We start from the raw sequence: 144179 nt of genomic DNA, 5'->3' as shown, positions 1-144179 counted from the left end.
AGACACAGTGGGAGTGGCAGCCATGATACTGAAGCTTGCTCCTTTCCCTTCATTCAGCCAGCCAGTGTTCTGGAACCAGCGTCTCCCCCAAAGGCCTTTTTTGAGTAACCGCAAGTGGGAGTGATAGGTGCATCCTTCATTATTGTGTTCCCCAGTTAGGCCTAATTTCCAACACACCAGTTTTGGTTCTTCGAGTTCCTGTCTCGCACTGTTCCTTTTTACTAGACATGGTCTTAACACAGTCCTTGGCCTTGTATTGACTAATTAAGTCTGTCTCATTTTTTAACCTTTTCCTATCAACATTTGTTGTTATATGTTATTGTGACTTTTTTGAACTTTCACTCACATTGTAAAGTTGGGCTCAGAATTAGGGTACATGTATAGGTCCAATTATTACTACAGTCCCTACTGAGTTTAATGAAGATTTTTGCCTAAAAATGATAGCACATAACATGACCCTATTTGCTTCCCAGTCCAGCACAATACTTAGATATGTATATAGACATGTTTAACTTTTAAGAGCTTTTCTAGATCTGGGCATTGTACAGCCCCTAAATCCCAGATTGGAGAAGGGACCCAGGAGCATAGGCTTGATTTATCATAGTTTCAGCTCAGAGATATGGTATTTCCTGTGAATTTATCTCCAGTCAAGCTTAATCATACAAAAAAGGGACCATTTTTGTCAGTCTGACACAGACCACACTCTCGCTCTTGAAAAGACTCATGCTGGTGTATTTTTCACAGAAAGCACTGTTGACCTTTGAGGCCTAATTAAAATCCTCCTATGACCACACTTTTCTACCTACATAGAGACTCTTCCTCATTATTTTTTTAGCTCCTGGGAGACAAAACATATTAGAAAAAAAATGTGAAGATATTTTGCTAGAGTGAAAATCCCGGATTGCTTTTGAAATGACAAATACGGTTACTATATTAATACAGTTAGCATAATAATAATTAATAATATCTAACTTTGTCTAATCTACAAAGGAAGTATAAGTGAGAGACAGAGATGGAAGCACTTTCTCTTGGCAGCATGAATGATTTATTTTTCTTTAGGATGCTAAAACGCTGAAATCTGCACAATGCCAGCAAGCTCCTCGCATTGGCCAGAACCACTACTAAAAGTATCGTGGGATGATATAATTGAACCATGTTGTCCTTATGATAAAACTGGGGAAGAAGATACTTTCTGAAAATGGATTTTGCATTTAGGGATTTTTCTGTGATTGTAAACATGGTTTAGTTTAACCCATTTTACTGCTGCCATGTTCAAGCAGTCGAGTGTGAGCTGTGATCACTACAAAAAAATCATGAAAAATAATGACTCACAAGCCAAATCCTGTTCCTAATGGAATCAAAGGGAGTCTTTTCAATTGATTTCAGTTGGAGCAGGATTTGCCCATTATTTTACTGCTGTTTTTGCTTTATTCTCTACAATATTTTGGATGAGAAATAAAACCGATGACTTGAACACTCAATACAGATGCTAACTCTGATGTCATAGCCAAATTCCTACTTGGGTAATAAATGGGACAAATCATGAAGTCCTTATTCAATAAAAATTCTGACCAATGTCAACAACAACTTAAGAAATAACTTCATGATTTAGCCCGAGTCATTGAAAGCACCACAGAATTTAGGTGGTTCTGGATACAAAGGGCATCCTGAGGCCTTGATGCATCTCTCAGGTGGAGTGGGAGAGAGAACTTCCTTCAACCAGTTCTGTCCCTTTAAGATGACTAGTCTGTTTGAGCCTTCCAACCACAGTTGCCAACTTTCACGCAGTAAATAAGCACCCCAACTTTCACAATAAGCCAAAAATCAAGCTAATCCCATTCCAAAACAAGGCCAAAACAAGCCAATCCCTAAGAATCCCACTCTATGTGACTAGATCCCCCCAAGTGTGCAGTCTTGGACTGTGGTGGGCCAGCTGTACACCCCTGCCTCTCCGCCCTCCCCCCGCGTTTGCCACTGCTTCTCTCCCCTCCACCCCGGCCCCCTTGCCCCTGCTTACCGGGAGCCAATAAAAAAAAAGGAGCAACAACTACAACAAGCCAAAACTAGCCAACAAGCAACTCACACTCCAATTAAGCCAAAAACAAGCCCAATTTCTGCATTTTTCCCAGAGGTTTGGCATGCCTGCTTCCAACCTCAGTGAACAAAACTCACCATGGTTCAGAGATACCTTTTGACTACCCTATGGATCACTTTCTTCATTACAGCCACTCACAGGCTCCTGCAGCTTGTCAGGTCCTGAATCCATCTCTCAAGGAGACCTTCTTTGTCCATCTTAGCCTCTGAATGCCAGAACTGAACTGTAGCTGCAATTGGACCAGCTAGCTCACTTTCTGTTTCTCCTTGGGCCTGAGTTAACCCTTTCTTTGCCTTCATGGATCATGGGGGTCTAAACAGCCAACCACAGCCACATAGCTATTTTAATCAATGTGCCGCATATGTCCATAAAGCCTCAAAATGTTTAACATATGACAACATATTTACATCTCAACAAAAGAGAAAGCCTAGTTTAAACAAGCAGGTAATACGTCAGAGGACTGTAAAATCAATGAAAACCAAAGGAAATATAAACATGTCTTTATAAAGTCTGGAAAAAAGGATGGACTTACCATTTACGGTGATGAATGGCTGGCTGCTGCAATGACATTTGTCTCTTTGCATTTCCATCATACAAAGTGTGGTGTTTTAAATAACAGTTTAGAAGGAGTTGTTTAAGAGATTGAATAAATCTGTTAACTGAGGTTTGTGTATTACTTAGGAAGGTTTTGGGCTGGATGTATTACTTGAGTGGCTTCAGCACTGCTATATTGCTTCACATCCATGCTGCAATAAGATGGACAATTTAATAATGTTCCATAATTGATGTATTACAACATTTGGAATTCTAGATATCTGAGAATGGTTATCTGCTTCAAACATTTTTTGAGGCAGAGGAAATACAGTAGACACTTGAAGAAATGTGATGGATAGTTAGATAAAATCTCAATCAAGCCATCATGTGCTTTTGCTTTTAAGTGTCACTTTTGGAATAAATATTTCCTACTGGCAACATTTCTGTTTGCCCTTTAAAATGTGCTTTCATGTAAGGGCATTTTTTCATTTACAAGACAGGTGTTCTCAGTTTAAAATGTAAGCCTTCAATTCAAATTGGTCTGAAATATCATCAGTGGGGTTTAAAAAAACCCCAAACTATCTATGTGATTGTGCACTATTTCTCTAATGGAAAGGAAATGAGAGCCTGCTGTCTCATGAATATGTATGCTCCTTGCATAAACAGGGAAGTTAATTTATAGTTTTAAAAAGAAATGATAGCTTTTAAAAAAATTATCTTCTAGCGAGCACAAATAACAGTAGGAGACAGTGGTACAACTTAATAATTGTGATTACAATTTTTCTAGTCTTCCTAGAGAGATTTTGTAACATAAAGACCTTCCTCCCTGCCCCCCATTTGCTGTTGTAGCTATTGTGCTTTGGATTATATGTGTTTCTTTGTTCCAAGTTCTCACCCTTAAAAAGCACTAGCTGCTACAGAATGGAACAGCCTCTCTGCTAGGCAAGACTGGTCACTGTGACCCATTGCTCCACTCTGGACATTGACTTTCCAGTGATTAGTGAGCCTAATTCAAAGTCTCTGACTTCATATTCAAAGTCCTCCTTGGGACTCATCCTATTTTCCTCAGAGAGTTCTTTCTCCTCTGCAATCTCCACTATCCATGACAGCTATATTCTATTGGAACAATGAACCTATCAACTAATCGGGGAAGACTTGTGCTGCAAGGCTGTGGGACTCAATCCCAGAAAACATACAAATTACTGTTGATCTTGGCAATTTTGGAACTAAGTACAAAACTCATTTTTTTTAAACTTAGCTTTCCCACAATAAATTTCTTCGCTGGGCCTGATCCAACTCTATCCAAGTCAATAGAAACATTCTTATGGGCGTGAAAGGGAGTTAAATTTAGTTCTTACCTAATAAGTAAATTATAAGCAAAACAAGCTATTTTCTCTTACCAGCTGCTAAGAACCAAGCAGAGAGGTTACTTCAGTTTGAAATATGTAAGAAGTGTTCAAATACTATTGTTATGGGCACAGTGGAAAAACCCGGATAAACTGACATAGTCTACAGTATGAGCTTGATTCTCCCTCTGATCAGAGGGTTGTAGTTTACAGAACGGGAGAAAGCTCAATCCAATGAAGCCCTGGGCCTATGAAAGTCAAGAGGAGTCTTGCATTTAATTTCCATAGGACAGAATTTGGTCCTACATGAAGTTACAACAAAAATAAATCCTACCCTGCTTTCCCCTTGTGAGTAGGGAGTGCCCAGGCAATGTGATGCAAAATGGTTTCCTCACTTTTCTCGCACTCTGTAGAAAAGTGGTCATGGTCTGAAATGCTCCTCTCTGCATGTGAGAATACAGGTAAAGTCAGCGCTGGTTGGTGGCCATTGCTCCATTATGGACAAAGAGTACTTGGGAAATGGACCAATAATAAAGAAAAATGAATGTTAACTTTCTGGTAATAGGGAAGTCCAATTAATCTCATATTGGTAATATGAATCCAGTAGAAGCCTTCTGCTGATTGGTTCTAGGGAGAGGTTTTGCTGCTTTGAGAGCCTTATGAGGTACCCTGGATTTCACATAACCTAGCAAAGGACTAGATATTACAGTAGATCATGTAGTAGAAATAACCCATACTGAATTTGAGGAGAAATCACCTGCTCTCCTTTGGTTTCTCTGTCAGAGGAGTGGGTATAGTGCTTCCATAAGGTTAAATTGTTATATAGTGAGATCCTCTAATCTCACACTGCGTATTATTTTCCACTTTATTTTGTTCCTGGGACTTGCTTTGCCTTTTTATTTAATTCTTTCATGCAGCAATGCTTGACAGTGTCACTCTAATTACAGCTGCCCTGGCATTTCCATTAAAAACTCAATTTTGAGTCTCTCATAACTTTGGCAGTTCTAATTTAAATTTTGCTAGGCTATGGAATGCATTTTTTCTGTCTGAATTACTGTTTTGGTTTGTAGAACATACCTACATCAACTGTTTTCTCTACAGTTTTCTCTCAGTCTCTACAACTGTCAAAAAATTTCTCATCTTCCACTGACAGATAATTTGTCATTCTCTTACTTGGTAGAAAAACCAATGTATTTAAGAAGTATTAATTATGAAAATAGTGTTATGATAGATGTTCCTTTAAAGGCTGAAATTGATCCTGTTATTGAACTCTGAAATGCAATTAATATATTTGTGGTAGCTACTTTTCAAAAGCATTATTGTTCTAATCAACAGACCAGACTATGTGAAGTTTAATAGATGTAGGTCCAAATTCTGTTCTCCCTTATACTGGTACTAATCTTGAATAACTCCAGTGAGCTCCAGTGTAACTGAGAACAGAATTTAGACCATATCACACTTCAAACAGTTCCATGAGCCTTTGAATTGCAACATTGTGAGTCCCAGGATAGTGACATTATTGTTCTATATTAATAAACACAGCTATGGCTCCATAATGGTGTCCAGTTTTCAGGAATGCTGAGCACTCAGAATTCCAACTGAAGTCAATGTGCAACACCTCTGAAAACCCAGGCATGAGGTGTCTGAAGTTAGGAACCCAAAAATGGAAGCAGCAAAATTATTGGACGTATCTGGAAATCAGAGTTTAAGGGTATGTCTGTGCTACAGTCATGGGGTGTGATCACAGCTCATGTAGACATACCTGAGAGGTTTAAGCTAACTGATACTGGTAGCAGTAAATCTGTGGCAGCAGAAGCTTCAGCATGATCTAGCTGCCCAAGTAATTACTGAGGAGTCCAGGCAGGCTTGTACAGCCCACACTGTACACTGTCCCACAGCTTTACTACTACGTTGCTCAAACTAGCCAGATTCAAGCTTTAATCTAGCTACCTCATATATGTCTACATGAGCTGCAGTTACATCCTATGACTGTAGTGCAGGCATACCCATAATCTTATAGGCCTTGTGATTCAAATACATTGTCAAGGCAAGTTGTTGTTTTTTTTTTTTTTTTACTTTTTCTGTGCTACAGTAGAGCCTCGTTCATTCACATGAATGATTAGGAGACTTAATGTGAAATGACTGCATTTTGGGAATTGATCACTGATCTAGCACTTGACATTAGAAGTCAGTAGGATTAGTCACATGATTAAAGTTAAGCACCTCTGTGATGTTTGCAGGATTGGGGCTAGCCAGACATTTTACTCATCGACTTCCAAACCAGAAGTATGTCAGAGGACAAGTATTGTACAACCAGATCAAGGTAACTTGACAGAACCATCAGTGTGATTTAGCAAATGATTAGGATTGGCACAGTGATAATCTGCATTACAATGGTATCTAGATACACCAACTGACAGTTGGGTTACATTGTGCTAGGTGCTGGACCAACACATAGTGCTAGACAGTCCAGTAATTCCATTTAAATTAAAAATTCATGATCAATTTTAAACTATTTTAAAAGCTGCATTTTCCCGCCATACTCAAACAATATTAGGACCCCCCCCCCCAAATAAAAAACAAACTTTGCTAACTGGTAAAGGACACAGTTCTGACTTCTCTCTTTTTGATGTTACAAGTGCATGTCCAGTGCATGCTATGCCCACGCTATTCAATGGTGCATCATCACATATTTTCATGAATCTAAACAATCAGGTCAAATATGAAAATTGCTATGATATAAAGCTATGTTATTACTGGGAGGTGTGGAAGGGTTAAAGAGTGTAGGGTTAGGAAGAGGGTAGTAACTGGAGGATAGAAAGAAGTCATGGATTCGGTGGGTTTTGTGAGAAATGGATACAGCATCGTACCACATAGGACCAGAGTCTGACACTCTCACTCATACTGAGTAGCACCTTACCCCGAGAATGGGGTCATTCATTTTAACAGGATTATTTGTGGAGTAAGAATCTAGTCCAGAGTACATGGGAACTCTTTGGGGTCATGATGAGCTATTGTGAAAACTGCTAAAAGAAATCACATAAGCATATGTAATAGGTCATTTATTAACATACCTCATCTGATGTCTCTCAACCAAGCAGCGTGTCTGACAGCTTTCAGAAAACAGATGCATAAAATTTGACTTTTTAAAAATAATAGTCTTTGTTAAGGAACCGATAAAGAGGATTTCAGGCAACTGTCTTAATGGTCCTGAACCTGCTGCCACTTACACCTGAGTAAATCAGAAATAAGCCCACTCAAATCAGTGGAGATACACTTGTGTAAATGAGTCAGGTCAAAATCAGGCCAATTGACTTCCAAGAGCTTTTTTGCCCAAGTCAGAGCTGCAAGCTCAATCCTAGAGTCAGTAGTGGTAAATGATTAAATGGAATTTATCTGCTGGAATTTGCCATTAGAGAATGGCATTTTCCCTTTGGGTTACATTCTTGCATAACCCTCCAAAGTTAATTTTAACATACTCCTCAAGAGATGGCTCCTTTTAAGCCAGCCTCATATGATTGCAGAGTGCAAGCTATGGAAGGTATGCTCAGTTCTAAATTTTGGAGGAAAAATTACTTCCACTTTTCCCATGTTGAAAAGGCTCATGTGACAAATTTCCTCAATTTACCACTACTGTTTGTGGGCATGAGGCTGTGGTCCTTCCGCAAGCAAAGCACCCAGTGAAATTCTTACTCATTGTGACTTCAGGACAGGACTCTGTTAAAAGTTACCTTGGATCTGTTCAATCAAGGTTCTTATACCATACCCATCACCACAGTACACAAGCACTTTAAAAATAACAAAAAAGGTATAAAGTGAGGAGCCCTGTCATTCTTTTCTAATAAGTTACAGGGAGTCATTGGATTCCCCTCCCCCATCTCATCTTGTTAATTACTGTGAAAGGACAAGTTTCTGGCCACTCACAGCATGTTTGGAAGGGAGTTCCAGAGCCATGAGCTCTCTGCTGAAACACGCTGTGCCCAGTTTTTACAAGGCTCCTCCTTGTTGCTAATAGTTCTATAGTAACTTCACCATCAATCTCTTAACAAGTTTAACCCATGAAAGATGTCTTGTTTTCTGCTTCATCTGCTTGTTTTCTGCTTCATCACAATGAAGGCTGCAAGTTACTCTTCTTGACGGATACAAGACAATGTGCGTATAAACTACATCCAACATATACTCTGACTTCTTGACAGATTTCTCAATTGGTCATCATGACCAGGCAAAGTTCGGATACTTTGTGGTATTACAGTCCAGTATCAGTATCCACAATTACCACTGCTACACCAACTACCTCTTGCTTTATATCCTCTAATTTAAACCCTTTTCTTTTAAAGCCAACATTTGCAGGGTTTATTCCTCCTCTTACACAATAAGAAATAGTACAGAATTTTTATATCTATATATATTAAAATAACCTTCTATAAACCATTTTTCATCTGTAAGACATATATTTCCATCCTCACTAGGGTACTTTTTGATAGGAGAGGTTGTTATGAGAGTGGCCCAAAAATCTGTAAGAGTATGACAACATCATGCTCTCTAGTACGCCTTCTTTGCCAATTCAGCATATTGTGTAGAACGTGGGGTTTCTGAGGCAGCTTTAATTACCATTAGCTGAGTCAACAAGCCCAGGGGTTTTAGCATATCAATCACAGATTGATCCAAGGTGGATCTCTCAAGATCAAGTCAAGGGTCCACAATAGAGATTCCCATCCTGTAAGCATAGCCTACATTCGTTGTTCCTAAACATATACATTTATATTAGTTGTATTAAAACACATTGTTTGCTTACTCTCAGTTTACCAAGCAATCCAAATTGCCCTCTATCAGTGACCTGTTCTCTTCATTATTTATCACTCCCCCAATTTATGGGTCATCTACAAACTTTATCAGAAATTGGTTTTATGGTTTCTTCCATGTCATTGATAAAAATATTAAAGTAGTTTATGGCTAAGAACTGATCCCTGCAGGAGCTCAATGGAAACAGACCTGCTCAATGATGAATCCCCATGTACAATTCCATTGAGAACTATCAGTGAGCCAGCTTTAGCATCCGTTTAATGTGTGCCATGTTAATTTTATATTGTTATATTTTTTTAATCAAAATGTCATGTGGTACCAAATCAAATGTCTGATATTAGTCTAAGTATATTATATCAGCATTATTACCTTTATTAACCAAATTTGTAATCTCATAAAAAAATAAGATTTAGTTTGACAGGATCTATTTTCCATAAACCCACATTGATTGGCATTAATTACATTACCCTCCTTTAATTCTTTGTTAATTCAGTCCTTTATCAGCTCCTCTATTATCTTGCTGAGGATCAATGTTAGACTGACAGGCCTATAATTACCCAGGTCATTCTGTTTATGCTTTTAAAATACTGGCAGAACTCTAGCTTTCTTTCAGTCTTCTGGAACTTCCACAATGTTCCAAGACTTATTTAAAAATCAACATTAACAATCCAGCAAACTCCTCAGCCAGCTCTTTTAAAGCACTTGGATGCAAATTTTCTGGGCCTGCTGATTTAAAAATGTCTAACTTTAGTAGCTGTTGTTTAGCATCCTCCTGAGCTAGTAGAGGAATTGAAAAAGTGTTTCCATGTAATAGGACATTGAATTTTTTTCAAAAATACAGAACAGAAGAGTATTTATTGAACATTTCTGCCTTTTCTGCACTATTATTGATAATTCTATCATTTCCATCTAGTAATGGACCTACTTTTGTTAGGATTCTTTTTTGTTCCATATATATCTAAAAAACTTATCATTAGATCCTGATCATGTAAGCAAAAACAAGCCAGCCAAGCACTTGTAAGAGATTTCTCAATACCACCTCAGAGCACTGGCCTACCCTATCCAGTGTCACACCTCCAGCTGTGGACATCTCTGATGTTCAGAGAACGGAGACACAAAACAATCCCAACAAACAGCTGAAGCAAGAGATTTTAAGAACAATGTGACTGGGTGCGACTCACCACTGCGGTGCCTCCTGCTGGATGTCCTGGGGATCAGCTCTGCTAGCCAGTGCACCCTATTCTGGTGGTGTCTCACCCGCCATCACCTCTGCTCCTGGACCCATGTTGACCCAAGGACCGCGGCGTCCTATTCAGGACACAGCACTTCAGTTGTTTCACACTCGGTTCTCCCCCTTCTGGGGGAACAGCAGTCCACTGTCCAGCCACTTCCTCAGTGGCGATTGGGGGCAAGGACCCAGGCCTGCCGAATACTCCAGGTCCAGACCCAGGGAGCCTGTAGATGGCAGTCACGTGCTGTGTCCCCTCCAACCCTTCAGTCTACTTTCCTGGGCCACTTCCCCGCAGTCCCAGCACCTTCCCCGCCCATGCCTCAGGGCCTCAGCATGCCAGCCGTCAGCGCATTCTCACTCCCCAGATCCTGCCCAGCACTGCTCTGTCCAAGGTGCTAGTGCGTTCTGCCTGCAAGGCAGCCAGTCCTCCCCCTGACCGGCCCTGATTGGCCACTACTTGCAGCCCCTCTCCAATAGGCTGTCTACAGCCTCCCTAGGGTCCTCTCCAATTGGCTGCCTGTTGCGCAGTCTCCCTAGGGTTCTATTAACTCTTTATGGGCTAGTGAGAGGCAGATGTCCCATCACAAACCTAAAACAAGAACCAGATGGGATCCCTGGAGCTGCCGAGCCTGGCTCCCACCAACAGAGGCAATTCTGTTGTTCAGTCCCACTCAAATTTGTCAATCTGCTTCTCCAAACTAAGTAAGTTGTTTGCCATCACAACTCCTATTGGAAGGCTTTTCCAAAACTTCTCTCCTGCTAAATTCCAGGCTAAATTTGTTCACGGTCAGTTTATACCCATTTGTTCTTGTTTTTGTATTGTCCTTTTAAATAGCTATTCTCCCTCCCTGGTGTTTACTCTCAGGCTAAATACTTTGCTTTACTTTACTAAATACTTTACTTGCTGGGCTAAATACACCAAGTTCTTCCAGTCTCCTGTTGTAAGATAGGCCCTCCCTTCCTCTGTCATCCTTTTAATTCTTGTTTGCATCTTTTCCACTTTGAATTCATCTTTCTTGAATGTGGGTGACCAGAATTGTACACAGTATTCCAGATGATGTCTTATCAGTGATGTGTACAATGTTCTAATACTCTCTCTCTCTCTCTCTCTCTCCTGCAAATCTGTCTCCTGATTCATCCTCGGATCACATTTGCCTTTTTCACAGCTGCATCACATTGGTGACTTATAGTCATCATGTGATCAACCAGTACTCCTAGGACTCTCTCCTGCTGTCACTTTCAACTGATGAGCCCCCAGCTTATAGCAGAAATTAGCCCCTAAGTGGCTAATCTTGCACTTTTCACTATTATATTTCATCCCATTTCTATTACTGCATTCCACAACATCGTCCAGTTGTGCCACTATAATATGCCAATCCTCCACTGTATTGACTGTGGCCCCCGGAACTTTGTGTCATCAGCAAATTTTCACTAGCACCCTCTGACTTTTTGTGCCAAGATCATTAATAAAAATAGTTAATATGTATCCCACAATCAATCCTTGAGGAAGTGAGCTATTATTTCAGCGTTTTCGTTGGTGGGGAGAGCAGTTTCAGAATGGCTTGCTCTGATTGAGGTCATTAGAGTACGGAACAGGTGGGGTGAAATCCTGGCTCCATAGAAGTCAATGGCAAAACACCCATTGACTTCAATGAAGCTAGGATTGCACCGAAGGCCTCTAAAACACAAACGTTTGGGGACTATTTCATTTGACTATTTCACTGTTTCTTCTAAGAGAACAGTAGGCTAAAACTGCATCCCTGAGGCTATCTTAAATAAGCAGAGATGCTTGCCTTTTCCGTAGAGGACGAATCTTCAGCACATCCAAATGGCATTTGGAAACAAGCACTATAAAGTGGCTTTTAGAGAATGTACTTAGTGCGGTAATGTTTTAACCCCAAGGGCACCAATATTGTTTAAGCCCTATGTCAATAGTTACAGTCACAACTTTTTATATATATTTGTTCACTTGATCATACTTTGCGACATATCCTTTCTATTGGTAACACACAGTGGGTGATAGTAACCTCAGATCCCCGTGTTTTGGTGTCCAGCTAGAATTTAGTCCCTAGTATTTCCTGTATTTAGGACTGTGTTTGTATTTTTCTGATAGGAAATACTCCATTTAGTCTTTACAATATAGGAGAAAGACAGTGTGGTGGAGATCATCATTAGGAACAAGTCTTCTCTACTCTATTACTCTGGTTTATTTTCTGGGTGGTCGCATGGACCGGGGAATAGGGCACTGAGTGGAACTCTAGAGATCGATGACAAGCTCCTCACCCCGGCCAGGTCCTTTGCACCAGGGGAAGGGCCCTCAAAACCTGGTTTAGGCCAAGGGAGGATTTCCCCAGTTCAGGCACTGCAGAGGGCAGCAATAAGGCTGCCTTCCAAAAAACTCCATTGTAAGCCCTAGGGTAAGGGTTGTGCTGGGTGTGGGAGCAGTGTGTATGGGGTAGAGTCACTGTAAGGAGCACTGTGGCACACATGGCAATCCAGGAAGGCTGCTGTAACTTAAACCTGGCCTGTAAATTAGATGGAGGCCTTTTCAGCCCCTGGAACAATCCAAGATCAGGAGGGCACAAAGGTGCCTTAAAACCAGCTATGCGATCTCTGTCTCCCCTACCCCAGGGCTGTGAGTTTTATAATAAACCTTTTAGGGTATGTCTAGATGGCAGCTGGGAGTAAGCCTCCCAGCCCAGGCAGATAGACACCTGCTAGCTCTGCTGACCTAGTGCACCAAGAATAGTAGTGTGGATGTTGCGGTAAGGATGATGGCTCAGGCTAGCCATGCAAGCTCAGACCAGCTACCCTGAACCACCGCCCGGCCACAACATTCACACTGCTATCTATACTGTGCTAGCTTGAGCCCCACTTGTGTGTGTCTGTTAATCCAGCCGCACACTCCCAGCTGCAGTGTAGACACATCCTGAGAGCCACAGCACTGAACCTTGCCCCTAGGTTCCATTTTTGGCTCTGTCACTTGCCTGCTGGGTGACTTTGATCAAGTGACTTAACCTCTCTATGCCTTAGTGCCCTATCTGTAAATATGGAGAGAAATGATGAAAGATCTTGGTATTGTTGCTACCTGCCTGTTTTTAATTTGCTTTGCTTTATTCTCCTTCACCCCCACCCCCTGCATTTTTTGTTTAAATTCCTCCTCTCTCCAGTTTCCTTTTCATTTAAGTATTTCCTTTCTGTGGCTCTGTCATAAATATAAAGGGAAGGGTAAACCCCTTTGAAATCCCTCCTGGCCAGGGGAAAGCTCCTCTCACCTGTAAAGGGTTAAGAAGCTAAAGGTAACCTCGCTGGCACCTGATCAAAATGACCAATGAGGAGACAAGATACTTTCAAAAGCTGGGAGGAGGGAGAGAAACAAAGGGTCTGTGTGTCTGTCTATATTCTGTCTTGGCCGGGGATAGACCAGGAATGGAGTCTTAGAACTTTTAGTAAGTAATCTAGCTAGGTATGTGTTAGGTTATGATTTCTTTAAATGGCTGAGAAAAGAATTGTGCTGAATAGAATAACTATTTCTGTCTGTGTATCTTTTTGTAACTTAAGGTTTTGCCTAGAGGGGTTCTCTATGTTTTTGAATCTAATTACCCTGTAAGATATCTACCATCCTGATTTTACAGGGGGGATTTCTTTATTTCTATTTACTTCTATTTTTATTAAAAGTCTTCTTGTAAGAAAACTGAATGCTTTTTCATTGTTCTCAGATCCAAGGGTTTGGGTCTGTGGTCACCTATGCAAATTGGTGAGACTTTTTATCCAACATTTCCCAGGAAAGGGGGGGTGCAAGTGTTGGGAGGATTGTTCATTGTTCTTAAGATCCAAGGGTCTGGGTCTGTAGTCACCTAGGCAAATTGGTGAGGCTTTTTACCAAACCTTGTCCAGGAAGTGGGGTGCAAGGTTTTGGGAAGTATTTTGGGGGGAAAGACGCGTCCAAACAGCTCTTCCCCAGTAACCAGTATTAGTTTGGTGGTGGTAGCGGCCAATCCAAGGACAACGGGTGTAATATTTTGTACCTTGGGGAAGTTTTGACCTAAGCTGGTAAAGATAAGCTTAGGAGGTTTTTCATGCAGGTCCCCACATCTGTACCCTAGAGTTCAGAGTGGGGGAGGAACCTTGACAGGCTCTTAATTCTTTGTCTTTCCTTAAGGAGGGCTTCATCCTGCTCTCACTGAAATCAGTGGAAAAACTCCTACGGTTTTCAGTGGAAGCTGAATAAGGCGCTTAGTCTGCCTCCTTTTCTCTGTATCCATTTCAGGATCTGTGTTATCCATATCCCATATCCATGGGCCTTGAGTGGTTGATTTGAGGGAAGGCTTTGAACCAGGCCAACTGCTTCGAGCCAGCAGCCTTATAAAAAAAGGCAGGCAGTTGCGAACCGAGGACAGGCAAAGAGAGGGAGTTTGCCTGGGAGTTCACCTGGGAGGAGTCCCCACAGAGTGTTTTTGCCTTTTAGGCTTCTGTGAGCTGTAAATACAACATCTGAAGAGGCTCTTAGAAGGAAGACATTATGGATAGTGACCGATCAGCTGTTGTGACCTATACAGGATGTTCCATGTTTGAGGACAGAAGCGACTTCGTCTGTATGAAGTGCAAGCTGCTCTCCATATTGGAAGAGAAGGTTAAAGGACTAGAGACCAAAGTATCAACTCTGCATTGCATCAGAGAAAATAAAGACTTTCTGGATAGAAGTCAGTGTTTGGTACTTCAGGCACAGCATGCTGAAGAATCAGAGAGGGCAGTGCAGAACAGGGAAGAAAATTGGCAGCATGTGACCTCCAGAAGAAAAAAGAGGAGAACCTGTGTACCTCCAATGCAGCTAGAGGTAAGAAACCATTTTCAGGCTCTCTTTACAGGTACTATGGCAGAGAATGGTTTGGAAGAATTATCTGAGGGAATGGATCAGAAGGAGACCCCATCGACCAGAAGGCATGGGATGCATTGTCTTAGGGATGGGGGTTCCGCAACCACCACTCCCAAGAGGAGGAGACAGGTGGTGGTGGTGGTGGTGAGGGATGCCCTCCAAAGGAGGGAGCCATCTATCTGCTGTCCAGACCAGGAGACTTGAGAAGTGTGCTTCTTGCCTGGAGCTAGAATTCAGGATGTGACAGAGCGTCTGCTGAGACTGATCAGGCCCTCCGACAGCTACCCCTTCCTACTTCTCTATGCGGGCACCAATGATACTGCCAAGAATGACCTTGAGTGGGTCACTGCAGACTATGTGGCTCTGGGAGAAAGGATAAAGATGCAAGTTATGTTCTCGTCCATTCTTCCTGTTGAAGAAAAAGGCCCAGGTAGGGACCATCGAATTATGGAGGTAAACGCGTGGTTATGCAGGTGGTGTCAGAGAGATGATTTTGGATTCTTCAACCATGGGATGTTGTTCCAGGAAGAAGGATTTCTAGGAAGAGATGGGATCCACCTAACGAAGAGTGGGAAGAGCATCTTAGCAGGCAGGCTTGCTAACCTAGTGAGGAGGGCTTTAAACTAGGTTCGCCAGGGGACGGTGACCTAAGCCCAGAGGTAAGTGGGATACCGGAAGGAAACACAAGGAGGAGGGTGCAACAGGGGAGGCCTCCTGATTTATACTGAGAAAGTAGAACAATCGGCTAGTTGTCTTAGGTGCCTGTACACGAACACAAGAAGCCTGGGAAACAAGCAGGAAGAATCGGAAGTCTTGGTACACTCAAGGAACTATGATGTGATTGGAATAACAGAGACGTGGGGTAACTCACATGACTGGAGCACTGTCATGGACGGGTATATAAATTGTTCAGGAAGGACAGGCGAGGGAGAAAAGGTGGAGGAGTTGCACTGTATGTAAGAGAGCAGTATGATTGCTCAGAGCTCCAGTATGAAACTGGAGAAAAGCTTGTTGAGAGTCTTTGGGTTAAGTTTAGAGGTGAGAGCAACAAGGGAGATGTCATGGTGGGTGTCTGCTATAGACCTTCAGACCGGGAGGATGAGGTAGATGAGGCTTTCTTCGGACAACTAACAGAAGTTTCCAGATCACAAGCCCTGGTTCTCATGGGGGACTTCAATCACCCTGACATCTGCTGGGAGAGCAATACAGCAGTGCACAGACAATCCAGGAAGTTTTTGGACAGTGTTGTGGACAACTTCCTGGTGCAAGTGCTGGAGGAACCAAATAGGGGCCATGCTCTTCTTGACCTGCTGCTCGCAAACAGGGAAGAATTGGAAGGGGAAGTAGAAGTGGGTGGCAACTGTGGCAGCAGTGACCATGAGATGGTCGAGTTCAGGATCCTGACAAAAAGAAGAAAGGAGAGCAGCAGAATATGGATTCTGGACTTCAGAAAAGCAGAGTTTGACTCCCTCAGGGAATTGATGGGCAGGATCCCCTGAGAGGCTAATATGAGGGGGAAATGAGTCCAGGAGAGCTGGCTGTATTTTAGAAATGCCTTATTGAGGGCGCAGGAACAAACCATCCCAATGTCCAGAAAGAACAGCAAATATGGCAGGTGACCAGCTTGGCTTAACAGAGAAATCTTTGGTGAGCTTAAACACAAAGCTTACAAGAAGGAGGCTCACAAGAAGTGGAAACTTGGACAGATGACTAGGGAGGAGTATAAAAATATTGCTCAGGCATGCAGGGGTGTAATCATAAAGGCCAAAGCACAATTGGAGTTGCAACTGTGTAACAAGAAGGGGTTCTATAGGTATGTTAGCAACAGGGTGGTCAGGGAAAGTGTGGGACCCTTACTGAATGGGGGAGGCAACCAAATGACAAGATGTGGATAAAGCTGAAGTACTCAATGTTTTTTTTTTTGCCTCAATCTTCACAGACAAGATCAGCTCCCAGACGGCTGTCCTGGGCAACACAGTATGGGGCGGTGAGCAGCCCTCAGTGGTGAAAGAACAGGTTAAGAACTATTTAGAAAAGCTGGACATGCACAAGTCCATGGGGCCGGATGCAATGCATCTGAAGGTGCTAAGGGAGTTCACTGATGTGATTGCAGAATCATTCGCCATTATCTTTGAAAACTCGTGGCTATCATGGGAGGTCCTGGATGATTGGAAAAAGGCAAATATAGTGCCCATCTTTTAAAAAGGGAAGAAGGAGAATCTGGGGAACTACAGACTGGTCAGCCTCACCTCAGTCCCTGGGAAAAGCATGGAGCAGGTCCTCAAGAAATCCATTTTGAAGGTGGAGAGGAAGGGATCAGGAACAATCAACATGGATTCACCAAGGACAAGTTGTGCTTGACCAACCTGATTGCCTTCTTTGATTAGATAACTGGCTCTATGGATATGGGGAAAGCAGTGGACATGATATATCTTGACTTTACTGTGGGAGACCGTATCAGAAGCTTTGCCATTCTTGCCAGCAAGTTAAAGAAGTATGGATTGAATGATTGGACTATAAGGTGGATAGACAGCTGGCTAGATCGTTGGGCTCAATGGGTAGTGATCAATGGCTCAATGTCTACCTAGCAGCCGGTATCAAGCGGAGTGCCCCAGGGGTCTGTCCTGGGGCCGGTTTTGTTCTACATCTTCATTAATGATCTGGTTGATGGCATGGAATGCACTCTCAGCAAGTTTGTGGATGACACTAAGCTTGGAGGAGAGGTAGATATCCTGGAAGGTAGGGATAGTGTCCAGAGTGACCTAGACAAATTGGAGGACTGGGACAAAAAAAATCTGATGAGGTTCAAGGACAAGTGCAGAGTCTTGCACTTAGGATGGAAGAATCCCATGCACTGCTACAGACTAGAGACCGAGTGGCTAGGCAGCAGTTCTGCAAAAAAGGACCTAGGGGTTACAGTGGGTGAAAAGCTGGATATGAGTCAACAGTGTGCCCTTGTTGCCAAGAAGGCTTTCAGCATTTTGGGCTGTAAAAGTAGGAGGATTGCCAGGAGATCAAAGGAAGTGATTATTCCCCTCTATTCGGCACTGGTGAGGTCACATCTGGAGTATTGTTTCCAGTTTTTGGCCCCCCACTACAGAAAGGATGTGGCCAAATTGGACAGAATCCAGCAGAGGGCAACGAGAATGATTAGGGGGCTGAGGCACATGACGTACAAGGAGAGACTGAGGGAACTGGGCTTATTTAGTCTGCAGAAGAGAAGAGTGAGGGGGATTTGATAGCAGCCTTCAACTACCTGACAGGGGGTTCCAAAGAGGATGGAGCTAGGCTGTTCTCAGTGGTGGCAGATGACAGAACAAGGAGTCATGGTCTCAAGTTGCAGTGAGGGTGGTCTAGGTTGGAAAAACTATTTCACTAGGAGGGTGGTGAAGCACTGGGTTACCTAGGGAAGTGGAGGAATCTCCATCCTTAGAGGTTTTTAAGACCTGGCTTGACAAACCCTTGTTGGGAGGATTTAGTTGGGGTTGGTCCTGCACATCTCCTATATTCTTGTAGTCTGTGTCCCACGCTGATTTATCTCATATTTCTTGTCTCTGCATTGATCATGTTCTTTTCTCCTCCAGCCACAGCTGTAGGTCAGACTCTGCCAACTACCTCTCTGCATAATATAAGGTTTAAGGATTGCAAAGAGGGAAATGAAACTTCTTTTTTCAATCTACTTCTAAGGCTGTATTTTTTCCCAGTTAGCAGGAAGTGCCGCCCTTCCAATCCAGTTTAAACCTAGATAATAAAATGTTGTTTAATGAAGATAAGGATTTTTATTTTAGTAGATATGGGGACATGATTGGATTGCAGTATGGAATTAAAGACACTGTCTTTAGAAGTTTAATCACATACAAAATCATCGGTGCAGGGAAGCAACCCACCAAATGCCATTGCAAGCAGCTCTAACGTCTGTTTTCTTTCACTTGCCTGTCTCGTCTCCTTCTTGCCTTTGGCTACTACTCTGTTCTCCAAGATGATAGCCTCCATCTTGCTTTCAAATCCTCCAGGGAAAGAGAAATGACACTTTCTTCCTTTTTTAAGGAGGGTACACTTGAATGCATTATTTGTGTAGGGCCTACTCTAATTGATATTTAGGTGGCTTCACCAATACGCTAAAATCATCATCCATAACCTTTGGCATTATTTTATTGCATCCTGCAGGAAAGATGCTTTGCAAAATAAATGTGTTAGCTCTGCTACTGACAAACATGAAAATGCATACCCTTGTTTATTTCCAGAGGACTCTACGGGAGGATATCATTCAGCTGACAGACCACGCCATGACTGGTTGAGTCTTTTCTCTCCCACTATCAGTGAATTGTCCCCATAGGGCGTTTTCTCCCCTGGCTTTACTCTCACAAGCAAGTCACTGTGATTTCCAGATGGCTTGTAGAGGAGAAGGCAAGAGGTGAGATGATCAGAGTGTTGGTGCTGACCAATTGATATTTAAGTCTTATACATCCATGACTATGACAGGAAATGAAGGAAAGTTTCTTCGCAAATGCTGTGTTGGAGGCAAAGTCCTATATACACCGATTAATGTTGGCTGTCGCTACTCAGATACAGAATCAGGGTTTCAAACTTGGAGGAATTTTCACGTTACTTTTGACGTAAAGCCACTCAAATGCTGTGATTCCCCAGGAACATCTTCAAGTTGGTGATGTAAGGGCAGTGGATAGTGAGACATGGAGTTACTGGGGATTCTGGTTCTATTAGCAGATATTGTTATTTCTAGGGACAGTCTAAAATATACATGCTCCAATTTGATTACCTTTATTTTTGATACACTTTTATTTATCTATCAGCTAGATGCAAACTTGGAATTAAGGATGGGAGCTTGGAATTAAGTCAGAATAAATAAAAAATCATAGGCTTGCAAAACTATCCTTAAGATTTGTGAGCTGAAACAAAACATACTCACTTGCCCTTTGAAATGATGATTGATAATAATGGGGAAAATATTTTATTTGCCTTTCAAAAAAATTATTTGCCCTGGGCAAGTAGGAGAGTAGAATTTTTTAAGGATGAAATAAACAAATGGGAGTATAAATTATGAATAGACACTATGTTTAATAATATATGTCTTTATTAAATCATGCAAACACTCATTCTCTTCCACCTAGAATATAGGAAGCAAATGTAAATAGTTTTTCCAGGTAGGGGCCTGAACTCATTGCTTTCCTTCCCATGAGTCTGATTTGCCACTCACTCACACTGGTGTCAATAGGCACTAGTTCTGTAGAAATCAGCGAAAAACTCACAGGTCTGAAATAAAAGGCAGCTAAGGCCATGTCTTTATAATATTACACACACATTTAGCATGTAAAGATCAGATATTTGTTGTGGGACAGAATAAATTCCACTTACTATGGCTTTGTCTTTTGCAATGTCAGTATATCTGTGCAAACGCCTGTCCCACAGACTTGAATTCCACAGCTTATAGGCTTTTCTAGTGCTTCTGTTACTTACAATTTGTATGTACTGCCCCACATAAAGATATGTGAGAGAGAACATTTAGATGGCTGCAGGGAGGGTCTCTCCCTCCGTTTCAGTCAGACCCTATCCACACAGCAGCAGGGCCAGCCTAGTATACACGCTTCCATTGACTCCAAGGCCATAGACAGGACTCACAGAGGTCTTAACGGGGCTTCAAACAGGAATGTGACTGTAATGGGCAGTGGGGGGAGTCTACCACTTAGGGCAGCTGTTCTCTAACTCCTCCCTGTTTCTCCGAACCCCTACCCCCATTTCTCTGCGGCACTTCTGATTTTCAAGGTATGCCCATAGTTTTGTCCTCCCTCCATACCTAACCACTGGAGATGTGTAGTGCTGACCACTTAAGCAGCAGATAGTGACTGTCTCATATTGTAACAGTTATTTGCCTATGGAACCCTGGCTTAGGCAGGTCATGTGACTATAGCCTGGGAGTAGATTCTTACCAGTACTCCTCTGTGTCATGCCAGTATTAAATGGAGAACAGAGGCCTATTTACCTACTTCTCTAAAATGCTGCTTCTGTCAGACTGTAGTGTGACATTACAATGAAAAACACATTTATGGCTGTATTTTTCATTTTCATTACATTTTTGTCAGTAGACTAACAGTCAAATCTGAATGCAGTCAGTGCAAGGCAAATTGCATGGTGCATTGCTACAACTAGATTATTCCCTATTGACTACCTGATTGTTTCAAGATTTTGTAAACTTTTTTTTTCTTTTGGCAAGGAAAAATAGAAGTGGGAAGCCAGTAAAATTACAGAACATTAAATGACAAAAGTAGCTTGGAAGGCTGCTGCCTTTCACATGAAGTACAAGGGATTGGAAATAAAAGAAAAACAGAAAACAAAACATATATCCATTATTCTAAAAGTTATAACAAAACTGGTAAACAAACAATGCCAAACTTAACAATGTCCCAAATGCCTGAAGTACTTAGGTCAGTTTCAGACTCTGACCCTCATGTTTTGTTGCCATTGGACAACAGTACCAGAATTTTCCCTAATAATTCAGTGTCAAGTGATTTGCAAATATTTTCACGTATGTACCCAGCAGATTTGTTGCACTATTATTTGTGTTATTATGTTAGTTCTTTGTTAAATTTAGCAGTTCCATGAATTTTAGCACAAATGATTTCTTTGAATGAAAACGGATACCAAAAATTGTGTGTCTCCTGGTGGAATATTGTGTCCAGTTCTAGTGTCCACAATGCAAGAAGGATGTTGATAAAGTGAAGAGGGTTCAGCGATGACTGATGAGAACAATTAAAGGATTAGAAAACATGCCTTATAGTGAGTCTTGGCAGGATTAGATTTTTATCTGTAAATGTCCAAATGTTGATTTCACTGTACACCCAAACAGACAAAAAATATTTCCATTAACAATAAATTGAAAATTATAGATAGGAAAATTAAGAAAAATGCTACTTCAGAATTTCAGTTTGATCTACGGATATTTACTTTGTATATTTTGACATGTGATGTTGACAATCTGGGTGTTAAAGGTTATAAAGCTTCGACTTTTAGAATCTCAATGTTTGTCATTAAATAATTGTCTGACCCCACCACTCAAATTTCCTACAACCATGAAAATTTAAACTTGATAGACAAAATTGCTTTTAAAAAATTGCTTGTGCCGGCTTTTAAAAAAACAAAAATTCTGTCAATTATATAAAAATAAATTGAATGTTGCCTTCAGTCTACTTATATCAATAGACTCACTGAACTCTATTTAGCTTAACAAAGAGAAGGTTATGGGGTGACGATTATTGTACCTACATGGGGAACAACTATTTGATAATGTACTCTTCAGTCGAGTAGAGGAAAGGTATAACATTATCCAGTGGCTGGAAGTTGAAGCTAGAAATAAGGCATATATTTTTGACAGTGAGTAATTAACAACTGGAACAATTTACCAAGGGGTGTGGCGCCCATCCTAGGCAATTTTAAAATCAAGACTGGCTGTTTTTCTAAAAGCTATGCTTTGGGGATTATTTTGGGGGAGTGCTATTGTCTTTGTTATACAGGCTGTCAGACTAAATGATCACAATGGTCCCTTCTTGTGACACTTCCTGGGGATATCCAGGGTTATGAGGCACCTCTCTACAACCTGCTGTTAGCGTGAGGAAGTCCTGTCTGTGCCTGCCGTAGGTCAGCACCCCAACTTCACCAGTCAGGGACAACACAATCACTCCCCTACAGGCCTTAAGGCTCTGCTGTTACTCTGTAGGTTAGTGATAGGCATGCTCGAACCCTCAAGCCTTCTGAACATCTCCCTGGAGCGTCCAGCCCCTGGTCCACTGGACACTCTTTGGAAGCAGTGAATTTGTGAATACTGTGAAACAGCACACCCCAGCATACCAGTTCCACCTCAGATCACTGCTCCACTTAACACACAATTGTTGTAGCGGGATCAGTCCCAGAATATTAGAGAGACAAGGTTGGTGATATAATATAATTTATTGGACCAGCTTCTGTTGGTGAGAGAGAGAAGCTTTCGAGCCACAAAGAGTACTTCTAATGAAATCAAGTGGATGTTTTATTTAACAAAGCACAGATATTCAAGTAATAGCAAGTAGAAGTATTGGAAACAAATGGTTCCATATAAAAATAGTCATAACACACATTCTAGAACCTAGTCTTAATTAGCAAAATATTTTCATGTCCTGTGGAGTTTGGCTCACCCAAAAACCTTTCTAGCACTTTTCAGCCAGGCTGGCTGTATCCCAAATACACTGTTAACTTGCCTCCCAGGTGAAGGATCCATTATGTTTTCTTGAACCCCACAGATATAACAACTCTTTGACTTTAGTTATTATCAGGACCCCCTGCTATTTGTTTCATCCTGTGAATTTTATCTCAAAGGTTTCACCATTTTTTTTTGTGCCTGTGGCTCAGTATGGAAATAGGCTTACATTGTGGGGCATAGAATACATAGAAGACCAGCGAGAGAGATAGGTGTCTGCTGCCTCCCTCCTGAAAGGACCATTTCTGAGGTATGTCATCTCCTGGTGATCTGCTTTAACTTCATGACCTTAAGAACATAATTTTTTGGTATAGATACATAACTCCGTAAACATTATCCATCCATACATTTTGAAATGATTGTGATGACCAGTGGGCTACTTCTCTTGGTAGAGACCTCACCTGCCACCCTTAGTTGAACTATTATGCATACATCCAACCCCAGGGATCTCTGTAAAAACTATGCACCCAGCAGCAAGAGGTTCCTGGGTCATACTTCTGGCCTTGGAATCTATAAGAGATGGCTATTTATCAGTCTTTATTTTTCTAATGTTTAAAATGTTCCACTCATCCAATCATGATGCAGAAGCAACTATTTATAACTGAAGTGACCAATTACACACCACAAATAGCTAGGTTTCAGAGTAGCAGCCGTGTTAGTCTGTATCCGCAAAAAGAAAAGGAGTACTTGTGGCACCTTAGAGACTAACACATTTATTTGAACATAAGCTTTCGTGAGCTACAGCTCACTTCATCAGATGCATTCAGTGGCACTGCATGCATTAGATGAAGTGAGCAAAGTGAGCTATAGCTCACGACAGCTTATGCTCAAATAAATTTGTTAGTCTCTAAGGTGCCACAGGTACTCCTTTTCACAAATAGCTAGTCATTGAATTCAACAATTTATAAATAACCCATAGGCTGTATTTTGTTTGCATGAACTAGTCAGTGACTATGAATAATGAATGAAGAATACATTTGCAGAAATTAGTAAGCTAATGTACCTACTCATTTGGCCCACAGCATTATAGTATCTGAGCATTATCAAAATGATTCACAGTCAGAAAAATATGCAACAAATAATTAAACTAGCTCTACCTGCAAGTGATTGTTCCTCATCATTAAGCAGGGGGAAAAGTTAATACAATTGTTAGTGTTGGTGGAGTATCTTGTGGCAGAATCTGATTAGAATGAAAGCTCAGTTGCGGTGGTTAGAATTACAATGAAAGCTAGATCCTACTTGTTCCATTAAAAATAAGATTTGAATTTTGAGCTATAAGATATATTTGCTCAGGGTCATCTCTAAAAGTTCAAAGACCCTATTCACAAGGTGTGCTACAGCTTTATACAGACTTCAGTAACACACATAGATGTTTGAGTGGAACTGGAGGAAAGATTGGCAATGGAAAGAGAACATAAGAACAGCCATATTGGGTCAGACCAATGATTCATCTAGCCCAGTATTCTGTCTTCAAACAGTGGCCAGTGCCAGGTGCTTCAGAGGGAATGAACAGAACAGGTAATCATCAAGTGAACCATTCCCTGTTGCCCATTCCCAACTTCTGGCAACAGGCTAGGACACTTCAGAGAATGGTTTTGCATCCCTGCCCATCCCTAATAGCCATTGAAGGACCTATCTTCCATGAACTTATCCAGTTCTTTTTTGAACCCTGTTATAGTCTGGCCTTCACAACATACTCTGGCAACGAGTTCCACAGGTTGACTGTGTGTTGTGTGAAGAAATACTTCCTTTTGTTTGTTTTAAACCTGCTGCCTATTAATTTCATTTGGTGACCCCTACTTTGTGTGCTGTGAGAAGGAGTAAATAACACTTCCTTATTTACTTTCTCCACACCAGTCATGATTTTATAGACCTCTATTGTATTCCCTGCCCCCACATTTGTCTCTTTTCCAATTTGAAAAGTCCCAGTCTTATTAATCTCTCCTCATATGGATGCTGTTCCATACCCCTAATAATTTTTGTTGCCCTTTTCTGTACCTTTTCCAATATATCTTTTTTGAGATGGGGCGACCACATCTGCACACACTATTCAAGATGTGGGCGTAGCATGGATTTATATAGAGTCAATATGATATTTTCTGTTTTATAATCTATCCCTTTCATAATGATTCCTAACATTCTGTTCACCTTTTTTGACTGTGGCTGCACACTGAGCAAATGTTTTCAGAGAACTATCCACAATGACGCCAAAATCTCTTTCTTGAGTGGTCACAGCTAATTTAGACCCCATCACTTTCTATGTGAAGTTGGGATTATGTTTTCCGATGTGCATTACTTTGCATTTATCAACATTGAATTTCATCTGCAATTTTGTTGCCCAGTCACCCAGTTTTGTGAGAGTGATCAGAGCATTTGTTACTGGAAGGCTGGGAGGTCCCAAAGGCGGGTGAATGTGTGCACATAGGGGTGAAGAAAGCAAGATATTGCAGGTCATCTGGCAGGGAATGTGGCAAAAGGGCTTGCTGAGAAGGAAGCACCCCAATAGTGTGGAACCCTGTGCAACAGCATGCTTAGCACATGCGTAGGTCTGGATTTGAATATTTTTACACAGGAAGTCAATATTGCAGTAGTGGAATGAAGTAGATAAAGGAACTCTTTTGGGGGAAGTTATTTTAAGTTAATTTCTTGGACAATTAATGTAATTGCTTCGACATTTTAATGTAATTGCTTGGACAAAATGCTGGATAGAGAGCAGTTCAAATGGTCTATTTATCCACAGCCAGCGCACAGTGCTAACTTTCTCTCACCATCCTGCCAATGCACTTCAGTGAGAGATGGGCAAGCCAGTTCAGATAAAATAAGAACAAACCATTAACCACTCTGCTAACTCTCCCCACCCACATAGGTCCCCCGCTACCTCTGCCAAGTTATATAAACAAACAACTCAAACCTAGTTTGTGAAGGTCTGAAATATTTGGATAAGGTCCCCCCACCCGCATTTTCTAGATTCTGACTGAGACCATGATTTGGAGTACTAAATACCACTAGAAAGGATGTTTTCCTTGCAGTCTTCAGCCAGGACCAGAAGAAGGAATTCCCAGGAGCACCATGCGAGTGCCTATTCTTTTAAAATATACAACCCAGCTTTTTGGACAAATCTGACATGTCAAATAAAAATCCAAGCCTTTGGAGACTTATCCAAAACAAATCCCAGTTCCACTCCCTTGAATAAGCAACTATAAAGATGGGCATTTCAGTCTCCATGGTGACTCAAGCAGACTCTTTGAATCTCTGCTATGACAGCAAAAATACGGGTGTCATCTTGCAAGCTCTCCTTATGGGGGACTCCTGTTAATTTTTGTGAAGTGGAGATTTATAGGAACAGGACACCAGTTTATTTCACATAGACAACTGCCTAGAGACTGGATCCAACTCAGTGAAGCCAATGGGACGGACTCTTTCCGTTGATTTCATTTGGCATAGGATCAGGTCTCAGGTGTCAGGTGGAAAGGAATTTTGATCACTGTCAACTTACTCTACGTATAAACTATTAATGAAGAGACTAAATAGTTCTCTATGCCATTACCAGTGTCCAGATACCTTCTTTCTGGGCACGATTTCCATTCCTTGCTGTCTACATAAGATTAAGGTATTAATATACTTTCAATTTTGTTCAAACTGACATCATTTAAAAGTGAGATTTCAGATAGGAGATTACAAATTTTTGATTGTTCTGCATTAGTGACTAGGACTATAATACAAATGCAGCATTCATTTCTGTATTAATAATATTGCCTGATATTCTCCAGGATGTCAGGTATGCTATTATTAAGATATATTATCTGGGAAGGAAAGAACTCACTTAGAATTTTCAGAAGGCATTTAATTTAATTTCCCATTACAACCACCATATCTTTTCTGAATTGAAGAAAAACAACTGAGGTTGATATGAATATTATTTTAAAATTGCATAGCCTGTAATAACTTTTCTGCTTCAATGGCATCTCTTCCAAGCAGAATCTAAAGCAATGTTAAATTAACCTCTTCATATCCCTTAAATCACACTCAAGTATACCCCTGTGGCTAGCTCTACCATTTTTCCACAAAACAATTTGATGACCAGCACTAAATATGAGAACTCTGGTCATTAGCAACAGTGAATATTTTCTTCTAGAAAAGACTCCCATTAACTACAACAGGAATTAGAACAGACCTCTGATTACTTGAGAATAGAAGAAAGAATTAAGGGCCAGACTGCCACCCTCTCGGGTTTATTAGCTTATTAGCTTATTTCTCAAAGGCCCACTAAAAATAAGAAACAAAGTACTAGCCAGTGAAGGTTGATACAATCTGGCCTTAAAAGAACAGCTTGGGCAACATAATATTCTCCTGAACATGCCGTTTACATCTAATGATCCAGATCCTAGATTGTGCCATCGAAACTTTATGCTGCACCTTGTTATTACAGCTTATCAAATTTAAAATCCACTTCCCATGTCACCCAACCTCCTCTCTTTCATCTTCCAACCCACAAGATAGCTGTGAGAGCAATTCCTGAGTTCAGATGAACATTTGTGGAAAATTTAGGATTTGCAGCCATTTTCCTGAATAATCAAACACTAATCTCCTCAAGAACCACAGCAAACCAGTCTCCGACTTTCACTTACAAAATATTTTTGTAAGTGTCTTTTATAGTAACTGACCATCTCAATTCAGAACAGCGGCACCATTCAGGATGAAACCTGGGAGGATTATAGTACCTTAAACCATGATTTGAACCAAAACACAAACATAGAGCCTTAAAACCAATTTCTGGTGGGGTAAGAGTGGAAGCCTATTTCAACACAGAACCCACAAGTGGTGGAAGAGATCAGGAAAAGAAAGTCTGTATTTGCTACTGACAAAAAGCACGTTTGGAGGCCCCATTTAGAATGTGTTCTGTTCCATTAAGCTGCAATCCACAATTCCATAAGTCCTCGCTGAGCAGAATGTAAATTTGTGGGCTATTGAAAACTGAATTATGTTTTTGTACTTCTGCCATACTGAAATAAGTACTAAATATCATTGTGATGAACTACCACTATGAAAATACTGCTCAATTGTCTTTGAATCTCACTCATGTTGAAGGTTACTAAGGGAGTTGCTAGTTATGCAGTAGAATACAATATATTGAGAGGTTTCAGAGTAACAGCCGTGTTAGTCTGTATTCACAAAAACAAAAGGAGTACTTGTGGCACCTTAGAGACTAACCAATTTATTTGAGCATAAGCTTCCGTGAGCTACAGCTCACTTCATCGGATGAGCTGTAGCTCACGAAAGCTTATGCTCAAATAAATTGGTTAGTCTCTAAGGTGCCACAAGTCCTCCTTTTCTTTTTGCGAATATATTGAGAAATGGGTTCAAAATATCTGACAACACTTTAATATTATTCTTCCTGTTAGGTAGACATGGACTTCTTTATTTATAGACTGTGGGTGTTTGTTTCTGAGTCTATCTTAAGCACATCAAGATGGTGCAATATTATGCTAATGAAACAATTATAAGCACATGCAGTGGACAAGTAAAACATGTGAGTGTAAAGAAATAGAGCGATTACAAAGTTAGTATTGATTTGGAGAATCCTGCAATATGTTGTAAAAAAGTAGGATGCTAGCAAGAAACTAGTCAAATCATGCTTTAAGCTATTTGATTATTTTAAGCACATTGAGACTAAAGAAATCCATAACCATTTCCTAGGGGAAAGAGTGCATAATGAGCATATTGCAATCATATGCAATCTACAGTTTTTAAAGAGTGCTTCTCTGCTGGGGTTAGTATCATTGATCCAACCTAGGAAATGCTAGTGATTTCTTAGAGAAATAATGAAAACATCCCAGCCCTGGTCTACACTAGGACTTTAGGTCGAATTTAGCAGTGTTAAATCGATGTAAACCTGCACCTGTCCACACGATGAAGCCCTTTATTTCGACTTAAAGGGCTCTTAAAATCGATTTCCTTACTCCACCCCTGACAAGTGGATTAGCGCTTAAATTGGCCTTGCCGGGTCGAATTTGGGGTACTGTGGACACAATTCGACGGTATTGGCCTCTGGGAGCTATCCCAGAGTGCTCCATTGTGGCTGCTCTGGACAGCACTCTCAACTCAGATGCACAATTGTTTGCCGTTGCTCTGATGCAGGGAGGGGCGAATGACAACACGGCTTACAGGGTTGGCTTACAGGGAGTTAAAAATCAACAAAGGGGGTGGCTTTACATCAAGGAGTATTTCAGGCAGGACTTCACGGAGGGTTCCAGTAAGAAATGGTGCACCTAAGTTATTGTTCTTATTGGAACAAGGAGGTTAGTCTGGCCTCTGATTGATACATGGCTAGATTTACCTCGCTGCACCTTCTCTGTGAGTGACTGCAGTGTGACCTAGAGGAATGAATCCCCTAGACGGGGGGCGAGGGCGGGTCTGCAAATGAGTACAAAACAAATCTGGTCTATTTCTTGTTTTGAAACACTCCATCTATCTTTTACATCTTTGGCTGGCAGCAGACGGTGCAGAAGGACTGCATGCCATCCACATCTCATGGCTGCTTGGCAGAAGATGGTACAATAGGACTGCTAGCCATCCTCATCTCTTGCCTGCCCAGCAGAAGATGATGCAATAGGACTGCTAGCAATCCGTATCACCTGCCTGCTCACCTGAAGATGGTTCAATAGGACTGACTGCAGGACTAAAGAGAATGACCTGATCAAGTCACTCCAAATTTAGTCCCTGCGCCCATGTCTGCCCAGGCGCTCCTGATCGACCTCACAGAGGCGACCAGGAGCACCTCGGACATGACGATGACGGCTACCAGTCCTATTGCACCATCTGCTGCCACAAGGCAATGGGTTGCTGCTGCTGTGTAGCAATGCAGTACCGCGTCTGCCAGCACCCAGGAGACATACGGTGACAGTGAGCTGAGCAGGCTCCATGCTTGCCGTGGTATGGCATCTGCACAGGTAACTCAGGAAAAAAGGCACGAAACGATTGTCTGCCCTTGCTTTCACGGAGGGAGGGAGGGAAGGAGGCCTGACGATATGTACCCAGAACGACCCGTGACAATGTTTTAGCCCCATCAGGCATTGGGATCTCAACCCAGAATTCCAATGGGCAGCAGAGACTGTGGGAACTGTGGGATAGCTACCCACAGTGCAATGCTCCGGAAGTCGACTCTAGCCTCGGTACTGTGGAAGCACTCCGCCGAGTTAATGCACTTAGAGCATTTTCTGTGGGGACACACACACTCGAATATATAAAACCGATTTCTAAAAAACTGACTTCTATAAATTCGACCTAATTTCGTAGCGTAGACATACCCCCAGTGTGCTACATTTCCCTCAGCCAAAAACATAACAGCTAATATTGATAGATCCATCTCTCCAATATCTTTGCTCATTTTTGCTGCTCAGTACCAATTTCTTTTTCTTACTGCAGCCACCCCAACCAGCCCCCCCCCCAAAAAAAAGGCTTTAGATTAAGGATAGAAGATCTCTCACCTTCCCTAATTTCAGACTGTTCGTAGCATCCTGAATACAAACGTTTGACTCAGAATGGAACATTGAGTTCTTATTCTGCTTAGCACAGAGAAATCCAGTGGAAAAAAATAGGGTGGAAATAGATCAGAGAGTGGGCAAAGAAAAACAATTCTAGAGAGATGGTGAAAAAGGATCAGAGAAAGGGGGAAAGAACAATTCTGATCAAGTTTTGAAGTATAGTGCACTGGTCTGAATTCTGCTCTTCAATGCTGCCTTCCTGCCAACATAACTGAAAACAGATTTAGGCTCACTATGTATACACAGAGGCCCCTTTACCCTGTTCTAGCAAATAGGAGCTCCACTGTGCAGATACACTGGTCAACATAGTCCCTGCCCCAAAGAGCTTGCAGTCTAATTTGAAACAAAATACAAGAAATGCGTAGGACAAACAAAAGAAAAATAAGGCATTTGTTTATGTGGAGGGATGAACTCAGTGGGTCATAACTAATTTGGGGCCCTATCTGACTCTCATTGAAGGCAAGGGGGGCTTTCCACTGACTTTAAAGGGAGCTGGATCACACTTTTGAAAGGGAAAATATATTTCTGACTGTTCTTCAGTGGTAAGTACACACATTTCAGCAAGAGTGGTGGCTGTCTTGTGATTTCTCACTTAACAGACCTTTTCAAGTGCCCCTATCTTGCCTCTTTTCATTTCTCCTTCTCTGCTTCATGTGGCCCATTCTTTCTCCTTCTCTCTCCCATCTTATTAGTTCATTAGAGGTTGCTGTACTATTGCGGAAATATCTGGACACTCCAGTCAGGCACCAGGTTCCCATTGTGCAATGCAGATTTTTATGTATATAAATCAGTCCCTTCCCCAAAGAGCTTATGATCCAGATTGTGACTAGAGGGACAGATGGAGAAAAAACCAAGCACAGGAAGAACATGGTAGCAGCAAAATGGGTATATTTGGCACAGTAAGCAGCAGTCACAAAGGCCTGATGCACAAAAGGAGCTAGTTAGGTGTCTAGAAAAATCACCGATTCACAAAGCCTGAGTTAGGTACCTAGGGTCCCTCTAAAATGAATAGAGAGACAGGTGCCTTAGGATAGGATTCACAAAAGCCAGCACACTAGGCAGGGAGCTGCCTAACCTAGCCAATGGGAGATGCTGACCAAAGGGGCCAGTACAAACCCCATGGCTGTCTTGGATAGGTGCCTCAATCCAGGCTGTAGGGAGGTGCCTAGTTCTGCTTGGGATTCTCAGCCCCAAACTTCTTTTGGTGTTAGGTGCTGATGCTCTTTTAGCAAGAAACTAGGGGGTGGGGAGGAGAACCTCCTTCATAACTTTGATCCCAGTGGTTAGGGTACTCATCTGGGATGTAGGAGAGCCCCTGTTCAAGTTCCCTCTCCAGATGAGGGGAGAAGGGATCTGAACAGAGATCTGCCACCTTTCACGTGAGTGTCCTAACCACTGAGCAATGGGAAACTCTGATGTGGGGCTCCCTCAGTGTCTCCTGTTGAAACTGTTGCATTATGGATAAATAACTCCTTGGAGATGAGTGCTCTAGCCACCAGGCTATGGGGTCACTTATGCCTGCGCATGCATGCAGAAACCTAGTCACTCAGGCCAGAGAGAGAGTGGGAATACACCTACTGGATCAGGCTCTGCAAGCAATGTAGGCAGCTAAATGCCTATCTTCCCTGGTTTGGGAAGTGCTCTGAAGCTTAAGTGGGAGATAGACACCTAGAGGGAAGCAGCAGTATGCTCAGAGGCAGAAACTTTGTCACGTTGCAGAGTAGCAGCCGTGTTAGTCTGTATCCTCAAAAAGAAAAGGAGGACTTGTGGCACCTTAGAGACTAACAAATTTATCTAAGCATAAGCTTTCGTGAGCTGAAGCGAGCTGTAGCTCACGAAAGCTTATGCTCAAATAAATTTGTTAGTCTCTAAGGTGCCACAAGTCCTCCTTTTCTTTTTGTCACATTGGGAACTTTTCCTGCAAAAACTTAGACATGGAGTGAGTTTAGGTGTCTACAGGTTTCAGCATGAGTTTTGTTCATTGCAGTGGTCCCAAAACTGTGACTTCGGTGCCTAACTCATTTTATGCATTCAGGCCAAAGGTCTTCCTTTCTCTTCTCACTATAACAATAAGTGCATAAATCACCTCTTTTTTCCATATCCATTGGGGGAAGGGCCTGATTCTGTGACATACTAAACTTCACAGAAGCCACCCACCACCTCAATATTCGGCTGTAAATCGAGTGTGAAAATGCCATTGGATTATGTGTATAACTGGAGTATTAAAATCAGGCTTTGTCTGAAATAATTGAATTTTACTCTTGCCTGAAACCAAAATGTTGGCTGTCTTCACTGGCATATATTATACAGGTGGATATTTTTTCTGCCACATTTAAAATATTTCCCCCATCTAAATCTCATGTTTCTAAAAATCAAATGTTAGTGGTTGTATTCACATTGCCCCTGGGGCATGTCTGGCTTGTGGCCTGACTGTGTTACAATATTTTCCATTAGCTTTCATTGATTCAAAATGTATTAATACTTTATTAAAGCTGAAAAGCTTGGAATAATAATTTAGAATATACATATGGGATTTAATAGCTACACATGAAAGGATGCAAAATATAAAGATAGGAAAGGCAACAAAACAGTGTTCTCCTGGTGAACAAGAGTTCAGTAAGAAATGTTCGCAATTGAGAGGTCTACTCCCGCCCCTGATATGCCGATGATGTCAGCCTTCACTGTCCACTTCTGTTTCCAAACAAGACCCCATGTGCTCTCTCCCATGCTGCCCTTCACTCATGGGTGGAGTGCCCTATATACACATCCATTAACTCACCTCATTGTCTCCTAAAAATCCCTACCCAGTGAGGTCTACAAAAATACCAAACCAAACCACAACCCCTAACACAGCACTAGTTAGGCAGCTGTTGTGTATCGACCACTGCCGGTCATGCTGAATAATACTCCCTCGTTGCTTCCTTGTGCTCCCTCATCTGTCTGTATCCACCTGTGGTCTCTTGTCTTATACTAATTATATAGTCATTGGGATAGGGACCATCTTTTTGTTCTGTTTGTCCATCCAGCACCTTGCACAATTGGGTCCTGGTCCATGACTGAGGCTATTAGTTGCTACTACAGTTGGATCCAGTTTTGTTTCTTTATGACAGACAAAAATCCTATGAGGCCACCTTTATCGGTGTGTCTTGCGGGGGGGGGAGAAGAGGAGTGTCTGATGATTTCTGAGATTAGTTTAGAAATTCAAGTAATGTCTGGAAAACTGGTGGTATTAGGTCATTGCAGATTCCAAGGAAATGAAACCTCATTGACCACAGTGGAAAGTGATTTGAGAGAGAGAGAGAGAGAGCGCGAATATGGGGAGATATCAATCTTTTAGGTAAATACTACAGATCTAGGTAGTCTGTGAATAATGGCAATTTTTTCTGAGTTCATTTCTTGCCCATTCAACCCTACCTCTGTTCCCTGTCTGTATGCATGATAATATGAATGGTGATTACAGGTTGGATGGTAGAGCATGAATGAGTTAGCTATTCTGTTTTTATTTTTATCTTCACTGTTCAATGAATAGACCCTTGGCCTCATTCACTTTGTACTGCCTGACGTACATAATGACCGAGGCAAACAGCCTTTAGACTCTGCTTTTGTCTTTATTTTCATGTATTAATTATTCCACCTTCTTTCCTCCATTTACAGCACATTGATCTCAGACTTCTAATGGTGGGTGTCCTCTTACCATGGATCTGCCTTGGATGTGTTGATTTGGTAGCTAGAAATTAGTCTGACTTCCTGTAGTAAGGCTGTGGGTATTGAAGTGTCTGGTTTGGAAACGGAGAGCAGAATGTTGTGAAGAGGTTATTTTTAAATCTTTTGTATATATATACACACCTGCTGCGTGAGAGTTAGCAGTGTATTGTATTGGCTAGAAAATTAATTTTAAGTCAAAGCTTTAAAATGCATGAAATAGAATGTGAACCTCAGGGGGTTGACAATTCCACCTCAGTTACAAGACACAGCAAAACGTTGATATTTAGACCTGGCAGATGCTGAGAATGTAGATTCTAGACCCAGACCAGAAATAGTGATGATTCCTAGTCTATATATGTACAGAAGCTAGATTATGTGGGCACGATCATGTTCCAGAATGAAGGGATTTAAATGCCAGGGTCAAAATATTAGGCTGAAAGCTTAAGATAAAATCAGAGAGCCATTGAAGACCTTTAAATAATAGGCATCAGAGGGGTAGCCATGTTAGTCTGGATCTCTGCCACAGGACTCTTTGCCTCTTAAATAATAGGGTTACTGGAGAAAAACAGAGGCAACAAAAGATCAAATAAGATGTCTGATTTTGAGTAAGTTGCAATATGAAAAGGGTATATGCTGGTAAACAAACAGGGAGTCTATTACAGTTGTCCAAACAGAGCACACACTAAGATTTTAGATGTGCTCTTCAGAAGATAAGCCTGGGTTTTTGTTTTGAGATCTTTAACAGAGGAGATGCTCTTATGAGAGTTATTGCACATATTACATTGGGATATTGTTCATGTTCTAGGTACTTCCGTTCCTGCTAGGAAGCGGGAACAGATTAAAAATAAACAAGTAATCCAAACTTTTCAGAAGCTTGCTGTCTTACTGACCCAGTGAGAGCTGTACCTCCTGAATAGTTAGGATCACAATCCTGATTTGGATACCACAGTTATCTGGTTACATATCTTCGTGGTTATTCTCTCTCATGGTTATTCAGATACTGATTTAAATAGATTAGGTTTGCCACAAGTCAAGACGTACAGACGATAGGAAAGAAGCATGAAATATACAGGATAGAGACTGCAGTCTGTGATACCATCCCTCTGACAGCCATGCATCTTGACTTGCTGAAGGGAGAAGAGGCTGTGATCTAAAATTCACAGAGGGAATGCAGCAAATGCATACAGAGTGGCCCAGTAGAATCCAGAGACACATGACAACCCTAAAAATCCATTACCTCCAGACCCATGCACTAACTTGGGCTGCCAATTTACTCAAGACATTATTGTTGCAGACCATGAGCAACAAGAATGAAGCCTGAACCCAGTTCCTAGTGACCAAGCACACATTTGAGGATCCATCCAAAGTGGATAAGGGAGCTGGGCACCTAATTTTTGTGTATATTTTGAAAATCCCACTCAATATGCAGAGATACCTTTAGCATTCATTTATACTTGCCAGAGTAGCTTGCATTACACTACTTGCCTGTACAGAATGACCTCATCCCTGGTTCAAATTTGTGTAAAGCCTCAATAGCACATGCCCACACATAGGATCTTTGTTCAGAGGCTGTAGGCACATGCTGCATAGGCTGCCTAGAGTTACACATGAAGGTTTGTGGTTGGTGTTACTACTTTATTATTCTTTCAATGTTGAGAGAAAGGGGAAGTGTTTGAAGAAGTCTGATCTATAATTTATGTGCTTCTCAGTGCTTAATTTGTGCCAGGGTTTGCTAGGGCTGAGCCCTGGCACCTCTAGGCTTGGTGGCTCATAGTCCTCACACCTCTGGACTTGCCACATTAGTTATGAAAGTAAAAATTGCTTGAGCCCCAGCACCTCTTTCCTTACAAATTAAGCACTGATGGCTCTTCATATTCAAGGTTGTTTAGCCACCTTTGCTGCACTATCCCCAGCCCTTCGAATTCCCTGGAGCGGGCAGATTAAGTAGACTGAGGGGAATACTGAGCAGATTGTGTGCCACATTAGGGGAAATAAAACGAGGAAATAAAATGAGGAGTCCTTGTGGCACCTTGGAGACGAACACATTTATTTGGGCATAAGCTTTCGTGGCCTAGAACCCACTTCATCAGATGCATGGAGTGGAAAATACAGAAGCAGGTATATATACATGAAAGGATGGGGGTTGCCCTACCAAGTGTGAGGTCAGTCTAATGAGACAACTAACTTAACAGCAGGAAACCAAGGGAGGAAAAATAACTTCTGAAGTAGTAATGAGAGTGGCCCATTTCAGACAGTTGACAAGAAGGTGTGAGTAACAGTAGGGGGAAATTAGTATTGGGGAACTAGGTTTAGGTTTTGTAATGACCCAACCACTCCCAGTCTTTATTCAGGTCTAATCTGATGGTGTCCAGTTTGCAAATTAATTCCAGTTCTGCAGTTTCATGTTGGAGTCTGTTTTTGAAGTTTTCTTGTTGAAGAATTGCCACTTTTAGGTCTGTTATTGAGTGACAAGAGAGATTGAAGTGTTCTCCTACTGGTTTTTTAATGTTATGATTCCTGATGTCAGATTTGTGTCCATTTATTCTTTTACGTAGAGACTGTCCGGTTTGGCCAATTTATATGGCAGAGTGACATTGCTGGCACGTGATGGCATATATTATGGTGCAAGGATGAGCTGTATCTTTGATCTCAGTCTCTCTCTCTGGGCACCTCTTAAGTGAGAAGGCTACACCTATACTTTGAATACAATCCTGCAATTCACTCCATTGTAGCCTGGATCTCCAGCCTACTGCACCCTCTGTTAAAGGTACAAATCAAGATATGTATTTTCATACCAAAACTTACCATTTGCTTCATGCAAGTAGAGAGGCTCAACTTAGCCTTGGTACCCCTCTTCTCCTCAGGACCATATTGCAGCCTGCTATTTGTCAGTCCCTTTGTCCTCCTGACTCAGAGGCTCAGCTTTTTAGTTGCCTTAAAGCTCTGTTTTGAAAGTTCACAGCTCCTGATTCCACCATAGTGGAGGTAAACCTGCAATGGCGTTCAAGTCCCATTGTCTGCTTGAGTACCTCCAAATGGCTAGTATGTACAAACCTTAACTTTAGCTTCCTAAAGATCCAAGTTAATGAAGGCCATTTTAACTATTGCCTTTTTAACCAGCAACACTATAACCTCCAAACCCATATATATGTGTGTTACACAGATAAATGCCACATTCCTCACAAATATCAGCTCCACAGAACTTATCTTCTCTAGCAACACTGGCAAGGTCACCTGGAGCAGGAGGGGCAGTTTGCCCCAGACCTCCCTATTTGAGAGGGCCCCAAACCGGGTGGCATTTCAACCTGGTGCACAGGATCACCGTGCCACTCAGGAGTGGCCTGGGAGCCCAAAGGGCTGGGGTGGCTGGGCCAAATTTGAGTAGGTGGCACTGCAACCGTCATGCTGTCTGGCGTGGCTCATGACCATGACTGCCTACCTCAGGGCAGACTGTCAGAAACAGGGAGACACATCAAATTGGTGGTGTGTTCTACAATTAGATTTCACCAAACCAGTAAAAAATGTGAACTCCTAGTTCACTATAACAGTCTTACCATGGAGACAGACAGACAGACAATCCCCTTAGACTCTCCAGTCTATCCTGTCACCCAGACAAAATGGATGCTGTGATCAATATCCACTTTACACCAAAAATCATACCATGTCCAGATTGCTCCCAGTCCCAATAGAACAGTCGCTTACCCCAGATCAATTGGTACCCTCAAACTTACATCAAAGACAACACAGGTAGCTAATTCTGTAGCGAACTAACTAAAGAAGAGAAAGAATGAGAGTTATTGAGAGGTTAAAGCAGGTAAAATATATGTATAAGTGAGTCACAGACTAATTCCAAATAGTGTCAGAGATATAATAAACTGCCAGTTTCCCAGAAGTTTTTTCAGGGTACCTAGATTGTCTCTGGGGATTTCCACTTTGCATCTGGTTCCCTTCCCTATAAGAGTCCAAATGGGCCAGAGATGAACGAGCTTTCCCTGAATTCATACTTACAGTTTCTTCTCATGGAAGATAAGCTGACAGGGTCACTACTCACATGAGGGATGCACTTAGAGTCTTTGATCTCTGATCATCACACACAACCACCACTTGCTTTGAAATTAGTGCTTTTCTGTTAAATGTTTTCATTTGTATTCCATGAGGCTTCTTTCTCATTTGATGGGTTATTTAGTTACAGGGGTACATACAACGTACATTACAACAGGATACAGATAAGTGAAAACAATGCAAGTAACATCCCGTTAGTTTTCGTGAAGTTTAAACACCAAGTACACTCAGACATTTAACAATCACTTTGATCTGTACTAATACACAAGTGAATTGGCCTGGCTTCCACCTATGCCTTTGCATGCATTCAGTGAGGCCTGGGACTTTGGCAGGTAGTTGGGCCCAGCCCAATGGGACAGAAGTTTCTGTGGCAGAGAAAGCATGGAGCAGGCTCACTCTCCAAAATGTCCTAGGTTTCCCCTCAGTGGTTACTGTTTTGAAGGTTGAAGGTCTCAGTTTCAGGTTTTGCCCTGGGCCTCCAAAAAAAAAAAAAAATCTTTGTGCAGCTCTGAACACAGGCTGGGACTATATTTTTTCCCCTCTTCCAACACCTATGTGGGTCCCAGGCACCCTTACTGGATTTAATGTTACAATTTCCAACCTGTATAGTTAGGATTATAAAGATCTTAAAACAGATGTCTGGCCAGACAGTCACTTGGTCATCCTACACCTCAGGTCCCCTGTCTGTAAAATAGGGGTAAGGAAACAGAGCTTTGTAAAGCATTTTGAAATTTTTAGGTGAAAAGCATTATTTAAAGGCAAGATTGGCACTTGCTCCATGTGTCCTGGAAGGGTGGGGAAGGAGGGGAGATGGGAGGCATCAAGATATCTGAATGGTCATTCATAGCTCCAGGTAAGAGAACAATCAAAGTGGAACCACTCACTACTTCTTTCTTCACCATATGGTAACAGTGGCAGCAGGAAGTAAGTGTATGGAGCATCGGCTCCACCCCCTGCTCCCATGTACCAATCAGCAGAGCTGAGGTGTCAAGGTGGAAGAGAAACAACAACAATAGCAGCAAGGGTGGGAGAGAAATAACATGCTGCTGGCCAAAAGGTACCAGCAAGTTTCTTCTCTTTCGAATGAGTCACAATTCCCTGGTCTGCATCTAGGGTAGCACAACTAATTGTCCCTTACTCAGAGCAGACGGGAACAATCCAGCCTTAAGTGTTTAGCATTATTTTATTAGATATTATGCAAAATGTAAAATAAATGGGGAGATTAAGTCACATCTGCTGTTGTGTGAAGAGAAGCAGAATTGTAATTTATTATTTAAAAGTCATCAGGAGAAATGTAATATATTTTGCTAGGGAAAAACCCTGCACTGTAAAACAAATAATTTTTTTAAAATTATTAAACTGCTATTCCTGTTGTAAGACGTGCCAATAAATCTAAATAAAAAGCACATGTCGTTCAATTGCAGTACAGACAAAGGATGGTAAAGCCTACTAAACTGTACTGACAGATGGTAATGAAGACATATAAAAAATAAAAAATAAACCTTTACTAAATGCTTTACCAGCTTTTCTATTCTGTAAATGGGGACTGGAGAGAGTTCAAACAGGTACCATACACATGAGAGAAAATGTGACTTGAAAATGCAACACCAGGTCCAACCTCACTAACGTCCTAGGCACAGTCAACAGGGGTTGAAAGGGAAAAAACCCAGGTCAGCTAATGATGCTGTGCTCTGGACAGCAGATTTTTCCCTGGAAAGGCTTAAGTGGTGGGTTCTGTGTACTGGGGTGAACGTCATCTGTGTCTTAAGTTGGGTTTGCACTTAGCAATAAACCAAGAATAGTGTTTTATGCAGTCTTACATGGCTTCTGTTTCTGAACAAGGCCAAAACCAGGAAAAAAGAACAAATTCAATGTTCTCTCCATACCACGTCATCATTGACAAGCACTAAGGTTAGTATGTTCTTATACAAACTGCCCTGTGCATGACACAGCTAGACCACCCGTCCCACGGAATGCCCCTGAGAAGACACGTTGAACTCCACCAGAGAGGCACCACTCCTTCCCTGCTCCTGGGAGTATTAAACTATTGGCCCATATCAGTGGCAACTTACTAAGCACAACTGTCTCCCTCCCTCCCCCATCCTGGAGGAGGTGAACCAGCTGGTGCATAGGGAGAATGTGGAGATAAGGCTACTCCCATTCTTTGCTCGCCTTTTCCACCACCTCCTCAAGGGAAAGGAAGGAGTAGCTGAAACAACTCGTTTCTCTCACTGCACCTGTAGTGGAGAGTATTATGTTCACAGCACACAGACAGAGAAGTTAGATAAAAACACTTGTTCTAAAGGCTGCAACATAATATTACTTTATTTCTTAAAATCCAGAACCCTAACTCACAAGAGCACAAAACAGAGAGACACAAAGCAGGCTGCTCCCTAAGGCAGAGGCACACAACTCACCTTACCTTGCTCTAGGCTGGCTCATTGCAGACTGATTGCTTCTAGGATCAGCTGGTTGCATGCTTTCCTACGAAGACCCCTAGCCTGAAAGCAGGACTAGGAACCACCCCCCCACACACCCGCCCCCGAAAGGATTTAATGTGATAGATCACAATTTTAACACAGTTTTCAATACATCACAGAAGCAAAGAGGCTGTCATGGGGCATGCCTTCTCTTACTGAGCCATGAAGGCCAGACCCCAGTCTTAAGCAGAATTTAAATTCAAGTAACTGAAGCTATCCATTACTGTATTTTCTTCCTGGTTGTTCTTGCTCAACTGTGCAGTCAGAGCATTGCTGCTCTGCTCTAGAGGCAGTGTAACCATTCTGTGTTGTCAAATAGCTTTTCTTTGCTTAGAACTGTCTCCAGCTTTCAAGGTTTATATATTACTCCATTGGCCAGTCAGCCGGAGTGTCTTTCCCTTTATTCCGATGGTTTGAAGTCCTAGGAGATCCTTTCACTCTAAGTACAATAATGCGGTTGTATAGGCTAGTGTTTCTTGAACACCTGGGATGGGATTTTTCTGTGTAATTATGTATGACATTGTACAAGTCTCTCCAGTAAATAGACACTTGAGGCCAAATGCCAAGAGGTGAGCACTTACCATTGCCGAACACCTGTCAGGCTTTGGCTTTAGTGTTGTATTCTGGATTCAGATAGCAGCAATGCATGCAAGTCAGCCTGTTTTAATTAGTCCTGGCCTCCAGTCCCAGGATGCAGAAGCTGCAAAATTTGTTTTCTTTCCGTTTCTAATGCATTACCACCTGCCAGCCCTGTTCTGCCTACGCTGCATACTTACATGTCCGCCGTCACCACAGTACCAGAGTCCATCACAATCTTTAATGTATTTACTCTCACAACACCCCTCAGAAGCAGAAAAAAAATAGCATCCTTATTTTACAGATGGGGAACTGAGACAGAGAGACTAAGCGACTCTTCCAAAGCCACACGGGCAATATGTGGCTGAGCAGGGAATTAATCCTGGGTTTCCCATTTTCAGGTCACCACCAGAGCCACTAGGTAATCCTTCCGCCCCGTTAAATGGTGTCTGTAGTTATCAGTATTGCTGGGCCTTGTGGGTCTCTGTGTCGGGCCAATGTATCTCCTAAATTCTACTTCACTCTTTGTAAGGGAAATCCTTTTCCCCTGCCCACAGCTCTAATTGAATTTCTGTATCTCAAAGTGGAGCTGTAAAGAATAGTTCATAATTTTTAAGACCAGAAAGGTGATCAGAATGGTCCTACTTTAACCTCCTGCTAACGCAGGCTACAGAATTTCACCCAATATTTTCTGCAATGGATGTAATTATTCTTCTCTACTATATACAAAATGGGTGAGATTCATCCTTGCTACCGCGGACAGGTGATTGTGGTGCCAGGATTGGGCAGAGGAGACAGAACAGGGAGAAGATTGGAAGAGAAAGAGGAGGCCCTATATCTCTAAGATTCCCCTCAGATCTGTGCAGATCTTGATGGAATGAGCTGGCCTTGGCAGATGGAACAAGCTGGCTGTGGCAGATGGAACTCTTGCTTATTTTGATGGGTAAGGGAATTTTGTTTTTTGGCCTTATCTTGTTCATGTCAAATTCAATGGCAAAACTGCCACTGACCTCAATGACAAGCTGATTGTGCCCTGAGTGCACCAGCCGTTAACTTTAGTTGCACAAGGAATGAACCAGATGGAATAAATATGCAGAGAATGACATTAACACTTCTTAAACATAGCTAATTGCCATCTGCAGTTTGCTACTTAATCCATTTTGCTGTAGTAAGAATGAGAATCAATTATGACCAATATTAATAAAGACATAAATTAGATGGATTGCTTGAACCTGAGTTTTGTTTATAAAGAGCTGTCCTGGGGAGAAAATGAAGCAATGTTAACATGGATAAAATAAGCATCCACAAAACAGATCAAGAATTTTATGTGAACCATATATTCCACAGATACTTAGAATGCCATTTTCAAATGTTTTGTTGATTACTACAGAGTTTTCAGGGTGACAACATTAGTGGTCCCTGGAGGCCCAAGCCCCATTGTGTTAGCACTGTACAAATGAGAGACAGCCCTTGCCTAGAAGATCTTACGCTCTACGTAGACATAGGAAGGGATGGAAAAGAGGCACAGGTGACAGGTCCAAGGTCAAAGAAGTTCAGTGGCAAAGCTGAGCATAGAATCCAGGCTTTCAACTCCCATGTAAGTGCCCTGTCCAACCAGCCATACCACCGCCCTCTTGTGTTGAGAGTTCCATTTCTAAAAGGCCACAGTTCTCCAGGAAAAAATCAGTAATTTGTTAGGTTAATTATCTTCTAATGCTCTTTTATATACACAAGACTGGCTATTTCCTTTGCCTTACATTCCACTCCCTGCATAATGTTTTCTATAGGTATAATGAGCTACATACAAAACTGGCCTTTCTTCTGCTCTCCCACTTCATTTCTTCTGTGTGTAACATGCTCTATACAGCATTCAACCATGGTGTTTTGTTTCACAGTATTTCTCCTAGACTTACCATGTACCACAATTTATATTGTTTCCTCATCTTTGAAATATTTCTTTTTGACAGGAATAAATTCTGCTCCTAATCTCTTCTCTTCTAGTTTCCAATATCTAGCCTAAGAACCATGAGTACGTCCCTCCCAAGTCAAAGTTCCTTAAAAACTGAAAACTGCAAATATTTTAACACAGTAATTTGAATGAGCAGATTATCTGTTCCCTCTCTGAGCTATGGCTCATCTCTCATTCAGCAATGAGAATAAAACACTTATTCAGTTACTCAGCATAACTACTTTATAAGTATAAAGGACAAGAGGCAAAATCCTAAAATTCTAGCTGTTGGCTCTGCATGGGTACATACCCAAGAACCTTCAGGAGCAGAAGCCAGAAGTTTTCCTACACCCACTTTAGCTCCCACAGAGAAGCTGCTCCCCAGGAAGAAGTGTGATCCAGTGATTAGGCACTAGCCTGGAACTAGAGATCCAGATTCAAATCCCTATTTTTCCACAAGTTTCCTGTATGACCTTGGACAAGTCTGAGTCTCTGTGCCTCAGATAGAACATTCTTCCCTGCCTCACAGGAGTGTGGTGGGTATAGCTAAATTAGAGATTGTGAGGTGCTCAGATGCTACAATCATGGGGGGCAATAAGAGTCCTTTGTGAGCGAATAACTGATGTCCACTCTCGGATGGACTAGAAGAGGTCAGGGTGTGGGCTATTGTTTTAGAATGCCCCAGCCCTGCTTCACACACATTGTGCCTGCTCTTGGCAGAAATAATCAGCATAGGTAGAGGGATCAGGCCCAATCCTCCTATAGCATTATATCCTGTAATATCCCTGTAGTAGTCTCTAACTGAAACCCAGAGCTTTTGAATCTTGAGGGGGGGGGTGTTCACATGCGTGCGTGAAAATAAGCATTCTGGAGCACCCACCAGGCAAATATTTTGCAAAAAACAGTGTTTGTCCATTAGCCATTTTCCATGCTCATAAGCAGGTTGGTAATATTGCACGTTTCTTTGCTATCTGGAAGTTATTCTACTAATGTTTTATGTGAATACATTTTAGCCTAGGGATTTTTCAAGAAATCTTCACTTCACTAGGAATTTTCCATCAAGGGTTTGATAGATGACCAGATATACCACTCAAATAGCATATCTCTGCTAAGTCTGAGGTTATTATTTCTGTTTCCTGACTGAATTGATATGGATTAAAGCCTTTACAAAACTGCTTCTACTTTCACCCAAATTTTGGTGAAGGGTTTGGGTCTGCCTAGTGCTAATGCCTTAAACTCCCATTGGCTTGAATTATTATTTCTATTGCCTTCTAGTATTTAAGGACTCAAATCAGGGATCAAGGCCCCATTGTATTAAGCTCTGTACAAACACCATAACAGTCCCTGCTCCTAGAGAGCTGAGTCTAAATTTAGAAAGAAGTGGGAGTTTAATTGGAACCGACACCCACATTCAGGACCTCTCAGAAGTGCTTGGAACCTCAGCTGTTGGGGCCCTAAATGATTTTTGGCTCTGGGCACATTTGTGTGTGTGTGTGTGCACGTACACATTTGTACTTACACAATTCTAGTCCTAGAAGAACCCCTTAAAGTCAGCTGGCCAGAGAGGTTACAGAAATATAATGATTCTGGTATGTATAGAATCATAGAATCATAGAATATCAGGGTTGGAAGGGACCCCAGAAGGTCATCTAGTCCAACCCCCTGCTCGAAGCAGGACCAATTCCCAGTTAAATCATCCCAGCCAGGGCTTTGTCAAGCCTGACCTTAAAAACCTCTAAGGAAGGAGATTCTACCACCTCCCTAGGTAACGCATTCCAGTGTTTCACCACCCTCTTAGTGAAAAAGTTTTTCCTAATATCCAATCTAAACCTCCCCCACTGCAACTTGAGACCATTACTCCTCGTTCTGTCATCTGCTACCATTGAGAACAGTCTAGAGCCATCCTCTTTGGAACCCCCTTTCAGGTAGTTGAAAGCAGCTATCAAATCCCCTCTCATTCTTCTCTTCTGCAGGCTAAACAATCCCAGCTCCCTCAGCCTCTCCTCATAAGTCATGTGTTCCAGATCCCTAATCATTTTTGTTGCCCTTCGCTGGACTCTCTCCAATTTATCCACATCCTTCTTGTAGTGTGGGGCCCAAAACTGGACACAGTACTCCAGATGAGGCCTCACCAATGTCGAATAGAGGGGAACGATCACGTCCCTCGATCTGCTCGCTATGCCCCTACTTATACATCCCAAAATGCCATTGGCCTTCTTGGCAACAAGGGCACACTGCTGACTCATATCCAGCTTCTCGTCCACTGTCACCCCTAGGTCCTTTTCTGCAGAACTGCTGCCTAGCCATTCGGTCCCTAGTCTGTAGCTGTGCATTGGGTTCTTCCGTCCTAAGTGCAGGACCCTGCACTTATCCTTATTGAACCTCATCAGATTTCTTTATTATTCTTCTATATTCTGGTGCACCAAAGAATGAGGTCTTAAAGAAAAGCTGAGGTCATACTGGTTATAAATATTATTGTGAAATGTATGTACAGATAAATGTTAGGAGTTATGCATATATATTGAAAATATGGGTTTAACGTCTGTATTAAGGCAGGGTGAAAAAAAGGTTTTACTCCCAACAGGAGGTCAGAAATGTATCTCTGTTGGAATGTAAATTAAGCATTGCACGCTAATACAGTGGATGACAATTCACATAGTAAGTCAGAAGTTAGCAAAGAGATGTGAAGTCAATAGGAAAGGCACACACAGGACAAACCATGGTGCTTATCCTGGCTGTGTACTAAGATGGTAAACTTCAGGAGTATATCTGAGGCAAAGAAGCTACCCTATCATACTGCACCTAGGAAGTAAACAGGCAGAGACGTTGCCCAAGCTTGGCTGAAAAACTGCAGAAGAAATTGGAGGAGATGAATCTTGTTTAAAGAGGAGGTTAACCTGTTAAGTTTAGTCCCTATGAAACTTCTTGTGATTTTATATGTAACCATTTGTTTCCAGTATTCTTACTCACTAATCACTTGAATCTTGCATAATATATTAATAATCTAAATAAGAATAAGTTTATCTAAGAACTGGGATATTAAGCCAAGTGCTGATTCTGAGTTGAATCATACAAGCTGGTGTCTATACAGTTCTTCTGGGGAGAGCAGACCCGGTATTTGTGAGTATTCAGTGGATAAGGAGCTGGACACTACAGGGAAAAGCTTCAAAGAGACTCAGTAACAGGGGTGCACCTACTGTTAAACTGCAAGGCAAAAGAGAGGGCTGGCATTGCACAAAGCAAGAAGTTGGAGTGGCTAACAGGCTGGTGGTGTTAACTAGACAAGCACAAGAAAGACTCCCTCACCCTGGAGGCAGGCATAGCAAGATGAGTCAGTCTTGGGTAGCCAAAAAGTATCCCAGTAAGAAACGACGGGATGGGTCTTCCTGGTCCACAAGTCCAGTCCCCAAACTTCATCATATCCCATTCATAAACTCTTGTGAACGTTCACAAAAAGCAAATAGACAACACAAATGTAGTAAAAAATGAATTTTATTCAGAAGTCATAAAGTGACGGAATTTCTCATTGCATAGCTGAAGTTCATACATATAGTAGATATTAAAACAAGCCTTTAAACGTTCAGAACATATGTCGATGCTCTATTGATAGCTAGTTTAACAGTTGGCCAGTTTTTGGATTGTTGCCTATCCCAGAAAGGGAGTTCTTTTGTGGTGCTCTGCACATCATTTTGATTTTTGCTATGCACTGTGCATAGTTTGATTAATGCCAGAAACTGTCGTCTGGAAAAGGATGAGTGCTGTACTGCCAATTACCTCGTACAGATACAGATAGACATCATCTTCCTTTCCAAATGCAAACAGATGGACATCATACCAAAAGGACTGAAGGTAAAAAATCCATTACAATCTACATACCACACAGACTATGCTGACAGCTTGTGCCACACGCTCTCAAAGAAACTGTGGAACCACCTGATCAACATCCTCTATAGCAAACAGGGAAAGATTAAGACTGAGCTCTCAAAACTGGATACTCTCATTAAAAACCAACCTTCCACACAAACTTCCTCGTGGCTGGACTTTACAAAAAAGTAGACAAGCTATTAACAACACACACTTTGCTTCTCGACAAAAGAAAAAGGACACTAAACTATCTAAACTACTACATGCCACAAGGGGCCACAACAGTGGTTCCCTTAACCCACCCAGCAATATTGTTAATCTATCCAACTATACTCTTAGCCCAGCAGAAGAATCTGTCCTATCTTGGGGCCTCTCCTTCTGCCCCTCCACCCCCACGAATAGGATACAGTTCTGTGGTGACCTAGAATCCTATTTTCGACATCTCCAACTCAAGGAATATTTCCAACACACCTCTGAACAACATACTAACCCACAGAGACCTTCCTAACAAGACTACAAAAAGAAGGATTCTGGGTGGACTCCTCCTGAAGGTCGAAACAACAGACTGGACTTCTACATAGAGTGCTTCCGCCGATGTGCACGGGCTGAAATTGTGGGAAAAGCAGCATCACTTGCCCCATAACCTCAGCCGTGCAGAACACAATGCCATCCACAGCCTCAGAAACAACTCTGACATCATAATCAAAAAGGCTGACAAAGGAGGTGCTGTCATCATCATGACTAGGTTGAAATATGAACAAGAGGCTGCTAGGCAGCTCTCCAACACCACTTTCTACAAGCCATTACCCTCTGATCCCACCAAGGGGTACCAAAAGAAATACCATTTGCTCAAGAAACTCCCTGAAAAAGCACAAGAACAAATCCGCACAGACACACCCCTGGAATCCCGACCTGGGGCATTCTATCTGCTACCCAAGATCCATAAACCTGGAAATCCTGGACGCCCCATCATCTCAGGCATTGGCACTCTGACAGCAGGATTGTCTGGCTATGTAGACTCCCTCCACAGGCCCTACGCTACCAGCACTCCCAGATATCTTTGAGACACCACTGACTTCCTGAGGAAACTACAATCCATCGGTGATCTTCCTGAAAACACCATCCTGGCCACTATGGATGTAGAAGCCCTCTACACCAACATTCCACACAAAGATGGACTACAAGCCATCAGAAACAGTATCCCCGATAATGCCACGGCAAACCTGGTGGCTGAACTTTGTGACTTTGTCCTCACCCATAACTATTTCACATTTGGGGACAATGTATACCTTCAAATCAGCGGCACTGCTATGGGTACCCGCATGGCCCCACAATATGCCAACATTTTTATGGCTGGCTTAGAACAATGCTTCCTCAGCTCTCGTCCCCTAATGCCCCTACTCTACTTGCGCTACATTGATGACATCTTCATCATCTGGACCCATGTAAAAGAAGCCCTTGAGGAATTCCACCAGGATTTCAACAATTTCCATCCCACCATCAACCTCAGCCTGGACCAGTCCACATAAGAGATCCACTTCCTGGACACTATGGTGCTAATAAGTGATGGTCACATAAACACCACCCTATACTAGAAACATAGTGACCACTATTCCTACCTACATGCCTCCAGCTTTCATCCAAACCACACCACAGGATCCATTGTCTACAGCCAAGCTCAATGGTACAACTGCATTTGCTCCAACCCCTCAGACAGACAAAGACAAACACCTACAAGATCTCTACCAAGCGTTCTTAAAACTACAATACCCACCTGCTGAAGTGCAGAAACAGATTGACAGAGCCAGAGGAGTACCCAGAAGTTATCTACTACAGGACAGGCCCAACAAAGAAAATAACAGAACGCCACTAGCCATCACCTTCAGCCCCCAACTAAAACCTCTCCAACGCATTATCAAGAATCTACAACCTATCCTGAAGGACGACCCATCACTCTCACAGATCTTGGGAGACAGGCCAGTCCTTGCTTACAGACAGCTCCCCAACCTGAAGCAAATACTCACCAGCAACCACACACCACACAACAGAACCACTAACCCAGGAACCTATCCTTGCAAGAAGGCCCGTTGCCAACTGTGTCCACATATCTATTCAGGAGACATCATCAGAGGGCCTAACCACATCAGCCACACTATCAGAGGCTCGTTCACCTGCACATCTACCAATGTGATATATGCCATCATGTGCCAGCAATGCCCCTCTGCCATGTACATTGGTCAAACTGGACAGTCTCTATGTAAAAGAATAAATGGACACAAATCAGATGTCAAGAATTATAACATTCAAAAACCAGTTGGAGAACACTTCAATCTCTTTGGTCACTCGATTACAGACCTAAAAGTTGCAATTCTTCAACAAAAAAACTTCAAAAACAGACTCCAATGAGAGACTGCTGAATTGGAATTAATTTTCAAACTGGGTACAATTAACTTAGGCGTGAATAGGACTGGGAGTGGATAGGTCATTACACAAAGTAAAACTATTTCTCCATGTTTATTCCCCATCCCCACCCCCCACTGTTCCTCAGATGTTCTTGCAACTGCTGGAAATGGCCCACCTTGATTATTACTACAAACCGCCCCCCCTCCTCCCCGCTCTCCTGCTGGTAATAGCTCACCTTAAGTGATCACTCTCGTTACAGTGTGTATGGTAACACCCATTGCTTCATGTTCTCTATGTATATAAATCTCCCCACTGTATTTTCCACTGAATGAATCTGATGAAGTGAGCTGTAGCTCACAAAAGCTTATGCTCAAATAAATTTGTTCATCTCTAAGGTGCCACAAGTACTCCTTTTCTTTTTGCGAATTACCTGGTGGAACTTCATCTTGTAGTCTTGGTGAATTGAATGATAGCTTCCAAATTTACTGCCTCGTGTTATGTATCTGCAAGATTTCCTGAACAGCTATTGCTTATACCCAACCTGTATCTGCCTCTTATTCATTCATATATTGAAGCTTGGTTAGCATATTGTCTAATGTTTAGGGACTACACCATCTAAGCAAAAGTCCTCACTGCTGTGGGTACAACTGACTGACATGAATTAATTATTAAGAGCCAAAGGTAAGGGCATACATCAGAAGGCACAGTCAGTCCTGTGCGACATGCCGCCTCCCTGTTCCCATTTCAAAACCTGCTTCTTCCCACAATCACTACCTTAAAAAAACAAGAACAAAACAATAACTCAACATTGAAATCTATTTTAAAGGAATTTAGCATGAGGCAAAATCCGTGAGTCCTTACTCAGTGTGTTATTTATATTACAGTACTGCCCAGGTATCCTTACTGAGCTCCAGGCCTTCTTTGCTAGTTGTTGTACATCTACATCAAGAGCAGGGAGGGAGTCTTACAAGAGTGTGCCATCTGAACAGAGAAGATAGACAAGGGGTGGAAAAAAGAATATATGATTATTCCCATTTTGCAGATGACTAAGGCTCAGAGGGACAAAGTGACTTGACCAAAGTCTCACAGAAAGGCTGTGGCAGAGCCAGGAACTCCCTGACGCCCTAATATCACAAGTACCAAGTCAGTATCTTAGCCATAAGACAGTCCTTCCACTCTTTTGCTGAGTCCACTGGAAGTTTGCCTATGCAAAAATCTAAATGAGGACCTTGAGATCTGACTTCTGATACATAACTTGCAAAAACAAGCAAGCCATTTTATAACCTTGTATTGTGTAAACCCATCTCTCAGATTCAGACCTAAGACCACCTATACCTTTCAAAATTGTAATTTAAAAGATTTGAGCAGGGGCATCAGAGTAACATCTCATTCACAGCCCTCCAGACTTTGGTAGTGCTTGTTTACTTTAGGTGGCATAAGTCACTACCAAGAAGAAATGAGGATAGACTTCTGAATTTCTCCCTCTTCCCCAACCCTCCTCCACATACACACTTAAGTCAGAATGGTAGGGTCCAGTAAGCACATAAAGACATCAGGAGGCAGAGGGAGCCCTCTCTGCTGCTTAGGATCAAAGTATGCTTAATTTACCCCCTCCCCCAGACAATTGCTTGCTTTCTGTCATCATCCTCTCCTTCACTTTGAGTAGCCTCACTCCCAACCCCACAAAGACAGACCATTTAAAATGAGCAGTTCCAGCATTCTCATAGGTGAACATCTGAATACAAACATCCCCTGCTGAACAAAACCTTGTTTATGAGAATATTAAAAAAGCAAACAAAAAACACCACCCCGCAAATACACAGCTGAAGCTAATTTAGCTTTGAAGTCAACAGAATATTAGCGGAATTCCTGTTCCACCCCACCCCCCTTCCACACACTGGAATCAATGAGAATTAAGAATGCTCAAGAATTCACATGATCATCATTCAAACTTCAGTTGTAGGCATGAACTAGTATGTTGCATTCAGCTGGACCTAAATTGCTGTTAGTTCATTAAGCAACACTAGATAGTGATGGGTGTCATGTGTAAGGAAAGATGGGCGACAAAAATCCCTACAAAAAGTTCAGGTTGCAGCCCCCATTCTAAACTACGGCCTTAAAGTTAATAAGCCACTAGTTCCATTAAAATGCAGGCCAATTTATTATTAGTTCTAACAGACATCTTTATTCAAGTGTAGATGACAGGATAATAGAATTGCTGTTTGACAGCTTGCTGAGAAAATCGTAGCTTTCATCATCCTGTATGATAAATTCTTCCTAAAATAAAATGAACACCCAGAGAAGATATTAGAATCAGATTTTCTTAAATGGATAGAAGCAAGGATTGTGACAGCCAGATCACTCAGCTAAAGCGGAGTTTCTGTGAGTTCACAAGAGATAATACTTTGGTTCAGATCTTACTGCAATTGTGAAAAGCAAATTCAGACACACTTGACAGACTAAATATCAGAAACATGCATAATACCCAGTGAACTTAAAAGCACTCATGTTTTCCCTTACTTTTCAATCAATCACATTGTACTTTCAACATACATATTTTCAAAGTTGCAAGACTTGTTACCTATATATTTGGGGAAATTCATGGCGTTTTTGCGGAATTTTTTTGTTAAAGGAACAACCTCTCCCCTCCCCCCTGAAAAAAAATCATTTAAAAAACCACTTAAAGCTTTCAAGTGACAATATGATTATCTGTTACAGAATTTACAAGTCCTAAATAGCGAAAAGCAAAAAGAACAGGATCTTTTAAAACGTATCTTTCATTTTTTCCTTTGTGCAAGTGCAGTTTTAAATGGGGAAAGGAAATGAACCAGAAAAAAAATTATATAAACATTGTGCATCTACTACAATTAATATAAGCTTTCCTTCATAAAGAGAATATCAGCAGAAATTATGAATAGTTATTTGCACATTATTTGTCTTGCAAAACAAAATAGACACAATTCAGCACGACCATGGTGTAGGGACTCCCTTTTGTCTTTTCTGAGAAAAGTCTCTCACTTTGGAACTAGTTCAGTGTTAGGAAATAGATAAAAGTTTTTTTCCACAAAGCTCTCTCAAATTTATGTTACTATGGAGGAGAAAAAACAAGGGTTCTCATTTCCTGAAGTTAAACAAAAGCAGTATCCATTTGGAACTTTTATTATTAATTCAGCAAATGCATTCCATCCCTAAGATGAGGCACATTAAGCATACACTAAGAAGAGTGCATCAGAACCTCAGGTGGCACGTGACCAGGATTCATCACCAGATTTGGTCCGCTGGTTGGGTCATTAGCTTCCCCGGCTCAGGCCAAGTACTGATGGGGAGTGCAATGTGAACGCTGATCCATTCCCCACTCTGATGCACATACTGCCTGTGAATAAATAACTGGCCCCACAGAAGGCGATGGGACAAATGGGTGGAGTAAGATGCTATCGAGCATGAGTAAGAGTATCAGAATCTGGCCCTTAGTACTGCAAGAACATATGCCTGTATGAGTGAGATTTTTAATTCTGTTCAAAGACACTGCAGAGAAACAGAATGACCTGCTGCCTTCATTAGGCTAATGTCTGAAGTATTCAATGAAAGGTGGCTCAAATAAGATGAAATGATACAAGATTTCCAGTGTAACTCAACCTATATTGTCCCAACTCTGCCATATTCCCTTACACATTCTGTTAATATTGTTAGAAGATCATTTGTACAATTAAGTTTTCTGTTTAAGTTGTTAGTAGCCATGACCCCAATTCAGCAAGACACTTAAAGCATAGTCTGAGCTTTGAGCAAGGGAATATTCCCCTTGACAGCTAAAGCTGTTGGAAAGTTTTCCAATGAAATGTTTTTTCCATTGGAAAATACCATTTCAACAAAATCTAAACTTTCTGTGGGAATGTGTTGATTTCAATGAAATTTTGCAAACGTTGTTTAAAGGGAAGAAATGTTGGGGGGAAAAGTGCTTTGACCAAGTCAAATTTCTGTTTGGACCTTATTGGAACAGAATGTTTTGAAGTTTTATGAGTCAAAAATGGAATTAAATGTTTTGATTTTAGCAAAATGAAACACTTTAAAAATTTCATTTTGAGGGAAACGTCAAAATTCTAAGTTTTGTTCCAAACGGGAACAAAACCAAAATTTTCAAGGGTCAGAATTTTCCATGGACTTTGACCAGCTCTGTTTAATTTACAGTGGAACTACTTGCCTATTTGATGCTCAGCATGTGTTTATGTGCTTTGCTGGATTGGGGCTTTAAGAAATGAAATAGATGGCTTGCTGGATTGTTAAATTAAAGCAGGGAGTGGTGCTGGCCAAGTGATTAATACTATATTCCCTCTATGCCAAGGGGTATTTTGGCAAGGAATGAAGAAAGAGTAATTTTACTTAATGCTGGAGTTTCTTTTCCTATTTAACACCGCTGGTTTGAAGGTGGACAATGAAAATATTCTGTCCTGGTGTTGTTGGGTTTTCTTGTTTGTTTTAAAACCTTCATAGGCTTCTTTGGCAGAAAGTCATGTCTGAATTTCAGACAGTGGCAATGTCTTCATCATTTTATTACTCCTGCCCTTGAAAATAGCCTCTTGCATAAGCCAGTGTCAATATGGGTTTCAAATGTAATGGTATAATGAGATTTTGCTGGGCAGACAGAAGCAAATAAAACCATTTTGACAATATAAAAATATTTCAAAGATCCACCATTTGTCTTTTAATCTTAATTGACTATTACTACTCAATTCAATCAAAGCTTTTGGGAAAACATCTTAGTCATCAATTAGACTTCACCCTAAAACCATTAAAATATGCAGATCTCTTTCTTTCTCCTCACCCCAGCCGCCCATCAGAGTTGCAAGGGGAATCAAAAACAGTCTAATGGTTAATGGTATTGTGGCTAAAGCTTTCACTATGGGGAGGTTATTATCTCATCTCCAAAATAAAACACACTTACAGAGCTTGGATTGACACTCCGGTGCTCTAACTCCAGAAACACAAGCCTTTCCATCTGACAGCTCAAGGGGTAGAGTTACCCTTGCACTGTTATTTGTGTTACAGCAGCACCTTGGGGCTTTCATGTTGGTTGGGTATTTTTTGTGGTAGTCACTGTGTAACACACACATAAGACAATCCCATCCCTAATATGTGTACAGATTAAATAGACAAGAATGAGAAAGGGTGGGAGAGGATATACAGGCAAAGAGGTCTGCCCAAGATCACACTTGCCTTCTTCTGATGTGCTGTGACCTAAGTACACATCTCTTTCCTAGGTTCTATCCAGGGACCACATTGCTTCTTTGGGGTCTTTTTAAGCTGCAACCAGCAAAAATAGGGAGACATGCTCAGAAGGACAGTACCCACTTCTGCTCCCACTGGCTTCAGTGACAAAGGATTATGGGGGCAGGACTACATTTCTCACATATGTGAAAATCAGTGAGCAGGATTTGGCTCAGAACTACCCCACTACAAGAGTAATTAATAATTGTGCTTAATTACAATCTGTTTTCTTCACAGAGCTGGTGCATGAGTTAAAAGTGGATTTAATTATAGGGTAAATTAGAAGTCCTGGCTGCAAACAATTCTTGAGCTGGCAGGAGACAAACGTTAGATAAAAGTCAGAATTTCAGGATAATTATTTTGGCATGGAAAATTAATTTCCCCTCCTCCCCGCACATACCACCTGTAGAAACTACTAGTGACAAGCTGTTATGAGGTGAAGGAGAAACCTCAACAGCGTAGATGAGGCAATTTCCAGGAAAAAATAATTTTCCTAAACAAGATGTTAGTGAGGGTTTTATAAAGGAATCTGGTTGCAGCTTAAGCTATGGAGATGCTATTGCCTCTCCAGAGCCCCAGATGGGTCACCTGGTGTGAAAAAACTTGCTCCATAGTGAATCTGCTGCTCTTTTCTCTCCTGAATGGAGGTAGATATTACTTTCACCCCTGTTCTGTTGAACTATTAATTTCTTACCGGTACAGGAGCCGGCTCTGGCCCCAGGAAGGGGCGGAGCCTCAGGCGGAAGGTCAGCCTCCCCCAGCTAGCCCATCTGTGCTCCCCGGTCCCCATCGCCGATTTAAAAGGGCCCAGGGAGTTAATGCAATTCCTCTGGCTAAACTAACTCATGAACAGCAAGTCCCTGGGGCTGGTGGGAACAATGTGTACTACACAGGCCTGATAATCTCTGCTTCTGTTTCCTTTGTATCTAGGCATCCAGAAAATCCTCTGAGATCTGGGGAGATGATGTTATGCCCACTGAGCAGGGGCAGATCCATGCATGGAGAGTCTGTCTACAACAGCTGACCTGGACCACAGCTATTAAAAGAAACTGGTAATCAATGGATACTCTCATGGATTCTAAACTAGTTAAAAGCTAGAAAGCAGAGTAGGAAAATTAGCAATTCTCAGCCTAGAAAGAGGTTAATGATAGCGGAAGAGTTGCGAACAGACATCTGTATGAGGACTGGTTGTGTCCAGTAAATTTATTATAACCTGGGACAAGGGGTTAATTGCAAAATTTGAAGATGACATCAGATTAGAGAGGACTGATAGTACTTTCATACAGAACTAAATGAAAGAAGAAGATTGGGGAAGATGATGGTAGAGAAAGTGTGATGTAGGTAGAACAAGGTAATGTGCACTGGAAGGCTTTTTTCTTCTTTGTTTTTCAAAGAAAAAAATCTGCACACGAATGGGTTTCTATTAGTGGTAACAGCTCAGTGAAAAATCTAGGTGTTCATGTTGACAGTACAGTGAGGATGCCTGCTCAATGCACCGTGATAGTCAAAAAGAAAGTAATAGGATAGGGCTGCATTAAGAAGGGAACAGAATATGCCATTATATAAATTTGTGGTACTCAGCACCCTCTCCTTGAATACTGTAGTCACTGCCACTTACTTTATTTCCAAAGCTACAACATCAGAAATACATAAGGTTCAGAAAAGAGAAACATTAGGGATTGGAAGTGGGTGGGGAGATACTAGTTTCACATGAGGGAGAACACCAGTTTTGTCGTTATGCTATTAGACTGGGGCTGAGGAGAATTAGGTTCAGTTGCTGGTACTACCACAGACCTTCTGCATGACCTTGGGCAGGTCATGTTATCAGTGTAATATTGAGATAATGCTGCTTCCCTTTCCCCTACACCTTATTCTACCAGGTGTTTAGATGGTAACATCTTGGATGCCCAGACTGTCTTACTGTGCCTAGCACAAGAACCAACCTCAGTCAGGGTCTTAGATTCTACTGTAATAGTGACAGACAAATGTCTCTTTAGCAGAATTGGAGAAAAACCTAAGCACATTTATCTGCTTAGATAGAAAACAGAATTTGGTTTGGCTGTGTTCACTGCCACCTTTCTTGTATATTCAGGAAAATTAGTTTACTGGCAGGAATGTTTATGGAAACAATAACGAGTTTTCAGCAAATATTGAACATGTGAGAACATTTTGAATTAGACTTATTTGCAGCAGGAACCACTGATTCTAATAATTTTGCTAGTCCCAGGAGGCAAACAGGAACAATAGCATATGGACTACAGCCAAAAATTTCACATGTGAGGGCCTCACTTGAGACACCTAAATCCATAATTCAGTACTAGAGAGATTAGTTTGTTGTAATTCTTAAATCTATGAAGTTACTGTGCCAGTTAAATTACTTTCTATATCACCATACATCAGCTTTTTTCTGATCCCTCAAATTGGCTCAAACCTGAGTCTTGCTGTATAGACATGGAGTGAGGGACATAAGAAGTTCCCTTACTGTGAGCATCTGTCACAGGTCTGCTATTCTTCCTCCTGTACAGGTGGGGAAGGAATGGGTGGACAGTAGCAGGAAATGGAGACCCCCCAACTGGCTCTGTGGATGAGGGGAAAGAGGTGGACGTGTTATTCCTTGACTTAAGCAAAGCTTTTGATCCCGTCTCCCAAGGTATTCTTGCCAGCAAGTTAAAGAAGTATGGGCTGGATGGACTATAAGGTGGATAGAAAGCTGGCTAAATCACTGGGCTCAACAGGTAGTTATCCATGTCTAGTTGGCAGCTGGTATCAAGTGGAGTCCCTCAAGGGCCAGTCTTGCAGCCAGTTTTGTTCAATATCTTCATTCATGATCTGGAGGATGGCGTGGATTGCACCCTCAGCAAGTTTGCAGATGAAACTAAACTGGGAGGAGTGGGGTACGTAGGTAGCTGGAGGGTAGGGATAAGATACAGAGGGACCTAGACAAATTAGAGGATTGGGCCAGAATGAGGTTCAACAAGAACAAGTGCAGAGTCCTGCACTTAGGACGGAAGAATCCCATGCACCGCTACAGACTAGGGACCACGTGGCTAGGCAACAGTTCTGCAGAAAAGGACCTAGGGGTTACAGTGGACAAGAAGCTGGATGAGTCAACAGTGTGACCTTGTTGTCAAGAAGGCTAATGGCATTTTGGGCGGTATAAGTAGGAGCATTGCCAGCAGATTGAGGGACGTGATTATTCCCCTCTATTCGGCATTGGTGAGGCCTCATCTGGAGTACTGTGTCCAGTTTTGGGCCCTGCAGTACAAGAAGGATGTGGAAATTTTGGAAGGAGTCCAGTAGAGGGCAACAAAAATGATTAGGGGTCTGGAGCCCCTGATTTATGAGGAGAGGCTGAGGGAACTGGGATTGTTTAGTCTGCAGAAGAGAAGAATGAGGGGGGATTTGATAGCTGCTTTCAGCTACCTGAAAGGGGGTTCCAAAGAGGATGGATCGAGACTGTTCTCAGTGGTACCAGATGACAGAACAAGGAGTAATGGTCTCAAGTGGCAGTGGGGGAGGTTTACATTGGATATTTGGAAAAAACTCTCTCATTAGGAGGGTGGTGAAGCACTGGAATTAGTTACCTAGGGAGGTGGTGGAATCTCCTTCCTTAGATATTTTTAAGGTCAGGTTTGACAAAGCCCTGGCTGGGATGATTTAGTTGTGGATTAGGTCCTGCTTTGAGCAGGGGGTTGGACTAGATGACCTCCTGAGGTCCCTTCCAACCCTGATATTCTATGATTCTAAGGCTGAGCTAGCACAGATGTGGAACAATAAGTGCTGAGAATAGCTGGGGTGGAGGAACCTCCCTGGAGTGGATTCTGGCTCCTGGATCATGGAGCCCAACTGCTGCCTTCACTATATATTTTAACAGTTTAAGGAAGCTCCAGAATATTCTTCCCTGGCCCGTAAAGGCCCTGCTGGCCTGGGACATATGATGCTCTAACCCTAACCCTTCCTACCTTCAGCATGCATCAAGCATGTGATTTTTGCCCCAGCTCTTCCTGGGCTAGGCCTCTTGAACTAAGCCAATGGCTCAGAATTGGGGCTGCCAAATGTAAACAAGACTAATAGCATGAGTAAAGATAAATCATGTGCGTAAGATTTTACGGGCGTGAATCTGAACTTTAATCTGTTTTAAATACTGTAGCACTGATTTCTTTGTTCTCTTTACTGAACTGCAAAGGGCATGAGCTAAACATAAACCTAAGGCAAGAAGAATAAACCCCTGAAATAGAATAAAAATTCCATAGCTGTTTTCTTTAGAATACAATAGCTTTCTGTACTGGCTGAAAACCAAAAGCACTTTTGACAGCAAAGAACCTTTCTGTTCAAACTAACAGCATGGCAGGCAGATTCATGCTAACTATACATATTCAATCTAAAAGGTTTCTATATAGAAATATTTTGATTTTTTTTTACTCTGCTTTGTGCATCTATTCTGCAAGGGTGCAGTGGTGGCAGCAGGGCAAGTTATAACCGCCCTTTAAAGTCATGAAAGTGACATTGTGGAGTCCATCTGTGACACTGGCAAATCCATTGCTGGAAACCAGTGTGGCTCACCTGTGTGCTAGCATTATTAAAATAGGTATTAGCTTTATGACAATGGGTGAGTGTTTGGACTTTATGAAATGCTGCATGCATTAATCTCACTTATAATATAAAATCACATAGTACAAGGTAGTGTTTAAGTGTTTTGCTCTGTGACTATAAAAGTGTTTGCTATGAAACTGGAATCCCCCACAGTCAGGAGAGAAGCATTACCAGGTGTCAGAGTAGCAGCCGTGTTAGTCTGTATCCACAAAAAGAACAGGAGTACTTGTGGCACCTTAGAAACGAACAAATTTATTAGCGCATAAGCTTTCTTGAGCTACAGCTCACTTCATCAGATGCATAGAATGGAACATTGGTAAGAATATATATATATACACACACACACACAGAAGGTGAAAGTTGCCATACAAACTGTAAGAGGCTAATTAATTAAGATGAGCTATTATCAGCAAGAGAAAAAAAAAACTTTTGTAGGGATAATCAGGATGGCCCATTTAGACAGTTGATAAGAAGGTGTGAGGATACTTAACATAGGGAAATAGATTCAATATATGTGTAATGATCCAGTCACTCCCAGTCTCTGTTCAAACCCAAGTTAATGGTATCTAGTTTGCATATTAATTCAAGCTCAGCAGTTTCTCGTTGGAGTCTGTTTTTGAAGATTTCTGTTGCAAAATTGCCACCCTTAAATCTTTTACTGAGTGGCCAGAGAGGTTGAAGTGTTCTCCTACTGATTTTTGAATGTTATGATTCCTGATGTCAGATGTGTGTCCATTTATTCTTTAACACTTCAGAACACTTTAACAAGTCAGAGTGTGGACCTAATCCTACACCTATGTGACCCCCCCATCAGATGGGCAACATGAAGACTTCCAGTTTCTGTAGTGTTTATGACATTAAATAATTTTTCACACAGACTATTAGCAAGTTACATCACTGAAAAAACTAAATCAATGGGTTACATGGTTTTTAGAGTACATTACAATTTCCTCTGAAAGCCAACAATAAAAACGTAGCCAAGTAAACCGCTTTCTGCAGTGCTGCCAGAGATTAATCCAATTTTCTGCAATCCCACCAGAGAAAAAGCAACTTTCCAGCCCCAGGAAAAAGGCCTATAGCACCACAGGGCCTAAAGCAAAATGCAACATTATAATAGTATTCCAAGGAAACTGGTTTAGATATGAATAGTCCCAAACCACTAGCCTTACTAAAATCAAACACCCACACATTTGCCCTGGTGTTCTTGAATTCTTCTCTCATTTACACTGTCTAATCCCTTCTAAGTCATGTGGTTGCACAAAGTGAGAGGACGTTTTGGTTCTCCAGACCAGTGTAAGCTCTACAAAACTACCTCAAAGAGAGATACTTGAATGCATAAGACTCTTTGCTGTATCTCTTTCAGACAGTGAATGAAATGAGTCAGTAGATCAATGAAACTTACAAGATCTGACTTGTTTCTCCATGACAAAGCATTTTAAAACTTGATGTCCTAGTTTTCTTTCTGCAAACATCAACAGATTTACATGAACTACATTAAAAGAACACTAAGGCTGCAAAGTCAAGCATTCACAACTTAATATCAAAATTAAGGTGATCTGTGAAGCTTTAATTCATCCCCCTTGTGTGTATTAGTCTAATTACATATTTTGTTCCATGGGATCCCTGCCTCATACAGGATGGATCTGCTTTGTGGATGAATGAGAGTTGTGCAATGAAGGAAGCGGTTGTCTGTAGGACCTCTGCCCCATTTCTTTCAGGTACTGGGACTGATGGCCCTAGGCTTGCCTAAAACTACAGGCCCACTCCTTTGACTAAGTGGGGGGAACCATGGAGTCCAGGCCACAACTGAATGCCGAAACAGGAATGGGAGTGCGGGTTAAAGATTAAAAATCAGAATTCTAGAGAAGAGAGAGAACCTCAGACAGCACCCACTTTTCCTCAAAAGGAATTCAAGGAGTCAGAGGATGATGGCCAGAGGAACTCTGGCTGGAGACATGATATAATGAGGGACCAAAAGAGGACCCACAGTCACAGAGCACTCCCCACCAAGGTACCTCCTCTTGGTCTGGTGGATGGCTATCTTGGCCAGCACCAGGAGGAGAGTGATGAGGTGTCTCAACTTTTTGCGGCCATAGATGGGTCTGCATGTACAAGGAGGGGTGGTGGAAATTCAGCCAGAACCTCAGCAGAAGTTTCTGGAGGAACTGCAACCAGAAATACTCTATGTAGATGGGCACCAAGGCTCCTCCTTGCCTATGAGGTGTCAGGGGTACTCTGACCTGTAGCAACCACGCCCCCTGCTAAGGGCTCCACGGAGGACCTGTCAATTAATATCCTTGGTGGGCTGTGGGACCAGGGTAGAATACAGGCTAGCCCACCAGAGCTCCCTATCATCTGTAGGTAGCAGCAAGTTTTTACTTGGAGTTGGGGCAATACCTGAGGGAGAAGGGATGGTATGCAGCATGAGCATGTGCAGATGTTCTCTGTGTACAGCTCAGAGATGGACTGGCCTACTCAGGATGGTGTTCAGCCTACTCAGGCTTGGGGTGGGGGGCTGTAGTGGCTCATAGCACAGGGACCTGATGACAAGCTCAGAGGCTAGGGGTGAGCAAGGAAAGGCCTTCCACAGGACGCCCTCAAGAGAAGCAGATGCAAGGCTGATTGGACCTCCTGGAGTACTTAACAGAAGATGCACAAGGTGGGCAACCCCATGAGCAGGCCAACTGCCATAGGGTCTATGCAGTCCCTCTGCCCTAGTGAAACCAGCCAGGACCACCTGCTGGTGCACTAAAGGGGACTCCACTATCTGCTCACTAATATGTGGGTTGTGTAGCAGGGGTTCAGCCAGGAGAACTTCCCCCTCAATGGCCGCTACAGATATGACCATTGAAAATAGCCTCTAGATCCTGAGGAGGTCCTGGTAGAAGACCAGCAGCTCAGAAAGGTGTCTGAGGAGACCCCTCGGGTAGAGATAAAAGAGCTGCCAGTTGTATCAAAGCCTTCAAAAGGTGGCAGAGGAAGGCATGTGCCAGCAAGCTCCATGCCAGACTACGAGCACCATCAGAGCATCTCTGCAGGGCCTGAAGCAATTGGCTGCAGATAGAGACCAGGTCCTGCCAGAGGGAAGCTCAGGAGACCCAGTGCACACCCTTCCAGAAAACTTCAGAGAAGAATGGGGTAGGACTAATCAATTGATGACCAGCACCCTCCCGCAAGGGGAAAGGGACTGGAGCAGCCCCATCCATATCTTTAACCAGTTAGACACCCTGGCCTACAGTGTGATCCAATTCTATAACACGGAGGGATCAGCAGCAAAAATGCCAAGACAGAGCATTGGGCCCCAAGTCTCACTGGATGGAACTGAGCACAGGTGGGATAGAACCCACCTGCCACCCATTCATAGATATCAGGCCAGATCTCTTGACCAGTTGACCTGGTGAAGAAAGCCACTAAATAGATGGCTTGGCAAGCCATCAGACACCCCAGATGTCGTGGACCCCAGGCCATGAGGAGCGCATTGTTGGCATATGCTGACAGGACCAACTGCAAGTCTAGCTCTCAAATCACCAAGGGCTCACTGGTGATAGTGTACAGTTAGCCAGACAGCAGACAACCTTGATGCACCCTTTGATCAAAGATGACAGGCTCAGTTAGAGCCCAGTTGAACTTGATCAGACATTCCACAAAGGGGAACAAGGAACCCCACAAAGCAGGAACTGAAGTTGAATGCTCACAGAGTGCCCATGAGATACCCATGATCCACTCTATTAACTGCCTACTTCTGGCTGAGGGACAGGAGAGTGAGTGACAGACCATCTCCACACACCTGGTAGAGAAGGTCCCTTCAAAGGAAATTGAAGATGGTCTGGTGTGGGAAGGTGTAAATCTGGTAAGGGTGGATCACATCTGCCAGAACAGATCTGAGCCACAGTGATATGGCTTTGCTATTACCTTGTGGTCCATGAGCAGCAATACTGGACACCTATTTCTCAGGTTGCAGAGGTCCTCCCCTTTTTGGCTGCAGGCTGAGTCTGTGTGACATGGGGAGCTCCCTGGGGACTCAGTTGATGGCAAGGTGTGGATGGAGGATGTCCCAGAATGTGTAGTAGATCTCTATAGTCAACCCACTGATGCCCAGAGATCTATTGGTGGGCGTCAGATGAAGGGCTTTGGAGAACACTGACAAAGAGAGAGGAAGCTCCAGCTGATCCTGGTCACCCACACTCATTGTAGGGTATTCATCCCACAGAAATTGGTGTTAGGGGTTGGATGAGAGGAAAAGAGGTCAGCATGGAAAGCTCTTGCCCTTTCCTACATCTACACTGATTCCATAAGAGGGGGAGGCAGGTGATGTGCTTTTTCAGCACCCTCTTCTTCTCCAGGGCATAGAAGTGGGAGCTGTGATTGGTCTCCAGCAGGAGCTGGATATATGATCATATTAAAGCACTCCAAGTCCAAATAGTTGTCCAGGGCCCAGAACTTGTCCCTCTTCTCTGGGCACAGCCTGCAGAGGGATGGATCACCAGGTGAGTGGCAAGGTGCCTGTCCACTCCAAAATCTCCCGCAGCAACTGCTCTATCACCATGTCCCTCCTCCCATTGGCCCAGGATGTAGTTATGGCAGAAGAGCCAGGCACATACCTTCCCTTCATCCCACCACCACTGTGCAGAGTGGGAAAGGTGGGTCTCTGCCCTTGCCAGAATTCCCAGGAGCAGACCATGATGCCCATGTCCTATGACTGTGTTGTTAAAATCCCAGTGGGCCAGACCTAGCCACTCAGGCATCAAATAGTCATGGCCAGCAGATAGGGGTCCAAGAAGGGGGCTGGCCTAATACTGGAGGAGTGGGCTTGCAAGATGTTAAAATGGAAACTGAAAATGTGGTCTAGCTGGGACTTCCACCTGATGCAGATCAAGGTAGTGCAGCTGAACTGTGATTTTTCAGAGGTTTATAACTTAATCAGATTTTGTGGAGATTTTTATGGGGCTAAAAGGCATATCCCTGACACCAGCATGACCACCCTCCCTGCCAAATTTCAAGTCCCAGCTCCAGAACACCGCGGGTCTAGAGCTTCACTGACACAATATGTGGTAGTAGTTGGAAGGATGGGGCCCTAATTTTAGGAATGATAACAAGAGAGCTGTCAAGGTTCCTCCCCCACTCTGAACTCTAGGGTACAGATGTGGGGACCTGCATGAAAACCTCCTAAGCTTACTTTTACCAGCTTAGGTTAAAACTTCCCCAAGGTACAAGTTAATTTTACCCTTTGCCCTTGGATTTCCACTGCCACCACCAAACTTTATCTGGGTTCCTGAGAAAACGTTGTTTGGAAACATCTTTCCCCCCCAAAATCCTCCCAACCCTTGCACACCACTTCCTGGGGAAGGTTTGGTAAAAATCCTCACCAATTTGCATAGGTGACCACAGTCCCAAACCCTTGGATCTTAGAACAATGGAAAAAACAGTTTTCTTACAAGGAGATTTTTAATAGAAGTAAAGGAATCACCTCTGTAAAATAGGGATGGTAGATACCTTACAGGGTAATTAGATTCAAAACAGAGAATCCCTCCAGGCAAAACCTTAAGTTATAAAAAAGACAGACAGGAATATTCATTATATTCAGCACAGCTATTTTCTCAGCCATTTAAAGGAATCATAATCTAACACATACCTAGCTAGATTACTCACTAAATTCTAAGACTCCATTCCTGTTCTGTCCCTGGCAAAAGCATCATACAGACAGACACAGACCCTTTGTTTCTCTCCCTCCTCCCAGCTTTTGAAAGTATCTTGTCTTCTCATTGGTCATTTTGGTCAGGTGCCAGCGAGGTTACCTTTAGCTTCTTAACCCTTTACAGGCGAGAGGATTTTTCCTCTGGCCAGGAGGGATTTTAAAGAGGTTTACCCTTCCCTTTATATTTATGACAAGAGCAAACAAGGGAGGCATTTTTTGGTAAGTCGCTGGTTACTTGCAGCTGTAATATTGTGTGCATATCTTGATGGTTCTGCTACAGTTTAGTTGTAGGTGTTCTGTCTGATAAAACACGATACAGCGGAAACATAAAGGGAAACTTAGAGAAATATACCAGCACCCTTCCAGACAGCAGTGTTGTACATCAGTGTTTATCATCTTAGCCCAATGCTCACAGGACTTGCTTAGATTCAATGCAGTACGTTTATGTTTTTAAAGCTTTTCAAGGTAAGAGAGTAAGTCATATACTTAGAAGAATATTTCTTTGCATAGTGTCTGATAGCCCCATATCCTATAAAAACTAAACCTAATTCTGCTCACTCAACACACTGGAAAATATATTACTAATGGTTTTCTTTACATTACTTATTCCGTTTGCTCAAAAAACCCTTTCCAACAGCATCTGTGACTTTCATATGGAAAATGGGAATCAAAAGCAAGCACAAATTTGAATTGCTTGAACTTTGATGGTGAAGCAATTTGGGGAGTTTCTTCTTGTTGTTCGGCATGAACAAATCTCATTTCATTTTGCACTTTGAATGCATGACAATCCAAGTTGTTCAAGAAAAATAGGGTAGTGTAGGTGAACCAGGGATGCCCTGTGTCAAGGTTCCTTCCCCATTCTGAACTCTAGGGTACAGATGTGGGGACCTGCATGAAAAACCCCCTACACTTATTTTTATCAGCTTAGGTTAAAACTTCCCCAAGGTACAAACTATTTTCTTTTTTCCCCTGGGACTTTATTGCTGCCACCACCAAGCGTCTAACAGATATATAACCGGGAAAGAGTATGTTTGGAAACATCTTCCCCCCAGAAAAAATCCTCCCAAACCCAACACCCCCTTTTCTGGGGAAGGCTTGATAAAAATCCTCACCAATTTGCATAGGTGAACACAGACCCAAACACTTGGATCTTAAGAACAATAAAAAAAAACAATCAGGTTCTTAAAAGATGAATTTTAATAGAAGAAAAAGTCAAAAGAATCACCTCTGTAAAATCAGGGTGGTAAATACCTTACAGAGTAGTCAGATTCAAAACAGAGAATCCCTCTAGGCAAAATCGTAAGTTACAAAAAGACAAAAACAGGAATCTACATTCCATTCAGCACAGCTTATTTTATCAGCCATTTAAAGAAAACAGAATCTAACGCATATCTAGCTAGATTACTTACTAAGTTCTAAGACTCCATTCTTATTCTGTTCCCAGCAAAAGCATCATACAGACCGAGAGAACCTTTGTTTCTCCCCCCCTCCAGCTTTGAAAGTATCTTCTCTCCTCATTGGTCATTTTGGTCAGGTGCCAGCGAGGTTCTCCTAGCTTCTGAACCCTTTACAGGTGAAAGGGTTTTTCTTCTGGCCAGGAGAGATTTTAAAGATGTTTACCCTTCCCTTTATATTTATGACACCCTGATACTCAGGGTAGGTAGTTATTAGAGAAGACAAGACTAGAGGAGAGGAATGCTCTGTCATTTACTGCACGATACTGCCTCAGTACGTACTTGTAGCAAGGTCAAAGACTCACCGGCACAACGCCTCTTGCTGGTCACCTGGGAATTAGCTCTTTTCCAGCCTTAGCACGCTCTCTGCTGGTCTCACCTTCTTCAGGCCCTGTGTCACTCCCAGACCCTGGTGCCCCTTTACCTGGGGGTTCTGCCCCCAGCAGTATCCCCTTACTCTGGGTTTCCCCTCCCAGGGGAACCCCCAACCCACTAAGTCCACCTTGTTTCAGTGGCTACTGCCAGTCATCATCTAGCCCCCGCTCACTGGGTCAGACTGCAGTCTGTAATGGCCACTCACCATTGGCAAGGGGGTAGGACCTGCTGCCTATGCCTATTCCCAGGCTGTATCTCTGCAGCCCCAGTACCTCTTTTGGCCTTAGCCTGGGGAGTTGCCAGGCTGGAGCTCCCCAGCTCCCTTTGCCCTTCCCCAGCACTGCTCCACTTCAGGTCCCTTACTCCCAGGCAGCTAGCCCTTCCCACTCCAGGGCTAGAGTGAGAGTCCCCTGCCTTTTGGCCCTGCAGCTCTTTTATAGGGCCCAGACTGGCCCTGATTGTCTGCCTCCCAGCCTTTTCCTATTGGCTTTCCAGGGCAGCCCTTTCCCAGGGCTGTTTTTAACCCCTTCAGGGCTGGAGCAGGGTGACCACCCCGCTACAGTACTGTTTTGTTCGTCATGCAAATCTCCCTTGTAAGATGGGTCCCATTGGTTCTAGCACTGATCTGAATTAAAAACACCCTAGTATAAACAAAGTTCCTGAGGCCAGACACATTTCTGGAGACATTTTAATGAGACTTGCTTTCAGCAGGTTTAACTAAATTGGATTTACAGTCTGACCTCTCTGTGGGGTCCTGCCTATGCAATAGCAACAGCTGAGCTGGTAGACTTCCCACCCCCCAATATATTTCTCCAATTCAAGTATGGCCTTTGTGACTTGTAACACAATCTTGCTTGACAATCTGCCAGTCAGTAAATTATCAATTAAGAAATAGATTGGATATCCCTGCCAATAAAAGACTTATCCACTGCATCTAGGAGAGATCTCCTGAAGAACTGCTTAGGCTCAGACTTTCAAAATCCATATTTAATTTTTTGTAATTGTCATGATGCAGCAGTTGTATATGTGATTAAGGAGTACTCATTGGAGTTAATAGGACATATAGCTTGAGGCAATAGCAGGAACAAAAAGTAATCTCTTAAAACAAAGACAATAAGGTTGTAAGCTCCACTTTTGTTAAGGCCAGAAACGATGGCCATTATGTTAGAGCATCCACCTAGAAGTCCTAAGTTTGCTTTTTGATAGCACAGAACCTATTGCTGAAATAGAAGGAAGAAAGCTGAAAATCCTTAGTTGGCATCTACTTTTCTTGTTTTTTTTTATTTTAAGTACAACCATTACATCATGGGAATTACAAAGATTGAATATGGATTTTGAAAGTCAGAGTCTAAACAGTTCTATAGTAGGGTTCCTTCTCCCTCAGAGACTTAAGATCTTTACTGGCAGGGGAACCAGATCAATTTCTTATTCCTTGCATCATCTGCATGTAATCCTTACACATTTGCCTGTATGGGTGGGCTCAGAATGTGCATGGGGGAACCTCAGTCAAGATCTAAGTTCTGCAGCAAGTGGTATAGGAGATTCATTAGGAACATTCATTCGAGCCAGACGTGAGCCAGTGCAAAGGTCTTGGGTTGCCATCTTTTGGATGAGATGTAATATGAGGTTTTGACCACTCGTCCTTATTAATGATGGCAATGTAATCTGACCCTACTGAGTTTTGCCATGGACTGTAACAGGGCCGCACCCCACCACAACTCCTTGTTATTTTTCCAGTGGAGTTATCTGGTCACTCCAATACTTAAGTGGCACAGACGTCAAGCAATAGCATTTCTCAGATCTACAGAATATTGATGCAATTAATTCAGATGAATGGACAGTCAATATAAAAATAAAGCAACAGCATCTTTGCACTGAAGAATTAGAGCTCGGGCAAGGTAGGACCTTGTGCAGATGCATGGGAGTTACAAGGCACAAGGAGCCCTTCCCTCTAGCATCCTACGGTGCAAGGGCCAGTGAATGGTCATCCCACCTAACCTGCCCCTGGTATACAAACCCTTACAAAGCAAACAGATAGGTGCACATGGATACTCTCCTGCCCTTGTCTGCTTTGGCCGACAGAGCTGGCTAACTTGCGGGCCTATCATTATCCACACTGCAATCAGAGGTGTGACTGCAGCACATGTAGACCCGTACGAGAGAGTTAACTGTGATCTGGCTCTAACAGTAGCAGTGAAACACGGCAGCTGCTAGTCTGTGCTGCTGCAAGTATGTGCCCAGAGAGCTGGGTAGGCTTGTACAGCCCATACTGCCACGGTTGTGCGTCTATTGTCACTGTAGCTAGCCCATCAATGCACATGCTGAGGCAGTTTTAGTGCACAGCAGCAGGATCCGCATGGACAGCTGGCAGACCGCATGCTGGAGTGCTGTGGATTTACATCCCACTTTGCCCCGCAGGAAGAGTTCAGATAGACACGCTCTTGGAATGAAGCTAAATTTTGAAATCTCAAAATCCTTTGCAAAATGGAACTTCCATGCTCCAGGCAGCCCAAGTTTCTCAGATCCAGGAAGACTGCCCCCTTAGCTAAAGGCAAGGAAGTTTCATCTTTACTCAATTACTTGGTAAATTAAGCGATTGTAAATTGTTTGGGTTTTGGGATCTAATCTTCTCTGAGAAGGGCTTCTAGATAGAATTCATGCCTCCGACCTGTATTCTATTTGGACAGAGACAGGAGCACTTGTACTCTGCATTAGCCTTCCCAGTGCCCAAGGGGGCATGTGGAAGCTTCACTTTAGCTGCAGACAAAATTGCTTCAGTCTAGACGGGTCTGAGGTCTCCAGTCTATCAGTTTTCCTTCATCCTCCCTCTCACTACATAGCTCAACACTGATCAAAGAGAGAGGGATAATATGAAGAGGTAAAATAATGGTACATGCTGAAATTTAGCTCAGTCAGGCACATACAGTAATTCCTTTAGGACAGCACTGAATCCATAGGCATATTAACATTACCCAATAATTCCTTAAATGCTAGATCTCATACTGGCATCTTGTATCTGTAAAATTTGCTGTACAGGGACCTGTTTAGTCTCAGTTTTTGGTTCTGGTGTGTGAAGGTTCTGCATGTTGAGAAATAAAGCAGTGTTACATTGCAACCTTCCAAACAAGATTGTTTATGTTTTTACCTTGCTTCTTGGTTTTTATGCTATGAACATAACACTGACTCCTAGATAAAGGAGTCTCTGTCAGCTCCTTAGGTTGGTCCTTCCAAGATTGCATGTGTTCCATGGGGTTGATCATGCAAGATTATTCCCATGAGGCATTGAGTGCCCATATCTGAGCATGGATGATTAGCACAGGAAGCTTTGGCTGCACTAACTCCCTTGAGTACATACAGGATATCTGGTATCCTGTTCATGACTCCACCAGGAAGTGCATCCAGTTATAACTTCTCTTGTACTGACTTGTTAGCTGAAAAGAAATTTCGGCTCTTCAACTCAGGTGAGTTACACTTACGTAATAAAAAAGTTACATACTTTCCTCACATGCTCTGATGAGGAGTTTTGCATGCAGATTTCTGTCTTCGAATATCTTTAGCATCGTCAGGGAACATAACTACTTGTTAGTTTTGAGGAGTTTGTTTCTAAAAACAGGAACATGGTATCATTATTCTGTATTTGACCAGTGGTCTATTACCCTCCTACAGTGGTCAGTAGGAGACGCCTCTTAAGAAGATGCAAGAAACCCTGCAGTAGAGTAGAATTTGCTGTCAGGGAAAAAAGAAAAGGAGTACTTGTGGCCCCTTAGAGACTAACAAATTTATTTGAGCTTTCGTGAGCTACAGCTCACTTTATCGGATGCATTCAGTGGAAAATACAGTGGAGAGATTTATATATACAGAGAACATGAAACAATGGGTGTCACCATACACACTGTAACAAGAGTGATCAGGTAAGGTGAGCTATTACCAGCAGGAGAGCAGGGGTGGGGGGATCCTTTTGTAGTGATAATCAAGGTGGGCCATTTCCAGCAGTTGACAAGAACGTTTGAGGAACAGCAGGGGTGGGGGTGGGGGGAGGTGAATAAACTGGGGATATAGTTTTACTTTGTGTAAAAAGAAAACGAGTACTTGTGGCACCTTAGAGACTAACCAATTTATTTGAGCATGAGCTTTTGTGAGCTACAGCTCACTTCATCGGATGCATACCGTGGACCCATCCACTCCCAGTCTTTATTCAAGCCTAAGTTAATTGTATCCAGTTTGCAAATTAATTCCAATTCAGCAGTCTCTCATTGGAGTCTGTTTTTGAAGTTTTTTTGTTGAAGAATTGCAACTTTTAGGTCTGTAATCGAGTGACCAAAGAGATTGAAGTGTTCTCCGACTGGTTTTTGAATGTTATAATTATTGCCGTCTGATTTGTGTCCATTTATTCTTTTACATAGAGACTATCCAGTTTGACCAATGTACATGGCAGAGGGGCATTGCTGGCACATGATGGCATATATCACATTGGTAGTTGTGCAGCTGAACGAGCCTCTGATAGTGTGGCTGATGTGATTAGGCCCTATGATGGTGTTCCCTGAATAGATATGTGGATACAGTTGGCAACGGGCTTTGTTGCAAGGATAGGTTCCTGGGTTAGTGGCTCTGTTGTGTGATGTGTGGTTGCTGGTGAGTATTTGCTTCAGGTTGGGGGGCTGTCTGTAAGCAAGGACTGGCCTGTCTCCCAAGATCTGAGAGAGTGATGGGTCGTCCTTCAGGATAGGTTGTAGATTCTTGATAATGCGTTGGAGAGGTTTTAGTTGGGGGCTGAAGGTGATGGCTAGTGGCGTTCTGTTATTTTCTTTGTTGGGCCTGTCCTGTAGTAGGTGACTTCTGGGTACTCTTCTGGCTCTGTCAATCTGTTTCTTCACTTCAGTGGGTGGGTATTGTAGTTTTAAGAACGCTTGATAGAGATCTTGTAGGTGTTTGTCTCTGTCTGAGGGGTTGGAGCAAATGCGGTTATGTCATAGAGCTTGGCTGTAGACAATGGATCCTGTGGTGTGGTCTGGATGAAAGCTTGAGGCATGTAGGTAGGCATAGCGGTCAGTAGGTTTCCGGTATAGGGTGGTGTTTATGTGACCATCGCTTATTAGCACCATAGTGTCCAGGAAGTGGATCTTTTGTGTGGACTGGTCCAGGCTGAGGTTGATGGTGGATGGAAATTGTTGAAATCCTGGTGGAATTCCTCAGGGGCTTCTTTTCCATGGGTCCAGATAATGAAGATGTCATCAATGTAGCGCAAGTAGAGTAGGGGCATTAGGGGACGAGAACTGAGGAAGCGTTGTTCTAAGTCAGCCATAAAAATGTTGGCATATTGTGGGGCCATGCGGATACCCATGGCAGTGCCGCTGATTTGAAGGTATACATTGTTCCCAAATGTGAAATAGTTATGGGTGAGGACAAAGTCACAAAGTTCAGCCACCAGGTTTGCCATGACATTATCGGGGATACTGTTCCTGATGGCTTGTAGTCCATCTTTGTGTGGAATGTTGGTGTAGAGGGCTTCTACATCCATAGTGGCCAGGATGGTGGCTGTTCCTCAGACATTCTTGTCAACTGCTGGAAATGGCCCACCTTGATTATCACTACAAAAGGTTTTTCCCCCCCAGCTCTCCTTCTGGTAATAGCTCAGCTTACCTGATCACTCTCCTTACAGTGTGTATGGTAACACCCATTGTTTCATGTTCTCTGTGTATATAAATCTCCCCACTGTATTCTCCACTCAATGCATCCGATGCAGTGAGCTGTAGCTCACGAAAGCTTTTGCTCAAATAAATTTGTTAGTATCTAAGGTGCCACAAGTACTCCTTTTCTTTTTGCGGATATAGACTAACAGGGCTGCTACTCTGAAACCAGTCAGGGAATGTTTCTCCTCAAGGACCCTGCTTAATTTATGCCCTGAAGCACAGAAGTTTGTCCCCCTTCCAAACTCATGGCTTTAATATACACGAAAGTTTCATCTTGGTCACCAACTTAGCATAATAAAATTATGAGTCCATGAGCTCTCTTTTTCCCATTCCTCTGCCACCTTTCACCAAAGCTTGAGATTCCAGGAAGCAAAGTGCTTTTTTCAATGCACAGTGAAGGTTCAAGTTTAGTATCTAATATATCCTCCCAAAAGATGTGTCATAAAAACTATTTCAGTCTCTTTCACTTTTGTGACAGGATTCGTTTGCTTATCAGCATAAGCCTTGCTTACCTTGCCTTGTTATGTCTTTTAGGAGTCCAACAGTTTATTTCAACAATTTAAATAAAAAACAAAACAAAGAAAACAAAACCAAAAGCTATTTCTCTCTTATCCCCATCCAAGCTAATCCCTCTGTGCAGTGTATCTTAATGTGCCACTTTGTATGTAGTACAAAAAAATAAAAGAAGATGATTTCTTTTTTGTGTGTTGAGAGGATAAAACTCTATAGAATGGTTCTTTAGACTTTTGCTGATTTGTGATTGCCTTTGCCACAGGAGGAAAAAATACTAGCAACACAGCAGACTGAGAAAGACATTCCTTGTGAGGCTAGAACTATGACAGTAGCTCTCTTTTCTTTTGTTCCACCTAATAAGGCTCTTCTATCTTTCCTGCTGTGCACTTTGCACCTGATTTGCAGCCATAGCAGTGAATACTCTGGGACTGATTCTCCTCTGACTTACACCTGGGTGAACCAGGAGTAAGTCAATTGCAATCAATGGAGCTAGTGTGAGAGGAGAATCTGGTCCTGCAAAAGCTGAGAGGGGAAAACTAAAAAAAGAAAATAATTTTGTTTTAGGGGGTCCTGTTCCAGCTCAAAATATCCACTGATTGTGGGAAACAGGCTGTGGGAGGCCCTGTAAATTGGTTCTTCAACAGACCAACCCATACAGGAGAATGGCCAGCATGCCGCATAACGCCTCAAAAATATTCATAGAGTTTAAGGGTAGAAGAGACCATTAGTTTAGACTTCTGTATATCATAGGCCATTATTTTTCACCAAGTTACCCCTGTACTAATCCCAATAATTTATGCTTGACCGAACCATACTTTCCAGAAAGGCATTCAGTCTTGATTTGAAAACATCAAGGGATGGAGAATCAACCACTTCTCTTGTTAGGTAGGTCCTATGATTTACACCCTCACAATTAAAAATGTGTGTGAAATTTCTAATTTAAGTTTATCTGGCTTCAGCTGCCATCCATTAGTTCTTGATATACCTTTCCTTGCAAGATAAAGACCCCTTTAGTACCTCATATTTTCTCTTTATGGAGATACTTATATGCTATATCAATTCACTCTCAACCTCCTTTTTGATAAGCTATACAGAGCTTTAACCCTCTCACTGGCATTTCCTCCAGCCCTCACCTAGTTTTGTGGCTTTTCTGCACTCTTTCCAATTTTTCAACAGTATCTTATTTGTGGTACCCATTCCTTATTTGTGATTCCCAGTTCCTTATTCAAAGGTCAATACACAAACAAATACATCAATGTAAAATTACATTTTTACAAATTTCAGAGTAGTGTGATTGAGTATGATAAAAAATTACTAATTACTTCATTTATTAAAGGATCAAATAAGAAGCTGCATTTTGACTGGCTGTACATGACAAAACTAGTTTTAGCAAAAAGAAAAGGAGGACTTGTGGCACCTTAGAGACTAACCAATTTATTAGAGCATAAGCTTTCGTGAGCTACAGCTCACTTCCTCAGGTGCATATCGTGGAAACTGCAGCAGGCTTTATATATACACAGAGAATATGAAACAATACCTATTCCCACCCCACTGTCCTGCTGGTAATAGCTTATCTAAAGTGATTTCCAGCACAAATCCAGGTTTTCTCACCCTCCACCCCCCCACACAAATTCACTCTCCTGCTGGTGATAGCCCATCCAAAGTGACAACTCTTTACACAATGTGCATGACAATCAAGCTGGGCTATTTCCTGCACAAATCCAGGTTCTCACATCCCCCCCCACCCCCATACACACACAAACTCACTCTCCTGCTGGTAATAGCTCTAGTTTTAGGTCACCCAAGTGACACCTCCCTGGGACCCTCAAACCCTTCTGGTGGAGCTGGGAGATGCCACTCACCAACCCAAAGCTTTGTTCCTATGCAACATGCTACCACACATCACTGTCCCACATATTGTACTGGCTCTGTGCCAAAATAAGGCTTATGCAGGGGTGCTGGAAGCCATTTATCCAAACTGTAAACCCTGTGTATGATGTAAATCTTTTCAAGCCGGGGGTGTGGCAGCACCCCTTGCACCTCTAGTTCCAGTGGCATGTCCCTGTGACCATTATTTCTTTAATAAGAGATGAGGACATTCCACTCCCAGAGATGAATCTTTATTTCTGGTCTGACACATATTTTACCCCAATTTTTATTTTGGGTTCTCTCTATTCGCTAACGTACAATGTGCACATAAAACCAGAAAGCAATATTCAATCAATTTGTTCCAAATCCAGCTGTAATATTTTCACAGAACTAATTGGATAGTTCCAAATGAAGTCTGTAGGAACTTTTGGTTGGTTGGTTGGTTGGTTGCTGAATTAAGAACACCAACATGGCCACGTTTATAGAAGTTTGCTTAATTGTGTTAGATATAAAAACATTACTGTTGTGTGGTTTTGCTCATTAAACAAAAATAGTATGAAGACATTGCTTGGATACAGTTCACTCCCAAATAATCATGTTTATTAACTGCATGCAAAAATACATGGCCTAACTTAATGCATACTGCTGATAGCCTCCGAGTGATCTCTGATGGCTTCTCAAATGTAGAAAATAGTGACCACCACCAGAGTGCTCACAAACTACTTAAAGGAATACTACCCTATTCCAATGTATTAAAATTAAGCTCATGACTTTGCTGCTGTGCAATTCTCACAGCTACACTAATGTGGGTTGGTTCCCTTTAACAGAATTTGGAGAACTCAGCCTGTGGCTAGAAGAGCTCCACCTCCTTTCCTTTTTCATTCCAAAATTCCATCATAGAAATGCCAGCCCTCAGTTTGACCAAGTTTGTGGAAAAATACAAAATGGTTCCCAGATGATACCCATTTGGATTTTAAAAACTGGGTGGAGGGCGAAGGAGGAGTGTTCTTCCCAAAGAGAAATATTTATATTTGTTTATCTACACCAGGCAATAGCAATCAAATTCATGGGGAACAGTAAGTGTACATGCAGTTTTCTGTGATTTTTGCTTGATACTATTATAGCCGTGGAAACACAACTCAATCCTGAGAATAAGAAGGAAGTCTGTAAAGGTGCAGCCAGTCCCTGAGCACCCCCTCATAGCCAGGTGTGGCACTGCTGAAGTGCCCCACCTTAACTTCCCCAAGTCCAGCAGTTTAACAGTCCAGGGCAGGAATAAGCCAACACGCTGCTGGACTGAAGAAGGGGACATGGAATTTTGTTAAAACAATCATTACAACAAACAGTTCATAAGGCCAGGAATCCTTACAATAGACAGTTCATCAGGGCCTGCTTCAAGGCTCCTAAACTCACAGTCCACGGCCAAGTCTCTGAATCAATTCCAAGCTCATCTTCTGATGCCTGAGAGAGAGCAACTGCCATTCACTGCAGCCAGCCTGCCTGCAGGGCTCCTTTGTCCTTCTTGTTCTGCAAACGGACAGTATCCTTTAAATCATACTCTTTTAGAGACTCCAGGATTCTATTTCAGAGTAACAGCCGTGTTAGTCTGTCTTTGCAAAAAGAAAAGGATACTTGTGGCACCTTAGAGACTAACCAATTTATTTGAGCATGAGCTTTCGTGAGCTACAGCATCCGATGAAGTGAACTGTAGCTCACGAAAGCTCATGCTCAAATAAATTGGTTAGTCTCTAAGGTGCCACAAGTACTCCTTTTCTTTTTCCAGGATTCTAGTATTCATTTTTTTTAAATGTTAATGGTATCACATTGTGGAGTGCAATCCAGACCAGTGAAGGGCTGTGTCACCTCTGCCCTGCAAACTTGGGCATCTCACAATGCTTTGCTGCTGTAGCTTCCAGCCTGAGCAACTCACAAACAGCCTGCCAGCCATCAGGTCACATCCTGAGTGTCTGTGTATACCTGCAACCTGCCAGTCACACATCAGTCACACCATAGGCTCCGAGTTTCTAATCTGCTCGGGGGTGCTCCCCCACAGTTCTGCCCAGACACTGCCCCCACTCCACCGCTTCCCCCAAGGCCCCACCCTTGCCCCGAGCACACTGCACCCTTGCTCCTCCCCTCTCCCTCACCCCCAGCACCTCCTGACACCACAAAACAGCTGATCCACAGCAGGCAGTAGGCGCTGATATGGAGGGGGAGGCACTGATTGGTGGGGCCCACCAGTGGGCAAGAGGCTCTGGGGGGGGAGGTTCTGGTAGGGAGGCTGCAGCACCCACCATTTTTTTCCTGTGGGTGCTCCAGCACCAGAGTACCCACTGAGTCGGCGCCTATGAGTCACACTCTGGTTTCCACCAGCCTTCGTTACCACTAGCAGGGTGTTCCCAACACATTGCCCATCCTGGATTTCCCCCAAAAAAGATGTGTTCTGCATTGCCCAGCACTCTCCTGGACAGTCCAGATATTAGAGGTCTGTTGTCCCTGTAAGGCATCAATGTACAAGAGTCTACTACTTTAATTGGAATTACCCATAAAGTTCAGTTTGAAGACAACACTGGATTAACTTTGATTAAAGAATAAAATAAGTTTAACTACAAAGAGATAGGTTTTAAGTGAGTACAAGTACAAGGTATTAGAGTCAGAAATGGTTACAAGATAAATAAAGATAAAATGCTTTCTCGTAGCTAGAATTTAACAAACTAGAGTTGGTTCAATGTAAAATTCTTAGCATGGGTTCCCAGCAACATTGCTGACCAAACATTGCTGTCCCCCAAAGTCCCGGTGGCTGGTTCCTTTGTCTTTTCAGATGAGAGTGCGAGCGAGGTATAGATACAGAGAAAGAATGTCTGAGGTGTTTTGCCCCTCCTTTTTATAGTATTTGAAATGCATTATCCTGAAGGTTACCCTAGATAAAGTTCCTTCCAGCTTTGAAGATGGAGACTTGAGGTCTTGTGGTGAAAGAGGTTCCACATTGTTTTTGTTAAAATGCAGATTGATCTGTTCCTCATTCCTCTGCCACCTCAAGGATGATAACCAATCAGCTTTGATGACACCTGGCTAGAGGTGTCATCTTGTCCTTTATCTTAGAGAAATCAGTTTACCCACTCCCCAGGCTTGTCTGGTAAACACATTTCAGTCTTCACTTCTGCTTTTGTTCATAATTTTATATATAATATTGCTATACACATTTCACTGTGATATTATTTACCAACAAGTTATTAGTTTTCAAATGATACCTCACAGGATATATTTTGTACAAAAATCACTACAGTGATGTGTAGGGTGTGACTAGAATAATAGAATATCGGGTTGGAAGGGACCTCAGGAGGTCATTTAGTCCAACCCCCTGCTCAAAGCAGGACTAATCCCCAACTAAATCATCCCAGCCAGGACTCTGTCAAGCCTAACCTTAAAAACCTCCTCCTAAGGTAATGCATTCCAGTGCTTCACCACCCTCCTAGTGAAGGGGTGCATTTGGTCACAAATGGCAGTGTGAAAGTAAATAGTTAATAAGTTTAACACTATTTGAAGGAAGAGAAATTTGACAGCAGAGAATATATAACTAGTAGTACTCATTATCAAAAAAACTATTCAAAGTAAATATCTCCTTTCAAGTCTAGATAAAGGTTATGTTATTTGATTCCTATTGATGCTGGCAGTACAAGAGTTCTGTTAGATTTGTTCCAACTGATTATACTATTTCCCTAGTACTTTCTTGCATAAGCAGATAAATTTAAGATATTTTTGCATCTCATGAGACTGAGTTGTGGGAGGGGCAGGGGAGTCTTTTGCACATATTTATTCAGCAGAAAAGAAAGCAGACACACTGTTGTGATCACAGAAGACATTTCAGTGACTCTACCTTTGACCCTTACATCATTTCTTTTGAATCCCTTTCAGTTTAGGAACTGGAATTACATGAAGTTAAAAGCTAATGCAAAAATTAGAAAAACTCAGCTGACACACCTGAGTTGATAATTGGAATGGATTGGATTTGCAATTCTAATTTCAAATAAGTGATCATTTGTTTGCACCTACCTACTTAAGATTGAATATTGTTCCCCCTTTTCACTTCTCAAAAATAAATGGGAAAAGCTGTAATTTAAATTGTGTTGAGCAGTACACATCTTTAAGAAATACTTATAGCAAACTTCTCAGAGGATGTTATGCAGATCAATACATTTTGAGTTTGCAACATTAATCTGAAATCATAAATGGATTATATTAACCAACAAATATAGATTAAGTAATAGTGTACTGAGGAGGTTTCATACATTTGATTAATGTTGGTTATGTAATTGAAAGAATGAATAAGTAGTAGATGGAAAACAATGTTTCTTAATGTGTTTACAGTTACCGTAGTTTTAAGTCACTTTTGCATATTAGAAGCCTACATTGAAGATGTTAGAAAAAATATTAGTGATGAGTTGACCAAAGACAACACAATCACATATCCTAAATGTTTATTAAATTTGTCACTGCAATTGTTCAACATTCTTATTTTTTACTCACTGCTGCCAGGGTAATACACAATAATTTCTTCTCTTCATGTCATTTATATTTAAAGTGATACCGTATTGGTCAGGAAGACAGGACATCAATACTAGCCCTAATTGAAAAAGACAAATTATATGTCAGACCTGTTGGCCTTTTCAACTTTACCTCTGTGATCTAATGATTCTACAGCCATTCTGTCCTCTCCGTAAATATCAAGATATTTGAAAACTAATGTAAACACACACACAAACACACTACAAATCAAAGAGTCCTATCATTCAACCTTTTGGGGCCCAGTTGTGAGACAAGACTCAGCAAAGAGCCAAGATGTTAAACATACTATTTTTCCTGAATGAAAAGTCCAAGTCTTGTGGAATTCTTTTCTTAGCATTATCCTCATTGTGTTTATAATTTTATTAAATAAGACGTTGATGCCACCTGAGTGGTTTGTGTTGAATGTTAGTTTAGATGTGAATGGACACCCCCACTCTCTTTGTAGGCCCCAATCCTGAAAACACAAATAACTTTACCCAGGGAAATAGACCTATTGTGCCCAATGAAGTCTCTAAGGTGCCACAAGTACTCCTTTTCTTTTTGCAAAACATCTAAGGTTCTTCAGGTATAAATATTTGCAGGATCAGGATCTTGGATTGTCAACTCTTCAGGGCAAGGATGGAGTCTTCTTATTTGTTCATAGAGCACCTACCAGAATGAGGCCCCAATCCCTATTAGGACCTCTGACTGCTACTGCAATACAAATAGTAAATAACAGATTTAAGGTAGAGTGCTTTAAAGATGAAAAGTCCTATATGCTGTATTAACAGTACTCTGAACAGTACTCTAATTTTACTGAGTTAGCAGTACATCTCTTTCTGCAATCAGTCAATCCTATATATTTTATGGAAAGCTGAAAATAAAGTGCTGCATTTTTAATGCTGGTGCTACATATCTGGAATAGAGCTGTCATATTAGTGCCACTTAGCTTACTATTTTGAATGCCATTTTCAGTACACTATAAAAACCAATCACTTTAGATTTCACAGGGGTTTTCCTGATCCTGTTTGCAGACCGGGGGCTCTGTAGGGAAGCAAGCGATCTGGGCTTAGACTGCAGACTGACTGCTGCTCACAGCCTAGAGTAAGTTGGGGTGAGTTGTGCCTCTGGTTTTAGGGGGTCTCTCTGGGCTTGTCTACACAGGAGTATCCAAGAAATTTAATCACAATTAATTAAAGGTTTGAATTTGAAGTGGATTAGTTAAACTGCATTAAATCCCTGTGTGGAAAATGTCATTCATAATTAAAGTGGCCTTAATTTGGTTTATTTTAATTCACTTAGAGCAGTCCCTATTTCAGCACCGACGCATCTACTAAACGAAATGGAAAGGAAAGCAATGGAAGCAAGGTCAGCTCCCAGACTACTGCACCGGGCAGCACAGCATGGGGAGGAGGTGACCAGCCCTCTGTGGAGAAAGAAGTGGTTCGGGACTATTTAGAAAAGCTGGACGTGCACAAGTCCATGGGGCCGGATGCGTTGCATCCGAGAGTGCTAAAGGAGTTGGCGGATGTGATTGCGGAGCCATTGGCCATTATCTTTGAAAACTCATGGCGATCTGGGGAAGTCCCGGACGACTGGAAAAAGGCTAATGTAGTGCCCATCTTTAAAAAAGGGAAGAAGGAGGATCCTGGGAACTACAGGCCAGTCAGCCTCACCTCAGTCCCCGGAAAAATCATGGTGCAGGTCCTCAAGGAATCAATTCTGAAGCACTTAGATGAGAGGAAAGTGATCAGGAACAGTCAGCATGGATTCACCAATGGAATTCGCCTGACTAATCTAATTGCCTTCTATGATGAGATAACTGGTTCTGTGGATGAAGGGAAAGCAGTGGACGTAGTGTTCCTTGACTTTAGCAAAGCTTTTGACACTGTCTCCCACAGTATGCTTGTCAGCAAGTTAAAGAAGTATGGGCTGGATGAATGCACTATAAGGTGGATAGAAAGCTGGCTAGATTGTCAGGCTCAACGGGTAGTGATCAATGGCTCCATGTCTAGTTGACAGCCAGTATCAAGCGGAGTGCCCCAAGGGTCGGTCCTCAGGCCGGTTTTGTTCAATATCTTCATAAATGATCTGGAGGATGATGTGATTGCACCCTCAGCAAGTTTGCAGACGACACTAAACTGGGAAGAGTGGTAGATATGCTGGAGGGTAGGGATAGGATACAGAAGGACCTAGACAAATTGGAGGATTGGGCCAAAAGAAATCTGATGAGGTTCAACAAGAACAAGTGCAGAGTCCTGCACTTAGGACGGAACAATCCAATGCACTGCTACAGACGAGGGACCGAATGGCTAGGCAGCAGCTCTGCAGAAAAGGACCTAGGGGTTACAGTGGATGAGAAGCTGGATATGAGTCAACAGTGTGCCCTTGTTGCCAAGAAGACCAATGGCATTTTGGGATGTATAAGTAGGGGCATTGCCAGCAGATAGAGGGACGTGATCCTTCCCCCTCTATTTGACATTGGTGAGGCCTCATCTGGAGTACTGTGTCCAGTTTTGGGCCCCACACTACAAGAAGGATGTGGAAAAATTGGAAAGAGTCCAGCGGAGGGCAACAAAAATTATTAGGGGACAGGAACACATGACTTATAAGGAGAGGCTGAGGGAACTGGGATTGTTTAGTCTGCAGAAGAGAAGAATGAGGGGGGATTTGATAGCTGCTTTCAACTACCTGAAAGGGGGTTCCAAAGAGGATGGATCTAGACTATTCTCAGTGATAGCAGATGGCAGGACAAGGAGTAATGGTCTCAAGTTGCAGTGGGGAAGATTTAGGTTGGATATTAGGAAAAACCTTTTCACTAGGAGGGTGGTGAAATACTGGAATGAGTTACCTAGGGAGCTGGTGGAATCTTCTTCCTTAGAAGTTTTTAAGGTCAGGCTTGACAAAGCCCTGGCTGGGATGATTTAATTGGGGATCGGTCCTGCTTTGAGCAGGGGGTTGGACTAGATGACCTCCTGAGGTCCCTTCCAGCCCTGATATTCAATGATTCTCTGATTCTATGGAAATATTAGGTGACACAAGACCACAAAAAGGACCAATATAGATACAGTTATCAAACTTTCAGGACTGTATTCAGGTGACTGCAGTCTGTCAATCTGCATAGTGTCTAAAGTAAACAGAAAATAAGTTGCAATAATTAAGACAATTACACAACACCCAGATTGTCATAAATAAATATGTACTCCCTTTTAACTTCGCGGAATAAGTACTACTTTGTGCAAATTAAGTAAGTTTTTTTGTAAGACAGTGCTATTGCAAGAAGGAACCAATATAAGCCTAAAAAGAGCCTGACTGAAAAATACTAAGGCTAGTAATAAACTCTTGCATTTATTTATCACCTTTCATCTGAGGATCTCCAAGTACTTTACCATTAACACTATTTTACAGATGGGGAAACTGAGGCACACAAATAAATTCAACTTGGCAAATTATCATTAAAATTTGTGTCTGTCCTTTTGCATGAGGATTTCTGATATTATTACTTCCCTATCCAAAAAATATTTATCCTAGTTGAATAGAATTTTTCTGAGTTTAATGATTTGCCCAGCATCACAGAGAGTGGCAGAGTCAAGCCTATGAGGCTTGAATTCTAACTCCCAAGCCCTAGAAAGTACTCCCTACCACAAGCTGATATACATAGGCGTATGTTATCTGTCTTTTCTAGGTAGCAATGTCTTTTAACCAATTCTTGTAAATTGGCTTAACTAGTTGTGTTTTGAGAAAGTGATCATATTATGCTTTCTGGCCCACTAGAATGCAAATGACTTCTAAAAGAAGATTAAAGTATTAAATCAAATAAAAACAGAGGAGAGAAAGTTGGACATAAGATGTTCTTTAGAAATATAAACAGTGAACAGCCAAGAGAGTTCAGGGGGGTCAAAGAGAATATGTTCCTATTAGATTAAACAGATATTGCCTAGAGAATGAACAAGTGAATTCTTTACTTCAGCATGCATGAAAAAGGGAGAGGCCACATTCTAGGACTGGGATACATTTTAATGAAGGAAGAATGATACTGAAAGGCTTTATAATTACACTAGAAAAAACATCGGCAATCAGAAATAATGTTAAAAGTTGATAAGATACTAGGCTTAGTTGAATTACACCCCAGAATTTTGAATAGGAAAAGCCTGTAGACTTGAATGGCTCAGGGATTGGTAGCTTAATGCACAACCTTTGATAGGTAGAATGTCAATTAAAATCCAACCCGGTAACCAAAAGTCATTGTTGTCATCTCATTGCTATTTGGTGGCATGAGTAGAATGAGTTTGGTAGACTCCTACAGCAGTCCAGTGGGTTTAACTTACAGCCAAAATATGTAACTGGCACATTTGTTAGTAGTCTCCATGGAGAGGCTAAATACTGAAGAATTGTGGGCACTTCTCTAAGGCCTTCAGCTGGTTCTTCTAGGTCACAAAAAATGCGCTATGTTAAACCAAAAAACTCAGTAGTGAAACAAGCAAGCTGCATTTAAGACATTTCACTTTCCCCTCAAGCCATAAAAGGTAAATATATTATTCTTATTATTTGCATTACCCTGTAGGAGAAGAGGGTTGTTTCACACACACAAAAAAGTATCCCTCCCCCACTTTTATAATCAGAGACTGATTCTCTCTCTCTAATTGGAAGAAAACAATTCATAATTTGACCTAGAGCTGAAGCTCAGATTATTTTTTGTAATAAGCATTTGAATTAGTTTGAATCAAGTATACAAAACAAATCAGATATACAACTATGGAAAACTAATTATCCCTAACCATCCCTTGTCACACGATTAATTGTTGGCCAGTTTCATTAATTATTATTTTCCTTCAGAGACTAAGAGACACAATACTTAATCCAGCAATTGCGGCAGTGCGGGCAGGATTTTTAAAAAGTGCTCAAACCCTGACTTCAATGGAAGCACAGTTAGGGCAACGTGGAGCACTTTTGAAAATCTTATCCACTGACTGTTTATTTCTCAAAGTGTGAGCACATGGTGAGGTAGTAAATAATGAGGACATGTTATTGTTAGAATGATCGGAATCACCTGGTTGAATGATCACAGTCCAGCAAAACGTTTAATTATGGCAGTACACATCTGGGAACAAAGAATGCAGACCACACCTACTGGATGGGAGGTTGTCTTGGAAAGCAGTGATTTAAAAAAGGACTTTGGGGGTCATTATAGAGTTATCAGTGCAATGCTGTGGCAAAGAGGTCTAGGAGATCCTTGGATTTTTAAAGAAGGGAATATCAAGTAGGAAAGTCCTCTTGCCTTGGAACACAGCATTCGTAAAATTGCTTTGGAATACTGGGTCCAATTCTGGGATCTGCATTTCAAGGATGTGGAAATAGTGGAGAGACTTCAAAGGAGAACCACAAATATGGTCTGGGCCTGGAAAACAAGACATGATGTGAAGCTTAAGGAGCTCAGTCTATTCAATTTATTTGAGCATAAGCTTTCATGAGCTACAGCTAATTGATTAGTCTCTAAGGTGCCAAAAGTACTCCTTTTCTTTTTGCAAATACAGACTAACACGGCTGTTACTCTGAAATCAGTCTATTCAGTTTACCAGACAGAAGGCTGAAAGGTGACTTGACCAGGTCACTGTGTATGGTGCTTACACAGAAAAGATATTGCGGCGGCGGGGGGGGGGGGGGGTTAGGAGGAGACAAGTAATCTTGCTGACAAAGGCATGACAAAATCAATGGCTGGAAATTGTAGTCAGACACATTCAGCCTTGAAATAAAATGCAATTGTCTAGCAGTAAGGGTAATTAAACATTGGAACAACTTACCAGGAGAGGTGGTAGATTCATCATTGCTTGGAATATTTAAAACAAGATTAGGTATTTTTAAAAGATATGCTTTAATTCAGCTTTAACCTCTGAATTAGATGGATCCATCTGTAATATTGCTCTGGCACACAAGCACTCTGAAGAATGTGCCTCCCCAGGGTGGAAGACTACCCAAAAGCACATTCCCTGGAAATGTTGGATTCTATGTGTATCTGGGCTTTCAGAACAAAACAAAACAAGCCACAAGATAAGAGATCTTCATAACTGTCTGCCTTGGATCCCTTCAGTGAAGAAATCATTGGCCTTGGGGAAATGTTTATGAGAGAGATCAGAAAGGAGTAGCACGATTGTTAGAGGAGCGGATTGAAACAAGAAACCTGTGCCATAATAGCAAAAAATCACAGACCACCGTTCATAAACTGAGCCCTGGTGGACAAACAACCAAAAGTGCATTGCTGCAGTTTCTCCCAATCAAGTTGCACAATTCATCCTAAATGGCAAACCAGCCCACAAAACAAAGCACAAAAACAAACGAGTTTATCAGGAACTTTGCTCACTCCTCAGAGACCGAACAGTCCACAATAAACAGCCCAGCATTGAGGAGCTGACAGTAGCCGTGAAAACTCTGAAATGTGGAAAGGCAGCTGGACTCGATAGTGTATCTAATGAACTATTGCTACACATCAGGACAAGAGGACAGAAGTGTCTACTTGACTTTGTTAATACTTGCATGGAGACAGTGCAGATACTCGGGCTGCACTACTCAAACCACATAAAGACACCAACTCTGAAAAGAGTTACTGACCAATATCCTTACTTTTCTCAACATACAAGCTATATAAGAGAACCATAATGGGTAGAATAGCACCAATAGGGGAAGGACAGATGACTGATTACCAAGCCAGTTTCTGCGCAGGAGATTCATTTTGTGGTCAAGTTGCAAACCTAACTGAAAGATGGCTTTGAAACCTGCAAAGTTACATAGGATGTGTTTGTTGAGCTATCGGCTGCTTGTGACACTGAACCATCATGCGCTTCTATTGAAACTAGCAAAAATTTTGAGAAATAGCAAGATGATCCAGATCAGCTCCTCCCTGCTTGATAAGTGGTTTCTTTGTCAAGATGGATAGTCAGAAAAGTTGCTGGCATACTCAATGCAATGGATTGCACCAAGGCTGAGTGCTAACACCCTTCCTTTTTAATGTCTACACAAACCAGCAGTCCCAACATGTGGTCATTCATTTATGCAGATGATCTTTGCATTGCCACCCAATCAGAAAGATTGGAGGATACTGAGCACATTCCAACTGGCTCCCTGAGTATATTTAGAGAATACTATTGCACATGGTTCCTGAATGCCAACCCTACTAAGACACAAGTGTGTGCCTTCCACCTGAAATACTGACAGCCAAGTAAAAACTCCAGATATCACAGGATGGTACAATCCTTGATCACTAGGAACATCTGGTGTAGCTAGGGATCACATTAGACTGAATGCTGACATTCAAAGAGCACATCAAAATGCTGAAAAAGAAAATGAACTCTAGGAATTGTGTTGGCCAGTTTCTTTAGTACACAAATTGGGAGCTGACTGCCAAAACACTCATAGAAACCGGTCTCACCATGTATTGTCACACTTGAGCCATGTACACAAAATTGATACTGAACATAATCAGTCCTGGAGGATCATCAGAGGGGCCTTGAAACTAACTCCCACAGTCGCTACACTGCCTTAGTGATTGTACCACCGTCAGTGAGGCGGGGTGCCTTTCGTAAAAAGGTGAGACAAAATCAGGTGCATGATCCAAGACACCCACTGCATTGACACATTCCACCACCCAAGAGGTGGAAATCCAGAAACAACTTTGCCTCTGAAAATCCCTTACCTATAAATACCACTGCAAAAGGCTAGAGTAACAAAATGGCAGAAAATGCTTCAGAACAACTTTCTGCAGACACGACCTTGAAAGAAAACACTGATGTACTCTAAATTGACTGAGAGCTGGGATGGAAAAGACTGGTGACAATATGACCAAGTGGAAGCTGTAGAATGTCCCCAAATGCAAATGTGGAGAGCCTAAGCCAACACTTGAACAGTGCCTGCTATAGTGCCCCGTCAACATCCTGTGCTCCCAAGAAACTATTCAAGATAAGTGAATGCAGCCAAGATCTTAGCTGCAGTTTTGGTGACGATCTAGCTTCCAGCAGGAGGAGTGTAGGGGGAAGTATTGCCTGTATGTTCATGAGGTCAGGCTGGATAGCTATGGTAATACCTTCTGTCTGTGGAATCGGTCAGTTGCCCTGTTCACTCCCTCCCTTCATGATTCATGGAGAAAACACGAAGCTGTGCATCACCCTCAACACACTCATAACATTTGCAGCTCTGCAGCAATAGAATGCCTAAAATATAATCTCATGCTTGAGGGCTTTAGCTGGTTGCCTGCAGGGTTCAGTAAGGAGTTTTCCTCCCAATGCACAATTGGTCAGATATACTCTGGTTGGTTGTTTGGGGTTTTTTTGCACTTTACCACAGAGTGTAGTTATTGTCTAAAATGTAACTATGAAAATGGCAGAGCCAGGGCAAGTGGGAAGCGAGTGGGAAAACTGCAAGAGATGCTGTTTTGACCTTGTGTTAGAGAAGAATGGAACGCAGACTGTAGCAGGAACTGCTGAGAAAAGTAAGATATCAGGAAGGAATATGTATAAACAAGACGCGGCTGTTGATCATTATTGTACGCAACGAAAGGTATAAATGCTTGCTGTTAGGGGGCTTATTCCTTCACCCGCTTACTTTCCTGCGTCTTCTCGCATGAACAGAGAGCAACTATACACAAAGTCCAAAGGTGCAAACAATGTGATGATTATTGGGGTGAACTTCCAGCAAGCATGATTCCAGTTTCCTTCCTTAGTGTCCCCTTTCCCAGCTCTGACACCACAGAGCCTTACTTGTGTCCCTGTTCCCATTCCCCCACTTAGCAAAACATGATTCCAATTCCCCACCCCTATTCCCTGTTCCCATTTCCCCCCCACACTTCCTGATTGACTGCAGACTATATAGTAAAACTTGAGTTCTGCTTAGCTATACCTTAACCAATCATTTTACTGAAATTTAACTAACCAATTCTAACATATTGTAACATGATTATTTAACCAATTATATCCCACCACCTTAATTAGTTTACACCCAGCAAAATTAATTATACGGCAGACAGAAACAATCACAGAACCAGACAGAGATTATACAGACAAACAATAGGGAAATGGGGACTACAGTGATAGAACAACAAAGGAATGAGGATTTCACATCCCAGTTATTGATAAGTGAGTTCTCGCCAGACAGGATGCTATCAAACTAAGTTTCCTTTTACATCTTCTAGGTACTTCCCTTTCTCTGGAGGCGATAGGCACTATCAGGACAGGATTGTATTCCTAACAGCCCAATAGCACCTTATTTCAATGTGACTAGGTTGGAACGTGAGGATGTGACCATTCGCTTCCCAGCATATGGCTGCCTCTGCTGCTTAGCCAAAGGCCTTAGCCTAAGAACAGGGCCTCAGACTGTCACAGTAAGAGAGGGCCCTTACACTGGCAGACAATGATTTTGATTCTCTCTTTTATAGCTCTATAACTAGCTAAGTGATGAGAATAGACCTAAATTACAGTATAGGCCTTTACAGACAGGCCTAAATATCTATATCCTAACACTTGCCCTAATTGTTTATCTGGTGGAGACCTGCCTAGGAAGGGGGAATCCCTGTCTGTGCGCACTCTCCCCCTTGCAATTGCTTGAGAATAAACTGTCTGTGACTTGTTGCAAACAACCTAAGAGTGAAGCCTGCGTTTTCTTCCACAATTTGGTAGCAGATACTCTGTCCAGTATGCATGTGTTGGGAGGAAAGGGCAGGAGGAAACAGGGAAGTGATAGTCCTGCATCTGCTCATAAATTTTACTTCATTCGTTGCCCTGGGAACAATAGTGAAGGAGATTTGTAGAGCTGTACCTAATGTGGATTTGCTATTACTCCATGCTGCCCAGATGTGCTCCTTGTGTGCAGGACAAAAGTTTACAGCATCTGCAGCCACAACTGATGTATAAGGGGTTCTGGAATTTGTTCCATCACCACCATCACCCCCATTAGCCTGGAGAAGATTAGATGAATGCAGAGAGTGCTCAGCGGGCTACTTGAGCTAGGATTCAATGTGAGATGAGCTTTCCTCTGTGCTGTAAGCTTTGCTCCATAGAGCAAGCCCTCTCTAATGCCTTGCATGTGGGTTGCGTGGGTTCCCCTTGCTTAAAAAGGTAAGAAATTGGACTCATTCAAACAAGTTTTAAAAAAAGCATTTTCACTGGGAAAATATTTAATATTTTGAAGCTGGAAACTTTTGCAAAGCTTCTGGTTTTTCAAAGTTTGGGAGGATTCTTTTTAAAACTGGAAATATAAATACTTCCAGATTTCCCTCACTCCCAATTTTTTTTCTGGTGCCGCTCTCACTTCTGAAAGAGTTGAGGAAGTCTTTGAAAGGGAAAAATGAAAGAAAGACCTTAAGTGCTATTCATTCAGCAGCAAAGAAAAAAAAAAAAGAATGGAGAAAGCAGAAGAAAGGGAGGGGGAGGGGGAGAGAGGAATAAAACAAAGTAAAATCTTTAAATTTTGAAGTTTCAATGTTTTTCAAGTCAGAAGTTTTTCAAAAAGTATTTCACACATTTTTTTTAAATGCAAGTTGTTCCATTTTGGAACAAAAATGACTGAACATTCTAAATTGTATTTGACTTTCCCCCTTATTTGACCAGGATCGATTCAGCTGTTTCATGTTCTACTTTCATGTAGAAGTACATACTAAAGGGAGAAAGAATCCTAAACATGCAATGTAGAAATATGTCCGCTGCAGATGTGGTGAATTAAAAATAAATTCTTAGAAAATATGAAGTGGGAAGTAGTGGAAAGAGTGATTTTAATTCTTGCAGAATTAAAGCAAAAAAGCAATGGCCCAAAAGCAATGGTTCAGCAAAGTCTATCTCCCCTATTTACGTATTTAATATTGTCCATTTCACATTTTGATTTGAAGTGTAATCATGTAGCATTTATCTAATTCATTCTGACACTATTTAACTCATAGCCCTAGGAGATGCTTAGTATGAACTTTTTGCTTGAAGAGTAATCTCATGCCCTACACAATTACATGGTTTAATCAAATTGCATTCAGCAATCTAAAAGCTTTCCTGACATGACCATATTTTAGGTTGATGCAGTGTTAAGAACCATTAATGGTTCTTACACAATAGTAATACTTGAGATAATGAGGTGTAAGATGGGGCACTGAAGAGCGAATATGCTTTAGTAGTAGGATAAACTTAATCATGCCAATATTTTTTTACTACAATATAATAGAGAACATCTTTCTTTAACCAACATGTCTGTTCAATCATTTTAAAATTGGAAGCGTCACAGAAATTACTGTGGTCCTACCCATTATACATCTTTCAACACTTTTAGCAAATATCATACTTTGCATTTTGTGACAACGTTCCTGCTCTACCTTGGTGGGTCTTGCACTTATTGGCGGATTTGCTCGCCTTGGAGCTTCACGGTAGCCCTCAGCTTGGCCGTTTTTCTGAACCCACAGTCCAGGTCGACGCCTCCTGTGTCTGACCAGGAGTTGGGAGGATTTGGGGGGAACCCAGGCCCGCCCTCTACTCTGGGTTCCAGCCCAGGGCCCTGTGGAATGCAGCTGTCTAGAGTGCCTCCTGGTACAGCTGTGTGACAGCTACAACTCCCTGAGCTACTTCTCCATGGCCTCCTCCCAACACCTTCTTTATCTTCACCGCAGGACCTTTCTCCTGGTGTCTGATAATGCTTGTACACCTCAGTCCTCCAACAATCCGCGTTCTCACTCTCAGATCTTAGTGCCTCTTGCTCCCAGCTCCTCACATGCACACCACAAACTGAAGGGAGCTCCTTTTTAAAACCCAGGTGTCCTGATTAGCCTGCCTTAATTGAATCATCATAGAATAGAATCATAGAATATCAGGGTTGGCAGGGACCTCAGGAGGTCCTCTAGTCCAACCCCCTGCTCAAAGCAGGACCAATCCCCAACTAAATCATCCCAACCAGGGCTTTGTCAAGCCTGACCTTAAAAATATCTAAGGAAGGAGATTCCACCACCTCCCTAGGTAACCCATTCCAGTGTTTCACCACCCTCCTAGTGAAAAAGTTTTTCCTAATATCCAACCTAAACCTCCCCCACTGCAACTTGAGACCATTACTCCTTGTTCTGTCATCAGCTACCACTGAGAACACTTGATTCTAGCAGCTTCTTGATTGCCTGCAGGTGTTCTAATCAGCCTGTCTTAATTGTCTCCAGAAGGTTCCTGATTGTTCTGGAACCTTCCCTGTTACCTACCCAGGGAAAAGGGACCTGCTTAGCCTGGGGCTAATATATCTGCCTTCTATTACTCTCCTATAGCCATCTGGCCCAACCCTGTCACAATTTCTATAGCAATTTCTGAGAATATCCAGCAACTTTACCAGATGAAATTAATTAAATTCCATGACACCCAATGCAAGGGGGGAAAAATCTCCTTTTAAGTGATGGAGCCCCACTTTGTCACCAACCCCACAATGTCTAATAGCAGGCACAATTTTGACTGTATACATCCATATGAGAACATCTTACCTTGGGAAAACCCTAATCATCTTTTTACAACACTGACACACATTTATTACAGATTATTCCTGAAGACTGAAGTTTCTATTCAAAACTTGTATTTCATTGAGAAATCAAAGACTGTTCTGGTTTTGAAAAGCGCTCGCTTCAAATGTGGTCCTTTATTTCCATGAAAATTTCATATTTTATTACAATAAGTGAGCCCAGGGAGCCAGAAGGTCACTGAAATGGATGAAATTAGAACCATTTTTCAGCAGAGCTACGTTTGCAATGATAGTAGGAACTGCTTGTTTATTCTTGAAAGTTGTTTCAGGGTTACGGGATTTTTTTCCCCCAAGGTAAACTGCCGTGCATCCATACAAACAAGCTGTTTCAGTTTATCTTGAGTCACCACCTGTGCGAATTAATCCACTTTGAAAAAAGAAAAGGAGTACTTGTGGCACCTTAGAGACTAACAAATTTATTTGAGCATAAGCTTTTCTGAGCTACAGCTCACTTCATCGGATGAAAGCAAGTTTACTGACATTCAGAATGCTTTTTCCCACAATAAGGTAGATGTGCATGTATGGCCACTTACAATCAACTGTTCTGCCTCTGGCAGTCCCCCCCACCGCTATCCCACATTGCTTTGCCACACACCTGGACTGGTCTGTCTGTTTACTTGAGTGACTACTGCTCAGGGGTCAACAGGACCATATGTCACCTCCACACTCAGATGCTGGTGCAATCAGGTGCTCCCCTTTGCAAGTCCAGTGCCTGATAAGTTCAGAAGCCCAGAGTCAAACACCCTGCTTCAACATACCAATAGCAGACATGTCCTGTGCTTCTGTGTAGTCCAGTGCTGAGGTCTTGCACTTTGTTGCCCTCTGAATAGAGAAGACAATCCAGTCTCCTCTTAACAGCAGACACCAGTAGGGCAAGATATACAAGAGGATACCAAGGCAAGTGAAGGTGAGGGGGCATTCCCAGGGTATAGTCCAGTGGCAAAACAGAGAAGAGGAGCTCCAGCAGGATTACAGAAAAGTAAGGGACAATAGCAAGACTTCTGGGTGAGCTCACATAGTTATTGAATGGGCAAGGAAGTGGGCACTTTATGAGGTGCTGGACTGTATTTTTACTAAGAACACCACCACTGAATGCCATCATACTGTGAATGGCACTGAAAAGACGCCTGTAGACACCAAGCAGGAAGAGATTGACTTAGACACACTGGATCTCTTCAACCTTTTAAACCCCAAGGCAGAGAGAGTACAGGAGTCTCTGGAGTCCTGCCAGATTCCAGGTGGATACCCAATCTATCAATACTGGGAGGAGACCTCACCAGTAAGTATTACAGTGCTCTATAACAGAGCTGTAGAGGGGGATTTAAACAACTTTGTTCCTGGTATAATCACAGCACTATCATGTTTGGCTAGCCTCACTCTGATTCCTTGGCTTTCAGCTCCCCTACCCAGAACGTTCAAACTGGCAAATACAGGAGAATTTAATGCTATGCTCTTTATTTATCTGAAATATCAAATCCCACACCCATTGGCCTGATCCTCCACTTCCCTTGTTGCTTACTGCTCCCTGTGATGGGGCATGACTCACCACTGCGGCGCCTCCTGCTGGCTGTCCTGGAAATTAGCTTAGTCCACCCATGCACCCTCATCTGGTGACATCTCACCACTGTCACTTCTGCTCCAAGATGCATGTCATTCCAAAGGATACAGCGTCCTCTTCAGGACACAACCCTCACACTCGGTTCTCCCCCCTTGCAGGGGAACAGCAGTCCACTGTCCAGCCACTTCCTCAGTGGTGAGTGGGGGCAGGGAGGGGGACCCCGGCCCACCCACTACTCTGGGTCCTGGCCCAGGGACCCTGTAGATGGCAGCCACCAGCTGCATCCCCTCCAACCCCACAGTCTACTTCCCTGGGCCACTTCCCCACAGCTCTAGCACCTTCTCTGCCCTGGTCTCAGGCCCTCAGCATGCTTGCAGTCAGCCGGGAGCTTGGTCTCACTCCCCTGATCCTGCCCTGCCCTGCCCTGCTCTGTCCAAGTTGCTAGCTGCCCTCTGCCTGCAAGGCAGCCAGACCTCCTCCCTTCTCAAGTTCCAGGGAATGACTGACTTGCTCTGCCCTGCAGCTCTTCTTATATGTGCCAGCCCAGCCCTGATTGGCTGCTCCTAGTAGCCCTCTCCAGTTGGCTATGTCCTGAATAGTCTCGTTGGGTCCTCCCCAATTGGCTGCCTGTTGTGCAGCATTCCCTAGGGTTCTATTAACCCTTTATGGGCTAGTGTGGGACAGACACCCCATCACACTCCCACTCAGTCTACCACTGTCACATGGCCCCTCTCAAGATGGCAGCACCATCTGTGTTACAGAAAAATAATGTATTGCAGGGTAAGCATGTTTATTGTAGCAGGAGGTAGAGGAAAGGAATAGGGGAAGTACTTTTGCTCAGTTGCATCAATGACCACAGCTTTTAGGTAAAAATTTGAGATTTTTTGAGGTAGATTGCCTAGCTCAGGCTATTTTACAATACCTAGCGACTGTAAGGCATTACAGAAGGCATTCAACCTTGGGCTTGAAACAATCACTGCAGAATTCTATTTATTTTGCAGTGCACTTTGTGCTTATCCGTGGGTGCCATAAAAGAAACTTTGGGCAAAGAAACTGCTCTCCTTTGGCATGCGCAGGGCAAGGCAATGCAGCTTTCCCTTATCATGTGTGATTCCCTCTCACTGCTGCACCAGCTTGAGGACACCAGCCTGGTCAATAGCAGCATAGCATGTTTTCCCGATTTGCCAATTGCCTTTTTGAACAAGATTCTTTTCTGCCATCTGGGGCCATGCCTTAGGGTGACATCCTCCAACCTAAGGACAACCTGCAGAGGTGCACATGCAATTCCTAACTTGCCCCTGTTTCCCCCATCCACCAACCCACCCCGCACTCACTGACAGACCGAAGAAATGCACATACACTTACTAACATGGCCCTTTGTGTCATCGTCCCCCCCCCCCATTCATAAGCCTTTGCCATGCGCAACTAAGCACCTCCACCAAATCAGGGGACCCATCCAATGGGTAAGAAATCTGGAAGAAGGCTTGCCATCTCCAAGTTCACCCCAGAGTGGGAGGAGCCCAGGGGAATGGAATCCCGAAATTGAGGAAAAAACAACATTTTATGGCACAGAAAATGAAATCAGGACAAGAAGTACCCACCCTTACCCACTCAACACATTGCAGCTCCCATAGACAGGAGCATTACCACTGAGTGAATGTGGGGGAGCAGATCTAAGTGTAGTGTAGACCAAGCCTGAGTGCCTTTCCCAGACCTGAAGAAGGTGATGCAGTAGTTGCACTATAGTTACAATTACAATGATCTACACGCGTATACATTCATAACGATAACCTGTACACATATCTCCTAATGACCACCAAGCTCAGACTATTACAAGCTGTCAGGGTTCCCGCATGAAAGACCCCCTAAGCTTATAAGTAGCAGCTTAGATTAAAAACTTCCCCAAAGCACAAATCCTTTCCTCGTCCTTGGACGGTAAATCATCATCAAGTGATTTAAACAGACATTCAGGGAGGGGCCACTTGGAGCCCTATCCTGCTAAAATATCCCCCCAAAATATCCCCCCAAGCCCATTCACCCCCTTTCCTGGGGAGGCTTGAGAATAATATACCAACCAATAGGTTAACAAAGTGAGCACAGAACAAACCCTTTGGGGTTTAGGACACTAAAAATCAATCAGGTTCTTAAAAGAACTTTATTATAAAGAAAAAAGTAAAAGAATCACACCTGAAAAATCAGGATGGAAGGTAACTTTACAGGGTAATAAAAGATTTAAAACACACAGGACTCCCCTCTGGACTCAACTTCACAGATACAAAAAACAGGAATAAAACTACTTCTTGAGTAGTCTGTGTAGACTGTCGGTCCTTCATCAGTTGAGACTGAGCTGATCACAACACATCTTCCAATCTTCTCTCGCTCTGGCCATCCTTCACCATGCTTGTCTATATCTCCTTGTTAGGAAATCATCCCACCTCTTTGGAGGCCGACAGCGTGGCCATTTCTGTTCTTGCGGATACCACTCGGATATAGCTGCAGTCCATCTGCTGTCGCTGAGTCAGGGCACATGTCCCGCCCACTGCATTTTGCTGAGCCTGCTTTCAACAACGTCTCGCACTCCAGACTGCTGCCTAATTATTTCGTTGGGGATGTGATCGGGGAGCGAAATGCCCAAAAATGTTCGATCCATCGCTCTCTGTGTGACAGACAGTTGATGTTCTTCAATCTTTGTCAGCGACCATGTTTTGCTGCCATATAACATTGCTGGAAGGACAGTCGAGTTAAAAAGATTCACATGAGTTGTTTTGTTGATCTTTCCTTGGAGGATGTCCTTGATGTCATTGAATGTGCACCATCCAGCTTTTTTTCTGTGCAACAGTTCACCTTTCTGATCGTGGTACATGTTGACTTCCTGGCCCAAATATACGCATTTATCAACCTCTTGGATCTGCTCTCCTCCCAGAGTTATTTGGGTTCTTGGCAGAACATCTGATCTCATGTATTTCGTTTTCAACCAGTTCATTTTTAATCTGACTTGACTACTTTTCACATTCAGTTCTTTAAGCATTCTCTCAAGCTGGGCTGTATTTTTGGCTATCAGTGTTATATCATCTGCAAACCTGAGAGGGTTTAGCCACTCACCTTTGCTATTAATCCCGCCTTTCAAGTCTGCTCATTGAAAAACCAATTCAAGACAGGCTGTGAATAATTTTGGTGAAACTGTATCTCCTTGTTTCACACCTTTCTCGATGGGGATTCGGAGAGGAGTATCGAACAGCGATATGTCTGTGCTGCAGCCAGAGTTCGCTTCCTTTTGTAATGTGATATATTGTACACTGATGCCCTGTTCTGAAAGAGCTTCAAGAACGACGTTAGTCTCTACGCTGTTGAACGCCTTCTCATAGTCCAAGAAGGCAATGCACAAAGGGAACTTGTATTCCCTTGAATGCTCTAGTAGTTGGTTTAGAGTGAAGATGTAGTCTTTCATGCTGTAATTCCTTCAAAAGCCAGCCTGCTCTCTAGGCTGCTGTTCATCCAGGTTTCGTGACAGTAGATTTGTTATTATTTTAGTGAGCAACTTATAAATATGCGAAAGCAGGCAGATCGGGCGATAGTTCTTTAGATTTTCTCTATTGCCTTTCTTATGCAGTAAGATGGTATTGGACTCTTTCCAACTGGACGGTATCTTCTGGATTTTCAGATAGCAGCTGAACCTTTGGGAGAGAGCTTTCCAAAGTTCCTGACCTCCAGCCTTAAGCACTTCTGCTGGCAGACCGTCCTTGCCTGGAGCCTTCCCCTCTTTCATTTGATGGACTGCATGATGGACTTCGCTGATAAGAACTGGGAGTAGGTGTTCATCGGTTTGTTGAAGTGATGGCATTGGGATGTCTATACGGGATGCAAACAGCTAGGTATAGAAATCCCTGCAGATTGCCTCCATCTCTGTTCAATCGGTTACTGATTCTCCATCCCTGTTCTTAAAAGCCAATAATGATGACCTGTACAATGCCAGTTCCCGTTTGCATTTTTTGAGACTTTTACAATCTTCAGCAGCCTTTAGGAGCTTTTCGGTTTGAAATTTCTCGAAGTCTTCCTTCAACTTCATTCATATGAGCTTGCAGAGAAGGGAGTACTCAAGCCTGTCGCTGCGATTTCTTTTCATTTTCCTCCTCTTCTCCAATAAAGTCTTTGTATTCTCCGAGATTCTTCCGCTAGCTCTTCTTGGTCTTTCACACTCAACTGATTTCACACACCATTTCAGTCTCTTACTGAAGTTCTCATAATCGTCATCACAGTCGTCCAGGAGGCTCCAATCTTCCCTAGAAATGTTTTCCTTCAGGATTGCCTCATTGAAAGCTACCAGTTGGTGCCTTCTGTTTGCCATACAGAGCGCCTTTTTCTCCACCTTCACACTGAACGTGAGTCTGGCCCTCAGTAGGCGATGATTGCTACCAATATTGAATGATGGCACTACTGAAATATCCTGCACTTTGTGTCGTCTATCGATCAGAAAGTAATCAATTTCATTTTTTGTCTTCACGTTTGGTGTGATCCAGGTCCATCTTCTGTTGGCATTCTTTTGGAACCAGGTGTTACCAATGATCGTTCTCTTCAACTCTGCCAGTATAGCTAGTTGTTCTCCTCACGCATTTTGTTCTCTGATGCCGTACCTTCCTATGAATTTTTCATCCTCTCTCCCTCTTCCAACCTTGGCATTAAAATCTCCCATCACAATCGTATATGTGGAACTCTGAGCGAGGGTTTCCTCCAGTTCTTGATAGAATCCTTCCACATCATCATCTTTGCATGCACTTGTGGGAGCATAGATCTGGATGATTTTGAGGGTACTATTTTGTTCAATCAGAGGTAAAGCACCCAGCTATGCAATGACTTCAAATGGCATGAGACAATTTTCGAAGACCATTCCTTGTTTATGATTAATCTGACTCCTTCAACTGTCCTTTGCCTTCTCCTTTGTGCCTTGTCCTCATGCCTTCTCTCTTTCTTCTCCTTCTCCTGCTGCAAATCCTACCTCAACGCCTCAATGTGGCGCAGCGGTGACCCTGGCTGTTCAACAGAGATGTTAGCGGAGTGCATTCTCTGGCAGGTCTAACCATGCAATCAAGGTGTTGGACTGTCAGCCCAGCGAGGGGGTTGCTTCCTCTGTGGAGGGGTGTATAATCCCTCTTTCTGAGGCTGTAAGCTAGCTAAATTGAGGAGGTAAGCTCGCCACTGACAGCAGGTGGCTGAAAACAATGGCTAAAACCAAGTATCAGTTCTCTGCACATTCCTCGATCCCCACTCCAGAGGCAGTGAGGCATTCGAACGACGAGAGGCTGCAAAGAATCTCAGGTGCCAGGTTGCCAAAAGGAAACCGGACAACTCTCTCAATGTGCACTTATAACTACAGAACACTGACAAGGGAGGAATCGATAAACCATCTCATGGAGGAAAAGGCAAAAACAGCCTGTGATGTGCTGGGTGTTTGTGAAAAATGATGAAAGAAGGAGATGGAGGTCAGCTGGAGGGAGGAAAGCATGGTCATTCTAGGAAATTACCTCTTAGCATAGGGAAAATTCACAAGCTAAAACAAAAGATAGTCTAATGCATTTCCTTGCCTTTACTTACAATTTCTGTAATTTTAGATGTATTATTTCAGGTATATTTGTAGGAGCTGGTTTACCTGCTTGGTCTCTCTCTTTGTCCCGAGAGGGAACAAAACAAAGAGAGCACAAACAAAACCTTCCCACCCCAGATTTGAAAGTATCTTCTTTCCCCATTGGTCCTTCTGGTCAGGTGCCAACAAAGTTAATTAAACTGATTAACCCCTTACAGGTATGGCAATTCAGTACAGCTGCCCTGTGTATATTTATGACACAAGCTTTCATAAAAGATCTTTCTTTACATATTTTCATACAAAATAACATTGCGTACAACCAGTTGATTCAACTGCTTATTTTTTGGGGTTCAGACTCCCTTTCTCCCCCCTTGGGTCTCTGGACCCTGATTGTCACACCTATCCACTGGAGTATTCTCCAGCTGGTCTCTCTCACTTTCTCCTGTTGAAGCTGTTCCACTTTGTATAAATAATGAAATAGTTACTGATGCAAGGACTTCAGCTTGTGTGTATCCCCACACGAGTGTCCTAACTGCCAAGCAATAGTCTGAATTAGGTGTGTCTCACTCTCTTCCATTGAAGCTGAAATGGATGAAAGATGGTTATGACCAAGTTGGTAAATTTTGAACTGAACCTGGTCAATACTGATGACTTTACACCTATTCCCCTGAGATACTCAAAAAGCCTCAACTCTGACTGATTTCAAGGGAACCTGAGGGTATTCAGCATTTACTAGGTGGTACTCAGCAGAGTCAAGGCTGTACAGCAAATACAGATATCCTCCTAAGCATTTATTTGGCTGGCATTCTGAAAATGTCAGCCTTTGAAGAGTTAAACCAGCTAGCTACAGCTCTGCTGGGGTTCAGGATAGTTGAAAAATCAATGAAAACAGCAGCACCTAGCAGAATGAACTATAACCACTGGCTGCAGATTTCCATATCATTCAAGTCAGAAATCTGAGACACTGTTTTCTCTTTTTTAAATCTGAAGCCAGCTGCCCAAGATTCTTCTCTGCTTCTAATTCTAACTTGACAGGAAATGCAACCAGTGCCAGGCACTGTGCAATGCTAATAGCGAGGCCATCAGCAATAAGTATGAGACAGACTTATTTTTATAGTGATGTAGCTCTACAATAGCTCCAGTAGGGTGAGAAATTACTTTTATGGAAACTAAGCAGCAATTAGTCCTGGAAAATCCAGAGCCTGTTTTTTAAACCAGTCAAGTGCCATTTCAGATTCATAATTCATAGTGCTGTAAGGAGATCTCTGGGAATAGGTAGTCAAACAACCTAGTGACAGTTAAGCCTTGTGTACTCATTTTATATCAACAAGCTTATATTGTTTGTATTCTTTGAGATGCCACCTCTCCATCCATGGGGTGGCGGGGGGAGAGGAGGAGTTACCTGCCGGTGGGTGCTAAGCACCCACTAATTTTTTTCCATGGGTGCTCCAGCCCTGAAGCACCCATGGAGTCAGAGCCTATGGTAGTCAGGCAGGTAGCTGGGGTAGATTAAATTAAATGCTTTGAATGTTACACTGGGATTCACTTTTTAAAATGGAGACTTATCAAAGAACCACTGGCAGGACTTCCATTGTCCCAACGTGACTAAAGGCAAGGCTGGTGGCAGGACAGGGCTAGATGTGTGTGGGGGGGATCTACTCTGGAATTACAGTCATGTCTGAGCAGCCTCCTGTATCCCAGTGTTCCACAGGAGAATCAGAAAGAGAGAAGAAGATGAATACATAGGTTATTCTGTTGCTACAACAGAGCTTCTTGGGAGGCTCCGTCATCTGTTGCCTACAAAGGTCTTGATCCAAAACACTTTGTAGAGGATGGAAATCTTTCCATTGACTTCAACTGGGTTTAGATTAGGCCCAAAGTTTTGGAACCAAGCTATTGAACATACTCCACCTGCAATAAGAAAGAATCAGAAGGTTTCTATAGCATAGTAACTAGTGCCATAGTAATTGTGTCAAAAACCCTGATGGCTCGGATATACAATGCAGACAATTTGCGCGGGGGGGGGGATACTTTCCCTCTAACCTAGACATATCCCCAAAATAGCAGCTCTGCAACAGCATTTTTATTGTAGGACTTCATCTGTTAGTGGACAATGTGCAGTCATCTAAAACACAGTGCAGACACTTCAGCCTTTCTTATATAACGAGAAATAACAAGCCCCAATCCTGCAAGCACTTAAGGACGCATGTGATTTTACTCAGATGAACCATCTCCCTGAAATCAATGGGATTACTCTCCTAAGTTATGCGTCTACTCAGGTATTTATACAATCAGGGTCTAAATTAAGAAAAAAATGTTCTGGCACCAAATATAGTGTCCCCATTAAAATACTATAGTTCGGCATGAGTGTGACTGTTTGTTCCACATTCTTCCCCAGAGAGAGAGCCTACAAAGAATATGTGAATTTAACCATGACCTGTTACCCTGATGTTAACTTCTCATTCTTTATCCTTGAATATCTGAGAAAAAAAGGGTAATGAATTATAGAGACTCTGGGACAAATTACTCAGTCATGCCTGTCTATACACATTCATGTTTACAAAGTAAAGATAAAAAAAGGGATAAAACAAACTAACAATTAAGGGTCAATTGCTTAAAAATGCAAGGTTGTGCAAATCAATGCCCCTGAAGTATGGAACACATGAATCATGAACTACTGGCATGACACTGCATTACCGCCACTTTGGAGGACAGAAATAGAATTCAAAATGACCTTGATAAATTGGTCTGAAATCAACCAGACAAAATTCAAGACAGACAAATGCAAGGTGCTACACTTGGGAAGGAAAAAGCAAATGCACAAATGAAAAATGGGGAATCGGCTAGAGAGTACAGTTGAAAAGGATCTGGGGGTTATTGAATAGGAGTCATGTAAGAAAGTGATGCAGTTGCAAAAAAGCCTAATATCATTCTGGGATATATTAGCAGGACTGTTGTATGTAAGATTTGGGAGGTAATTGTTCCATTCTGCTTGGCTCTGGTGAGGCCCCAGATGGAGTAGTGTCCAGTTTTGGGCTCCATATTTTAGGAAAGACATGGACAAACTGGAGAGAGTCCAGAGGACTGCAACAAAAATGATAAAAGTTTTAGAAAACCTGATCAATAAGGAAAGGTTAAAAAACTGGGCATGTTTAGTATTGAGAAAAGAAGACTGATAACAGTTTGTAAATACATTAAAGGCTGTTATGAAAAGGATGCTGATCGGTTGTTCTCCATGTCTACTGAAGGTAGGACAAGAAGTAACAGGCTTAATCTTCAGCAAAGATGTAGGTTAGAGAAGTTAAATACCGAAATAGGTCACTGTCACCGTGCCTTCATGGGCCACAACTGAGAATACTAAAGGGCAAACTGCTGAGAAATAGGGTAGATTAACCACAAGTTTTGGGATGTTTCTTCATAAGATATACCAAACTAGCAACAGAAGTAAACTTCTGTTTCCCCACCCTGGCTAAAAAGAAGTCAGAAAAGCAGTTTCCTTAGGTATTTCAGTTCTGGATTCAACACCCAGACACTAGACTTAAAGATGAGTGGTTAATGAAAACCAGTTTCATCAAACAAAAGGTTCTTCTGATCCCAAAGGACCAACCACACACCCAGGTCAATATACAACTCAAATCTTACCCAATAATCACGCTGCTGCCAATCCTTTAGTATTTAAAAGCTAAAGGTTTATTTATAAAAAGAAACAAAGAAAGGTGAGAGTTAAAATTGGCTAAAGGAATCAAATACATACGATAATTGCAAAGTTCTTGGTTCAGGCTTGTAGCAGTGATGGAATAAACTGCTGGCTTAAGTCAAGTCTCTGGTTGCTTCCAAATCATTGGAAGGTCCTCAGTCCCTTGGTTAGAATGCTCCCATTAGTTTAAGTCCATAGTCCAGAGGTTTGAGCAGGAAAGAGGCAAAATGGAGGTGTTTCCAGCGCCTTTTATAGCTTCTGCCATGTAGAGGGAAATCCATTGTTTCAAACAAAGCCCTCAGCACAGCTAGTGGAAGATTACAGGTAGCAAGATGGTGTTTGGAGTCACATAGGCAAGTCACATGTCCATGCATGATTTCGCTTAGTCACAGCAGAGATCATTACCTATACTTCAGATTGAACATTCCCAGGAAACTCCATTCAGTGTAGATGGGCATCTTCCATTGTGAGCTAACTGTTTTTTTGATGGTCCATTTAACTTGAATAGTCCCATCAAGATGTGCAGCCTAAATACCTTGTGGGCATTACCACAGGAGCAAACATATTTGAAATAGAGGTATAAAGCCAATACTCATAACTTCCAATACAGAAATGATACATGCATACAAATAGCATAATCATAACCTTTCCATAGACACCATACTTGACAACCTTTGTACAAGATTTGTTGCAATTATATAACAGTGGTAGCAACAATGATCTACATGGTCATATTTTAATCTGATAATGTCACAGTTACCAAGGGTGATTAGGTATCAGACGGGTAGCCGTGTTAATCTGTATCCACAAAAACAACGAGGAGTCCAGTGGCACCTTAAAGACTAACAGATTTATTTCGGCATAACCTTTCATGAGGAGATTGTGAGATCCCCATCATTGGAGGTTTTTAAGAACTGATTAGATGATTAGCATCTGTCAACGATGCTCTCGGTTTACTTGGTCCTGTCTCAGTGCAGTGGGCTGGACTTGATGACATCTCGACATCCCTTCCAGCCCTACGTTTCAATAATTCTATGATACAGCACTCAGAGATGTGCTTACACATGTTAAAGATCTGAAAGGCAAACAAAAAGTAATAATTTATTCTTAAATTTCAATTATTCTAAAGAGTTAGAACAAAGATAATAAACTTACTTGGTAAAAGTTAGAATTCTCAGAGGTTTGCTCTTAGGAGTGTTTGCAAAATATGTTACATCAGGTACTTACTTGCTAGAATGTGCCTTGTCCTAGTCAGTGCCACCAGGGGTTAGGGCTCTTCTCACAGGCCCTGAGTAGCCAAATAACATTTACCCAGATTTACTCTAATCCTTCATTTACACCTCCCCACCCCCACCCCAAGCAAGTGGGCAAGGAGGAAGCAAAGAAGAACAAGAAATAACCTCGGTTCTGCCCCCAACATACTGACCAGTGTATGCTGGGGAAGTTAGAGCTTGTAAAGAAGTTGATAGAATGCATGGCCAGAAGAGACCCCACTGTTCTCATCTAGTCTGAGTTCCCATATAACACAGGCCATAGAGCTTGTTATAGCGTCCCCAGCAGGAGAAAAGTGGAAAGCCAGAGAGGCACTGTGATTGGAGCTGACTAAAAGATGACTATTCTGTTTCCTGGCAACTATCAAGTGTGATGCTTTCTCGAGTCACCCGGAATTATGAGTAACCCTTGTTACCCCTCAGCCTTAGCAAAAGCAGATTTGTTGGCACTAAAGTAGGTGAAGCTCCCTGTCTCCCCAGTCTGTTCGTCACCCCAGACAAACTTCTCAGGTCTCTGATGAACCTTTCTTCACTTTGAAGATAACACTTGATGCTTCCCAGTCCCCAGGCCCCTTTGAAGAGTGTTCTCCTGTGGTACCCAGCCCGTCACCGGGCACTCACAGTAATTATCAAGTCTGTTGTCGCCACAGAGACCGTATACACACCAGCTTACTTGATTCAACAAGAATTCATACTTGGCTTAATATTACAGCACTGAGATCTAATAATGGTAGAACAAAGGTATTTATTAATAAATATAGAGATTTAAGTGACTGAATAAGGATAGTGAAAACAGATATGGTTACAAATAAAACAAAAATATAACATACTTTTAAGAGACTAAGCATATTGTTAACATTGAGGTTTCAAAATTCTTCCACATTGGAATGAAGACAAAACCTACTGAATATTTTCACAAAGAGCAAGAAAGAGCACATACAGGTTGTTAGGGGACTGGCCTGGGATGTTGGACACCCAGCTTAAAGTACCCACTTGGCCCAATACAGAGCAAAAACTTGAAGCTGTTTCCCCCACATCTCAAGTGAGTGCCCTAACGACACAGCTCTCTCTGTCTCACTCTAACTTTCCTGAAAAAAATTTCATGGAAACAGATTTGTTTCAGTGTCAACAAAACAGGATATTTTGATGAATTTTCATTTGGTGAAAATGGTCCAACCAGTGCTAATTGTGTCTCTGGCTCACTGTTCTATCCCAGGGCTCTTTCACAGGCACCACAGCTCTCTCCGAGCAGTGCCACACCAGGATCTTTTATTAACTTGTGCTGTAGTTGTACTTTGCAGTAGGTAAACTGTGCAAGGTTATGCACCCAAGCATTCATGATCTAAATGTCAGAGACACTGTCTTTTGCCCACAGCTGGCACAAAATCCTCAGATCTTTGACAGTAGTATAGAAAATCCTAAAGGCAATATTATGCCATCAATTTTTGAAGCACAAGTTCCCGCTGATATCATCAGGAGGTGGAACTTGATTCTGGTATCTCTCACTACCAGCAGCTCTGTAATCTTTTCTTCTGTGAACATACTCTCATCCTACGGTACCTTGTCTTTCTTCTCAGCCTTGCCATAGCCTGACACTGGCAGTTCTACAATGGTTTCTATCGTGCACTCTGTTTTTTCCCTGTACCATTCTTCTCTGGTTTTTTTCATTGTATATCACCTCTACCTGCTTTGAATATCTATGCAATACTGCCTAATGCCCTCTCCTATGGCAATAAGTGTATTCAGCTTCTTGGATTAGACACATTGTGCAGGGATGTTGAGGAGTCTGATCACATTCTCCATGCAGTTTCCATTCTTTAATTGGTCCCTGAGGTTCCCATCCAAGATCCTCAGTTGTTTTGCTCTGTGGGGTTCTTTTCACCTTTTTTTTTTAAAAAAAAAATCTCATTTCATCTTAATTTCCATCCTTGTTTCCCTCTCTCAGTATGTGGGGGGGAAGTACTTAGGTTTTCCAATGAAATGAGCATCAAATAATTAAGTAATTTTATATTCTGGAGTAAGACCTGTTATTATTTCTATAGAAGCAACGACTGGGATAAATGTTCTCTCCCATGTGAGTTACATCAGAAATTAGAAAGACCTTGTCCACTTGAAATATCACACTTCTGTCTGAAAATGATGTGCCTGATAACAGTAACAAACATCACCTATGCCTTCCACACCTGAAAGAAGCAAAAGAGAAACAAAAATCTATTTTTTCAGTTTGTTTACCTTGTTCATTTGGCAGCCCTTTATATTTAGTCATTTTACATTGTTTCCTCTGTATAGTCAATCAAAACTGCAAATACTTTATTCCATTACAACTTGATTCATTGAGGTAAATGGGACTAATCGTTGATTATTATTATTTGTATTACTGTAGTGCTAAGGAGCCCCAGTAATGGGCCCGGACCCCATTGTGCTAGGTTTTGTACCAACACAGAACAAAAAGATAGTCCCTGCCCCAGAGAACTTACAATCTAAGTATTGGACAAGAGACAACAGATAGCTACAAAGAGAGACTGACAGGGAAGTACAAAGAAACAATGAGATAAGATGGTCAGCGTGGTAGGCAGACGTCTCAGCACACAATCACTCTAACAGATGTCATTGTTTGTTTTTGTTTTGTTTTGGTTTTTGTAGGCATCCTGGCAAAAGTCTTCTGGAGAGACTAGAAGTCATTTTACTTATCTGGGAAGTGAGATGTGTAATGATGGTGATGCCATGCTTAAATGTCAAGCAGCAAATATCAAAAGCAGCAAACAGTTTTCATAATCGTTAAAAGATCCGGAACATAGGAACATAAGAATTTCAAAAATTAAGGAAATTAGTTAGGGAAGTGGATTGGACTGAAGAATTTATGGGTTTAAAGGTAGAGGAGGCCTGGGATTATTTTAAATTAAAGCTGCAGAAGCTATCGGAAGCCTGCATCCCAAGAAAGGGGAAAAAATTCATAGGCAGGAGTTGTAGACCAAGCTGGATGAGCAAGCATCTTAGAGAGGTAATTAAGAAAAAGCAGAAAGCATATAGGGAGTGGAAGAAGGGAGGGATCAGTAAGGAAAGCTACCTTATTGAGGTCAGAATATGTAGGGATAAAGTGAGACAGGCTAAAAGTCAAGTAGAGTTGGACCTTGCAAAGGGAATTAAAACCAATAGTAAAAGGTTCTATAGTCATATAAATAGGAAGAAAACAAAGAAAGAAGAAGTGGGACCGCTAAAAACTGAGGATGGAGTGGAGGTCAAGGATAATCTAGGCATGGCCCAATATCTAAACAAATACTTTGCCTCAGTCTTTAATAAGACTAAAGAGGATCTTAGGGATAATGGTAGCATGATAAATGGGAATGAGGATATGGAGGTAGACATCACCATATCTGAGGTAGAAGCGAAACTCAAACAGCTTAATGGGGCTAAATCGGGGGGCCCAGATAATCTTCATCCAAGAATATTAAAAGAATTGGCACAAGAAATTGCAAGCCCATTAGCAAGAATTTTTAATGAATCTGTAAATTCAGGGGTTGTACCATATGATTGGAGAATTGCTAACATAGTTCCTATTTTTAAGAAAGGGAAAAAAAGTGATCCAAGTAATTATAGGCCTGTTAGTTTGACATCTGTAGTATGCAAGGTCTTGGAAAAAATTTTGAAGGAGAAGGTAGTTAAGGACATTGAAGTCAATGGTAAATGGGACAAAATACAACATGGTTTTACAAAAGGTAGATCGTGCCAAACCAACCTGATTTCCTTCTTTGAGAGAGTAACAGATTTTTTAGATAAAGGAAACGCAGTGGATCTAATTTATTTAGATTTTAGTAAGGCGTTTGATACTGTGCCACATGGGGAATTATTAGTTAAATTGGATAAGATGGGCATCAATAGGAAAATTGAAAGGTGGATAGGGAATTGGTTAAAGGGGAGACTACAACGGGTCCTACTGAAAGGTGAACTGTCAAGTTGGAGGGAGGTTACCAGTGGAGTTCCTCAAGGATCAGTTTTGGGACCAATCTTATTTAATCTTTTTATTACTGACCTGGGCACAAAAAGTGGGAGTGTGCTAATAAAGTTTGCAGATGATACAAAGCTGGGAGGTATTGCTAATTTAGAGAAGGACAGGGATACCCTACAGGAGGATCTGGATGACCTTGTAAACTGGAGTAATAGGAATAGGATGAAATTTAATAGTGAGAAGTGTAAGGTCATGCATTTAGGGATTAATAACAAGAATTTTAGTTATAAGCTAGGGACGCATCAACTAGAAGTAACGGAGGAGGAAAAGGACCTTGGAGTATTGGTTGATCATAGGTTGACTATGAGCTGCCAATGTGATATGGCTGTGAAAAAAGCTAATGTCGTCTTGGGATGCATCAGGAGAGGTATTTCCAGTAGGGATAAGGAGGTTTTAGTACCGTTATATAAGGCACTGGTGAGACCTCACCTGGAATACTGTGTGCAGTTCTGGTCTCCCATGTTTAAGAAGGATGAATTCAAACTGGAACAGGTACAGAGAAGGGTTACTAGGATGATCCGAGGAATGGAAAACTTGTCTTATGAAAGGAGACTCAGGGAGCTTGGCTTGTTTAGCCTAACTAAAAGAAGGTTGAGGGGAGATATGATTGCTCTCTATAAATATATCAGAGGGATAAATACCAGAGAGGGAGAGGAATTATTTAAACTCAGTACCAATGTGGACACAAGAACAAATGGATATAAACTGGCCACTAGGAAATTTAGATTAGAAATTAGACGAAGGTTTCTAACCATCAGAGGAGTGAAGTTTTGGAATAGCCTTCCGAGGGAAGTAGTGGGGGCAAAAGATCTATCTTGCTTTAAGATTAAACTCGATAAGTTTATGGAGGAGATGGTATGATGGGATAACATGGTTTTGGTAATTAAATATTCATGGTAAATAGGCCCAATGGCCTGTGATGGGTTTTTAGATGGGGTAAGATCCAAGTTACCCGGGAAAGAATTTTCTGTAGTATCTGGCTGATGAATCTTGCCCATATGCTCAGGGTTTAGCTGATCGCCATATTTGGGGTCGGGAAGGAATTTTCCTCCAGGGCAGATTGGAAGGCCCTCGAGGTTTTTCGCCTTCCTCTGTAGCATGGGGCATGGGTCACTTGCTGGAGGATTCTCTGCTCCTTGAGGTCTTCAAACTACAATTTGAGGACTTCAATAGCACAGATATAGGTGTGAGGTCTTTTTTAGGAGTGGTGGGTGAAGTTCTGTGGCCTGCATTGTGCAGGAGGTCAGACTAGATGATCATAATGGTCCCTTCTGACCTAAATATCTATGAATCTATGAATCTATAAGAATGGCCATACTGGGTCAGACCACGGTCCATCTAGCCCATTATCCTGTCTTCCAACAGTGGCCAATGCCAGATGCTTCAGAGGAAATGAGCAGAACAGGGCAATTTTCAAGTGATCCATCCCCTGTCATCCACTCCCAACTTCTGGTAGTGGGAGGTTTAGGATACCCAGAGCATGAGTTGCAACCCTGATCATCTTGGCTAAAAGCCATTGATGGGCCTATCCTCCATGAACTTATATACTTCTTTTTTTAACCCCATTATAGTTTTGGTCTTCACAACATCCCGTGGCAACACATTTCACAGACTGACTATGTGTTGTGTGAAGTAGTACTTCCTTTTAAATCTATTGCAAATAATTTAATTGGGTGACGCCTGGTTCTTGTGTTATGTGAAAAGGTAAACAACACTTCCTTAGTCACTTTTTCCACAAGATTCATGTTTTTATAGATCTCTATCATCTCCGCCCTTAGTCGTCTCTTTTCCCAACTGAGAAGTCACAGTCTTTTTAATCTTTCCTCATGCCCTTAATCATTTTTGTTGCCCTTCTCTGTACCTTTTCCAATTCTAATATGGGGCAACCAGAACTGCACACTATACACAAGTTGTTGGCATAGCATGGATTTATATTGTGGCATTATGATATTTTCTGTCTTCTTATCTATCCCTTTCCTAATGGTTCCTAATATTGTTAGCTTTTTTGACTCCTGCTGCGCATTGAACAGGTTATTTTCAGAGAACTATCCACAATGACTCCATGATCTCTTTCTTGAGTGGTAACAGTTAATGCAGACCCCATCATTTTGTATGTATTGTTGGAATTATGTTCTCCAATGTCCATTACTTTGAATTGTGAATTTCATCTGCCATTTTGTTACCCAGTTATCCAAGTTGTATGATTGGCACTGAACAAAAAATATGAAATTTTAACATGACCATTATATCTGTCCTCCTTTGTGCATCAGAGTCATGGAACTCTACAACAAACATTGATAAGAGGATCAATTCATACCAAAATAAATGCCTGCAAAAGATCTCCAGAATTCATTGGAAAGAGTTTCTTGCAACATCAGAAATTTGAGGAAGAGCAATCCAACCACAAGCATCAAACATGGTCAGAAGACGATGGACCCATTTAGGACATGCTTTAAGGTTACTGCCATTATGACTTCCACATCGAGTGATAATATAATCACTCCCTGGAAAGAGAAAAAGAGGGTAACCTCAAAACACATAACACAGAACAATAGAGAAAAAAGCCAAATATATCAACAGGACATTCAGAAGCCTGAACAGACCATCTCGAGACTTAAATGGTGGACTGTCATAAATATAAAGGGAAGGGTAAACCCCTTTGAAATCCCTCCTGGCCAGGGGAAAGCTCCGCTCACCTGTAAAGGGTTAAGAAGCTAAAGGTAACCTCGCTGGCACCTGACCAAAATGACCAATGAGGAGACAAGATACTTTCAAAAGCTGGGAGGAGGGAGAGAAACAAAGGGTCTGTGTCGGTCTGTAGTCGTCTTGGCCAGGGACAGAACAGGAATGGAGTCTTAGAACTTTTAGTAAGTAATCTAGCTAGGTATGTGTTAGATTATGATTTCTTTAAATGGCTGAGAAAAGAATTGTGCTGAATAGAATAACTATTTCTGTCTGTGTATCTTTTTTGTAACTTAAGGTTTTGCCTAGAGGGGTTCTCTATGTTTTTGAATCTAATTACCCTGTAAGATATCTACCATCCTGATTTTACAGGGGGGATTTCTTTATTTCTATTTACTTCTATTTTTTATTAAAAGTCTTCTTGTAAAACACTGAATGCTTTTTCATTGTTCTCAGATCCAAGGGTTTGGGTCTGTGGTCACCTATGCAAATTGGTGAGGCTTTTTACCAAACCTTGTCCAGGAAGTGGGGTGCAAGGTTTTGGGAAGTATTTTGGGGGGAAGGACGCGTCCAAACAGCTCTTCCCCAGTAACCAGTATTAGTTTGGTGGTGGTAGCGGCCAGTTCAAGGATAATGGGGGTAATATTTTGTACCTTGGGGAAGTTTTGACCTAAGCTGGTAAAGATAAGCTTAGGAGGTTTTTCATGCAGGTCCCCACATCTGTACCCTAGAGTTCAGAGTGGGGGAGGAACCGTGACACACTAGCAGATGCCCTATGGACTTGAGGGTGGTGGTGCTGAAAGAAAGAAAGATGGCAAACTAGAGTATTGAGAAGGGTGTTGAAAAAGGACAATGAGTTAATATTGCGGATGTTTATGAGGAGCGTGAGGGGCAGCATGGGAGAAAGCATAAAGGTGCTTGTTTGAAAATTTAACAAGTGGGTGATGGATGCTTGTTGTTGCTTTTAGCTGTTTAAATACTTGGTCTTTATGTGCACTTTCTAATTTCATTTTGAAAAAGTGTTATCTTTGTAACCAACTAGCAGTGTTTGTCTGGAACTCCCCACCATCTCAGCAGCCACTGATCATGCTGGAAGAGGGTAAAGAGGATTCTGATGACTCACCACGGTACTGGCTGTTTACCTTACCTAGGTATCAGAGAAATGGGAACAGATTTTAAACCAGGGCATGGGCAGAAGAGCCTGGAGGTAGCAGCTCTAGGAAGAGCAAAGTCTGAAGAGAAGGCTTCAACTGAACTTATCTGATTGTTAACGTCTTAGGTCCAGATCCACAAAGCAACTTAGATGTTGCAATGCTCAGTGTTGCAAAGTACAAATTGTAGGTGGCTTGAAAAATCACTGGAATCCTTAAACCCTGCGTTAGGTGCTTAGGCTGGATCAGTACTCTAATCACTCGACTAAAGGTTAAAGGAGCTTTTATTGCCTTCCTCGACCATTTTGTGTGGATTTAGATGTGCTCAGACAATGCCTATCAGCTCAGGCCCCACAGGTGAGATAGGCAAGACAATGCATAACTTGAAGGTCACGCTGGGCATTAGGCATGAGACAGAAACAATGTGAGGAGGCAAGAAATCCTTCTATATTGCTTATGTGGATAAAATGTAAAGGCTCTGTCCCCTTGAAGAGTAACTGAGCCCATTAAACGAAGATCTAATAAATACATTAAGATGTAGAAGATAAACAATCTCATCCGGACTTGGATCTTTCTGAGACACCAATTTGATACATAACTCAAGTATCAACTACTAACAGGGCTGAAATCCTGCAATGTGGTAATATATTCTGATAAAAAGGATAATCGTCCAACATTTGGGCCATATTGACAAGTAAATATTGGGGCTTGATTTTTTTAAAGGCATTTAGATGCCTTAAATACCTTTACAAATCTGGCCCTCACAATTCCATCTTACAGATATAAACCTGCCCTTCTTCTCTTCTTCATTTGTGTCTAATGTTTTAATGAGATTTTCCTCTTCTACTGAAGAGAAGTAGAACCAATCCCATGCTTTTCTCCCTGTAGACTTTTGTGCAATTAATTATTTAAATGAGTCACTTGAAGGAAAATATTTGTTTCTGTTTTATGCATTTTCCCTTCTTGATGGACATATTCACATCCTTTATACCACAAGATATTTTAATTACCATTTTTCAAGCTGAGTTGAAATTAAATATCTTTATCTACAAGGAAAGACAGGACAATAAATGACTTTGAAGTATTAACTGGATGAGGACCCACATTCATTGTTCTTTCAATAAAGAAATAAGAGCACCCACTCGTTGTGATTCTTTTAACCCTAATTACCACCACACTTCATACAGGATGGAAACAGGAAAATATATGCATAACTTCCAAGGAAAGTTAATTGCGTTCCTGAGGAAAAAAGCCATTGGTTGACCTATGGGATATTTTAATGTTCAGTTAAACAACCATTCTAATTATTAATATCATAATTATTTGAGCATCTGGAAACACAAATTCACACCCCAAACCTATCAGATTCTCCAACTGATACCAAAAAATGAAGGACTTCAAACATATATACTATTCCTGCTTTTCCAAACAGTAGCAGACATCCTTTCAGGTCAGTTTCCTTGTGGAGGAGAAAAGAGTTATGTGGAGTCTGGGTAAATTCTAGCCATAACTTGTTTTATTTACACACATAGGTCAGTCCTGGAACAGAGGTATTCAAAACATCATGCAGGCAATTCTTTCTTTCAGGAACCTCAGCCCAACACCAATGCTTGGCTCCATGGGAGTAATTCTGACTGAAGAACTCAGAGACTCAAGAACTGTCCAAAGACTCTAATGAGAGAGGAAACTCTCCTACTGCTTGCACACCTCCATCTATGCAGACCCTTTCATGATAAATTAAAGTAACAACATGCTATGTCTTCCAGAGACTGAACATTTGCTTGCACACTAAGAAAAAGGACACTGTTACCTATTGAAACCTGCCATAACAATATTAATTAACTGCTAAACCCCTCAATCAGAGGAAACAATATCCAAGTAGAGGAAATAAAATATAGGCAAGAGAAAAAAAATAGGTACAGGTCATTTGAAATCAACCTTCAGTGTGAGGAATTAGCTGCCTCGTAGGTTTCCATTATCTTATTTAATTTCTCTAAGCTATTTTATAATTAGTTGAAAGTCTAAGAATATTGATCAGACCTGTCCTAACTTCCTTCTCCCTTTTCTTTTGATGAGATGAGAAGTGGCTTCTGCTCTCTTACAGAATGTGGAGAGCCAGTTGTTTCCAGGATCCAATGTTTTTGATTGAATTCATACCCAAAGTGAAGATTAAGCTCCTCGGGTGAAGAGATAACCCCATTCTTTTATCAGAGTCCCACGTTCCCCACTTTGTGGGGGCAGGAATCTCTTGTTTCTCCTCTGATATTAGTATATCTATCTGTGCCACAATTCTAAAGGTGGAGTCTCCAAAATGATTATGGAAACTAAAGAATGTGGTACTGACACTGGGCTGGCTGCCTCCTGGGTGCTCCCTCACGGCCAGAGGTCACTCTGCAGGTGCCCTGCTTGTGTTTCCTCCCCTTCAAGGGGCTTCTTTAATAAACTCCACATAGGCTTTCATGAGTCCAATGAAAAGAGGCCTCCTTAGGAGTTTATTAACTTACAATACAAAAACAAACATAAAAGTCTCCCCCAAGCCTCAAACTGGGTTGGCCCCTAATTCCACCTGGTGTCTCAGGGCCCTTCCTGCCTTAGCAGACTACTCCCATTCCTTCCTAGCTACAGCCTCCCTAATTTCCTCCTAGTCTCAGAGTCCTCCCTGCAGGAGTCTCTCATTCTCTGTACTCTCTACAGCTTCCTGCTGCTCTTTATAGGAGAATAGCTCTTCCATATGTATCTCATTCTACTCATGAACCCCAGACCCTATCCCAGTTGTGACAGACAGGCTTAATTGGTAAGGCTACGTTTTAGTGACGGATATTTTTAGTAAAAGTCATGGACAGGTATCAAGGTTCCTCCCCCACTCTGAACTCTAGGGTACAGATGTGGGGACCTGCATGAAAAACCTCCTAAGCTTATCTTTACCAGCTTAGGTCAAAACTTCCCCAAGGTACAAAATATTACACCTGTTATCCTTGGACTGGCTGCTACCACCACCAAACTAATACTGGTTACTGGGGAAGAGCTGTTTGGACACGTCTTTCCCCCCAAAATACTTCCCAAAACCCTGCACCCCACTTCCTGGACAAGGTTTGGTAAAAAGCCTCACCAATTTGCCTAGGTGACTACAGACCCAGACCCTTGGATCTTAAGAACAATGAACAATCCTCCCAACACTTGCACCCCCCCTTTCCTGGGAAATGTTGGATAAAAAACCTCACCAATTTGCATAGGTGACCACAGACCCAAACCCTTGGCTCTGAGAACAATGAAAAAGCATTCAGTTTTTACAAGAAGACTTTTAATAAAAAATAGAAGTAAATAGAAATAAAGAAATCCCCCCTGTAAAATCAGGATGGTAGATATCTTACAGGGTAATTAGATTCAAAAACATAGAGAACCCCTCTAGGCAAAACCTTAAGTTACAAAAAAGATACACAGACAGAAATAGTTATTCTATTCAGCACAATTCTTTTCTCAGCCATTTAAAGAAATCATAATCTAACACATACCTAGCTAGATTACTTACTAAAAGTTCTAAGACTCCATTCCTGGTCTATCCCCGGCAAAAGCAGCATATAGACAGACACACAGACCCTTTGTTTCTCTCCCTCCTCCCAGCTTTTGAAAGTATCTTGTCTCCTCATTGGTCATTTTGGTCAGGTGCCAGCGAGGTTACCTTTAACTTCTTAACCCTTTACAGGTGAGAGGAGCTTTCCCCTGGCCAGGAGGGATTTTAAAGGGATTTACCCTTCCCTTTATATTTATGACAACAGGTCACGGGCAGTAAACAAAAATTCATGGCCTGTGTCCTGTCCATGACTTTTACTATATACCCTTGACTAAAACTTGAGGGCGGAGATGGCTTTGGAGGTACCGTGGCTGCTGGGGGGCGGCACAGGGGCACCATGGGTGCTTGGGGGGCTCGTGGCACAGGGGGACACCGCGGGTGCTGGGTGGGGGGTGGCGTTGGTGGGGCTGGTTCCCCCCCCCAGCTCCTGGGAAGCAGTGACTCCAGCTTCCTAGCTCCACATGCTGCTTCCACTCTGCTCCAATCCCTGTTCTGCAGCTCCCATTGGCTGGGAACTGTGGCCACTGGGAGCTGCGGGGTGTACCTGTGGGTGGAGGACGTACATGGCGCTAGGAGCTGAGGGAGGGGAGTTTCTGTCGCCCTTCCGGGGAGCCCCCCACCCCAGGTAAGCACCACCCCACCCCACAATCCCCAGCCATGAGCCTCGCCACACCCAAACTCCTGCTGCTGGGGGCAGGAGGGCCTGAGACTACCCCAGCAGCAGCTGGTGCGAATAGCTCAGCGGCTGCCCGAGCTGCTCAGGCTGCTCCCAGGCCAGCCTCACGGGCCGCTGCAGAAGTCACTGTGGTCACGTAAAGTCTTCAATGACAAACAGGGAGCCTTACTGATTGGATAGGGACTGGCCACCTCCAGGCCTTCAGCCCTTCTGGGGGCAGGCCACCCTATCAGAGGTACCTTGTTATTCTCGTTGGATTTTGCTTTGTTTTCCTTCTTTCTTTTTCTCCCTCCATCTTGCCATATTCTCTTATTTTTTGTTATTTGTTCTCTTTTATGGGCCTCACACTGTGCCGATACACCAAATAGTCCAGAATCCTGTAGTCCATTCTGCTCAATTCTTCTTCAGTGAGCTGTCACCTATATCTGTCAGGAAAAACTCTTCCCTTACCTAGACTCATTGGCTACCCTATCACTGGTGAAGGACTTTGGATGTCTCCAGCTATCTTCTTCCATCCTAATTGGCTATACAGTAGAAGCGACAATAGCACTAAAAAGAAATGGTAAAAAAAAAAAAAATCCACTCTGCCTCTTCCCTAGGCATTGGTCTCAGTTCCTCTCCTCAGCTTGGAAACAATTTAATCCACAGGAGCACAGAGTATCTGAAAGATAAACAAAATTAAAATAAGGATTTATTTCTCAGGACACCAACTCAGAAAGCCAAGGCCAATTGCTAATTGCCTTAATCAGTTTCTATACTCTGGCAAACTCTTATTGAAATTGATGAAGTTTACCTTTAAAAAAGGGCTGAGTGAAAACTGAGCAAGGGCCTTAGGATTTGATCCAAAGTACAGAAATAGCTCAGCTAGGATCCTAATATGAGTCCACATTCTAATATCCTTGCTCAGATTTAGGAGAACAAGAAGCTTGAGACAAACCCATTAGGTCAATAGAATTTCTCTTGGAGTAAGGTGCTACTCACCTGGTCTCTATTGTTCAACACAGACAAACTACATTCAAAAGATTATTGAATTAAGGTTCTATGTTGAAGAACCAGAGAAAAGAATGGACCTTTATGATTAAGTCTTCTATGGTGGTAACATACATCATGATAACATGGAAATTAATGTAACACAAGGTATATAGGGGCCAATTTTCCTGTCCTTAGTAGTATAACTTTGTCACACATAGCTAGATAGATGCCCATCTAATGTGCATGTACAAATCTGGGAAATAGACGTGCACTTGAAAAGCAGGCCCAGAGTGTCACAGAGTAACAAGGGGTTGAGTCATGTCATGAAATCCTGTAATCTAGCCTGAGAATTCAAAAGTTTTAACATCACTAGGTCCAGCACCTTTATCCATTGCTTTCCCCTGAACCTTCACCCTTCGCATACAGGTTCTGAAATATTTGGAATGGAAAGGGAACCCTTTATCCATACCTCCATTTGCTAGGAATAGCTGGAAATGCTGATAGGGTCTTCTCTCAGGATCTCTGACCATGGCAATAAGCCAGTTGCATCTAGAAGGTGGCACAGGGCCTGCTAGCTGAGATTCTGAAGATAATGGAAATAGTGGACGTCACTCAGTTATCTAGACTGGATGCTAGACTGGATGCTGAAGGAAACTGCAGACCTATGTGTCTCTTCCCTTCATTCCTCCCCAAGAAGAGCTACCACCATGCAGAGGAAACCTGAACCCTGTTGGAAAGCAGGGTTTGTTTGGCAGCTAGAAAGTTCCAAGTCCTGTTGGAGAAAAGACACTATGTGGGGCTGGGTGAAGAAAGTTACACTGCATGGCTGAGCCCCTCACCTGATTCTAACAAACACCTATGATACTGGATATTTCCCCAATGTGAATCTAAACCTTTTTAGGTTCATAGTATTTGGCTATCCTCACTATATTCTGGCCCTGATTCAACAAATCAAGTTAAGCATGGGGTTAACTTTAAGGACAAACTTAAGTCCCATTCAGTGAGAGTTAACATTTGGGTAGGTGCTCTGCTGATTCAGGGCCTTTATGCCTAAATCACCTAAGCATTTTTGATGCACCTGCAATCCTTAAGAACCAGCTGAATTCAGAACAGAGTAGCAACTTCATTAATCAGATTTTTCCCTTCATTTCCAAATTTAAATTAAACACAATATTTTAAATCTAATAATCCAAATCTAAGGTACTCCATATCTTTACAAGGAATTTTGCTGCCCTCTAGCTGTGTTACATATGACACTGTTCACACAGAAAATAAAACGTCTTACTTGATCTCCAAGAGCACTGGTAAATAGGGAGATGTGGGAGGCCCATTTTTCCAAGTAGTTTTAAGCAATAAAATTCGGGATAACACATCAGTGTAGAATTTATATTCTAATGATTGGGCTAAGGCAGGGGAAGAGCTGTGATCAGCTAAAAATTGTTCAGATCCAATTATACTGATTTGTAATCCGTCTCCTCAACCCACCTTCGTCCCACCACTTGTTACGCCTTGACTTTTTTTTTTCTTCAATATTGTAAGGTCTTTGTCACAGGGATTGTCATTTACATTGTTTGTACAGTGCCCACCTGCAATGGCTTCTATGGGCTAGTGCAATATAAATACTGAATAATATTAATTAACACTGGCTTTCAGAAATAAGTCAGTCACTGTTAATAGTGAGATGTACACACAGACACATGCACACGTCATTTTTTTTTTTATAGATTAGGAAGCAAAAGCTCTTCGCTAAGGGCTCCTTAATGAAAAATATTTTGCACTTACACAGCATGTTCCATCTAGCCAAAGATCTTAAAGCATATTTACAAAGGTAGGTAAATGTTATTCTCTCTTTTTAAAAGGGCTGATCCAAACAAAGACTCCCGTTTTCTTTTTATGAGCTTTGGATCAGCTGTAAATTGGGACCAGAAAGGCTCTCCTCTAGACTCACCTCAATATAGATGCACAGTAACAGAGGAGGTTTAAAGAAGCAACTCTGGCTCTGGTGCACTCCATGCAAGGACCAAGGACAACTATGCTCCCTGCCCTCAGAGGAGCATAGGGATTACCCTTCTCATGTGTCCCCAGAGTGCAGCTGGCCCCAAACTGGACAGGGTGCAGGAGGGAGAGTCATGGCCTTATTTCCATCCAGCAAGCCCACAGAGCTGGCCTGTGTGCTGAGGGGAGCAATGCAGAGAGCACATTCCCCCTAAGCACTGGAGCAGGGATGGCATCTCAGAAGGCACACTGTCTCAGCATAGTTTCCCATTCAGTACATATTGCAAGTGGAGAATCTTCTGCAGCTCCTGAGTCATACTCTCTGGCAAGACATTATTTCCTCTAAGTGCACGCTGAATGTGAGAATATATTCTAATATAGTCAAGAGGTCACAGCCCCAACTTGTTGTTCATATGCTGACTGATGGACTCAGTACCTAAATAGCTGTTCATGGAAAGAGTAAAGGAAATTACTACTGAGACAGCTGCTGGCAAAGGGGGCAGTCAAATTAATTGTTATTCGTGTGTAAACCAACTACTCTGGGAGCTGAAAGGGAATGGTTAAAAAATGACTTTAAAATGCTTTATTCATCTGGTAGAATTATCTTCATTGAGTTTACTGTGATCTGAGTGCTGATAACAGAAAGCCCTTAAGTAGATCAAGTGAGCAGGGATAATGGAAGCATCTTCCTGTAATATAAAAAAAACCATGGATGCAGTATATGTATAGAAAATAAGCTTCTATCCTCTGTTTTTATATAGCGTATTGAGGATGTGAGGAATCTCTGATTGGTTCAGTCATAAGTTAAAGGGTTAATGAACACAAGGGGGCAATTTCCAGCAGGTCCTCCTACACACAGAAAGCCACCAGAGAACTTAGGCTCACAACAGGAGCGTGGCACAGAAGTGCCTTGTGTGTTATAGTTCTCTGCAGTTCTGTAGTGCCTTTCAAGGTCCCCGTAAGCTGTACGAGTATTGCCCTTAGCTAGCAATTGCCACTATGTGCAGATTCAATTATCCTGGTAGGAATCATCTATGTGAGTGTTTTCTGAAGGGCCGTTAACTGCAAGAGCATGGGTGCTTGATAATGTTGCTTTTGTAATGTGTGGGGAACCACCAGTGTTTGAGGGGTACTTACACTAGTTCCTCTGCGTTTGTTAGAATGTATCCCTATGTGTACTGCATACTGTGCTGATCATTGCGGGGCGTTTTGTGTTCAATCAGAATTACAGATTTCGTTCAGAGGGATAAGGTGAGCTCTGAGGGTGTCGTTATTTGCTTTGATTTACTGCATTCTTATGACTTCACCTAGCTGAAGGTTGTGTGTGAATGCAGCTTTTGTTTTGATCCCTGTGTTAGAAAATTGCATACATAGAACAAGATGAAGGCTGAAAACAGGTCCCCTTGGCTGGGCATCTGATTCATATATTCTAGGCATATCTTTGTTAACAACTTTCATAAGAGTGGAAACATCAACAGGAACCTAACATTATATAAATACATTCTGATTTTGATTTGCTCAGATTTCCTTTGAGCTCTTCCAGGAATCTGAACATAGTTATGAATATAGGAAAAATAGATGACATAGTTACTGAGCAAATCTCTGGACAGCTGAGAATCAACAGTGAGATTTTTCAAAAGCATTCAACTTAGTGGGCTGTAAAGGCAGACTTCAAGGCTATTTCAGCTTTAAAGACAGTTATTGTGCCATACGTTAGTCTGGGTGTTGACTTTGACTTAGTACTGTATTATTTTTAACATGCTCCTTTAATTATGAGAGCAAACAGAGACCCTACCTCAGGTCCTGCTGGTGTGGACTCCTATATTCAGACAGAGTTCCACTGAAGTCAGTAGGTCTCTGCACAGTCTCAGAGGCCTGCAGGAGTGGGGGGCTTTACTTTGCTGATGTCTAATTTAATTGGCAGAAGTCTAAGAAGCAGGGGGGAAATATTACAGAGGCCAATGGGCATACTCACTGGTGATCATTTCGGGCCTTGAGAGTCATTTTTTGTGCACCCAACACTGCAATGACATGCCATTTTTAGGCAAATGGTCTTATAGCTCTAGTACCTGGCTAGAAGTCAGGAGATATTGGGGGTCTAATCCCAGCACTCCCACTGACTAAGTTTTTGAATTCATCTAAGTTTTTGAAACCGGCTTCTAATTACTGGGTACTTGAGGCACACAGAGACTGATTTTGAAAGGGAATTTCCCTACATATGGCAATGCAGCAGCGGAGAAGTAAGGGTGGCAATACCACATCATGACAGCCTTACTTCTGCATAATGTTTGATCTTTGCGCTGAGAGGAGGGATTACAGGGGGGCTAAGGCAAATTTTAGGGTGGCTATAGCCCTTGCAAGCCCCCACACCCCCAATCCCCTGATGTTAAGGGAATACTCCACCACCCCCTCAACACACAGAATCATCTATCACAAGAAATTTTGCAAGCTGAAATTCCCTGAGATGAGTCACTGGAGGGCATGGGCACCAAAGAATCCTAAGCCTTTAACCTTTCTTCTCTTTTCTGTCATGCCTTGAACAGACAAAAAGTAGAATTTGTGAAATCCAATATAACTAATGTGTATTTAAGTGGAAATGTTCTGGTCGAGGCAGGTCAAACTTATTATTTAATTGGTCAAAGACAATTAAAGAGACCTGTCATGTACTTAGTTACTTTTTCATTGCAGTCTTCAAATGTGTATTCTTACAACCCTAAGGGATGGGGAGGTTTTTATTTCTGCAGATGATAAGAAAGGAACTTGATGATCCTGACATTTTACAAAATTGCCTTCTGAGCTCAGAAGATGGTAGTGAATTGAGACTCCTAAAAATAATTTAAAGCAAAGTTTTGAATCTGATTGCTAAGGTGTCCAACCACATCTTCCCACACTAATCTTTGCAGGGCAGTGACAATAGGACCTGGAAACTCCATGTGAATCGCTGTTCTGCCAGTGCCTCATTTCCTGGAGCCATCCTGTCATAAAATGAGCCCCCTAGATGCAGTACAGTGTTCAACATCAGTCAAGGGCTCTTCAAGAAGCAGTAACTGCTACTTGAATTTCTAATGTGTTCCGAGCAAAGATCATCTGGTTACAGCTCCTTGCACCCCCTACCCTGTCTCCAGGATCCCTCTGACCCAGTGCAATCCTATTGAAGGAGCTTCTGTGGGGTCCTGGATGGAATAATTTTATATAGCTGGGAATCCCCCTCCTTCTGTAGAGCACTTTGCCAGAGAATCACCTCCTTTTAAGTGATGGAAGCAGAGGAGCAAGGTCCAAGTCCAGGTGTGATTGGGCAGCCAGCATTGACCTCTTCCTTTCTGACAAGGCATAATACAAGATTCAATTATTGGAGAGCCAGATTTCAGTTAGCTCGAAGATTGTGTCATTATCATTCTAAAATCAAACTATAATAACTTGTCCTCTTCAGTTAATGCAATTACACTTCCCCTTTGAATATCATTTACACAGTCCTGATTCCATTGCCCTACAGCTTGTGAAGTTACTTGTGAGACATGAGCACTCTGATTTAGCAGGATCTTAAGCCTGCTTTGCACTAGGCCAGTTATTTCTCTGAGGAGCCAAACTAACTGTACTTCTAATTACCTGCCATTTTGAAAGTAAGTTTTTCCATATACACTTTAAATGGCAGGATTCACCCAAATTCATTGCTGGTGCAACTTTTTCTGCCATTATCTGACTGAATGTTACAACTGAAAATTTCACTTGCATATAGACTAAGACCCTGATTCTCTCCATTGTCTTGTGTAACTGTGACTCTCTGTACCTCGGGGGAACACCCAGCACCCCCATGTTCATCTTTGTAAAATGATTGTGTGGTATCCAAAGCAAGTCATGTTGGGTGTCTTTGGAAGGCTCATGATGCATTGAGTATGGTTGTTATAGTAATTGTTACAGTAATGTTATAGGTTATAATTTCATGTATATAGTTATGAGACTGAAAATGTATCCTGATGACTTAAAGCAAGCCCAGATAAAAACTCTCCAGAAGCAGAGGGGCAACACCTCATCAGGGTGTGGGTAGGACAAACCCAGCCCAGACTCACAGGAACAAAGGGCGCTGGCCTAGGCAGCAACAAAAGAATCTGTTAGACTCTCGAGGGAGTCACCCCCCTTCCTTTGGTCAGTTTGTAACTGCGATGAGGTAATGCTCATCTGACTCTGAAGGGGCGGGCGGGCAAAGCAAAGGGGAAATAAAGGACATGATAAAGGGAGAGACATTTGCCATGCTCTCTCTCTCTCTTCCCCCTACATCTACAGACACCACCAACACCAACAAGCTACTGATGCGCTGATCAAAGGAGAGAGCCTGGCTGAAGAGCAACCAATCAGCCTGTGGTGAGAAGCATCTAAGTTTGTAAGGACATTGAAAGTGTTAAGATCAGCTTAGAATGCATTTTGCTTTTATTTCATTTGACTAAATCTGACTTGTTATGCTTTGACTTATAATCACTTAGAATCTATCTTTATAGTTAATAAATCTGTTTGTTTATTCTACCTGAAGCAGTGTGTTTGGTTTGAAGTGTGGCAGGGGCTCCCCTTGGGAGAGCAAGCCTGGTACATATCAATTTCTTTGTTAAATTGACGAACTCTTATAAGCTTGCAGTGTCCAGCTGGCACTACTAGACACTGCAAGACAGAGGTTCCTAGGGTTGTGCCTGGGACTGGAGATATTGGCTAGTGTCATTTGCTTGCAAGTACCTGGGAGCAGCTTACATGCCAGAGGCTATGCGTGAACAGCCTACAGCAGAGCAGGGGAAGGCTGGCTCCCAGAGTCAAGGATTGGAGTGGCCTAGCAGATCACCGGTCTGCATAACACCAGAGGGGAACATCACAGTAAACCACTTGCTTTATGATGGAGTGGTGGTTGAGGGGGAGTCGCAGAGTTAACCCAAAGAAAGTGACAGAAGCAATGGAAATCATAGAATCATAGAATATCAGGGCTGGAAGGGACCTCAGGAGGACATCTAGTCCAACCCCCTGCTCAATGCAGGACCAACACCAACTAAATCATCCCAGCCACGGCTTTGTCAAGCCTGACCTTAAAAACCTCTAAGGAAGGAGATTCCACCACCTCCCTAGGTAACCAATTCCAGTGCTTCACCACCCTCCTAGTGAAAAAGTTTTTCCTAATATCCAACCTAAATCTCCCCCACTGCAACACGAGACCATTACTCCTTGTTCTGTCATCTGGTACCACTGAGAACAGTCTAGATCCATCCTCTTTGGAACCCCCTTTCAGGTAATTGAAAGCAGCCATCAAATCCCCCTTCATTCTTCTCTTCTGCAATCTAAATAATCCCAGTTCCCTCAGCCTCTCCTCAGAAATCATGTGTTCCAGGCCCTGAATCATTTTTGTTGCCCTCTGCTGGACTCTTTCCAATTTTTCCACATCCTTCTTGTAGTATGGGGCCCAAAACTGGACACAGTACTCCAGATGTGGCCTCAACAATGCCAAATAGAGGGGAATGATCACGTCCCTCAATCTGCTGGCAATGCTCCTACTTATACAGCCCAAAATGCCATTAGCCTTCTTGGCAACAAAGACCTACTGTTGACTCATATCCAGCTTCTCGTCCACTGTAACCCCTAGGTCCTTTTCTGCAGAACTGCTGCCTAGCCACTCAGTCCCTAGTCTGTAGCAGTGCATAAGATTCTTCCATCCTAAGTGCAGGACTCTGCACTTGTCCTTGTTGAACCTCATCAGATTTCTTTTGGCCCAATCCTCTAATTTGTCTAGGTCCTTCTGTAGCCTATCCCTACCCTCCAGCATATCTACCACTCCTCTCAGTTTAATGTCATCTGCAAACTTTCTGAGGGTGCAATCCACACCGTCCTCCAGATCATTAATGAAGATATTGAACAAAACCGGCCCCAGGACAGACCCTTGGGGCACTCCGCTTGATACCGGCTGCCAACTAGATATGGAGCCATTGATCACTACCTGTTGAGCCCGATGATCTAGCCAGCTTTCTATCCACCTTATCGTCCATTCATCCAGCTAGTAAGAATACTGTGGGAGACCGTATCAAAAGCTTTGCTTAAAGTCAAGGAATAACACATCCACTGCTTTCCCCTCATCCACAGAACCAATTATCTCATCTTAGGACATAGAATCATAGAATATCAGGGTTGGAAGGGACCCCAGAAGGTCATCTAGTCCAACCCCCTGCTCAATGCAGGACCAACACCAACTAAATCATCCCAGCCACGGCTTTGTCAAGCCTGACCTTAAAAACCTCTAAGGAAGGAGATTCCACCACCTCCCTAGGTAACTCATTCCAGTGTTTCACCACCCTCTTAGTGAAAAAGTTTTTCCTAATATCCAATCTAAACCTCCCCCACTGCAACTTGAGACCATTACTCCTCGTTCTGTCATCTGCTACCATTGAGAACAGTCTAGAGCCATCCTCTTTGGAACCCCCTTTCAGGTAGTTGAAAGCAGCTATCAAATCCCCCCTCATTCTTCTCTTCTGCAGGCTAAACAATCCCAGCTCCCTCAGCCTCTCCTCATAACTCATGTGTTCCAGTCCCCTAATCATTTTTGTTGCCCTTCGCTGGACTCTCTCCAATTTATCCACATCCTTCTTGAAGTGTGGGGCCCAAAACTGGACACAGTACTCCAGATGAGGCCTCACCAATGTCGAATAGAGGGGAACGATCACATCCCTCGATCTGCTCGCTATGCCCCTACTTATACATCCCAAAATGCCATTGGCCTTCTTGGCAACAAGGGCACACTGCTGACTCATATCCAGCTTCTCGTCCACTGTCACCCCTAGGTCCTTTTCTGCAGAACTGCTGCCTAGCCATTCGGTCCCTAGTCTGTAGCTGTGCATTGGGTTCTTCCGTCCTAAGTGCAGGACCCTGCACTTATCCTTATTGAACCTCATCAGATTCCTTTTGGCCCAATCTTCCAATTGGTCTAGGTCCTTCTGTATCCTATCCCTCCCCTCCAGCGTATCTACCACTCCTCCCAGTTTAGTATCATCCGCAAATTTGCTGAGAGTGCAATCCACACCATCCTCCAGATCATTTATGAAGATATTGAATAAAACCGGCCCCAGGACCGACCCTTGGGGCACTCCACTTGATACCGGCTGCCAACGAGACATGGAGCCATTGATCACTACCCGTTGAGCCCGACAATCTAGCCAGCTTTCTACCCACCTTATGGTGCATTCATCCAGCCCATACTTCCTTAACTTGCTGACAAGAATACTATGGGAGACCGTGTCAAAAGCTTTGCTAAAGTCAAGAAACAATACATCCATTGCTTTCCCTTCATCCACAGAACCAGTAATCTCATCATAAAAGGCGATTAGATTAGTCAGGCATGACCTTCCCTTGGTGAATCCATGCTGGCTGTTCCTGATCACTTTCCTCTCATGCAAGTGCTTCAGGATTGATTCTTTGAGGACCTGCTCCATGATTTTTCCAGGGACTGAGGTGAGGCTGACTGGCCTGTAGTTCCCAGGATCTTCCTTCTTCCCTTTTTTAAAGATTGGCACTACATTAGCCTTTTTCCAGTCATCCGGGACTTCCCCGGTTTGCCACGAGTTTTCAAAGATAAACATGGGGATCTGAGTCTGGAGTACTCTGTCTCTGCAGACCTGTATGGTAAAGCAACTTGCTAGAAGGGCCCAGAAACATCCAGAAGTAGGATGTGTCAGTTACTGGACATGATCTGTAGCTATTTCTGAAGCCGGGTAGGAAATTTTCATGCTTGGCAAGCTGCTTAGCAGGTAACACGCAGCCACCATTTGAGAGCTGAGTCAACTGGAGTACACTGAGGGGTGTTTATGTTGGGGTGGGGTGGGAGAGAGATTATAAACATAAGAGTTACAGACAGCCCTGTGGATTCAACAGCTGATTGCTGCAGGGAGGGTGGGTTCCTAATGCCTGAGTCACTTTGGATACAGGTAAGTGCTATTCCAGTTTTACAAGCCTTGCATTAGAATAATGTTTGGTTCTTTATAGTGTGCTATTTCTGAGATGCAGGTTTCTTTTCAATAAGAGATTCTTGATCAAGTACTGTTTGCAAGACTTGTTTTTTTGAGCCAGTGCCTTTTCCTAATTCAACCTTGTGTAGAAAAGCTTTCCTCAGCAAGACAGGTTCATTCATCTTATTGTATTGTGAGTATTTAAAATGGTATATTTCCTATTATTAAAGCTTGTACTTTGAAACTGACTAGGTAACTGGTGGTTCTGGTATGGTGTCAGTTCCAGAATTTCATCTCTTCATGGTTAGGTTTAGAGATCTTTGAAGGAGGCAGCTGTGAAATATTTCTTAATCTGGAAGGGAGTCACTAGCTCCAAATGTTTGCATAGGTTCTGGAAGTAGTGGTGCTGGGGGTGCTGCAGTACCTCCTGGCTTGAAGTGGTTTCCATTACATACAGGGCTTACAGTTTGGTTCAATGGCTTCTTGGCATCCCCACTATAAAAATTGTTCCAGCACCTCTGAATGTTTAGGAAACCTGATAGAGACAAAGTCTGTGATTCTCTGAGCTGGCCACTGGATGTCACCATTGTTCCAGTGAAAGGCCAATAGAATAGCATTAGAAAGTTGATGATGAGACACAATCACTGAGATAAAGTGATTGCTGGTTGTTTGCTTTTTCTAGGTAGAGCAGGCAATGTAAACATTTTAGTAAATATGTCCCAAAACTTATGGGAGGCTACCAGTACAAGTATTTCTATTAACTACTGTAAGTGATCCTACCAGCTGTTACATCTAAGAAATTAATGTGATCAAAGAATTGACCCAAATACATGAAATCCAACTGATAAATTTGTTCAGGTAGTTTAGTACTTTCCTAATTTTTAATTTAAAAAATGAAAGTACTGATACTTGCCAGGCATGAGTGAAGAAGATAACGCATTAATATAAATCAGTGTCTGTTTTGCAGAGTTCTTCCGCTAGTTATTTACTTATAACCCATAAAACATTTTCAGCTAGGTCACCCTAACTTTTCCTTGTTCAGTTAATTGAACTATGATATTTGTGCACTTATGAAACTAACCAGTTTGTGGGATGCAAATAATAGGTGAAATCTTAGCCCCATTAAAGTCAGTGACAATGCTATAGACTTCTGTGGAGACAAATTTTCACCTTACGGGTTTAAGCAGTGGACTCTGAAGGTCCAATAGAACTCGCAGTGACATAAATGGGAATCTTGCTACTGACTTCAGGGTGAGATCCTGAGACCTTACTACTTTTAAAACCTATAATATATGTTTCACAAACAGCCTTATATGTTCACAGCTATGGAACCAACACAATAGTGCAATGAACAAAACCAACCAAAGGGGCAAAGTTAGGGCTGCATGAATAGTAGAAATCAGTTGGGATGATGGTGAACCCTCGGTTGTTACATGGCAGTGGGGAAACGTGCATTTCCAGCATTTCAAATGCATGAAAGAGTGCATTCAAAATGCGTGGTTGGGCCATAGTTCTAGTAAATGCTAACACCTTGTCAACCTCAACTATACTGAACAAAGCTTGAGTGTAGGGAATAATGTACCATTCTCCAGCTACCACAAGAACTGCATTTACTGAGACTGGTGACAGAGGGCCCAATCCTTCCCTCAGCTTTTCTGGGAGCTGGACTGGTCCTCAGTACTTACACTGAGGGCCTGATGCAGCAAGGTGCTGAATGCCTGCAAATTCCCAATGGAAATCAGTGAAGGTTGTTGGTCCCCAATACCTCCAAAACTCAGTTCCAGTAATAAAGGGAAAAATTTAGTTTCATGGGACATGTATACATATATTCAAACAGCTGCAGTCAGGTAGAAAACTGGGGTGCAGGTGATTCACCCCAATCCTGCTTTCCCCTCCCCTCAAAAAAATTCATGAAATCCATATATAAGCCACATACAAATGGTGAAATGTTCAAGCTTCGGGTTCAGAAGACACATTCATGTTTTAACGCATAGATTATTCGACTGATTTCCCCATCTCTGGGGCCCATGTGACCTCCCCATCTGGAGGATTTCTACTCCTGATATCAGGGCTGTGCAAGTTGTGTGGAAACTTCTTGGTCAGTCACAATGGAGCCTTCCACCATTTGGAGAGCAACGAAAAGCCAGAATTTGACTTTTAAAATAGTAAGGGTGGAAGCTGAGGGGGTGTCGCACAATTCATAGCTTACGTAGGCAGAGTTTATTCCACACACCAGGGTCTTCCTGCATCCCTCCATGCCACCCCACAAGTTCCCAGTGTGCTATCTCCCTCTTTTGCATGGACTTCCTACAATGCCCTTCCACTCCCCGTTTGTGCCAGGGACTCTGTGTGTCCCCCTTCCTTCCTCCATGACAGGTCCCTCATTTTCTCTCCCCACCATACCAGGGACTGAGTGAACACCCCTGTTCCGTCTCCCTCATCACAACCATTATTATCTTTCTGTCTGGGTAATAGTCATGTCAACATGAGAGGAGGGTATTGTTATGCTAGAAGGCGTTCTTGGGTGCCATCAAACAGTTGTTTGGTCTATAGACAATTGCAGAGGTGCTGTTGGCTGTGCTAAAGATCTGTCAGAGTCTTTATGGGTCCCTTTTTCCCCTGCTTCCAGTTTTCCATTTCTTCCCCAAATTAATAAGCTTCTGGCCAGTGATGCCTTGAACATTCCCTGAAATTTTGGAATTGATCAGATGAAGCATTCAAAAGTTTGTGTTACAGACACACAAATGCCATTGAGTTAACTGTGAGGCCTTCAGAAGCTCGGCAATTTACACAGTCCATAAGGCTAGATAAGGAATCAGTGTTTTCCCCTACAAAATCTTTTGACAAAAAAGAATGAGGAAGCACTGGAATTTTGAGACAGCTCTATTACAGTGTAGTAATGTTTTTAAAAAAAGCAGCATACAATAGAGCAGTGAAACAGCCTGATGTAACTAAAAAGCTGTACAGTGATAAATTTAGCCCCACAATCACCTACTCATCCCATTCAGGCTGCAAGCAACTCCAGGAGTGCAATTGAAAATGGACTGATCACAGTTGTTAAGCATCATGGAAATACAGTGAGATAAGCTTCTCAAAACTGGTGCCTAACTGGTGAGCTTCTAAAGAGATTTTCAAAGGCACAAGGGGCAGTTCTTTGGCAAGTCCATGGGCATTAGGTGCCTAGCACCTTTGAAAATCCTCAGTCAATATTTAGACACTTAATAAATTGCCTAATTTTCAACAGTGCAGTTCTCATTAACGTCACTGGGAACTGACGGGTGCTCAGCACTTTTAAAGGTTAGGCTATTTAAGACCGTAATTTTAGGCCACTTGCTCTGAATCAGGTCCCTGGCAATTATCCCATTCAGATGAGCAAGCTGTAGTATTTATCACTGTACCTTTACTAGAACCCATATGGGAATATAGGCCATAAAACATGGCACTGAATGTATTAAGTTGCTGTCACACTCTGTTGATCTGAAGCTAGTGAGCACTAGCTAATTTCCATGCTAATCAACCTCAGCAGTTCGCACATGGTTGGGAAACATATTTCTATTGATTGCAGTCAAAGCAGATTTTTGTTATTGCCACAATGCACAAATATTTTATGAGTAGTATTTTAATGTATATAAAATGCAAATTAGTGTATATATCATTTAAAATGACAGTATCTTACAAGTAGTGTGGGGGTGTATTTTTGTTCCCCAGAATATTATTCATAGCTGGATGCATATATCAGCTGCACACTAATCTATCCAAATAGGTGGTAGCAGACTAATTTCTGGAGGCCAGATTTTGACTGATTCTTACACAGGTGCCTAGTGATGGGGGGAGGCCAAAATATAATTCCTCTTCCAGACCTTTATTGTGCAGCCCATAATGTCCAGGCAGAATTGAAGCCCTTATGTCTTGGGGAGGGCAAGGACCATCCCCTCCCTATTCCCCCAGGTGCATGACTCCATGTATATGAAGTCACCAGCAGCGTTGAACACCTCTGTGCGTGGGAGGGAGACTCACCCCATAGTGGGGTATATGCAGCATCAGGGTAGTAGGTTCTGCAGCCCCAGGAGCTCTAGAAAGCATTCTCTTAGTATGCCCTGTGGGAGAGGTGGATGGTCCCACAGCTCCACATTACCCCTTACTGTGGGCTGTGCCTAATATTGGCACCATCTAGCCCTGGCAGATGTGTGTTTGCAAGAATGTTTGAACATCCACACCATGCCCCTGTAACATGCACACAACAGGTGACAACTATTGCTGCTTTTTGATGTGTTCTGCCACCACAACTTTGTGGTAAAGGCTGTCTGCTGACTTCTTCTTCATTCCACATCCCACCCCTGATCCCTTTAGTCTTGTGTCTGCCTGCTTTCTGTGATAGCTGCAAAGCATTAGTTTGCCTAATGCTGTCCACCATGGGATATGTCCTCTTCAGAAAGAAAGCTGCTGAGTGTTACTTAGCCGTGAGAATCCCTTACTTCACAACTTCTTTGGCTCAGACTGTCACCTTTTCCTGTCTGAAAAGTACTAGCAATTTCCCCATGTTTTTTGATGTTGGGGTGAAGGCAGACCACTGCTGGGAAGTGTGGATGTGCTCAGTAGAGCGAGATTCATATTTCCTCTCCCAAGGATTCACTGTGATGTGTAACTCTCCCTCCCCTTGCCTGATGTCACCTTTCTCTGCATCATATCAGATTGCATCTTACTGCAAAACTGGCCCAACACAGGCCAGTGTCTGAGAAGCACATTCTGGCCCACAGGGGGTTGAATGAGGTGATGTAGCTTTTCTCACTTTAGTCAGAACATGGTAAAATGTCATTGGTTTGAATTCAGAAGACATGGGTACAATCTGTTAAGGCAATTCTGAAGGAATGTATGAATCAAATAATTCCTGAAGTTAAGGTAAAGTTTAAATGACAGCATTTTTTCTGGCTGTCTCAGAGTACAGATGGGAATAAGATGATGTATGAAGAACCTCTCGTACATAGTCCAGAGTATGGAAAGTGTGGCAGGAGTGTTCAGAAGGGTCATGTTGTTGTGGATTAGATACAGACTGAATTTGCATTAATTTAGTTTATGATCATGTGTTATATGTTAGTATTAACATTATTTAAATGTTCAGTCTGTCCACTTGATAATCCTATCTCACCTCATCTGTTAATTTGAGGCTATCCCAGAAGGGAACCTATCTCCTCCAACGCTGGGGGTGAGAAACAAAGCTCATAATCCTGTGTTGAGGAGAGCAGCATCACAGAAGGATTAAAATTACCATTGCATTATTTTAGGATCACAGCCATTCCCTTGCTAATGAAACGTTCTCTATCCTTAATAGCAGCCAACTGTTGAACAAGTTAATACATTTAAATCAGGCACCACTTGAATAGAAAATGAGCTCTGAAACAGAATTATTTCACTGTAGTGTTGGCAGCAGACATCAAGCTAGCCCTGTGAATTTAATGGCACAATTAAAGGGCCCGCAGATACACAAGAGCAAGCTCCAGTTTCCATATGTCTATGGGAATTGTACATACATGCTTCAGGATAGAGTTTGGCCCTCAACATTCACTGTGCTGTGGTGTCTGAATTTACTGCAATATTTCCAGTACAGTACATACAAAATGCTGCAGTAAAGTCAAGTATCTTTGTGACAGTTGCTCTTTTGGCCAACACACCGGGAACTTCCACAGATAACAACATGACTAGCAAAATCTTTATGACTCATGTTGATACTCAAGATGACAAGAAGTTTGTTCACAAGATAGAGTTGCCGTGCTGGAAATTAAGTCTGGGTGAAATGTTTTGATGTGCAAACTGAGCACATGTTTAGTGGGAATTATTAAGATGCGAACAGGATACCATGATTTAGTTTCCTTTTTTTTTTTTTCTTTAAAGCCCAGAGTTACTTTCCCCATAGAATGTTTCATTAAAGCAAGAGTAGATTTTCATCTTGAGATGACATTGAAAAAGCCAGGGCATAATCAGCCCCTGCCACCCCCACCGATGTTTAGATCACCTGAGAATCATAGGATATCATAGGATAGCTTACAGATCATATAGAAAACCACCATCATCCTGAACACAATACCCCTCACTCTAGCTCACCCAGTTCCATAGAAGTCATCCATATTCAGGTACACAGGGTTTCTTCATCTTGAAACTGGCCAAAGGCCCCAAATGCTTCAGCTCCTATCCTTTATAACCTTCCAGTTTTTCTGTCATGTGACTTCTGGATCAGCCTCCTCAGGTGATCCCAGATCCTTACCAGGTGACTTCATTGGAAGGCAATCTCTCCCCCGATAAACCATTCTGCTGGTAGGACTCAACCTATTGTTTAGAGATAGGCAATTTCAATGGGAGAGAATATACATAATGACCCTCTTGTAAGCCCTATATCACTGCCCCTTGGAATTTCAGTCCAGTTTGGAGATAGCCTGACAACAGAATTGGAGTCTGCTGTCCAAAGATATGTATTGAGAGCCCCCCACCCGCATCAAATGGAATTCATACGTTGTAGAGGCATATCCCACAAACCACCATAGGGGAGAGGGGTAAATTAACTTACACCTATTTCAAAATTCTGTTTTGTTCAACTTTATTTTTCCAGAAATAGGAAACAAATTATACATATATATATACACACACAATGTGTCACTAAATATTTATCTATTAAAACACACCTTTCTTTACATAACCTATTTGATATAAACACAGAGGGAAAAAAAGTAATCTCCAGAGGTGAACTTCTGGCTTCATTGAAGTCAATGGCAAGCTACTGACTTCAATGGGACTCGGATTTCACCCTAGAAATGTAGACCCGTTGCTACTGAATTTATCTGGTCAATCAATTGAAAAGATATTGTTTCAATATTAAAACTAGGATTTTCAAAGGTGCCTCAGGAGTTAGGTGTTCAAATCGCATTGACATTAAGTGTGAGTGGGTGCCTAACTCCTTTCTGCCCCTTGGAAAATTACAGCTTAATATTTCACACAGTTGTTAGCTGAAAGAGCTAGACCCTGCTTCTTTAAGGAGGTGTCAGGTTTTTTAAATGCATGAGTTTGTTTTCTTTCCTTTTGACCTCTTTATAGTTGACCTAATGGTCCTTCAGCTGCCTGGCTTTCCAGGGTATTTTGGAATTTTTTTTGTAAATCTCTCAAACATTTGTAGGGGATAGATTGTAATGTTAGTCTGCTCTGAGACATGGATACCACATAACTGCATCACCCCCAAGGTAGACAAGTGGTCAGTGTCCAGAGTCAATAATAATTAATAACAGCTGGCAAAGTCAATGGTCCTTTGCAGTAATCCATAGTGGATATAATGATGTCCAAAATATGCTCTATATCCCTGCCAAAAGTGGTCTGTTTTCATATGATTTAAAGGGAAGCTGAACAGAGGTTTATAATGGAAAGTGTCAGGTAACCTTTACTTTAGATGGTGCTACCAGCAAGTTCTTAATGTTCAGATGTAAACATGACAATAAGAACCACCTTTTGCTACCCTTACTCATATTGTGCAGTATCTTACTCTGCAAATAGTTCCACTAAAACCTACTTGTAGACTAAGGTATTACTCTTCTGGAGTAAGGATATCAGACACAGCCTAGTATCAGAATATTGTGGGATTGCTTACTACTAAGGGTATCACAATCTAGCCCTTAATGAGTAGTCCCATTGACTTTAATGGCACTGCTTGAGGAGTACAGAATTACTCAATGTGAATGTGTAACATTTTTTTCTAAAGCATAAGGATTAGAAACAGGGTTCCTTTTCATTAAAGCTTTAGATTCTCTTGTACGATTCTATGCAAGTGGTGGGGAGTAGGTCTTTGGCAAATCCCATGGCACCATGGCAGCAGGATACAGCGGACCCTGCTGGTGAGAGACTATATGGTCATAGGCTTGCTGCTGTGGAACCTGTCCAGTAAGGACTTGGCTACATCTCAGATACATTAGCTCTAGACCGCTGCAGGGATTTTTCCCTGCTGCCAGTCATAACAGTTTGAAAAATGCAATGTGACAGGATCCCACCCTTAACAGTTTTCTAATCCTGTCTTATTGATTTCAATGAGGAAAATTCAAGTTATCTTCTTGCCTAACACTATTAATGGGATACAACAAATCCACTTTATACATCCTCTGTAAGACAATTACAAATACTCCTTTTGCCTTTAACTTACACCATTATACACCAGGGGAAAAGGGGGATTTCTATTTGAAATCAGTTCAATATGATCACATGGTGGGTTTTTTAATTGTTTGACATAGTGTAATAATCCATTCATCAGAAGGAACTTAAGTTTTTTTAACATTTTACTTTTCTAGTTTTGTTCATTTAAGACAGAAGACGTTTGCAACTCTTTAAAGGGCAAATACTGCTCATTTGAGCCACATCATATTCTCCTGTTGATTGGCAAACATCTCTCTAACACTAATATCACACACACAGGAATGAGTGAAATCCTGGCCCCATTGATGTCAATGTGCTCTTCTGCTTTTACACAAATGAACAGAGCAGTAGCTTTACTGACAGTGCTTGCTCTACTCATCACACTCAGCAACACCTTCTTGGGGTTCACCTGGGGAAGTAGCTCTGCAGTTACTCAGTCCGCCATTCCCCTCAGTTACTCATGCACCAGGAGCTGCAGTGCTTTCCTCTTCATGGCTTAGCCCTCCAGCTAAGTCATGTTAAAGTTCTTCTCCCCTCCTGGGGTATCATCAAAGTCTGCTTCCAGCCATCCCAAAACAGGCTATCCCTAGTGTGTCACTCCCACAGGAACATATAGGGAAACATTGGCCCACCCGCTATGGGTTCCAGTCCCTCAACCCAGCAGCTCTAGGCTTTTACTCTCCCAGCCCTTCTTGCACCTGTCCTCCCTGTCCCTACCACTTCATGCTCTTCTCTCTTACATCAGAGAGTACAAATATCCCCCTTGAAGGCTACCAACTTCCTCTCTTTATAGAGCTCACCCAGCTCCTTCCCCAGCTGGTCTTCATCAGCAATTAGGTCCTAGGCCCTAGGTTTCTTCCAGGTGCAGCTGAAGGTTAATTGGCCTCATTTACACCTTCAGGCCTTATGTGTGATGGACACCCCATCACAAACTGCAACTTGCAGAGCATATTTTACACTATCTGTGTACTGGGACTTGCACTTATAGCTATTTTGAGGGGAAACTAGGTGATGCTCATACCTTATTAAAGAAGTAAATGAGACTGGGGAAAAACCTTCCTGGATGGACTAAATCCTCGATATATTTTAATGTAAGGGTGGAAGCATTGGACCCAAGCAACACTATGGGCCAGAGCTATGCAGGCATAAGTTTTAAAGATCAGATAATGCCCCTAAATTAGGGTTGGATCAAGGCATAAACATTATTGGCCCACCTAGGGCTACAGCTCCTGAAGTCATATGATTACATCAGAATCTGGGTTTTCTTTTTATAAAAATAGTACATTTCTAGCCTACCTAAATGTAAAGAAAAATCTTGCAAATGTGAACCAAGCCTAGTAGATGGAGTGACATCTGCCTGAATCTGCAGACAGCTTGCAACAACAGCTCTGAGGGTTTGAACTACCCTGGGCACCTCTACAGGGTGTTAATGCTAGGACCTGAGGGGCCCCTCAACACCACCTAAACAGGGCTCTGTAGAAGAGTCAGTGATCCCAGCCCACCCCTCTACCCCCAAATAAATACACCTCAGTTGCTTGGGTAGGTACTTGGAAAGAGCCCCCGATACCATCCTTGCCTCTCCCAGGAGCAGGCGGGTTCCCTAGTTTTGCCCCAGCTGATGCTGAGGGGAGGGGCAACTCAGCTGCCAGTCTTGGGGGAAAGGAGAGTTCCTTGCTGCTGACCCTGCCCCTTTGGGAGGGTGGGGAGCCCCTGCCATGGCCACTCCAAGTGAGGGATGACACCACAGCATGGGGGCCAGGCTGTTGGGCTGGGACCACAGGGGTGCCCATATCATGGTGTGACCAGGGCCTCACCATAATCAGTTCTGCCCTTATCTCATCTCTCAGTCTGTGCTTGACACTTGTAACTCCCATTAACATTGATCCAATTGTTGTCCCTAAATCCCTACGCACTCAAATCATGGGGCCCATTCTGCCCTCAGGTAAATGGGTGTGCTGCCCCTTCCCTCCCCCTCCCCCCCATATATATTCAATCAGGGACGCAGATGGGAGGTGGGTGGATATATTCCTGCACTGTGGTGTAAATCTGGAGGAATTCTATTGAAGTCCTGGAAACTAGTGCAGATCTGTAGAGCAGCATCCAGCCCCATGAGGCTGACTGAAAAGCAGGCTGAACTGAGCATGCTTGCCACTGTATGATTACCAGCGAGGGGCCTGATCCAGCATCCATTGAGGGGGAAGGCTAAACTCCCATTCAGATCGGGGCCAAGAAAAGAGTGGGGCTCTGAAAATCACTTTTCACTGATATAGGGGACGATTACGGATGCCTCTTCGCCAGTTGCTTTTCTTTGCCATTTTTATAACTCAGTAATGTCCAGTTGTCTTCCCACGTTTGCCCCTTCTGTGTATTGCTTTCCTGTTTTTGATTGCATGCTTCACAACATTTAAACAAGCACTAACAACAAATTACCTGCTCAACTGCGTTCTGTGAAAGGGGGCCCGGGAACTCATTTGCCAAGGAAGCAGACGTGGGAGAGGGGGGAGGCAGTTCCCAGCGGCAGGCTGCTGGTGTGCTTTAAAGCAGGCATGGTTTTCCCGAGAATAAAGGGCTCGCTCCGTATTGGGATCCAATAGAGAAGCTCTCTGCGCCTTATTCTGGAGCTGCCTCCTCCCCCTCATTTACTCCTTCTTCTTCGCAACTCTCCGCAGAAATAATGCATCAGAAGTAAAAAAAAAATTACTATCTAGACTGACTGATTTTAATATAAAACCGCGGATTTTTGCTCGTGGGTTGTTCGGGGGTAGGGGAGGGTTTGGCCCCTTCCCAATATGAAATACTTGGACTACGTGATTATAATCGCTGCGCTCCCCAGAGCGCTGTGTTTTTATTTTGAATTGTGATTTTGAAAATGAGACTTTCACTCTTTTCAGTGCCTCTAGCTCCACGCAAAACAAACAAACAAAAAAAACCAAACAAACGGGGTCTCGGGGGGGGGGAGTCTCCTCATCTCTCCCCCTTTGCTAAAAGTATCCAACTATTTTAACACAGAGTACATTTCAATTCTGAGTCTAGTATATTTCAGCTCTGAGTTAACCTGTTTCTGTCTTCCCTTTCCCTCTGTTCACTGCTTGTATTCAGTGCCTCGGTTTGCCCCCGCCCTGCCTTGATTGCGATATTTTGGAAAGAGAAAACCGCTGAGTGCTGGCCGATATCTTGCAGTCCCTTTCAGCAGATGGCTGGATAGGAGCAATGGATAGGGAAAATGCCGCCCCCGATCATTTCGATAGCTCTTTCCCAGCGCTCCCCTCACAACAAGAGTTCTTCCAGCGCCCCCGATCTTCACTGTTAATAACTAACATTGTGCCCGTCGTTAATTGCATTGCACGTACTTCAGGCTTCAGAAATAGCGAGGCCACCAACAGCTTCAGAAAATGTTTAATCTCATTTCGTTGCTTCTCTCAATTCCTGTATTTCGGAAGGGTCTAATATTTTGTCCGATAGACATTTGGACAGTCCATATGCGGGGAAACGTGGCTAAAATTCGCTCCGAGGCCTGCAAATAGGAATTAAAAAGAAAACGATTTGTTTTTCTTGTGCGGTGAATAAAATTACCGTGTTTTGATGCAACCTGCAAAGGCACAGCTTGGGAATTCAGTGCGGATCAAATTTAGGGACTGGGGGTGTGTCATTCTTCCCGCCTCCCCCCCCCCCACAAGAAAAAGTTTATTAAAAAAAACAGTTTTATTTAAAAAATATCAGTTTCCCCTGCCCCACCTCCCCAAATTTTGCAACCCGCTCCCTCCGGCTTTCTCGGAACACCACAGTGTTAGAAAATCAAAGGAACATGCCAGTGCCAAGGCTGGCTCCTAACAGTGCTTGTGTTCGGGGAAGGCAACTGTTTAATATCCGAATTAACTTGTGTGCCATTGGGGCTGGGATCGGCGAGCCCGAGTCCTCCACAGGACTAAGTGAGTTGGGTTTATTCACATAAATAAAAGCCTGAGGGACCAGGCCCGGCAGGATTATGAGATTGCGACGGATCCTGATCATGAATTGAATTTTATTTTCCACTCTGTATCTGTGTGAGTGATGGGCTATAACAAAGGGAAAGAGTAGCGGGTACTTAGTAGCAGCATAGCACAGATGTCATCGGCTATGATGTAGCAGAGAATTTTGTACAACTTGGGCCTTGTCTACCGCTTCTTACTACTGGTCGCGGTTATGATCGCTACGAACTAACAGGCCTTGCTGTTGGCGCAGGATTGCTGTCCTGAGCAGCGAGCAAACGATATCCCTCATTAAGATACTGCACTGAGATACTCCTTAAGATACTGCACGAACCCAGGCAGCGTTCAAAGGTTTTGGAGATGTTCTGGCGAAACACAGCCACCACCGCCCTGTCTTGAGAAAGTCCCCTTTCTACACCTTTCTGCTGTGCCCCTGGAGCAGAACTATTCGATACTCTCCTTTCCTTCTCGCCTGGGCATTCCTTACCTGTTCCCTCTTCCCCCCCTCCTCCTGTTTTCTGGTGATCAATTTAGATTAAAAACTCTCCTGAGCAGGGATCCTTATGATGATAATCGGTGTAAAGTGTCTTGCACACTTGGATAACTAATAATAATCAATGCAAGAGAACCACTAGTGATTTATCCTTTTCTTAAACCAGATTCTCAGTACCCAGCCTCAGTACTTCCAAAGGACTCTTGGTGCAGTGAGGGGCCACGCAGTGGGAGCAGAGGTCTCAGAGCCTTATCATAAGAAACAGATGTCTATTTGGTCGGAACTGAACCTCTCTTTAATTCTTAGACATTGGCGAGAGATGAGCTGCGAGTACGTACAGTTCTCCCAGCATCTGTCCGTGCGAACGTGGAAATCACTCCGCATGGTGTAAACTTGTCCAGCAGCAAGTATCCTACGGGGATACCCTCCTTTCCTCTGTGTTCCCACCCAGAATCTGGCCCTGTTGTAAATGATCGGAACTAAATTTTCCAGCCTTCTGTAGATTAACGTTATGTAACGGTGCCTCGCTAAAAAAAACTGTAGGGGAGACCAGTATTGTTTGTGAACCAAGGTTTACGAGCCTTTTGCCAAAGGGGAGGTATCCCAAAGCTGTCTAAAGCATCTGCTACCTTTAGGGGAGGCAAAGGAGATATGGAAAGATCCAGGAGCTTGTTCGGCGAATGTGTGTATGGGGGAGTCTATACAGAGTCCCCCAAATAGCATGGACAATATAAGCCGCTTTAGGGTTTCAGACCCCAGAGTCCGGATTCTAGACCGGGCGCTGCAGCAGACGGTGGCAGATTGATAAGAGCCACGAGGCTTCCGAGAATCTTGGAGCTAGATCTGGTTTCAAACACGTGAATTTCGCTTAATCTTTGTCTTGATCCGGCCAGATGTGACTTTCAGTGTCCAAGGACAGTAGAAAATTGGGAGGTCAGGAGATCGCGTCCAGGGAGAGTGAGTCAATCTCGTGGGTTTCTCTGCGATCCGAGGAATGAAGTGCCTTTAAGAGGCCCCAAATGGAGGAGTTTGTTTCTATTACGCTCGGAAGCTAGTGACTAGCAGCAGCAATAACAAAAAAATCCCTTTGGGTTTGTCACAAAAAATAGTTTCAGGTCTGGGGGGCGGGGAGGAGAAGGGCCCTTGCACTGCCATGGAAGAGGGGGAAAGGCGATTGCGTGAGCAAAAGAAAGCGAACAGGAGGGCGGCTCTCCTCCAGGCAGTGGTTCAAACGAGCCTCTTTCCGCTCTGCGGCCCCTTTGGCTTAATCTCCCGCTCCCCTTCATTGCCATGTTAGTGGGATCACATCCGAGCTCCTTCAGCCACAGCCACGCCCGGGCTTCTCCCCCATATTCAAAGGCGGGCTCCTTGAACAGCTCTCTGCCGCTCCTTCTTCTCCTGCAGCCTTTCGCCGGAGGGAGGGCAGCAGCGATGCAAAAGGGACAGATCCTGCTTTGTCTCAAGGTGGGCGGGTGAAATCAACTTGTCTCCATTGCCCCGCTGGCTCACGGGAGAACGGGGTGCACCTGCTTGGGGGGGGGGGGGAGATTCAGTCTTGCGGGGCTGTGAGTCCAAACGAGCCTTCCCAGTTTGCATGTAGGGAAGATACAGGGTGTTGTCAGTAGAGCTACCTGCAAGGGCAGGGGCTGAACATGTATGTCCGGGTGAGCATGATTTTACCCTGCCTGTCTAGCCCACAAGTCTGCAGACTACGAACGTGACCGATCCCCCCAGAAATGTCTATGCACAAAACGCAACAGCGTAAAGCAAATATATTCGGTAGCATGTATTAGACTATACACCATGATCATAGGCAGTGTGCATTAGAACTATATTTATTGTAATGTTAAAGGCATATTCGGAAATGCATTCTATACATAGTAGAATAAATACAGCGACATATACATACACTGTATTCCAAGTGTCTTTGTATGTACATTAGGAATATAGGTAATTCTATATAATACCTGCGATATATGCATATCTGGGTATGTATGCCATAAATCGTGGACACAAGGGATATTCTCTGCCAGGTGCTTGAAGTCAGTAGCAAAACTCCCATCGTTTTCTATCTATGGAGGAGGATTGGCTCCTAGACTTGAGGGTGAGACTTTGTTGGGCGCAGTGTCTGCCCTGTGGAAACGACTGCCACAGAATTCCTGTTCGTTGCTTTATGAGTATCTATTGCTAGTCTAGTTTATTGCTGTGACTCTGTAAACACTTTCCCATTACATAGTCTCTATTTTGTGCCTTTAAGAAAAGCTCGCTCCACCCTAGTTTTGTTTTCTGTCGTCTTATCAACAGAAGTCTGAGCACATTTCAATTTTTCAAATGCAAAATAAACCAGTTCCTCTTTGCGAAGCCTTTACTGGGCTACTGTGTGCAAATGAGCAAGAAGGTAAAGCTTTTCTCCTCAAATAAAGGAGCTTCGATCATTCCTTTGAAAATGCTTCTTGGCGGCGAGGAGGGGAGTTTCCAACGAAAGGGCATTAAACAGCTTACAATGAATAAAGACACTTAAATGCCACAGCCGTGTCTGTGTCAGAGACCACTCATCCCTGGGCATCTTTTAAACATCACTTTTCTGGGAAAGGGAAGCCAAATAAAACTATCTACTCAGCACCTTCTCTGGCGATTAATGGCAAACAAAGATTTTTTTTTTTTTTACAGGTATAATCATCTTGGCTTTCGACTTGTTTTGTGTTTGTTGCTGCAAAAGAGCAAACCCTGGGCTCACCCTCTTTCCCGGAATCCTTCCTTAATGGGTGATATTGATTAGTTGTCCAGCGTAGCCTAGATATATATTTAAGTTTGTCCCCCTCTAACTGCCCCAAGCCTTTGAAATGCAAAGAGTTTTTAACCGCAATTCTTTCCAAACCAGACACTGCTCTCTAGAAGCCCCTTGCTAGGGTTTAGGGGATGCATTTGCCGCAACCAGGGCAGGGTTAAACACAAAACCAATCCGGCTGCCGTTTGCGTCGGAAGATGGGGATAGAGCTTGTGTGGGTCGGGTATCCGGCTGATTTCAGTTATTCATTTGTTTGTAGTCGATTGCATCCGCTTTGTGGTTCCTTCCCCCCGCAGGATGCCCCACTCCGCAGCATGCAAATACCACCATGCCGCTGCCTCCCCCCGCCCCCCAGCACAATGCAATCTAGGGGAAGGGCCCCGGAGCGAAGGATCCTTCCTCTCGAGAAATCCAGAACCAAACCCGAACGATCCACTCCGGCCAGGAAATCTCCCCCCATCGCTCAGGCTGGCCGTAACTCTGGAGGCTTTAGGAAGGGCCCCGCATCCCCCTGCAAGACTCAGGGACCACAGACACCTTGGCCTTTGCTGCCCGGCGACCTTTTACCCACCTTCTCCTCCATCAAACTACTGAGCTGCGGTGGCAGTCCAGAGAGCTGGGTGGTGGTAGGTGGGCGTGGATTTCATTCAACCCAAGAAACAAGGGGAGCCACTTGCATCCACACAGGTAACTTCTGTGAAAGCAACAGAACAAAGGGCCCGAGTCCCGTTAGACTCGGTGGGATGACAAAGCATGTGCCGGCTCTGAAGCTGTCTGAATAAGTCAGGTCTGCCACCCTACACCCTCCTCTGCACTTTCTGCACCATCTACTCCGCTAAACCTCAAGCGGGCTGGCTTTGGGGGCACCGGAGAGACCTGCCTCTCTCTTATCTGTCCTCTCTCCTTTCTGAGTTCTCTTCTAAGGGGAACCTGGCGCACAGACCCAGCAGGGGACGGCTCATTGCTTGACCCCCCCGAGCGCCTCGCGGAGAAATGGCCAGTCTGTGGCATGGATGGCTCCCCTCTGCTTGTGTTTGTTCCCATGAAAAAAAGCGTTGAGCTTTGCTGTGGGTAAGATCTGGGGGTGGGGAGTGGGGGGACACCAATGATCTGCTCGAGTAAAGAGGAAACCTTTCCTGGGTCTTGCTTCTTCCTTCCCCCACCCGGTCCTGCAGCACTGCTGCTTGGAGCGGGGCCACGCTCGGGATCAATACTCGACCTCCTTGGGTCAGGGAGGTCCCAGCCCAAGGCCTTACTCTGGGAAGAGAGCGAAAGGGGGAGCCCCTGGAGACGCGGCTCGAGACTCGCGGATCAGCAAATGGAAGGGGCAGGTGCTGGCCCAGCCCCAGCGCAGGGGAAGAGAAGGCTTCCCCTTGGATCCCGGCCACATCCTCCCTGGCATAAGGAGCACCAGCTTCTTTGCCCCCC

At 42.6% G+C, this 144179-nt stretch overlaps 1 long non-coding RNA gene across 1 annotated transcript; it reads left to right on the top strand.

Moving 5' to 3' along the window:
* The first annotated feature begins 34330 nt into the window (after positions 1-34330).
* Positions 34331-107126, top strand: LOC144930516 (uncharacterized). Its single transcript, XR_013635730.1, has 4 exons — positions 34331-34352; positions 55905-56026; positions 57500-57624; positions 106966-107126. It is a non-coding gene; the product is annotated as an uncharacterized LOC144930516 (long non-coding RNA).
* Positions 107127-144179: the final 37053 nt, after the last annotated feature.

The sequence above is a fragment of the Lepidochelys kempii genome, chromosome 4 (assembly GCF_965140285.1).
Source record: "Lepidochelys kempii isolate rLepKem1 chromosome 4, rLepKem1.hap1, whole genome shotgun sequence".
NCBI lineage: Eukaryota > Metazoa > Chordata > Testudines > Cheloniidae > Lepidochelys > Lepidochelys kempii.
The sequence above is the reverse complement of the archived record's forward strand: the minus strand, read 5'-3'. Positions and strand labels throughout refer to the sequence as shown.